Below are 108,692 nucleotides of genomic sequence, written 5' to 3' on the forward strand. Positions count from 1 at the left end.
GCGTAACGTTATTACAGCAGGAACTGGTACTCTCTCTCATTGTCTCTTGCTGTTTTGTTTTGTTGTTTCTTCACATTTTGAAGGTTTCCCAGTGATACAGGCTTGAGGAGGCAATGGGAAGTTGCTATAAAACGGGAGGATTTTGTTGTCAAGGGAAGCTGAAGACCTTTCTTGTCCTTTCTACCAGTGGACCTACCAGTGGACCTTTCTTTTTCACTCTCTGAAATCAACGTGTGTGTGTGTGTAAGAGAGAGAGAGAATAAATTCAAATGAACAATCAAACTTTTTTCTTTATTAAAATATAAAATGAATTGATTTATACATTTTTTCAATGCCATACCATGTGTCTTTGTTAAAGAGCATAATACAAAGTCTTTCAGCACAAAAGCATGTATTTTTAATGTGTGACAGCATCCTGTATCATAACTGAATCTCTGCCGTTTGTAACAAACGAAACCGTGTGAAAATCGGGTAAAAAATCGTGGAGTTGTGATTAATTCAGTCGAGGTTTACACCTTCCTCAGTAGAAGTAAATGCACTGGGGTCGCATTGGAGACCCAGCCAAGATGGCGGCCGCGCTGATACGTCCGCTCCAATAGGCAGCGTCAGTCAACGAGGTGTCTACGTAGAGAACAGGGGGGTGGAGCTTAGACGAGGTGCCACTTTCAAATCTTGCTAGCTCTCCAACATTACCAACTATACCTTTAAAGTCCTTAGCTAGACTAAGCTTACTGAACAAAAATATTAGATTTAACTTGCCTTGATTGAAGTTTTTTCATTTTCTGTCACTTCAATCCAGCCTCTATTATCAAACTATCTAGCAGAATTTCAGGTGCAGGACCAAACCTCAACCACACCCCTGTTTTTCTATTACTACCGTCCTTACTTTCTCCCCCTCTTTCATTCTCATATTCTGTGCCGGAACCAAGAGCACACAACATTGCTGCCACCCATACCTCCTAATCCAGCATCATCAACCATGTCCATCATCTTTTCAGAGACCAGTGGCATAGACAGCATAGCAGTCCAATAATGCACCAAGGAGGTCGCGGAATACGCAACAACTCTAACGATGCTGGTTGCAACATGTCCCAGTCCTGTTTCTCCATGTCCGCTCCTTCTGTGGTGGAGGCCACTCCCGCCCATCTTATCCTACGTTTCAAAATGTAATTAATATTCCAGCCTTGGCAACAGCAGTTCAAAACCACCCCAATCGAGCATTTGTGCAATTCCTCATCATGGGCTTCAAAGATAGTTTCGACCCCGGAATTTCAGGTTGACAGGTTACTCATCAGTTTCTCTTGAATACAAAAATGCAAGTATCACCCCCTTGGCATGCAACTACAAAATACTCCATAAGGAAATGCATCATCAATCTCTCAGCACCCCACAATCATATTCCCAGCATTAACAGCCTGATTCAGAGCAAAAACTTCTCTCTTCACTAAGCCACCATCAACCATGCCATAGCCCTCATCAGACGTGCCAGGAAAGGGTTATGGTTTTCAAAAGTGGACATCACCAGCGCCTCCAAGGTTCTCCCCATCCACCCTGACTTGTGGCGATTCATCGGTGTCTGCTGGCAAGGTCCACATTACTTTGCTGTTCCTCTGAATCACCCTTGACACAAACCTGCTTCAGGCCTCGCTCCCAAATTAAAATTTCAACCACATCACCCTTTTGATTTCCAATTTCCTTCTCGCACCATGCTGCACCAAAAATCAACTTCTCTCCCTCTTAGGCTGCATCAATAATATCCTCTGCATCATTCACCAAGGGCAGGCCTTCATCTCTCACCGACTATCAGTCGCTTCTTCTGTCCCATTGCTCTTGACCTCCATCTCTTTAGACAGCTCAGGCCGCGCCAAACTCCATCTCAACCTCCTTGCCAATTGGAATGGGGTCTTTTTCTTGTGCGAAGACCAACTGACTCAACAACATGACTTCCATCTGTACACTGATGCCGCTCCTTGTGACGGTTTAGGGGTCTTTACAACGGAAGATGGTTCACAGGCTAATGGCCACCTGAACTCACAAACGAATTCCAGGTCACAAATAAATCCTCATATACTCAGACAACCTCGCAGTTGTTAGCATAATCAACAAAGGTCGCTCCAATGCCCCATCACACGCCGTTCATGTGCCATCTAACCTGGCACTCTGTCACTCACCAATATCTTCTCTGTGCAGCTCACATTCCAGGTCATTTCAATGCCATCGCTGACTGTCTTCTCACTTCTCTATCCAAAAATTCAGAAGCTTGATCCCTCTTGCAAACAAACACCCAACACTGGTTCCTACATATTCGGCTCTGGCATTCAATCTGTAAATCCTGCCCTAATACCCCTGATCAACAATTGCCAGAACTCCATCATCAATAGCATTGCCACTCCAACCCTCTCTTCCTCCTGGTTAGCCTGGAACTGCCTTCACTACTTTAATCATCTGTGGGCTCTGGGCATCGAAACCCATGCTGTCAAAGTCTATCACAGTGGTATTAGCTTTTTTTCCAAACTCCTGACAGGCAGCCTCAGCCCAGCTCACAGCCAGCTTCAGATATCCTTACTCCTAAGAGGTCTTATAGGCCAAGAGCCAGCCCAAAATCCTCGCCGCTTTCTACTCACTGTAGATATAGGATACTCTCACGTCGCTTGAACCTTAGAAACCATGTTCTTCCTTGCCTTCTTCGGTTTCCTCAGATGCTCTGAATTCACTGCCTCAACCCTTCCTCAGTGACACACCTGCATTTTTCTCAGATGATACCATGGTAAATAACGGAATGAACAAAAGCTAATCAATCTGGTCAACCCACTCCAGTCTTCTTCCTTAACGTTCAGAGTATAACCTAGGAAGATCCTCTCTTCATCTCTGAGTCTGGACCGGTGGTTAATCGTTTCTGGTTCCACCATCACATCCACCATGGTCTCTCCTTGCCCAGCATCTCTCCTGTCCACTACTATGGACACTCATTCAGAATCGGAGCCACTGCCTTGGCCTCCCACAATGGCATCCCAGAACATTTCATGCAAATGATGGGCCGATGGTCATCCTAAGCTTATCACCGTTACGTTCGTTCGGATCACAAAGACTCCAGATCTGCTCAATCTTGTCTTATGTATAATGTACGTTTTTGGGGGTCCTTCATGCTTGGGGTGCTATGGCAGATTCCCTTACGAAGCATTCCCCAATGCAACTCCATCATCAGAATCTACAATCATCCAGCCGCACTCATATACGTTTATAACGTATCTTGTCGATGGTGTGGTCCTTGCTAGTGAATTGAAGCGATCTTTCAGAGTTTCTGGAGCAGGACCACACCTCACCCGCTACCCTTCCATCTTTTCTATAAATACCCTCCAAATCCTCTCATCCTCTTTTGATCTCATATTCTGCACAGCAAAACCCAAACCTAACATCTACATATAAAAGTAACATTTTAAGAGCTGTGTCTTCAAAAGTGGGTTCTTTGAATGAAATGGTTCTTAATGGTCTTACACGAACTTTGAAGAATCCTTTATTTCCAAAAAAGGGTTGCCTAGAACAGACAAACCAAACACTGTCTGCAGAGGGGGCCTATTGCATTTTTGTATTTTTAGCATTTTTAACAGCCACTGTAAGATCCCCTACTCTAGAGGAAGAGGTAAGGAGGGGTATATTACGTTGGTTCCAACTTTACCACTAGATGCCACTAAATCCTACTGACTGGTCCTCAGTAGGATTGGAAGATTAGGGCCGCTGTGAAACTTTTTTTTCAATTTTCTCAGAGTTCTGACCAAATTTTCTGTGAAAAAAGCAGAATTTTTACTTTTTTCTCGGAATTATGAAATAAAGTCAGAATTCAAATAGTTATTTCAGCTTGGCCCTAATCCACTTCCATACTCATCTGACACTCAGCAAGACAATTTTTTTCTATAATGTGGAACTATTCATTTGAGGTAAGAGGTTTCTATCAACTCACAATCACAGACACAGAAGACACATTAAGAAAAATTTGCTTATAATGTAGTTACAGGGATATTCAGAATAATTTCCTAACCTCTCCATCATTCTATAAGCACCCCTTATATCATCCACTTTCACTTAAACCTCCCAAACCAATCCACCTTCACCTCACCCACCGCCTCCCCTCTTCTCCTCCACTGCCTCCATCCTCCCACCAGACTGATGAACTGTAAGTAGAGGGCACAGCTGAAGCCAAACATTCTTGTTTCCTGAGCCAATGCTCAGCTGGAGAGCTCTCAAACACACACACACGCGCACACACACACACACACCCCTCCCACTCCCATGTTCAGCAGACCAAAGTCTTAGAGAAACACAGCTCCCCATGTTCACATGTTTGAAATATAACTGATAAAAAAGAAAGAGATGTGAAGAGAAATGTGGGGGCCTACACCTCTCTCTCTCTCTCTCTCTCTCTCTCTCTCTCACACACACACACACACACACACACACACACACACACACACACACTGAAGATCAGGGTCTATCCACACACCCCCATGGTAAAAGAGAAAGAGGACGGGTGAGATAATGGCGATGCTCGGGCCGGTCACATCATACCTTTAAAATCCCGAAGGCGCGGTCATGACGTCACTCATGGAAAAAAAGGGAGGCAGAAAGCGAGACAGAGAGAGAGTAACACCCCCAGCACCTCTTATGCTTTACCCGTTTACCAATTAAGGCTGTCGTGGTGTTGGACAGAGAGAGAGAGGTCGAGGAGACGCAGATGTAGAGAGGGACCATCTCTTTCTTTCCTTTACGCCACCAGCACAACCAATACACCCATTTCCCCCCACCGGGACTGTGCGTGGGGAGGGAGGTCCGGGACCTCGGTGCAGCGCACAACATAGTCACTGTAAGTGACTGAGCGGACGGACGGACAGCTGAAGAGCACAACTACAACACACATGTAAGTTTGTCCCTCTGTGGACGTGCTGAGTGAGTGAGAGAGTGAGAGAGACAGACAGATGCTCCAGCTGTCACTGTGGGACACTTTCTTTCAGACGCTCTCTGTATGTTTGTGCGAGTTGAGTCGCTGTGCTGCGGTCCAGGCTGCGCGCTGTGAGCGGCTGTCATGAACTTTTCTGTCATGTATGATCATGTCCGTGAGTGTCTTTGGACCGGGGGCAGCGGGCAGCAGACAGCGACCGGGTCTGGGAGAGCTGGTCCCGGACGGTCCGCTGCTCTCACCGGGTGGGCTGCTGCTGCGTTGAGGCGCGCCACGCCTTACACTGTTGCTCTGTGGCTGCCGAACCGTCACACACGCTTTGGATCCGTCAGTGTGACGGGCTGACAGCGCGGCGGTCAGTCAGGACGTCACAGCAGTGATGTGAAGCTGCGCGGCGCTCCTCCATCAACCCATGTCACTTCAGTCCTACACATAAAGTTTGTTTAGGGCCAGTAGCGCACGAGCACGCTCCTCCGCGTGCACTGCAGCAGCGGCGGACTGAAGCATCTCGCCGGTGTTACAATTAGGGGCTCCACACCAAATAAGGTAATCCACGGACACTGACGACTCCGAGGCTTTGACCGGGGGGTGGGGGCGGGGTGCGGTGGGGGGTAGAGGAGAAGACGTTTGGACCCATATATACATATTTACTGATTCATTTTTGGGGCAGAAAACAGGCCATATCTTACACAATAGCTAGGGTGTATATATATTGGAGAAATATTTTTCAATCAAAGTAATAATATGCGTGACAAACTGCTTTATATGAAGAGCTGTAGAGCTGCAGACACCTGCAGATCTTGTTCTGCAGATAAAGATCATAACAGATATCATCGTGTTATAGTTTTTTCAGTGACAATGAAAGTTGTCACTGAAAAAATGATCAGACAACATAATATTTTTTTTTAAGCATGTGCAGCCTATAATATTTATAGTATATAGTATGTGTGTCTGTGTGGGATGGTAATGAGTGTGAGGGAGAACAGATCAGTCAGTGTCACCAGACTTTAGCTAACACACAGAAACCACATAGAATTACATATTTCTAAAACCAAGAATAATCTGTATTTGCTACATATGAGAGTACAAACAGTATTTTTTTAATCGTAGAGTGGACTAGGGTGGAAATATAAGGCATAAGAGACGATAACATGTCAGGATATAAATGTCCTGTGTTTCTTCGAAGGCACAGTGCACATTTTGTGACGTCCACTGTCCATCTCTGTTTTGCCATCAGAAAAAAAAAAAAAAAGGAGCGAAAAATATGTTCAGAAAAACACAGAACCATATAAGATCATATAAGGCTTTCTTGATCAGGAGTTACAGCATCACAGAGTACAGATACATACATACTTATAGAATAAACAAATAATTTAAATAGATATCTGTAAGTAGATACAGTATGTTGCTTGTTTTCACCTAATATTTGTTCCACAACAATCTACATCTTAGTGTTTTATCCATATGGCAGACGGCTGCCATATCTGGGAGGGGTGTGTGTTGGTTATCAAGGTAAAATATGGTGAAACATTTTTCCACAAATCACATAATTCATGCAGTAGAGGATTAAAAGCAACTTTAGGTAACGTGTGTATTCAAAGGATTTGTTCATAATGCAGCCTCGATCATTATAAAACCAGGACTGCTGGTATAATTGGTGTTTGTGTGATTGGACCAGTCACTGCATCATCTAAGACCTGTGATGTCATGAACATGGTTACAACACGGTTGTCCACGATAACCAGTCTCAAAGGAAGTAACGATGATATGTGTGACCTCATACGTCATCAGCTGAACCCCAAATAATTCACCTCTCTTTTAAATGGCGTTGATGATGAGACTGAAGACTGGAATGTGCCTCTTTTATCCTCACGGTGATGTAACCATTTGCTTCAACCTTTTCTGGGAGGTGATTTCATACTGATGTCATAACATTCCTTTACTCCCTCCATCTACAACACAGTTGAGAACAATGTGTTTTCAGATTGTAGGCTGGATGTTTACTGACTCTGTACGCCTGGCCAAAAAGTTTGACAGAGACTTGAATGACTTATTGCAGCTTCTTGGTTTCATAACACTTTTACATTAGAGATGTGGTGAGAACATGAGAAGAGAAAAGGAAGAGGGAGCTGGTATAGAAAGTATGAGTTGTCAACATGTAGACCAAACCTGTCCTTATTTGACACTTGTCTTGTTCTCACCCAGCAAGTGCCACCAAAAGACACACACACAGACACACACATGCACACACACACCCACACACTGTCTGCAGGAAATTCAGGGGAATGCCATAACTTTGCTGTAATCTGTGCATCTGACTCGCTCTCGCCCCAACACTCTTTGTGAACATCTCAAGTGGTTAGCTACCTTGCGTGCCATTGTTCATCGAATTGCCTTTGCTGAGTTCTGCTCTGGCTGACTTGTGGGTGACTGGGTGTGGTGAGTGATGATGAGAAGTGGTTTGCACTGCAGGCTGGTACTGTGGTAACAGTAGTGTGACTGGGAGGAGGGCCCGCATTCATCTCAATGATGAAACATTGTCGAATTTAATATCTGATACATACCACAGGCTGTCAATATTCTTAATAGTCATATTAGGCTAATTATCTGACATACACGATACATAATAATATAATCATCACACAGCATCACACTGTGTCTGCTCACTAAAACAAGAGTATTATTTCTCAAGCTCTACTTAATCCTACTTTACACAGAAATATTGAAGGAACATAAGTGCCAGTAAAGATATAATATATACAAATTCTGCATTAAAATGTCTAAGAACTAGACCTTTGTTATTTTGTTGAGTTATGTACTTCCATTATTATCTTTCCATCAATGTTCAAACCAGAGAAATCCACAAGTGTCCTCAAGGTTACAGCGTTTTCATTCGCTCGCCTGTCACTATAACATCCAGGAGAGAGTCAGAGAGAGAGCAAATAAGTCGGAGAACAAAACCAAACTTAACATGAGTGAAACTTAAACATTATCTTGTCCGTGAACATTGACCACAGTCATTTAGAGAACGGGATAATTTGTGTTTATTTGCATTGGAGTGTGTGTGTGTGTGCGTCCGTGTGTCTGTGTGTGTGTCTTTGTTTGTGTGTGAGGGTCTGTGTGTGTGTGTTTGGATCGAGGTGAACTTCTGAGTGAAGTCAGCACTCAGCAGAGACTCTGGTTCTCTCTCTTCTTCTTCCCCTCTCCTCTCTGTAACGTTATGTTCATGAAGTAAAGTACATTTCCCCTCCGGCTCCCCTCCAGTCAGCAGTCAACATTACAGAAACACCTGACAGTGGAGGTCACCTCCGCGGTTCACTGCTGCAGTCAGGTTGATAAACAGGAGTGAAGATAAATGCACTTTTTAATGCCAGAAGTTGAAAATTAATCTCTGAGCTCTCCTTCCATCGGTGAACTCCTCTGGATCAGAACAGAATCTGATGTGGCTCTGCACCTGACCCTGTCCTACGGATCTGGCTGAGCAACTGAACAAGGGCTCTGAACCACAGGAGAGACACCTAGTGGCAGACATTACTTAAATTTGCTCTCTTTAGGTTTCTTGTAGTTCTGTTGATACAGGATAAGAAGCCAACCCTGTTTTTGAAGCTTTGGCTATAGGCTGACTTAGCTTTATGTGAAATAACAGTACAAGATAAGGTCACAGCTCACCACTGGATTTGGCTCAGTTTCCTAAACTATAATAACACTGATGTCTTCTTTTAATTCTGGCTTGGTTTATGTTTTTTCAACCTTTGTTTTTCTACTTCATTCATGTTCTTTCCCGTCTTACATTAGTGACTTATTGATCCCATAGGTACCTGTTTGTTATCTGAGGTCCTCAACGGCAACCTGCTGTCTGTATCTCATCAAAACATGTGGGATCACTCCTTTTGTTATCAGTGATGGGAGAAGTATTAAGACCCTTTTACATAAGTTCAATTTTTAGCAAGTCAGCTAATATTACTGACCTTTCAACAGTAGTCCAGTTTGGCATCTGTCTGCAGCCTTTTGTTCAGCGAAGCTGACAACGACAGCTAAAAGCCATTCTGAGACTCTTGCCTCTTGCTCAGTCACTGTCTCTTTTTCTCTTCTTGGCTTCTTCATCCTCTCTGGTGTCTTTGCCTCTGTCATGATGTTCGTACAGGCTGCTGAGACCAGTTTCATTGCCAGGCTCTCCCGGCTCCAGTTCTGGTGGTCCTATAGTGGACCTGAAAACCGCCTCCTCCTCCTGGTGGTCCAAAGCTACCGTGATAGCGGTGTAAAAACCAACACTTCCTGGCAGTGCTCCAAGCAGATTCAGCAAGCAGGGCTACCTTGAAGCTGCAGTTACAGTTTGCTTTCAGGAAACTCTGTGAATTGAGGGAGAGCAGCCAGAGGACATCAGAGGGAAAAACAGCAACTTTTTGTCCACAAAATATGATCCAGTTTCAGCAAAATCACTAGTTGGCGTTGTGTTATGTACTGCCATAAAGAAGAAGAGGAATCTTTATTTGATTGCATATCATACACTGTTCGACATACTGAACCCTGCGTTTAACCCATCCTGGGGGAGCAGAGGGTAATGGTAGTGCCCAGGGACCAACTCCAGACCTGAGCCAGTGCCTTGGTCAAGGGCACTGACTGGAGAATGAACCTAGTGTGCATGTTTTGATAGTTGGGGAAGTACCTACAGTTAACCCCCGCAAGCACGGGGAGCACATGCATACTCCACACAGAAAGGCGCTGCCCCAGCAGGAACCTTCTTACTGTGAGGCAACAGTGCTAACCACTGCGCCACCGTGCTGCACAGTGTGAGGTGCTGTGATACTGTCCACTCACCATAAGTTACACAGTGCAGAAACAAGCGGTAGGAGATCAGAGTAGCTGAGACAGAGACACCATTCCCCCTATTACGAGACATTGTACCATTAAAATGATTTTGAATCTGTTATTTTAAGGTAAAATAGTTACACAATGTTGATTTAAGGGAAAACTTAACACTCCTTTCAAAGTGTTGCTATATGTTGTATTTGGATTAGATATCATTACTTAAGGTTAGAGAAGGTGATTCTGGAGAAAGACAATTGATTGTTGAGTCTCATTCCCAGGTTGCTTTCTTCAAATTTTGGGCCAAATCCCAACCCAGTATTTGTCAGTATTTGACAACTTGGGAATGAGACTTAACAATTAAATATCTGTCTCCAGATTCACCTTCCCTACCTTTAATGTTGTACTGTAATGATGTGCAACCTGTTTAAGGAACTTCTGGGGAGTTCAATTGTAAAGCACCATGTGCAAGCATCATATTTTACAAGTTCCTAATATGGTTTGCTTGTAAAATCTGTGAAGTAACCAGCAACTACAACTGTCAATTGTAGTTTAGTAGTGTACTCCACCATATTTCTCTCTGAAATGTAGTAGAGTACATTGGTGTTATATGGTATTTGTCCTAATAGCTACACTATTATCCCGAACGAGTTGACTTTACTAGAACATTGCATGGAAACAGGTTGCCTTAAACCACTTACATTTTTACACAAGGTGAAACTAACAAGTTTGTACAAACTTCGACACATAATTAAACATAGTAGACGTATTTAATTGACATTAGTATGCTTTACTCAAAATCATTACTTTACATATATTATCTCACTGCAGGAGTATAAGTTGTACTAAATAACTATATTAAGTTAAATAAACACTACATAAAATAATACACTTTAAAGATCTACTCTTTATTTCACACATCTTAACCATTAAGTTACTATAGAAGTCCGCTGAAGAGTTGACGCACCCCTTCCACCTGCTGATAGGTACTTTGTTCTAATACATGGGCATATTTTCACTTAGAAGGAGACGTGATTGGGTCACAACAGAATTCAATCATAACCTTTATCATGGTTAGTGATGTCTTCATTACTGTGCAACAAAAAAAATATTTGATTTATATTGAAATGTATTAAAGACATCAAGTTTCAATCATATATGTTTTTTTCAAACTATGAAAAAGACAGGTCTCAGTACAGCTTTTACTCTCATTTAACAATGCATGCTGGGAAGTCTGCTAATTTGCTGCGGCTCAGGCCCCTCCCTTCCTTACATAAACTTAACATGCTAAGTCATATGTGCTTAACATGATCATTGCACAGCACATCTCATCTGATTAGTGCAAACAACTAATTTGATTCACAAAACATAAAAGAATAGTTAATGAGCGCTCAAAAGTTTCATTTAAATTAAATCTGGGTTTACAGTGTAGGATGACAATTCAAAGACCAAAATATATAGTGCCTTAAATAATCACTAGAGGGAGCCAAATGACAAGCCAGAGAGATGGATTTGCTCTTCAGATCCTGAGGCACAGTAATGAGTCCTGCTCTCTCTGGTCCCGCCCCGTGTTTTGTCCCGTTTATTTGGTGAATTCCACTGAAACAATAGGCTGCTGCACAGGAATATTTCACCAGTTCACTCAGCTTACTCTCACTTACAGGCAACAGTTTGTGGTGCTTTCTGAAGTTATGTATGAGTTGAACAAATGGAAGATCCCTCAAAAGATTTCTGTTTGAACATATACATCCGTTTAAACATTAACGCTGTCTGCATCTGATGTGCCTTACTTGTCCTATCAACATATTCTGCTGCTCTTAATCAGCTCTGCTCTCCTGCTCTGCCTCAATCACTACCCGTGGTCATCATTAGCCTATATATTTAAATTATGACCAAAGCCTGTAAACTCTTGTGACACGTTCATGCTCTTCTACTGAAAGCTGAGAAATGGAACAAATTATACAGCTACAGGGACCAGAGCTCAATTGTCTAAATCTAAATCATGGACGTGAATGTAAAAGCACGTTGGTCCTAGTGTGTGTGTGTGTGTGTGTGTGCTTTACATTAATAGGGCCATTTTATTGGGGTGTTATTAAGGCTGGGGGCTCCAGGGTTGTTTGGGGGGGTGAGGGGCATTCTTCAGATTCTCCCCTGACCAGACACACACAAACACAGACACAAAGGCAAAGCATTCTTGATGGCTCCTGGCCACACTGTGGCTCCTGGCACCGAGCTCCTTATTTAGTCAAAAAAGCTGCAGTCACATCTCTTCCTCAGTTTTTACAGCGTCTACTGGTCTGTTACTCACAGCAAGAGAAGTCATTGAAAGACATGAACTTTTGTGTATGTTGTTGAGACTAGCATTTTTAAAAAAAAAGAGCTAGTCATATTAAGGGGACAGCTATATACTGTTGACCTTTTGTATCCTGACTTTTAATCCCTGGTATGAGTCAAGCTTCAACAATGCTGAATTAACCTACACTTCCCCTGATGCAACTCAACAGTATAAGACAGCTCAACTCATTCTGTCATGAGACCATACCAACCCCTTAAACACTATCTTTCAAACATGTTGCCCCCTGTTTATGACGCAGGCCTTCTGTCAAATATTTAGAATCTCAAGCCTAAAGGAGCCTTCAGACAGGAAAGTCGAGGTGATTGCTGCTCTTGTGAACATGCGCAGCTCTTTGCCTTTGCTGTTTCTGATGGTTCAGCTTGTTCAGTTTGATGCTCAATGTGTGGCCCAAACATCTCTCACTGATGCTGCCAATTCAAAATACGGGCAATGCGAGACGGCAGCTGCAGTGGTGACCAGTCATTGTGTGAAGTCATCTTAAGTCGAGATGTCCCCAGTGACATCACCAGGGTTACTTTTTTCACTTTGTGTTCAGACAGAACTTGATAGATGCACCATGTCTGCATTTAAAGTCAACAGAAAGACACTAGATGTGAGCCATAGAAGACATTATGCAGCTGTTTTCACAGGCTGTAGACTAAAATGAACATCATGTGTTAAATTGTCTGAGTGCCTTTAATTATTTCATTATAATATGTTTCCCAGGGGACCGACCTCTGGATTATAAAATGTGCCACCTCATCCCTTCTGTTGTGCTTTCACAGTCAACATATAACACATTGTCAAGACCGAACACAGATAAAGTCATACTACCCTGGAAGAGCTTTCAGTGGAAGTGGGCAAAACTACCAAGTGAATGTGCCCAACCATTACCCCGGTTACATGTTAAGAACATGGCTGCTGATATGAAATCCTCAATCTTGCGTCAGTACATCATATAGTGCATACTTGGTGTGTGATGTCATCCGGATGTTTGGTCAGTATAACAAACAGAGGAGGTAAGGCTAGTGTCATGACACTCAGTGATCCACACTGTAAACTCTTTAAAGAGGAGGCAGAAATTTAGGCTGCATACTCTGACAATAAGTACACTGTACATGGAAACACAAACAACTGCACAGAACAGTAGGGTTGAGGAAAGCTGTGTGCAGACCAACAGACACAAACAAACACAACTCTGTGACCTTATGAGGACTCACTGATGCTCATATCCCTCTGGATATCTCAAATATTTATTTCACGGCCTACTGGGACCCATGAACATGACCATTAGATGAGCTCATAGACTCACAGGGACCCTGAACATGGGCCCTTCATCTCTGTAGATCTGGTACAGTGTATCTTTGGTCCTCCGGCTCAGAAAAGAACACCCCTTTCTCCAAAAGCCACAACATTGTTGTAAGCAAGTACATCTATTTATATAGCAGTGAAAAACAAAACATAGAAATAAATTACACAAAGGCAAGTCCAAACAAATGGGTGTCACAGATGTTAAATTGACAGTTCAATCCAAAATGTAAACCAGGCATCATCTCCTCCCTCCACGCTGAGGGAAAGTCAGCTGAAGTAGCTGAAGACTTGTTATGAAACAGAAAAATAGATAATGACGGAATTTGAACTTTTGGGTTAACTAGAGCTTAAAGTCCACTGGGAGAGCGAGAGAGTGACACATGTTGATCACAGGACTGCCACAGGTGAGTGTTCCACTGCAGCTACCTGCAGCTGTTGGACCAGAACATCCTAAAGCACAGAGCAGGCCGGCTTCTGTCCATTTTCTTTTGTCTTTGTATGTATGTTTCAAGTAGCTGTGAGGTTGGATGAATGAGGCAGCGTCCAGTGTCTGGACAGTTGAACCGTTCTGTGAATGAATAGGTGTTCCATGTGTTGAGGATTGTGCTGATTGCAGCTTTACTCTGACATCTTTTACGATGGAGTGTCCGTGTAGTGTTAACTTGAGAGCCCATGAGGCGATCACTGGCATCCACAGTGACTCCCTTTTCTGCTCCCCGGTGCCATAACCGCCTACTTTCTCAGCAGAACCTCTATCTCCGGGCTCGGCTATAAGTCACCCTCTCATGTTCACTCCCCTCTTTCTTTTTCTTCCTCCTCAGACACAGACGAGCTCCAAAGCGAGAGAGAGAAAGAGGGAGCGGCCACGAAAAGTTGAGCAGACTCCACCCAGAAAACAGCCAGCGAACCGAGAGACAGTCGAGGCCATAAAAATGAGTGGTTCACACCCCCGGCTCCACCAGAGCGCCGCGCCCGCACCCAACGCTCTCTCCACGGACAAGGACGCAGAAATGCCCGCCACGGAGAAGGACCTGGCCGAGGATGCGCCGTGGAAGAAAATCCAGCAGAACACCTTCACCCGCTGGTGTAACGAGCACCTGAAATGCGTCAACAAGAGGATCGGCAACTTGCAGACGGACCTCGGCGACGGGCTGCGGCTCATCGGGCTCCTGGAGGTCCTGTCCCAGAAGAAGATGTGCAGAAAGTACAACCAGAGGCCCACCTTCCGCCAGATGCAGCTGGAGAACGTGTCGGTGGCTCTGGAGTTCCTGGACAAGGAGAACATTAAGCTGGTGTCCATCGGTGAGTCACATAAGTGTGTGCACACCGCACACACACACAATGCTGAGTGGAATGAATGAGTGGCAGGATGTGAGCTTTGGTTTGGCAGCTGTCCCTAACACACCTCCTCCTTCTCTTAGGTGCCCTCTCATCTCTTTAACTTGTTCTTTGTGTGCACTTGTGTGGTGCCAAGCATCAGACAGTGGGACTACAGAGATGGTGATAATGAAATGTGTGCCTGCAGGCTTCATTAGAGTGAAGCATGTTGGTGCTCAGTAAAATAATCGGGCACCTTTAAAAGTAAGAGTGGTGAGTCTCCCCTGTTCTCCTGTGAACGGTGTTGAACAAGTGTTCAGGAGAGTTGCTGCTGTTGCTAACATTACCAAGTGTGTGAGAGAGCAGGCGTCTCCCTGCTGCTTTGTCTCCGGCTGAGGAGGCAGTCCGACTGTGCAGAGGGGCCGCAGGTTCTCTGTTCCCCTGCCGCCTGAGCTGGGCTGGGCCGGTCTGAGCCAAACTCTGTGGGCCGGGATGTCATTCAGGCCTAGTACGATAGAGATGATCCTGTGCACGCGCACACACACACACACACACACACACACACACACACACACACACTGAGAGAGAGAGAGACACAGGGCTATTGTCTATACTCATGCCGTGCAGTGGGCCTGGGCTGGATCTCCACAGCATTCAGCAGGACTTGGCTCACGCTTGGTGACATAAAACTGTGTTTGATGGGCTTTGCCTACATTCAGCTGCCTGCTGCTCACAACACTGGTGATTCTGCAGTTGTTTATCAGACTGCGAGTGAATTAAAGTCATTTTCTGCTATGCTGTCATCCAAAGCTAGGAGAATATGGCCTTCAGGCATCTCTGTCCCCACAGAATGAATCACCTCACTGCAGGGAATGAGTGGCTCTCAGAGAGGCTCACAGGTCCTTGGTGGACATTTAATCTCACTGTTAATTCAATCCATTGGGTTGATTTCATAGGAATGAATAATCCTACCAGATGTTTTGCCCTCCCCACACCTGGACTGAAGAACACAACAACACTCCTCTCTGAGACCAACCTTCATCAACCGAGAGTCTATGGTCAGAGGGAAAAGAGTGTGTGTGAAGCAGACATGAGTGTGTCCCTGTCACCCCCTGTTGGGGGAACATCTGTCTCACTTCATGGTTTCCACACACATGGTACTGCTTTATGCTGCAGCCAACAGGTGAGGTGACAGTGCAGTTTGTGCCTCGTGTCAAATACTGTTTGTGCCCCAAACTTCATGGTAGCAGAGATGAAGAGGTGGGGCTGTTGTCACAGACCACCACATCAGCACAATCGCTAATCAGGGCAGCAGTTGGCAACATGAGACACCACTGCTGGTGTTCAGGGCACAGTACCAGGCATAAATGAGCCGTCCTAGTCAGCACTGTCTGTTCCTCCAGCTGACTCACCCTCATCCTAGCTGCTCCCCTTGAGTCATTTAATCTGAAGATGAGAGAGGAGCTGCCTTCCTCTTTTACTTCCTCCTTTCATTGCAGAAAATGGGCACACCCAGCAACCCTCACCACAAATTACCAAATTGCCATCACTGCTCAGCATGATGCACAAGCTCCCTCCCTCTTTCTTTGGTCTCAAGCTCTTGCTGTCTTTGTTTTGTAGACTTTAAACTCAGACTTTATTTTCACATTTTCTGCTCTTTAAGTCATTTATTTATTTTTTCTTTCTTTCATTTTGATTGATGCCTTTTAGGTTCTTTTCTGTTGGGTCTGGACACAACCACACCCTCTTTCACTTCTCATTTTGCTTCTATTTTACTTACTTGCTAAAAATGGACATGTATTGATAAGTAACAATGTAACACTGTCATGATGAGATACTTGAGACGAGCCAGTTTTTCTCTCATATACCACTCATGTCTGTATATATGAAGCTGGAGCTAGCAGCTGTTTAGCTTAGCATAAAGACAATTGACAGGGGAAAACATCTAGCCTGATTCTGCTAGAACCTCTAAAGTTCACCAATTACAATGTTGTATCTCATCTGTGTAATCCATGCACAAACCCAAGATTAATTTCTCAAGAACAAGTAAAACCACAACTTGACTTTTTAACACTTCAGTTTTTGTATGGAATAAGAAATGTAATACAAAGTGTTAATCAGTGAGCCTCAGAAGTGCTGTTGGGTGAATGTTGTTACCTTTTGGACAGAGCCAAGCTAGCAGTTTCTCCTATTTCCAGTCATTTTTCTAAACTAAGCTAACCAGCTCCTGGCTGCAGCTCACCGCGTCGGTGTTGTTCCTGGAACATCATAATTAATGTTCCTCAAAGACCATCATTGAAACTGACCAATCACGTTTTTTAGTGACTTTGGGGGAAAAGACTGGAAAAATACACACATGGGAGAAGTTATCTTTTTTAAGTGTTTAATGTTGTGAAAATCTGTTTTAACCCAAAACACGTTTTCCTAAAACTGACTAGGTATTTTTGTGACCTAGTCATAAGTATATTTTTTCCAGACCTAACCAGACATGTTTGTTACCTAGACCTGACCAAGTATATTTGTTCCCTAGGCCTCAACAAGTATATTTGTTCCCTAGACCTAACCAAGTATATTTGTTCCCTAGACCTCAACAAGTATATTTGTTCCCTAGACCTAACCAAGTATATTTGTTCCCTAGGCCTCAACAAGTATATTTTTGTTCCCTAGACCTCAACAAGTATATTTGTTCCCTAGACCTAACCAAGTATATTTGTTCCCTAGACCTCAACAAGTATATTTGTTCCCTAGACCTAACCAAGTATATTTGTTCCCTAGACCTAACCAAGTATATTTGTTCCCTAGACCTGACCAAGTATATTTGTTCCCTAGGCCTCAACAAGTATATTTGTTCCCTAGACTTAACCAAGTATATTTGTTCCCTAGACCTAACAAAGTATATTTGTTCCCCTAGACCTGACCGAGTATATTTGTTCCCTAGGCCTAACCAAACATTTTTGTTCCCTAGGCCTCAACAAGTATGTTTGTTCCCTAGACCTGACAAAGTATATTTGTTCCCCTAGACCTAACCTAGTAACTGAGTATATTTGTTCCCCTAGACCTAACCAAATATATTTGTTCTCTTTGTATATAACGCGTCATCACTTCACACAGCGGAATTTAGCGTGTTCACCCAGGTCTCACGTTTAGATCAAAGCCGAGCTGAGCTGAGGTGATTAAAAACCCGGGTCTACTGCAGAGTCATTTACCCAAGTGTAAATGCAGAGTTTACACATTCTCATTGCACACAAAAGCCTGATCTTAGTGGGTTTAAGTGGGATTTTTGACCAGTGGAAAAGGGGTATTAGTGAGAGTCCAGCACTTGACCAACTGAGCCACAACGGCTTGCTCGAAAATGCAGACTTAATCACTCTTTTGTAATTTGCAATGATGGTCCTGGAGCAACATTAATTCTGATGTTCCAGGAACAACACCAACATGAGTTGCAAAGCTATGGCATCAAAACAATGTAATTGGTCAGTTGCATTGATGGTCCTAAACAACATGAATGATGATAAGAACAACACTAACAATATCACTGGCGATATCAGATACAACATAGCTTCATAATGCACAGACATGAGAGTGGTATCAGGCTTCTCGTCTATCTCTTGGCAAGAAGTATAAATAATAAATAATAAAGTATAAATAATAAAGTTACTCAAAATGTTAAACTATTTTTTAAAATGATAATTGAATATCAATTTAGTTGGCGATTAATTTTCTGTCAATTGACTCCTCAAATAACATACTCATTACACACTACACTCGACTGACTTTCTGTGGTCTGCTCAACCAGCTTTAACCACTGTGCCCTCACATGCCTCATTGGCATCACTGAGAGAAGGGTTAGTACTTGAAAATGGATCCACTGTAGTTACCATGTTGGATCTTTCATCAGACTGTGGAGTCAGAGAATGTCAACAGTTAACAAACTCAGCTCTACCCTGCAGTGCATCCAGCCACAGTGGCACTCTCCTTACATTCCCAGCAAGAACTGCAGTTTAATGAGGTTTCAACCCAACAGGTAATCTCTCTTTTTGTAGTTTTGACAAAATCCCACATGATCTGGCACTGGCAGCAGACACATGATTACTGATAAATCCACAGGCAGCTCACATGTATTGAGTTAGGAATGCTGTTAAAGGCCGGCAAGACTGCCATCTAGCAGGCAGAGGAGTAAATGAGGGGAGAGACACTGATGTACTACAGCACTGATCAAACAGGCTCACAATGTAGTGTGACTGAGTTTGCTGTGATTGTCAGACATTTTTAAATGTATGCGATCTTTAAGTCTTGAGATCTGTGAGGATGTTATTGTTGTTCATTTGTAGACACAGCTGATGTGCATATTCTGCTGTGCTCATCACACCCATGTTTGAACAAGCTCAATCAATTCACTTGGCTTCATCGTGTGTGTGTGTGTGTGTGTGTCTGTCTGTCTGTCTGTCTGTCTGTCTGTCTTGATGACTGTTTTATCAATCTAAAATGTGCTCTCTGTGCAGACGTTCAGTCTTTTGGCAGCTTCTGGTCCGCAGCATCTTTGCTCCAGTCTGTCAGTAGCCCACATTTTAAAACCCTTCATCAAATGTCTTTATCTGGACTTGACTGAGCCTGTGTGGAGTTTGGCGAAACAGTAAGATGGCAGCAATTATGCCAATCTCTTCCCGTCATCCAGGCAGGCAGGATGTGAAACAAACAGAGCTGTGGTGTAACTCTGTACCTGTCTTTGCCTGGGAGCAAAGACATGCAGGTTGAGACAGATGCCTGTGTGGCAACAACTGCTGTCTCCTCCTGTTACACTGTTACATAATAATGAAATGTGTTCTATATTACTGATACAAGAAGAAGATAAACGTGCTTATAGCATGTGCTGCTGTAGAACTAGCTCTTACTACATGTGCTGCTCATCTGAGTTTGTTTAAAGTGAGACCATGAGATGAAATAATATTAGATCCTTCCGCCTAGAACTGAAAAAGTTAATTCCTATGCAATAAATCACACTCGTGTCATTTCAGTACACTCAGACATTTTGATGCTTCAGTCTTACCTGACCCTTCTTTCTATCTTTCTTTCTTTTCATATAAGCACATATTGCACATAAGAAAAAAATACAAACAAGACCAGTGAAAAGAACCAGAATACATATAGTAAATAATGATGGAAGTTAAAAAAAACAATTACTTCAAAAAGAAATGTGGAAGAAGAGCCAAGAAACCCAGAAGGTCTTGTCAGCTGGTCCTCCTAAATCATAAACATAAAGTGACATAGTGTTGCTATGAAGAATTATCTTGTCAGGGCCCAGTTGCACCAACAGGGCTTACTCCTGGTCTTAAGCTAAGTCGGTCGTAAATTTGCGTTCTGAGTCCGACCTGACTGTTAACTGACTGGGCTTAAACCCTCTTCTCACTAAGACCAGGTGTAAATCTTGCACCTCGTCAGGAGCAAGCATAAAGTCAAAATTTAGGCTGTGTTATTTATAAAGTTTCCATTTACTCAAGAATTCACAAAATCAAAAAAATGGGAATTTGTTATTACATTGGGCTGTTTGGCAGCCAGCATGTTTTTGCTGGCTATACAGCTCTGTTAATTTTCTTGTAGCAATGTTCATGAAATTGTCTTCTTTTTTTTGTTTGAAACGCCTGTTCTTAACACTGGCCTGAACTTAGATTAACTTAGCAGTTTGGACCAGGCTTAGTCAAGACAAGTTGGTGTAACCCAGTCCACTGTGCTGAGACACCTACAGTATGAGGAGACTGGTTTGTGAGACGAACAGGAAATGTGTCGATTAAGAGAAACGGCTGAATAATCAGACAATTCCAAGGATACATTTTTTCTCCTGTGTGTGGGGTGAGGTGTTGGGTGTCAGTGTGAGTGGGTGGGAGAGACTCATTCACATCTGCACATGGACATGATTTTCACTTGTACATGTTTTTGTTTAAAATGGTCACACACACAGATTGAAGATACAGAACATCAATGTGTCACAGCCCCTGCCCAGCAACATCGACACTCAGACACTGAATACAAATCCCAAGACTGACTGCATCTCACCTCTTTGGCTTGTTGAGCACAATCTATGAAATGGTGAATGAATTAACAAATACCCGTCAGATCAAGTCACTACATCACATGGACACAAAAAATATTGTTAGTCATGGCTGAGAGACTGTGTGTGTCAGTGATATCACAGGCTACAGCATCAAATTGAATCTCATGTTTTCAGATAAACAAAATGAAAGTGCATGAGTTTGGGGTGAGATAACGGAGAGTTCAGCCACTCGGTGACGTCAAAATGGATCACTTCCTGCCAGCTCATTATCATTAGCGTAGCTTCCTGTATGTGCAGGTGAAGGGGGACTGTTTAATGGGATACTGAGGATTAGCAGAGTGTGCATTCCCATTCAGCTCAGTGGTATTCAGGCTGTTGCATTACATCAGAGTTGGAAACGTGCCCTAACAGCCCATGCCTCATGTTCAGACTGAACAAGCTGATTATAAAGCAGCATATTCTTTAACTAACTGGCAAAAGCCTGCAGTTGTTAAGTGAGATATTCCAATAAACTGGCCTCTGACATATAAACTACACTGACACCTTATGGTGTTATTGTAACAGCTTATTTTAAATGTTGAAAATCAAACCAAAGAAAAGTGCAGTCAAAGATCACAGTTTGTTTTACGCTTTGCTTATTGTCATGATATTACATGATTTTACCTACAATCAGACAGACTGGGTTCCAGTGTCAGAAAAGCGTCTGGAGGTGATCTGTTTTTCCAGACCTGAATCATTTCTCCCAGGCCAAGAACTATCAATTACTTGGAAACCCAAACTGTGCTCTTATGGTTGATTGTAGTTCAGATGTTTCCAGGAAGCAAACCGTTGATTAAAGCTGCGTGGTATTTATTAAACCCCCTCATTCACCATTTTAATGCGGTGCCAGTGTCCCCCTCTCACCCCACCAGTCTATGTCTGAGTCTGTTCCTTCTTGCCGCTCCCTGTTTTCCCATGTTTTTCATTTTTCTTCCTCTGCCTATCCCTTGTAACCTCATTCTTCTCATAGTTTTGTCTATCTGGTCTCCTCTCCCCAAATGAACATATCTCGGCCCATCCTCAGCGGGTGCTGTTGTCAGTGCGGGCTTTAAAAATGTATCACACAGCACTTTTCCTTGCCTTTTTTTCTCTTTTCTTTCTTGGCCCTCAACTTCCTGTCCTGCCTCCCTTCCCTCTCGCTGTCCTGTCCTCCCTCCTCCCACCTCCCTCTGCCTGTAACCAGAGCCCAGGGAATTGGAGGGCTGCCAGGATCCAGTTTGCTTCTGCCCTTTTATGGCTAAAAAACCAGGAGGAACTTTTTCCAGTGGAGGGAGTGAAGAGAGGGAGAGCAGAGGGAGGGAGGATGACTGGAAGGAGTAGAAAGGAAGAGGAGGAAGTGTAGTAGCTCCACTGTGGCTTGTTGCATGGAGTTAGAGGAGGGAGGAGGGAGGAGAGAGGGCTCCAGGTCATAGATTTTCAGCTCTGGGATGTTTAAGGGTGTGAGCTGAATTCATGTCAGCGTTGTAACATAATAAGCAAATGTTGTGTACATTCTTCTGTTTTTTTTTTTTTTTTTTCGTGCACACATAATAAGAGCAGTGTGGAATGTGTGACATTTCCTCAGTGTGTTCTGTCTGTCTTTTGGTCACTCCAACCACTCCCCCTTTTCCGTGTGTGTGTGTGTGTGTGTGTGTGTGTGTGTGTGTGTGTGTGTGTGTGTGTGTGTGTGTGTGTGTGTGTGTGTGTGTGTGTGTGTGTGTGTGTGTGTGTGTGTGTCCAGTCAAGCAGTGTAATGCGTTCCAATTACTAAATGAACACTACAATGAACAATTCCAGACATTTGTAATTACACTTTGCTATATATAAGTCATATAATATAATAATAATAATATAATGTAAGTCATCAAATATAGTTTAGGGGACATGTCAGGATATGATTACAAATACACATGCATTATTTGAGGCAATTTAGAAAACAAAGTGAAGTTGCTTTAAGTGGTTGAACATTTCAGGATTAGGACAAATACAATCAGACAAGTAAAATAACAAAACTTAAATGGAACAACATACCCAACAATAAAGATAAAAAACACAACAATGATAATAAAACATAAAGGACATGTTGCAAATGACATTAGCAATAAAAAGTATTTTAAATATTCTTTTCAAAAGTGATTTTAAAAGATGTCACTGACTGTCACCTTCAGTACTGAGCCAGGTCTTGCGAACAGCCAGCAGAGGATCTGAGACTGCACTGTGGTTTATAGGGGGTGAGCAATTCTGCAATATAACTGGGAGAGAAACCTTGAAGTGCTTTAAAGGTAATCAGTAAAGTCTACTGCAAAAGTGACCAGTTACCAGTGAAGAGAGGTTAAGGTAGGGCTGATTAGATCTTGTCCTCTAGTATTTCTTAAAAGCTGAAGGTGTGAGAAAGAAATTTGATTTAATGTCGAATACAATCAATTTGTAAAAAAATAATAATCAACTACATTTGGAACTTATGTAGGGCCATTGTCAGATGTTACACCCAGTTTTTAGCTGCAGGTTTGGCGTTTGTAGACAGAGGGCCAAGACCTCACTTTTAAAGCTGGACTGATTTCACATTTCTTTTCATGTAGCTGGAGAAATGTTTGGGACATTCAGCACTTTATTTCTGACAGACTAGGGCTTCTCATTGATGAAAATAGCCTACGTTGCTGGGACATAAATGTTACATATCATTTGCAAAACTGTTATACTGAATTTTATGCTTATGCATAATATGTCACAATAGCAGCATCATTGCACAGAACAACAAGAGGCCAAGAATGGAGCCTTGGGGAACACCACAGGTCAGAGGGGTCACAGAAGAGGAGCCATCACTGAAAAATTCTGTTTGATAAATAAAAGAAGATTTTAACTAGTCTGGTGCATTATCCCTACTGTAAACCCACTTTTCAAGGCAGTCCAATAGAAGCTTTAATGAGGCCAGTTTCAGGCTACGATGTGTACGGAAACCTGTTTGAAATCAGGTAAAGATATTATGATCATTCAAAACAAATCATCTCAAAGGTTTTTCCTTAAGTGGAAATTGAAAAATGAGGTCTAAAAGTAGCAGTCCAGTCCACTCTAGTTGTTGATCTCAATCTCAAGCGGTAAAGACCCGGTAACACAAGCAGGATCATATAATGGTCGATAGATTGTTGTCCTGACGGTCCTGCAATGTTTTGCATTCTATTATCATATTTTATATATATGAATTTAGGCATGTAACGTAAAGGATACTGTGAGCAATGGACAGGGTAGGGAGAGACCTCAGGACTATTCTTCGCCTTCCAAGATTTTAGGACTAATCTTCTCCAGATGTTGCAGTACAACCTGAATATTGTGCAGAGCCTCTCCTCCTGCTGTTGCTCTTCTCTGTGCCGCCACCTCCCCCTCCCTACCCGAGATGTGGGATCAGGTCAGGCTGTGGGTCAGGGTTTGCGATGATGTCATAGCGATGTCACTGGGGGGGGTGCAGCAACGAGCCAAATGGATGAATCATGGGAGTTTTTGGGGCAAAAAGAGCATCGACCACAGACACGCACACTCTCCATATGATAGCCTCCCGCTCTGTTCTCTCTCTCTCTCTCTCTCTCTCTATCACTCACTCTCACTCACTCTCACTCACTCTCTCACACACACACACACACACATGTACATGGGTATGAGTCAGCAGGCAGAGGGGGAGTCTGCGGCAGTGTGTGTCCGTATATGGGCTCCGTCAGGCTCTGTGTGCTGTGGTCTGTCGGGAATGCTGGCAGATTCCTTGCATGTTTAGTGGCTTTGTGTTTGAGAGGCATGAATCAAAGAGCAGCACATACACAGGCTCGTCTGCTGTTCAATCTGAGATGATGCACGCTGGATGGCAATACATTGTGAGAAGTGATGGTGGATTATACTGTTTACAACCTAGTTATAGCATAACATTTTATGTTGCTATATCTTGCTGTTGGCTTATTTTTATGTAGACACAACATAACTCAGGAATGTTAATAACTTCAGCCATTCAACAAAATTACTATCACTGAGCCATGGAATCAGTTAGCTGTAAGATTACATGTACCGTAGGTGTGTAATGTAAACAGTACTAAATCGTCATGTTACAGTTATTCATCTTACATGACCACAACTAGAAAACATTACCTCGCCATGCTTTAATTTTCATGTCATGCACACAAAGTGCCCAACCGTCAAAGCAGCTATGCTTATATCTTGAGGGGCGGCCATTGTTGTTTTCAACTAACTCTCGCTGGTCGTCACATCTACACGCCCGTAGCTGCCCGAAGGTGCTCCTAGGACTTTCTGACTGTTTGAACCACTGTGTGTTCAGACACAGGCACACAGCCTGAAGCGTGGACAGATGGATTCACATTATCAGGAGATCTTGCGAATCCAGCAGACTCACAAGCTAAGCCAAAACCAAGACAAAGTGAAAGTTTACCATTAGATGAACACTCTCTGTGGTCCTTTCATGTTGTGGTCCTGTTTGAGTGTGTGTGTGCTGTAGCAGCTGACAAGCCACTATGTGACACACCTCTACCTGCATTCCTGCTGCAAGTAGCAGCATGTGGTACACATGCATGCACCCATTCACATCATTCTACAGTCCAAATAACACTTCACAGCTGACGCTTTTATCTCTGTCTTTAGGCAACGTTTCTCTTCCCGTCTTTTCATTACACCGACTCTTCATGTCTCTCATGTCTCCTGCTTTTTGGTGCCTGTTCTTCCTCTTTCTGTCATTCCTGAGTGGACTGAGCGGCCCTGTACCAATCCAACTAAATTCCCATGGTGATGGGTCATCCAAACAGGCCCTGCCGTCTGACCCTGCTGCGCTTAATCACCATGGAGGGTGTATTTTTCCACTGAGAGCAGCTCACACGCGTGTATCATAAGGTTGGCAGCTTGTGAGCACAGATGTAATTCTGCATGTCGAACTGGCAGAACTCACTAATTTAAAGTCATCTGATGTAACACATGCAACTTTAGAAATGCTTATATACATGTCTTCACAGCCTTAGTTTTGCTGCTCAGCTCCTCGTCTGCATCATGCATGAAATTCCACCCCCCTCCAGCTATCCTTACACTCTTGCAGCAGTTTTCAGACCCTCCTGCTGCCGGCCTTAACTATTCAGCCATTTCAGTAGCCCAACCCCCCAACTGCAGCCCCAGCACTCTGATGCAAAAACACCTCTGAAAAAAAACCTCATTGTTGAGGTTGAGCTGCTGCGACCAACAATTACTATTACATTTACATTGACAACAATGTGAGCAGCACTGGAATCAGAATAGCTTCAAGCTCTCCTGTCCAAAGATGTTTTTTTATTTTGTTTTTCAGCCTCATTCTCTCTGGTTTCATGCTTTCTGCAGCCCTTATCAGAGTGTCCCAAAGTCTGAAATCACAGAGAAACTGCCAACTGGTAACAGCTGTTGTCAGAAGTGGGATTCACACATATGTCCCTATTAACAAACCCAGAACTTCAACTCTTCAGCAACCCTGGATTGAGCCATTCAGGCCCCTGATACACACCCTTGATAGCCATCAGCACAAACACACGGCTCCTCCCTGTCCTCAAGACTGGACCTGAGCAATCCTCCCTCCTGATCGACTGCATCTTGTGCAACACTGTGTGTATGAGTTGGGCGGTGTGTATGTTTGTGTTTGTGTATGTGGTTCTCTTCCTCATGCCCAGGCGAGCTTCTGGCTGCAGCAGAGTGTGTTGATCTGTCTGAACACAGACAAATGCCTCAGATGCATTCAGAACAGCCAAATATGTTAGTGTGTGTGTGTGTGTTACACACGCACATTTGTGTGGAGGATGGTGGCAGTTCTAAAATAACAACAGGAGGTCCTTGGAAATACAGCTGTTCACACTTCTGCTCAGATGTTCCCCTGTGAACATTTATATAATTCTTGCAATATGATTCATCTGGGAAATTCCCTCAACACATCATGATACTCTTTCTCCTGATTACCTGGGCGTTACTTCTTTTTATTAACAGTTCTGTGACTTCTGTGACTTGCTAACTCCTGATGACGCTGATCCCTGATCCCTGCTTGAGATCCTCTGGCAGGACCCTAATAATGGTTCCAAAATCTTGACTTGTGACCAAAGATGACCGGCTAATTAGGATAGCAGTCATGTTTTTGAATCAAATCAAATTGTGGATTTGGAGAATGCAAATTTGGACATTTTCAAATGACCTTCCACCTTTTTGATGCATCGGTCTCCTTTCTTTTATTGTACAACCACACTTCTGAATAATAATGATCTGTCTGTCCACTATGACGTGGATGCCAGTTTTTCAGGTCTGTGTGAATGTTTTAAGCATGTTGACATGACATCATATCTCTCTCTTCCTCTGGACTCCAGACTCGAAAGCAATCGTGGATGGGAACCTGAAGCTGATCCTGGGTCTGATCTGGACCTTGATCCTGCACTACTCCATCTCCATGCCCATGTGGGATGAGGACGAGGAGGGGGATGACGGCAAGCAGAAGACGCCTAAGCAGAGGCTGCTGGGATGGATCCAGAACAAACTGCCCGAGCTTCCTATCACCAACTTCAGCCGGGACTGGCAGAGTGGCCGGGCCCTGGGTGCCCTGGTCGACAGCTGTGCTCCAGGTGTGTGTGTGCGCGTGCGTGTGTGAACATCTGTGTCTCCGGGAGGGACTTCATTTCAGCCCCCCACAGCGGGGGGCTGAAATGAACACCAGCCAAGTGCTGGGAACTGGAGACATTTGACACAGCAGGATAAAAGCTCAGTGAGCATCACCTGACACCTCCCCTTGTAGCTGTTTCAGTGATATTTAAATATATAGTGAAACTTTCCATTCTGGTGCTGTTAAATGAGGAAAGTGGGGAGAGAGGAGGACAGCATGGTGGGAGATAAGAAGATGGAGGGGAGGAGGGATGTAGGTGAAGGAAAGTGAGGCATTGAGGAGGTTTCTGTTTACATGCTCAGGATGTTTGACATACCTGTGGATCACCAGCAGCCTGGAGCTGGGGAAGGATAAGGATTCAACAGAAGCTTTCATTTTTCCTCCAGACTTCCAACACTGTCCAAAAAATAAAATAACAACCTAGAGACTTGGGAGACAGTTATGAACAAGTTAATAAAAAATGCTGACACAATCTTCTAGGATCTGCTGGTGTGATAATGAAGAAACACCATATTATCAAATGGACTGATCCGCGGGCCATCTTATCAGACCACAGAGACAGATGTAGGAGACCAAACCTGATTACTGCTGCAGATTCACCTTCAAATAAAGATTAGGAATATTGTGCATTCTCCTTTTATCTGTTGGACATCGCCAAGGCACTAGTGAGTCAACACATCAGCCAGAATTAGACAGATTGGCTGTAACACAAGAAGCTCTGTTTCTTGTGTAGTGAAGTTCACAACAAATCCAACAGAAATACTATTTCTCTGTTTTATACTGACAGCACTTCACTCCCTGGCTCCCAACCGATACAGAATATTATCTAAATGTGGATATTACTGTGTTCACTGTGTTTACCTGCCTGGTCAAGTTAAAAATATAAAGGTTTTCACATTTACACTATAGTATCCATTATTAATGAGTAAATGAGTTTCCTGTAGTAAATCCAGCTCGCCTCGTGTCTTTCCTGCAGGTCTGTGTCCTGACTGGGACCAGTGGGATCAGACCAAACCAGTGGACAACGCCCGCGAGGCCATGCAGCAAGCTGACGACTGGCTGGGCATCCCACAGGTAAAATCAGTCCCCTTACAATGAGGCAGAAATAACATTGTTCCTCACAGATGAAAAGTTGAATTTATAAGCAACACACTGGGGACTTCTGCCACAGCCTTACTTGGTCGGAGGAAAAGCTTATGGCTGCTACTATTAGCAATGAGCATGCAAATTATACATTTTGACCTTGTTAACTTCACCTCAGTTAACCTACAGTTTTACCTGACACGACCAGGATAAACTAATTAAAGGGTCTATTCAATGAGGAGATGGGGCCTTTGTTTGGGCTATTTTCAGTTGTTGTTGTGTTGTATTTAGTGTGTAACTTTGATCAATGTAATGGGATTTGTTGACAAAAGGAAAATATGGAATATCAGCAGACTTATCCCTTACGGTCAGCTGGTTGACATACTGGAGGACTGACAGAAGAAGTAGTTTTCAATAACGGAACAGAATCTAGTTAACAAGCAGTGCTGCAACAACTCCTGCGGTATGTTCATTTGGACATCCTCCAGAGAATCAACACCACCGTACCCCTGTCCTCCCTTTGGACTGACACATTCACTTTGTAATAGATTTTAAATGGAATTCATCAAATGTAGATTGACTGTGCTGGTTCTTGGTTGGGTTGCTCTGGTGGATGTCTGACAGTATTGTGTTGGCATGACTGGCACAGTGCAGGCAGCTGGAACAGCATAGCATGCCGACAGTTGGCTCTGTGGTTGCTGCTGTTTCCGCTCTCAGTACTGGGTTGTTAAGAAACTGTCTGTGTGTCCGTCCCCTGCTGTCTTTGTGGGTTACACAATCAGACAGTAAGTGTGTCTGTATCAGTGTATGCGTGCTGGATTGCATGTTAATTTGTCTCAGGTACTTTCTGAGCCCAGGAAGAGGTTGGTATGTGGTTTTGATCACTAAATCACAACACTCCTCAGTTGATCTTTGTGGGTAATAGTATCCATGGCAACTGAGCAAGCACTGCTTCAGGCTGTACGGCTGCAGCCTCTCTTCTCTTTCAGCAGCAAAAATGCTAACAAGGAAAAACTGCCCTTTCATCTGGGGATCATCTCTCTTTCTTTCTTAGGTTATAACCCCTGAGGAGATTGTTGACCCCAATGTGGATGAGCATTCAGTCATGACCTACCTGTCCCAGTTCCCCAAGGCTAAACTGAAGCCTGGTGCCCCTCTACGACCCAAACTCAACCCCAAGAAGGCCCGCGCCTACGGGCCAGGTACACACATACGCACACATGTGCAGCTAGACTTCAACAAGGAAACAAATGCAGTTGTGATGTGTTGAGCTGAGCAGCTGGACCAGTTTGGATCATTTGCATGTTTACAGCCAAAGACCCGAAAACTAAGTCCCATCTGTGTTAGTCAGGACATTTTCATGTGCTGTCCCTTCTGTCCTACCTGAAGGTGTCGAGCCGGTTGGTAACGTTGTGATGAAGAAGGCTGTGTTCACTGTCGAGACCATCAGTGCAGGAATGGGAGAGGTGCTGGTTTACGTGGAGGACCCTGCAGGACACAGAGAGGAGGTGAGACAAAGTCCTGGTCAGATACTGTCTCTGATCTTTCTGGTCATCATGGTACATCAGTTTGTTAACTTTTTAAAACCTTCCTGCAGGCTAAAGTGACAGCCAACAATGATAAGAACCGTACCTACTCTGTCTTCTACATCCCTAAAGTCACGGGCATGCACAAGGTAAGGTCCACTTATTTTAATGCAGAAGACTGTGATATGAGTCTCTAAGGTCATGTGGACTGTTGACTGTGTATAGGTCAAAGATACTGGAAAGTAACAGAGTATTAATTGATGTGTTGTACTTAAGTGCAGTTTTGAAATACTTTTACATACTACTTTACAGGGAAGTGTACCTTTTACTCCTATACATTTATCCTAAGAGCTTTGGGACAGTTACTTTGGATATTTTCAAGAGTACTTATCATGTAAGAAAGATACCTGATGCTCCGCTCTTTGGAAAGAGAGGTGACTCCTTAAAGTTTGTTTCTCTTCCAAAACATATTTTTGTTAGGAATTAATGAATGCATGAATGTTTTTCAATGCAAATGAACTTGTTTTAAGAATCAATTATGAATTTTAGGGATGCACGATATGGATTTTCACATTTCTGTATTTTAAAAAGTTTCCAACCTGTAGTTAATTCACACCTGAGGGTCAGAGGCTCAGATGTAGTGATCAAAGATGGATGATTTGATATTCCACAGCTCTAGTACATTTTGTCGTGTTAAAACTCTTTTAACACAACTTTTTCCTTAAGGAGCTGTAAAGGTGCATACCTATCTATGCGTCACTTACTGTAGCCGAGCGTGTAAATACTGCACTTCTTAAGTCCATTAAAGCAACTTGGCTTCATACTATCATCTCTATTCATCAGCTATAATTTCAAAGATAGGATAAATAGCTAATAATATTAATTAATCAATATATATTGTGCATCCCTAATAACTTAACTGCCAATTTGCAGCACAGTCCACTGTCAAAACCATCCCACTTTTAGTGTCACGTCGCACTGACATGATCACATACAAGTATATTTTATGACTTTAATAAAATGACTGCCTACAGCAGTCAAAAGAGAATGTTTAAAACTTTAAGATGATTACATTTCATAATTTAGCTTAAAAGAAACTGAATTCATTGTTTTGAAGACTTTTCAAAGAGCTGCAGACTGTAAGCAGGACTTCAGAGTTCCAGACACAATTTTCACTCTCCCCTTTTTGTTTTGAAGGTGACAGTGTTGTTCGCAGGACAGCACATCTCTAAGAGCCCCTTCGAGGTGGAGATCGGCATGGCTCAAGGAGACTCGAGCAAGGCCACGGCCCAGGGACCAGGCCTCGAGCCATCAGGAAACATCGCCAACAAATCCACCTACTTTGACGTCTACACAGCAGGTAAGAACATGGATGACGTGTAAGGTTGGTTTCGAATTGCTGGACTCGGTACCACTCTTCTAATATTAGTGCCAACTGCAGCACGGGTTGCTAATGAGTGCTGCAGGTCCTAAAACCCAGAAAAAAAGTTAGCATTTCTGTACTTCCCATTCCCTCATCTCAATGTCAATAGGTTTTTGAGCTAAGAAAATCTGCATGGATATTTTATTGCATCTTTTAACTCCTATCATCATTGTCATATTATGAATCTCCCTCCCGTCCCTCTCAGGTGCTGGCATTGGCGAGGTGGAGGTGATGATAATGGACCCTGCTGGCAAGAAGAACACTGTGACTTGCACCATCGAGGATAAGGGCAACAGTAGCTACCGCTGCACCTACAAACCCACCCAGGAGGGCCAGCACACCATCTACGTCACCTTCGCTGGGGGTCAGATCAGCAAGAGCCCCTTCATGGTCACCGTGGGAGAGGGTAAGAGCTCCAGGTTTGATTCGTGAGCAGCTCGCCTCTTCTAGTCCTATGGCAGTATCACTGAGACGCCGTGATTATAAGTCATTCTGTGACACATTCTGTGCTTGAATGTTTGTCCTGCAAATGACCAAAATGACATAAATGGAAGTCTCAGTGACTGTTAGGTGCAACAACATCCACTGTATATCCTGCGAGATGTGCTCTCTCTTTGCTGTTTTTCTTTACTTGTGTCTAATGCTATCTGTCCTTTTTTTCTGCCATTTTGCCGGATGCCGGGTCCTCTCTTCTCTCCCCCGTCCTCCTTCCCGTCTTCTCTTTAATAGAGGCCCGCTGGTGTCTGTCCTCTCTCTGGAACGGCCCCTTCCTTCTGCTGTCATTTCCTGTTTCCTAGGATCTCTCTTGGGTACCAACAGTATGCATGAGTGTGTTAGTTGTGTGTGCATGTAGATATTAGATTGTTGTGCGTTACTGTGTGTGTCTTGTGTGAAATCTTGACTTGGAACTGACTTCCCTCTGTAGACTTGTTTTATATGTGCAGTCTGTGTCATCTGCCTGTCGAGCTCTAAACTCAAACCGGCTCAACATCTCCATGATACCAACACCTCGGCAAACACGTTGTCAGATTCTGATGGAAGAATACAGACATTAAGCTGTAGCTTGTGGTTGCCCAGGAAACAGATGCCTCATTTCTTAAGTTGGTCAGCTATTAGTTTAATTTAATATTATTTCAGGAATTCGAACCACAACATTACAACAATTACAATCATAGACCGACATTTAACAACAAAGTGCATCACATCATCACCAACAAAGTTTACACAGTAACAGTATTTGCATGACCAGTATTGTCTAAAATGTGGCTTTTGGTCCAATGATTTATATTTTCTAATAATTAAAACAACAGATATGTTGTAGGATTGGGATTACCTCGCCCTCTCTGAAAACTTAAAACAAAACATGTCATTGTCAGACAGCACAGAATGCTAAATAATGAAGAAAAGGGTTTCTATCTATTAAGGCACCCTTTATGACAGTAACACAAGAGAATAACCGTCATAAATCCACAGAACTGACTTGATAATCAGATATGCAGATATTTCTCTAAAGTTGGCTAATATTGGCTAACATTAGCCACCATTAGCGATTTATACGGACTCAAGATCAGTTTTAATCTTAGCAGAAAAGCAGTAAAAAGTCCTTACTCTGACATGGAAATGATCTGATCTCTCAGCAGAACTGACAAATGCTTATGGGTCATTGCAATAGCCCAATATCACAAATCACAATTTGCCTCTTTACAATAAAGTCTGCAGTGATAAAATGTCCATAATTCATTAAGAGTCTGATCATCATCTGAATGAGTTGAAGTCTTTGGGCTGGACCTGCTCTCATTGGAAAGTTTCACAATGTTTGTTGTGAACTGGTGTTCACAACAAACATTGAATGATTGACTGATTGATCTGCACTTGTAAGTGCTATGAAGTTGTTTATAAATGGATTTTGGGATTCATCGTCTGCCATTTTATACAATTTGGCAGTAGTTTCTTTTAAATGGCTCATGGCTCATTTATAAGGTGATTCAGTTATTTATCAACCATTCATCAAACCATGAGGTATAACCTATTGACTCTTTGTGCCTTATTAGACAGTACAGGTGAGAAACATGTTGAACCATCAGTGTCTGTTGGAGAAGAAGTTTTTCAGATTTCCCATTGATCTTAAACATGACAGTTTTTCTGGGTTTAGTTCTCTGATCACATTGCTGCTGAGCCAGGCAGACCTTTTTGTTGATACCATTTGTCGTAGTGGTTCTACTATACCATACACATTAAAACAGATTTTAATAGAATGAAATATACAATTATCCTTGTTCTTACAGAGCCAAGTAGTCCACTCCCTTGAAATTATCTTGCGCCTCTTTTCCTGCGGGGTTTCCTTTGCTCCCTGCAGGGCGTCCAACTGTGACTCAGCAGCTCCTAATTCATACACTTGTAATCCAGAGATATGAAGGATACGCCGCTTCCTGTGTTACTTCCTTTACTGTGGTGTCTGAGTTCCCTCTGTGGTAGAAGATAGATGGATAAGGGGCACAGGATGGGTGTGCAGAGTAGGAGGAGGGCTGGAAAGGACTAAAATTGAAAAGCAGAAAGTTTTCCCTTAAGCCTTCACCCTTCTTGAAAATGATGGATATACTGTTGGAATGGAAATAGTTTGGGTCTCATATCATTCACCCCGCACCTCATTTCTCCTCTCCCCACTGAAACCACCACTGAACTCACATGTGGTCATTATGTTGGAGTGGGAATACTGAGAGCTGCTCACTGTCTGTTTCTTACTCGTTCATTGTGTGTCTCTCCACAGCATGTAACCCCAGCCTCTGCAGAGCAAAGGGTCGTGGTCTGCAACCAAAGGGCCTGAGGGTGAAGGAGACTGCAGACTTTAAGGTTTACACCAAAGGAGCCGGCACCGGAGAGCTCAAAGTCTCCATCAAGGGACCCAGTGAGTTAAATCAGTCATGTGTTTACTGTTGCTAGTTGATTTATGGCTAAGCATCATTAATAAATGGTACATTTATAGTTAATTCAAGTTTAGTTAAAAGTTATTTGACTGTTAACAATGAAATGCTTTATAAACCGTTTGTTAGGGATTTGTAAAGGTTTATAAAGTCAGTCAACAAATCTTCTACAGAGACCACCTTTAACTAACAAACAACCAAATAACACACAGATCACATGAAATCATTCATCCTTCAGTGAAAAGCCCTGGACATGCAGTGGGTGCCTAGTCTCAAAAATAGGGAGGTGCACGACCACATGGTGTGACAATTTAAAGAGACTACATGCACGACACAAGAGGTGTGATGATGATGTCACTGTTGGCGCACACGCACCGGGGATACTGCATCAAGAGCAAACAAAGCTTTACAGCTTGACATCCTCAGAAGCACATTGACCAAACACAGCCCAGCCATTTACTAAGTACTGACCTGGTCTTGTTTACAGAGTAAGTTCACCTGAAATGTAAAAACTCAGTCATCATCTCCTCCCCCCATGTTGATGGAAATTCAGGTGAAGTTTCATAGTCCACAAGACATTTCTGGAGCTTCACAGTGAAACAGAGTTGCAGCATTCTGCTAAACAACTGAAGTAGCTGGAGACTTAACTCTGCCTTTGATAGAGGCCAAAATCATCACAACAATACTGTGCTATTGATAAAATGTTGAAGTCAAAGCTTGTTGTGTTGCCTCTTGAAAGCTGTGTTGGGTGGGCTTATAATACAGTTAATGTTGCCTTCTAACAAGAAACCTCTGTTTGCAGAGGGTCTTGAGGAACCTTGTAAAAGGAAAGATCTCGGGGATGGTGTGTTTGGCTTTGATTATTACCCCACTACACCTGGAACATACACCATCACCATCACCTGGGGCGGACAGCACATCCCCCGCAGGTAAACACTCAAATGGGCACAAATGCTCCAATGAAACCACATTGACTTGTCATTGTGACTGTGATTGTGATTATGACTCTGCTCGTACAGTCCTATTGAGGTCAAGATTGGTGCTGAGGCCGGCCAGCAGAAGGTGAGGGCCTGGGGTCCAGGGCTGGAGGCTGGCATTGTTGGAAAATCTGCTGACTTTGTGGTGGAGGCTGTTGGAGACAACGTCGGGACACTGGGTGAGGACGTCAGAGAGACAACAGATAACACGGGAGAAGATTCCCGAAGTAAATACTGTTGTTAGTATCCAAAGTTTTTCTAACTAAAGTTTTTCTAACTAAAGTTTGTTATTTCCTGGTCAGGTTTTTCAGTGGAAGGTCCGTCTCAGGCTAAGATTGAATGTGACGACAAGGGCGATGGATCCTGTGATGTGCGCTACTGGCCCACAGAGCCTGGGGAGTACGCCGTGCATGTGCTCTGCAACAATGAAGACATCCAACACTCTCCCTTTATGGCTGAGATCGTCAACCCACCAGGCAAAGACTTCTACCCTGACAAGGTATGCACCTGACCAGGGACACTGCAACAGAACATGCATACAATGTAAAACTCTTATCTCTTTTAGTGTTACGATAAATTTCCCTAAATTTCTATGAATGTGTTATTCCAGGTGAAGGCATATGGTCCAGGCCTTCAGAGCAGTGGTTTGGCTGTTGGAAAGCCTACTGAGTTCACTGTTGATGCCAAGCAAGGAGGAAAGGCTCCTCTGAAGATTGTGGCTCAGGTAGGGCTGTATGTGATTCAGCATATGAGTAGAAATGTACTGCATGTGTAGGGTCATCTGGCCCTGATCCAGTCCCTCCAACACCTCCTGTTTAAACTATTGTCCTATTTAATTCTTGTGTTTTCCATATCTGCACAGGATGGTGAAGGTACTCCTGTGGATGTACAGGTTAAGGATAATGGCAATGGCACCTACGCCTGTTCTTACACCCCACGTAAACCTGTGAAACACACTGCCATGGTCTCCTGGGGAGGAGTCAACATCCCCGACAGCCCGTTCAGAGTGAGTACACGTGGAGGGAGTTTGTTTCTGCTGCAGTTCACATCAACAGTTTATCAGGGAACAGTTTCTGTAGCTGCTCTGTTTTCAACCACAGATGAATATCGGAGCAGGCTGTCATCCAAACAAGGTGAAGGTGTCAGGACCTGGGGTGGCCAAGACCGGCCTGAAGGCCTTCGAGCCAACATACTTCACTGTTGACTGCGCAGAGGCTGGTCAAGGTAAGGCCACTTAAAGCTGTTGCATATCACCCAACTCTGCAGTTCAGCCTTACTGAGCGTCTTTCAGCCCATTGTTTCGGTTTGCCAGAGCAGCTGAAATGATTCCTGTGTTTGGTTGACTTTTGTCTCTGTCCTCAGGTGACATCAGTATAGGAATCAAGTGTGCCCCGGGAGTGGTGGGCCCTGCAGAGGCAGATATCGACTTTGACATAATTAGAAATGACAACGACACATTCACCGTCAAATACACTCCACCTGGAGCAGGCAGCTACACCATCATGGTCCTGTTTGCTGACCAGGTGAGTTGAAGTCATGTATTTTTTGTAGCGTGACTGACAGCAGAATGTGCCTTTGTAGGATTGAGTGTATTCTGTCTGTTAAGATGTTCGTGTTGGTTGTTTAGGCTATTCCAATGACGCCCATCAGGATCAAAGTGGATCCTTCTCATGATGCTAGCAAAGTCAAGGCAGAGGGGCCAGGACTCAGCCGCAGTGGTAAGGAGGTTAAACTAAACTTCTAGTTGAGGGGAATTCTAACTGAATTGCAGTCCTGACTCATGTGAACTCATGAACTGCTCTTTCTCTCTCAGGTGTTGAATTGAATAAGCCCACTCATTTCACTGTGAGCACCAAAGGAGCAGGAAAGGCCAACCTGGATTGCAACTTCAGCGGCCCAGCCAAAGGAGAGGCTGTCAAAGACTTTGAAATCATCAACAACCATGACAACACACACACTGTGAAATACACACCTGTGCAGCAGGTACAATGGGAGAATCATGCGGATACATATTTTGATACGTAAACACATCCTGTTTCTTTAGTGCTGCAGTCTCCTCCACGCCTCTTTCTACACACACACATTTAAAGAACAGACAAATTGGCAGAAACACTTTTTTTTACCCAGAGTTAGATGAGAATATCAGGATAAATCCCAAAAAACTCATGTCTGTGTGCTCAGTGTTAAGATAGTAAATTACATGCCTCGTGAACTAACAGGAAATAACGGTAATAAAAAAAAAAAGTTGTGGTTTCACAGGGAGTGGGCTGAAATCAGCTCTCACTGACCTGGTGCAGTGACTCCCTGGAGCCCATTAGTTTTGAATGAAACCACAACTTTTTGTTTGCGTACAGTTTAACAGTGCACTATGTAACAATAGTTCACCTGTCAAATTCATACTACAAACAAATAGCAGGCAGCATATCACTACAGTAACCACTAACTGTAGCTGCCATTAGCTTAGTTAGCTCGGTTAGCTGTGCAGCTAGTGGAGTAGGAGCTCTGAGCGAATTATGGTAGGGAGCAATGCCAAAATGATCAACAGAACTGAAACTGCTTAGCAGGACTCTAGACCTGAGGACAGCAAAGAGACGGAGGATTCAGGCACAGACAGCAGAGCAAGATGGACATGTCAAACTTTTCTCTCATCTGGATTCAATCATGGACATTTTTATGCTATCTGTGGATAAAATGAATACGAATAGTAGCTAAATCTCTTCACAATGTATTCAAGTGTTTTGGGAACAATCATAGTTTATTTGTGCAAATGTTTTGATCTTCAGAAAGTTCAGAAACTGTCATTTCCTTGGTCACTCAGAAACAGGCTGGATTTGTGAGCTGTTACTGTTTCAAGTTGGTTCTTAGGTTATGCTGGAAGTTCAGGCAGCACCTTGAACTTACAGTTTTTGAACTTACACCTTTTCCCACATAATAGTTTGTATGATCACATCTATCTTCCTCCTGTCGTTTCTGCCTCAGGGTCCTCTTGGAGTTGCTGTGACCTATGGTGGAGATCACATTCCCAAGAGCCCCTTTAATGTTGCTGTGGCCCCCACAGTGGACCTCAGCAAGATCAACATCACAGGCCTGGGAGACAGTACGTACTCTCCTGTCACCTTTTGATCTTTTGTTGAACATACGGTACATAACCAGAGCTGAGGAGTTTCTGTTCAGTCATTGGTTTCATTCTTTCCAGGATACAGTGTGAAAATGATCTTGTTTTACTCTTGAACTATACCATTTCTCCTGTTTGTATGGAAGCCCATTGCTGACAGGAAAAGGATGAAACATGCATTATAGATAATAATGATTATGAGTTACTGAGTTGTAAGTAAAAATTTGGGCTAACCTCAAATATTTACCATGTGTTTTCATCAATTATTTCTTTTCATGGTTGCCTACATTAAACACCTATCATGGATTATCTGGAATAGTCCTTTTCCAACCAGTCGCTTTGCTCTGTGTGAATTGTTATTCTAGAGATGACTGTTGGCAAAGACCAGGAAGTGACTGTCAAATCAAAGGGTGCTGGCGGTCAGGGCAAGGTAGCTGCCAAGGTGACGGGGCCATCAGGGAAGCCAGTTGCCAGCAAGGTATGGCATATGATTGAATTTCTTTATTCTGACAACATTTCTTTAGAAGCTCAGAATTGCCTTGATTTTTATAATGCAACAAATATCTTACATTTCTCGCATCTCTAACATTTGATGCTGTTAATATCTATGTTTTTAAATCCTGTTTCAATGCTAATATTTCTGGTTCAAGGTTGAGCCAGGCCTGAGCCCAGAGACCAGTCAGGTGAAGTTCATCCCCCGGGAGACGGGGCCTTACCAGGTTGAATTGACTTATGATGGAGTGCCAATCCCTGGATCACCCTTCAATCCTACAGCTTACCCTGTCTCAGATCCCTCCAAGGTCAGTCACAGTTACTGTCAATGTATGAAAAATCTATGACATATAAATTAATTTCAAAGTAATTTTGTTGCTGACGCACTTGAAGGCATTAATCATTTATCTCTGTCCCTTCTTGCCTCTCCTGTCAGGTACGCTGCTCTGGCCCAGGCTTGGAGCGCGCCAAGGTTGGGGAAAAAGGGGAATTCATTGTGGACTGTACCAACGCTGGCCCAGCTGATCTGACCATCGAGATCATCTCGGACAGCGGCACTGAGGCCGAGGTTCACATACAGGACAATGGAGATGGGACATACACAATCACCTACATCCCTCTCTACCCTGGCTCATACACTCTCACCATCCGCTACGGTGGCCAGGATGTGCCCAACTTCCCCGCTCGGCTCAACGTGGAGCCTGCAGTGGACGCCAGTGGGGTGCGTGTGTTCGGACCAGGAGTGGAGGGCAAAGGTAAATTACCTGCTGCATACTTCAGATGTGGTTTTATGTTCAAACATTATGTGGTGTCATGGCTGATACTGGCCTTAGAAAACAGACCGGGTATCACATTAAACATTTATTTGTCAATACCTTTTTGACACAGCGCAGCTATCCCTGACCTCATGTAGCCCTACATAAAAAAACGAGTTCCACAAAGTGTGGTGTTCAGATTTAGTACTGGTGTTGGAATGGTGCATCCCTCAGTGTAATCTAAGCCTTTACAAGCTCATGGACACTTCACCTACATGCTGTACGTTCCCTGTCCTTTTTTTAGGTGTTTTCCGTGAGGCGACGACCGACTTTACTGTGGACGCTCGTGCTCTCACACAGACTGGAGGCGACCATGTCAAAACCCTCATCAGCAACCCGTCTGGCAGCCGTACAGACGCCCTGATCACCGACCTGCGAGATGGCACCTACAGTGTAGAGTACACTCCCTATGAGGAGGGTGAGTTCAAAAGTCACGGCGTGTGCAGAATTTGAAGGCTTGTTATTGGATTCTCCATTTCATGAGTTTGGATTGGTGCTCATATTGTGTGTATGCTTCAGGCCCACACAATGTGGAGGTTTGCTATGAGGGATCTCCAGTGCCTAAAAGTCCATTCCGTGTTGCCGTCACTGAAGGCTGTGACCCAGCTCGTGTTCGTGTGCATGGTCCTGGCCTGAAATGCGGTACCACCAATAAGCCCAACAAGTTTACAGTGGAAACCCGGTAAGTGAACAAAACATTGACTTGGAAGAGTTCAAGGTGGACAGCGCAGATGTCACTGAGGTGTTTCCTTCTTTTTTATTTTATGTCCATCATTCCCCCTGCAGAGGAGCAGGTACAGGTGGTCTTGGTCTGGCAATGGAGGGTCCATCAGAGGCCAAAATGTCCTGCACTGATAACAAGGATGGCAGCTGCAGTGTGGAGTACATCCCATACGAGCCTGGCACATACAACCTCAACGTCACCTATGGAGGACAACCCATCAAAGGTGGGAAAGATAAAAAAAACATTTCCAGATTACTGTCAGATGTTTAACATTAATTAATCTGGTTACATTCTATCCCACATTAGAAGTGTGGTTCCTTTTCCTGAGTGGACAGGAGTACAGTGAATATACCTCTGTTGTCTCTCAGCAGCTCAGGTCTGACAGTGTAAAGATGGGAACAATGAGAGAGGGTTTTTCATATGATGACGTTTATAAAACTTAACTATGTGAGCTTGTAAACTGCTAGGACACTTCAGAAGACATTTAAAAAAACAACTTTCTGACCTTTTGTCCATGCAGGTAGTCCATTCTCGGTGCCAGTCAGTGACACAGTGGACAGTACCAAGGTGAAGTGTCAGGGTCCAGGCCTGGGCAACAATGTCAGGGCCAACATTCCTCAGGCATTCACAGTAGATGCCTCTAAAGCTGGCGTGGCCCCCCTGCAGGTCCGCGTACAAGGACCCAAAGGTAAGTGTGTGTTCCAGTGTTTCTTAAGCTTCTCTATTCCTGATAAATGCTCGGGTATAAAAACAAATCCCGAGCAAGAATTACAACACTTAACTTCCTTCTGTTTCTGTGTTTGTATGTGCGTGTGTCTGTTTTTGTGTGTCTGTTTCTGTGTGTGCTTGTGTTTGTGTGTGTGTGTTTGTGTGCTTGTGTAGGTGTGGTGGAGCCTGTGGAAGTGGTGGATAACGGTGACCAGACTCACACAGTCAACTATGTTCCCACCAGAGAGGGACCGTATTCCATTAATGTATTGTACGCTGACGAGGAGATACCGCGCAGGTAACACACTAAAGCACACATCCACATCATCCAACAATCTCTGTATTTGTTCCTCCTCAGTTTGTGTTTATGCAGTTTCTCCTCTCACCCTCTGTCAGCCCCTACAAGGTGAAGGTGCTCCCCACCCATGATGCCAGTAAGGTGCGTGCCAGCGGACCCGGCCTCAACACCACTGGGGTGCCCGCATCTCTGCCCGTTGAGTTCACCATTGATGCTAAAGACGCAGGCGAGGGACTGTTGGCCGTGCAGATCACTGTGAGTGCTCACATGTGACAAACATAATAAAAATGAAAATGAAATACTTGGTTAATGGGTACTGTTTTCAAACTTTTGGTAACTTTCCCCCCCGACAGGACCCAGAGGGGAAGCCTAAGAAGGCCAACATCCGTGACAACCATGATGGGACCTACCTGGTGTCCTATGTGCCGGACATGACTGGCAGATACACCATCCTCATTAAGTACGGAGGAGATGAGATCCCATACTCACCCTACCGTATCAGGGCCCTGCCGACCGGAGATGCCAGCAAATGCACTGTAACAGGTATGTCAAGGACTGTTCGACCTCCTTACATATTGTTACACAAATCCTACTCATACATTTTGTTTTACCTTGAAGAGGAAGTAATGCTCTAACTTCAATATCATTTGATTCAAAATCGATAGTATTGATGGTCAGGAGTTAAAGTCATTCTGCATGATAATACATTTGAATGGTATGCACAATACACCCCCAATTTTCATGTTGTTATTCCTGTTGCTGTTGAACACATTTTATAGTTAAAATGGTCCTATTGCAACAATGACGGCTCACAATGACACAATAGAAAAACACAAAGGAGTCTCATTTACCCCTCCAAATAATTACCAAAACAAACATTAAACTAAACTATTGTTGTTATTATTATTATTATTATTATTATTATTATTATTTTATTTATGTTTTATCCCATTTTCGCCCAGTTTTAAAGTTTAAGGAATAGTTTGACATATTAGGAAATGCACCTCGGGATCTCCCTTCCTCCAGAAGGTTGTTAACTCTCAGATCTGTCCGTCAAATATGAAGTGGTAGCAGCTTAGCTTTGTATAAAGACTGGAAGCAACGGCCAACCGTTATATCTTATTTATTCAGACCTTATGAAAACCACAATTTGTTGTCTTCACATTTTGGTTAAAGCAGAACTAGACAGCTTTTCACCCCTCCCCTGTAGCATTTACATGTGGTGTTACTGTTGGTGCCACAGCGTTGGCAACATTGCTGCAGCCAGCAGCCTGGCTACTGTCCAAAGCAAAAAACAACTGTAGGACTCCCAGTGCGATCAAGAAACCCTGATCTCAGTCCTGTGAAAAGGCAGAGTAAAACAGCCGGTTGTATTAATAAGCAGGCAGGTTTTGTTACTTGCTGATCTAGTAGAAACAATGCTGGCTTTGAACCGTCTCAAGTCCTGGTGGTAAGAGGACACACATATGGGTTGGACATCAGTATGTACTTTAGAATACCAAGTTAAAGCCAAAAGAGATGTCTATTTCTGGTATAAACAAATGAGACACAACAGATTAATTAGTGAGCTTTAGAGGTGCTGATTGGTGGATTTATGTACCTTTGGACAGAGATAGACCACTTCCAGTTTTTATGCTAAGCTAGCGGCTGCCAAATCCAGCTTCATAGCATTCATACACTCTACAGACGTACAGTACGCTCTTTCATACAAGAGAGTTATGGAACTGTTCATCAAACTCCCAACCAGAAAGTGAATGTCTGTCCTAACATGTGAAACTATTCCTCTAAATTAAATGGATAATTCCCTGTTTAGTGTTTAATGAATGAAAATAACACTTATGTTGAGCACTAATTATAATTCATCAGAAAGAATTTTATTTCCAAGCCGCACTGTGTGCCATTTACAGTAATCACAAACCATAATCTCCTGTTATAACTCAGCTCGACTTATTTCTGGTCAGATCTCCTCAGAGCAGATTTTGAAAAGACAAAACATCTGTGGAAAATATCAGCCATTTAAGGTTACATCTGTCAGCGTACCTGCTGCTCCTGTCTCATTTTTCATGCATTGTCACGTTGTGTTCCTCATGCTGTGCTCCTCAGTTACACTTTCCCTGACCCGAGCCCCCGCTATACACACACACAGACCCCCCACCACCACTACCTGCTTCACTCTCCTCCACCACCATTTGTTTTCATCCAAGTGATTGAAGCACAATAATTGCCTCCCACCACCCCCACCCCCACCTGACTGTCTTTTATTTGTCACTGTTTTTTTTCTCGCTCCCCTGCTTCTCACCGTTCCTATTATCAGTCTCAATCGGCGGTCACGGTTTAGGTAAGCCTACTGAACAACTTCAGAATGTCGAGGAACTACTCCCACTTTCCTGTCTTTTCTGTCAGCATGGAGTATATTGGCACCAGCTTTCAATATGCTATGCCATTCTCTATCCCTCACTTTACTTTTTCTTCTCTTTTAGTTCTCTCTCCCATACCTTGTTTCCTCTCATCTCACTCTCACTTCCACTCTCATAACTGTTGTCTCTGTCTACTCTTATTGGACAAACTAATGGACTAACAGAGTAGGTAGGATGGCATGGTGGAAATGGCTAATCTAGTTTTCAGTCCTCATGGAACCTGTTTGATGATAACATATGAGTCATTGGTAACAGCACACAGTAGATGGAAATAACATGACTAGATCTCATTCAACTTTAACCTGGTCTCATGGTTGTGGAATGTGCATGCTGAATGTGGTGTGTGTATGTGTGCGTGTGCGTGTGCGTGTGTGTGTGTGTGTGTGTGTGCGTGTGTGTGTGTGTGTGTGTGTGTGTGCGTGCATGTGTTTCTACCTCACCACTGACCCTGTCCTCCCAACTCTAAGGTGCCGGTGTTGGCCCAACAATCCAGATCGGCGAACAGACAGTCATCACAGTGGACGCTAAGGCTGCTGGGAAAGGCAAGGTGACATGCAGTGTGTGCACGCCAGAGGGGGCAGAGCTCGACGTGGACGTTGTTGAAAATGAGGATGGCACATTCGACATCTTCTACACGGCCCCACAGCCGGGCGAGTATGTCATCTGCGTCCGTTTTGGAGGAGAGCACATCCCTAACAGTCCCTTCCAGGTTACGGTGAGTGAACCCTTTATTCATACTGGGCAGGTTGGCTGACTATACAACAACTGACAGAGTGAATGAACAAAACAGGAAAACTGATGATAAACAAGGTGCAGACTCGGTTAAAGCAATCACAGGCAGGCAGAAAAAGGTTACATTAGATATAACATCTGAGTTTGCATTAAAATATCTAAAAACAGCAAGACCGTTCCATATGTTGTTGAGTTGTGTACTTACATTACTCCAAATGTTTCCAACAATGTTCAAACCAGAGAAATCCAAATTTATTCAATGTAACAGTGCCTTTCATTTGGTCACTTGTCGCTAATATGAGTAGGGATGCAACGGTACAGTTTTCCCACGGTTCGGTATGCATCAGAGCATCAGCATGCACCGAGGGTCTGTCTGTCTGTCTGTCTGTCTGTCTGTCTGTCTGTGTTTGAATTGAGGTGAACCTCTGAGTGAAGTCAGCACTCAGCAGAGACTCTGGTTCTCTCTCTTCTTTTTCCCCTCTCCTCTCTGTAACGTTATGTTCATGAAGTACATTTCCCCTCCAGCTCCAGTCATTATTATATTACATTACATTATACATTATTGTAATGTATGTCACTAAATCTGAAGAACGGCGAGAATTTTGTTAGATTTTTGTTAAGCATTATAAAAATAGGTACATTTTGAAGTGCATTAAAGTAATGTTGTGATTTCTCAGGGGCTCATTGGACAGTATCAGCAACACAGTGTAAAACAGTATCATCTGCATAAAGATGGATTTTACACTCAGATACAGAGAAGAAGACAACAGAAGAGTCACTTTTCATGATCAAATCCAAGGCAAATCTTATGACAAGTCTTATGTCACATAATAGCACATAATGATAATAATGATGGTCAGTATTGTACTAGAACAAAGACAAACACTTGGCACAACTAAATGAAGACACTACTTTCTAAATAAGAAACCTGTGTGTCAGAATCTTTTGCATGGCTGCCGGGACAAAAAAAGATAGAAAGATGGAACTTGTACTAGTGTAGTCTATAGACTGATGAATTCTATGATTACGGGCTAATTAGTCTTAGTTATTGGGTTAGGGTCTAAACCAAACTTAATGATTCCATCATTCAGGAGAAACATTCCAGAGAAACAGCTGATGTTTCCTTAGGAGACAAACAGAGCAATCAACACACTTAGCTCTGCTTGTGTTTGGTGTTAAAGTGTCAGTGAGAGATGCTGTGTGGACCAAAGATCCTTGACACTGTTTCTCCTTACAGAAGCTTCATGATTGGCTCCTGGTGGCGTCAGACATTTTTTTGAATCACTCTGACTACTGTTTTATTCCCCACCAATCCCTTCCATCTGTTTGACCCTTTCCATCCCCTACCCACCCCCTTACCATCTCCCGCCCCCTTCAGGCGCTGGAAGGAGCTCCATCAGACCAGCTCATGCAGCAGAGCCAAATGCCCCAGTACTACGCTCAACAGCCCTGGGTACCTAAAACCTCTGCCTCCAGCTTCTCTCGTCCCTCTCAACTCAATTTTTGTTCAGCTTCCTCTGTTACCCCTCTCTCTTGTCTACATCATTGTCATCAGCCTGCATCAGTGTCTGCTGTCTCTCATTGCAGGTGTTTCAACTCTGAGGGGCTTTTTCTCTCATTTACCTCCCATCACCTCATAAACAGGATTCATTACACACATGGACAGTGCAACAGAGCTGCACAATTTCAAAACACGAATATTCTTCTCATGAGTGTCGCACTACTAAAATCATGTGCACACGCGCAGTTTCAATTCTGCAACATCGGAAATATTTTGAATAATTTGGGAATAAAATATTTTCCATTGATGATTGTGCAGCCTGTCTGTATGTCAACTTGCTTAGGAGACAAAACCAGCCATTTTGAGACTCATCAATGTGGACGTGTCAGCTGCTCCACATTTTAAAAATGGCTAACTTCTTTACTCTCCCTTGTCCTACCAGTGTTTTTGTCCTCATCTCATTCTCTCTCACAGTGTGTGTCGATGTCATCATCCTGACCATGATCACCATTGTCATCTCCATTGTCAATCATTTCATCTCATGATTGTCTCTTCCCATTTTGTTTGTTGGTGTGTGGAAGCCTGTACCCCTCTGTCCTGCACTGTTGACTGCATCTGTGACATATGCTCTTACTGTAACCACACCCATCATCCCGACCTCCACACAGTGTCTGACCTCTGCCCACTGTCTCCCAGGCAACGGACAGACCAATGGGAATGAATGGTCTGGATGTGGCAGGGCTGAGACCATTTGACCTGGTCATCCCATTCACCATCCAGAAGGGAGAGATCACAGGTAACATCAGCAGTCTACAGCAGTCTGTAGTGATGATTTCCGTGTTGTGAGCACTACAACCTGACCGAGTTCCAGAGAGTAGTAAACAAGCCCCATCCCAACTCGCCTTGAGGTGTTCAAGGCATTTTCTATTTTCTTTTACCCTGTTCGCACCAAAGATTTGTGACAAGACGAGTTGAAAGTTGGAACTACTTGGAATGTGCCAGTCTGCAACGTTCTAAAAACCTGCCCCGTTACAACAATGAGACTGCAAGAGACAGCGTATCATCTCAATTGCAATTATTCATTGAACGTCAGTGCTGAGTTGTTTGGCTTTTTTATAGACGACTCGTTGACAGAGTTATTTATTCAGACATCAAGCCTTGCTGTTATTACTGCTGTGGCAAGTAGTGTCTGCTGCAGCCTGCACATTTCAAGTGATGTATGTAAGTATTGTGTAATATATTAATGTTACTCTACCTGCTGTCTAGCATAATCCATTATTACAGAACAGTTATATTAGTAAAAAAAATAAAACATTTGATGAGTATGTATTCAAGATCATTTAATTAATCACCTGGCAACAAAATGCCAACTACAGGTCACTCACAAGGGCTCAAAATTACAATAATATTGATATTAATTTATTCAACAATGGCTATGATAATAATCATGATATTCTTGATCCACTTCGGCCGAATATCTTGGCCACGCCCAGTGAATCTATGTAAAGTGTTCGCTCTCTCACAGGGACTCTTCATGGAGTTAGGCTTGTTACAGCTTGCCTGGTTACCCTGATTACAGGCATGTACGGTGTAGATTACCTCGAAATGGCACTGTTCTATGCACAAGGATACAAAATAAATTATATTTACATATATTTTATATCTTTGAGGCGACAAGCCAGACCTGACCTGAACATCATTTCTAAATTTTTGTCGCAGCCTGACCCATGGCCCGGCAGGTTCAGACAGTTATCCATGCTCTTCACCACACTGTGTGTTTCTGTCTTCTGCTAAAGGTGACGTCCGAATGCCATCTGGCAAGGTGGCCAAGCCTGACATCACGGACAACAAGGACGGCACTGTTACTGTCAAGTATGCTCCCACTGAGGCTGGCCTGCACGAGATGGACATCAAATATGATGGCATCCACATCCCAGGTACAACGTCCGTCTGAGGTGTTTACAGAAATACAAGAGATGTTTGTGAGGTGCATGATAAGTGACGTCTCCTGCTCTTCTTCTTCCCACTGTTGTCATTCACAGGAAGTCCTTTGCAGTTCTATGTGGACTACATGAACAGTGGTAATGTTAGTGCCTATGGCCCCGGCCTCATTCATGGGACTGTCAACAAGCCTGCTGTCTTCACTGTTAACACTAAAGATGCTGGAGAGGGTAAGAAGCAGTCATATGGCATTATACACCTGGCTGTAGCAGCAGCTGTTGTAGAGAGATCACACTTCATTGTCCACTCACACTGACATGTGTCTTGCATAATACAAATTCAGTTTATTGTCATACTTTTGTAACAGGTTAGATAAACTGGCCGATAATATCATGATTAGACAGGTACTGCTAGAAACTGCAGGTTAGACTGCCGTATCTTTGGAAAGCGACTAAGAAATAAGCATATTTAAAATGGAAAAAACAACCAAAAAAACATCAAATGGCTCCATACAGCTCGTCTGCTGTAATCTGCAGAAGCCCCAACATCACACACTGATTTGTTTTACCTCTAACTGTATTAATCATAAAGATGTAACAAGGTGATTTATTTGTCGCTATACAACACAGGGTTGCATAACGAAATAACAAAATGAAATTATAAATAAATATATACACACATAAACATATAAACACCCAGGAAATAATTCTATAGTCCATTGTTGGAATTTACACGTGGGCGAAAGTGAACAGCTGCAACAAGTTATGATAAAGAAACAAATGTAATCTCACAAAAACACCATCTGTTCCTGGCATGCTCTTGTAGGTGGTCTGTCTCTGGCCATTGAGGGTCCATCCAAGGCAGACATCAGCTGTTTGGACAACCAGGATGGGACGTGCACTGTGTCCTACCTGCCCGTCCTGCCAGGAGACTACAGCATCCTGGTCAAATATAATGACAAGCACATCCCTGGCAGCCCCTTCTCTGCTAGGATTACCGGTAATATCATCTATTCTCAAGTCCTGGATTGTTAAATGGGAACATGAAAGTCGTAACTTTGCCAAAGCATTCACATTGTAAAGAACTCCTTCTCCCAATGGTTCCAAAGCAGGAGGGCAGTTGTCTCTGGCAGGGACACAGACACATGAACAGGGTTAAAATGTTGAAAGAAAATGGAGTCATATTTTGGCTTGTCAAACACAAGTGTCACTAATAGTGTTACTGCTTTGCATTGTGATAACTGGTGGAACAGAGCCCTCATAAATGGCATCAATTCAAAATCAAGTCAAAATGTCTGCTGTAAAAAAAGTTTATAAATGTGATTCACATGGGGGAAAAACAAAGAGTGTTGTGATACGAGCCTGTCGAGATTTATTCAGTAAGCAAGATAACAAGCCATGGTGTTCACCAATCAAACATCTGCAGTCAAGAAAGACCAAAAAGTGTAACCCTCTCCAGGGTTCCCTCTCAGTGCGGGAGGAGACAGCTGAGTCACTTGTGTGTAAGAACCCTGTCAGTCGGGTCAAAAACTTTCTTTAGGCCTACCAGTTTTCCAAATATTGTCAGTAGTTGATCAAAATATAATCAATTTACACATCAGGGGGTAAGGCAGAAAAGGTTTGGGAACCACTGCCCTATCCTATCTTCTCCCCTTCAGTGTGTGCCCTAACTGGCCTGTCACTGTTGTGTCTTCAGGTGATGACTCCATGAGGATGTCCCATCTGAAGGTGGGCTCAGCTGCAGATATCCCACTGGACATAGGAGAGCTTGACCTCAACCAGCTGACCGCCTCACTCACCACGCCCTCGGGCCGCGAGGAGCCCTGCCTGCTGAAGGTGCTGCGTAACGGACATGTTGGTAAGTGTGTCGAATGTCAGCAAGGAGAAAGTCTCAGCTGTTGTCATTACTGATCTTGTTCTAAGCCTGTCTTTATGTATCTGTCTGTCGCAGGCATCTCGTTTGTTCCTAAGGAGATTGGAGAACACCTGGTGAACATCAAGAAGAACAATCGCCATATTCCCAACAGCCCCATTTCTGTGATGATCAACCAGTCAGAGATTGGTGATGCCAGCCGTGTGCGTGTGAGTGGCCAGGGCCTGAGCGAGGCCAGGACCTTTGAGCCGGCTGAGTTCATCATCGACACTCGTGAAGCAGGTAGTTGTTGGTAACAAGTATTTGTACATTTTATTTTTTTACTCATCCTTACAGCATATTTCTCCTACTCTCACATTTCTTCCACGCAGGCTATGGTGGCCTGAGCCTGTCCATTGAGGGACCCAGTAAAGTGGACATCAACACTGAGGACCAGGAGGACGGCACCTGTAAGGTCACCTACTGCCCCACTGAACCAGGAAATTACATCATTAACATCAAATTTGCCGACCAACATGTGCCAGGTGCGTACCTGAAAGCAGCCAGGGATGACAGAGCGTAGCAATGCTGTTCTGAGTGACTAAACTGAATCAATCATTGTGTTTTTATGTGCACAGGGAGTGCGTTCACGGTGAAGGTAACAGGGGAGGGCAGGATGAAGGAGAGCATCACCAGGAAGAGGAGAGCAGCATCTGTCGCCAACGTTGGCAGCCAGTGTGACCTCAGTCTTAAGATCCCAGGTGACTGTGACAGGACATCATGAAATTACAATGCATCTCTTTGTAGTCATGGTAGAAACTCTACAGAACTCTTCAGAAATCTTGTGATTAATACGATTTATTATCACTGAAATTATAGAGAGAATACCTTGGAAAACCCTGTTGTTGCTGAATCGGGGCAACGGCTTTTGTTTATTTTCTGTGCGTGACTTGAAAGAGAGACTACTTCTGCTTTTGAAAAAGAAATAACATGTTCTTCCTCTGACACAATGAAAAGTTTCATTACATGAGCCAGCACTACTTTGCTCAGTTTAACACACCTAGTGTTTTTTTTTTTTTTTGCTTCTGACTTCTGTGACAGCTAACGTAGACTAGCATTAGCTAATGTTAGCCTACACAAAAAAAACAATTTACTCTTAATGGCTTTCGAGGTGAAGCCATTAAAATGAAGCATATTTCTTAAAATGTCTCCGTTCATTTAGTTAAAGTGAACTCACTTTATGCATGTGTGTTTTCAATCATTCAAATGTCTGTGTGTCCGTCTCTTCAGAGATCAGCATAGCAGACATGACAGCTCAGGTGACCAGCCCCTCTGGCCAGATTCACAAGGCGGACATTATGGAGGGAGAGAACAACACCTACTGCATTCGTTTTGTCCCCACTGAGACGGGTGTGCACACTGTGTGTGTCAGATACAACGGGCAGCATGTGCCTGGCAGCCCCTTCCAGTTCACAGTCGGCCCCCTGGGAGAAGGCGGGGCTCATAAGGTTCGTGCTGGAGGACCAGGCCTGGAGAGAGCAGAGGCTGGAGAACCAGGTTGGTGTGGTGGCTGGATGATTTATGTGTGTGTGTGTGTGTGTGTGTGTGTGTGTGTGTGTGTGTGTGTGTGTGTGTGTGTGTGTGTTATTTTACACAGTGCACCTGACTCTAATTTGGCCTCTGTGCTGTCTGTAGCTGAGTTCAGTATCTGGACGAGGGAGGCTGGAGCCGGAGGTCTCAGCATTGCCGTGGAGGGACCGAGCAAGGCTGAAATCGCCTTTGAGGACCGCAAGGACGGCTCCAGTGGAGTGTCCTACATCGTGCAGGAGCCTGGTGAGAGGAGACATGATTGGATGTGCTGCAGTATAAATTGTATTTGTGCTGTAAACTGCTCTTTAATGCATTTGAACCTATGTCTGTCTGTTGTTGAGTCCGGTCACTGTCTTTGTGTTAGTGCGGCTGTTGTAGTGACTTTCTGACCTTAAATCTGTTCTCCTGTAGGAGACTATGAGGTGTCGATTCGTTTCAACGACGAGCACATCCCTGACAGCCCCTTCATCGTCCCTGTGGCCTCGCCATCAGACGACGCCCGTCGCCTCACTGTTGCCAGTCTTCAGGTGAGGCTCTGAGACACACACACATCCGTGTGCACAGACACCAGGCCACAGTGCACTGCCTACAATGCAGCAGCAGCAGATCATAGTTTTACTTTGTGCGATATCAGATTGAAGAAGTCTGGTCAGGATATCATGAACAATGCAATGAAAAAGATTTGCGGAAAGGTCTACCTTCCTGAAAATTTAGCAGTTCAGTTTTTGTGGTTTTGAATAACAGACGCACCAGAACATTCAGCTCATGAGGGGGTTGATAGTGTAGAGTTGGTAACAAAGACAGATGACAGTGTCTTATTTGGCAATTTCACAAGTGAAGTGTAATGGTTAGGTTTCAGTAAATGTTTGGCAGGTCTAGATGGATAGAGTGAAAGCATTAGATGCAGGAGAGGATCAGCGCTGCTGTTGCATTGTCAGACAGTGTGAGGGCTTCTGGAATACTAGAGGACTGTGTGTGTTTCTCGCGCCTCATTCTAAAGGCTCCCAACAGCCTCCCACCTCTGACAGTGATAAGGGGCGCTAAAGGGTTAAAGAGGTCTGACATGGGCTGTTTCTCTTCTGTCTCTGTAAACACTCGCACAGGTACATACAACCCTGTGGAAGCCCGTTTAGGATAAGTAAAAAGTCATGCAGGATAAAATAACTGATAACAACCATCCCATAATTCAGACTCACCATCAGTATTTTTTATTTTTGTCCCGCACAACTTTTAGATTAGTTTTTCTTTTTCTGGTGGATATGGACAACACTGACTTTCATACATTAATATGTATCTTCACCTGCCCTCACACAAAAACACATATGCATAAACATACAATTATTCTCACAGATAAAACAGTCAACACCTGCTCCTCCTCACAAAAATATGTCACGGTCTCTCTCTCTTCTCTTCTGCTTCTGTCGAACTGCTAACACAGATACCTGCTCTCTCCCTTTTCACTGCACAGCCCTCCTCTTTAGCCTTTTTAGCGACCTCCAGGTAAGGCAAATAGTAGCATAAGTAATCTGAATATGATACTGTGGTGATCATGATGTTATTTAGTAGAGGGTATTGAGTAACAGTTTGCTGATCGTTGAGGTCAGCAGAGATAAAGTTGGATAGTTCTTCAGTGAAATAATGGTGATCCAGTGTTGAGTGTGTGAGTATATGTTGTTGAGCAGGAGTCGGGTTTGAAGGTGAACCAGCCAGCATCCTTTGCTGTCAGCCTGAACGGGGCGAAGGGTGTGATTGATGCAAAGGTCCACAGCCCATCTGGAGCTCTGGAGGAATGCTGCGTCACTGAGATTGACCAAGGTAACCATAGCGACAGCATCCAAACTTCCCCTCTTCTCACATGGTGTCACATTTGGGACCGACTTTTGATAGAAAATGTTTTCATGTGCCTTACCTTTAACCTCCTCACTGTTTGTCTAGATAAGTACGCAGTGCGCTTCATCCCCAGAGAGAATGGTCTCTATCTAATTGATGTGAAGTTCAATGGAAGTCACATCCCAGGTAGTCCGTTTAAGATCCGAGTCGGAGAGACGGGCCAGGCCGGAGACCCTGGGATGGTGTCTGCCTACGGACCAGGACTGGAGGGAGGCACCACAGGTAAAACAACAGGACACAAGAAAAATGACACGGGAGTGGAACTGAATCTCTCCACATGCCCTACTAAACTTGACATCTGTCTCCATATTCTGTCTCGTTTGCCTCCAGGCACTGCATGTGAATTTGTGGTGAACACGAGCAGCGCAGGCCCCGGTGCTTTAGCTGTGACCATCGATGGGCCCTCCAAGGTGAAGATGGACTGTGTGGAGTGCCCTGAAGGCTACAGGGTCACATACACCCCAATGGCCCCTGGCAACTATCTAATTTCCATCAAATACGGCGGTCCTTACCACATCGTTGGAAGCCCCTTCAAAGCCAAGATCACTGGTGAGGAAGATCTTTATATTTCAGCCAAACAAAGTGTTTTAGGAAGGATTTGATTTAAACTGAACATAAATACCTTTCATTCATCTCCTTCTAGGTTCCAAGCTTGTGTCGAGCCACAGTATGCACGAAACATCTTCTGTCATGGTCGACCCTGTGACACGTGCCATCAGCTGTTCTCAGCAGGGTGCTCCCACCCAGTCAGATGCCAGCAAGGTTGTGGCCAAGGGCCTGGGCCTGACCAAGGGCTTCATCGGTCAGAAAAACAGCTTCAGTGTTGACTGCAGCAAAGCAGGTTTGTATGATTGTGATGTTAAAAAAGTACTTCGCTTGTTTGCTTCCACCCCACCAAGAAATAAGTCTGGGACAAAAACTGGAATGTGTGTATGGAATAATATTTGGGACATTTAGTGCACAGAAGAGATTTTTTAAATGTTATAATGAGTGGGGAAATTATGGCATGAAGGATAATTTAATTTGAACAATTAAAAACAAATAAAAACATATTTTGTGCTCAATAAATGGCAACCTGACAACAATTAGGCCTAAAAAAGCATCAGCAACAAACCATTCAACCAACAAAATCATGCAGCAAAATAAATGACTATGGGGCAAAGTGAATCTGTGCAGATTTGACCCACAAATCCAAGCCACTGACTAACACCAAGCTGTCGAGATAGTACTGACCCTTCGAGGCAGGGTTCCTATGTGTCCTGGAAAACCTGGAAAATAGTTGACCAATTTTCCAGTCATGTAAAACACATGGAAAATTAGAGAAAAAGCTAAATGTCCTGGAAAATCTTTTGTTGTCCTGGAAATGTATTTCAACATTTTCCTATTTTTCTATCAATGCTCCCCAAAACTGATGACGGTGTCATCTGAAAGAGTCAAGTTAAGGATCATATCATCGTTCAAATGGTAACGTTAGTTAATGGTCAGGAGTATTTTGAGTAGGCTGCATGCTGTGAACACATCACACAGCAGCGCCTGCAGGCTGGATGACACTGGATGAGAGTTTCTTCAGACACAATGCTGCACTGTTATGGTAAATGGGCCGTAACATGATATGAAATGTTTACCTTTAGTAGCGGTGTCTCATAGCGGGTGCCTCCTTAAAGACTCCACTTAATATAACTAGTAAAGGGGTTGAAGTATGTTTTGATAAACTAATACTCTGAGCAAACTGTTTTTTAACCATCTTAAAGTGATTAAAGTGATTCCATATGTGTGGATGTAGTTGGTTTAAATGATTTATTTTAATCTTTTAAATCAGACTTCCACAGAGATAGTATATGGGTGCGATCCCTGTCTGTCATACTAGCTAGATCGTCACTGAAAATTTCCTGGAAAAGTCCTTGAAAATCATCTCAAGAAAAGAGTGGGAACCCTGTGAGGGACCGCAGAGTCCAAAACACCCCCCAGAAGCATTAAGATCCGATCACTCAGAGTGTGGTCACATGTGACGAGAGAGAAGAAGAAACATTTTATTGAAGCTAAACATGTCAAATACACTAAACAGTGACCAATACAGGCTACTTCTTTGTCCCCGTGGAGAAAGTCCCCAGACTCCCTTAAAAAATGTCTCAATTTAGTGAGTTGTTGAGTTAGGAGAAACTTTAGAAACTCTGTGAAACGCTGTCTCTGACTAATTCAAAATGATTTGGGCCTCAGCAAATGTTCTACATGAAATTCTTTCTTTGTGTAAAAAACATTGTGTCTGTTTGTTATTCATTCATACAGTATATAGAGCAGGATTTGATATCTGATCACAGTGGGTCACTCAGACGCAGGTTAATGTAGCTGTGAACTGACGGATGTTAACACCAGGTGTGAACCGGCTCTTTGACTGAGCGAGAGGTTACTATCATAACGTAACAGCAAACATGCAGAAATGATTTTTCTGTGCTGAAACTGTCCCATTGCACGCTAAGAAATGATGCACACATACAATAGCATTTAAGTGTACAGTATCAAGCCGTCTCATTGATGTATAGTCAGTATACTAAGCTAGTAATGATATTTAATGTGGGTACTCTTTGTGTCCATCCACAGGTCGTAACATGCTCCTGGTTGGTGTGGATGGTCCCAAGGTCCCCTGTGAGGAGATCCTAGTGAAACATTTGGGTAACCGCTTGTACAACGTCAGCTACCAGCTCAAAGAGAAGGGAGAGTACATCCTGGTGGTCAAGTGGGGAGATGAACACATCCCTGGGAGCCCCTACCACATCACTGTCTAAAACCCCAGCTCCACAATCAGAAACTCATACCACTGTTCTGTACTCAACAACTGATATTCTATCTAACCGATCATTGTTTACAGCTCCAAACCCTCCCGTGTTCCAAATTCAGATTTCTGGCTTTTTTGTTGTTTTTTTTGCATCTAATGTTCAAACAATTTAACCAACTAGAGAACAGACATCTGGCTGAGGGTAAACACTGATGTGAGAGTTTGTTCTTCCACAAGTGAATATCAGAATACCAGAATATCCCAAAGATGAATGCATAGTCACAGAATATCTTTAATAGTCTTTCTGGTCATTCATTCCATTTCTTGTTTCATTCAGCTAATCACGTCATTCAGTAAATCTAGGGAGGAAAAAGATGCACCTTTTCTATTACTGTAAGCCAGCAGTGGACATTAGCAGATATGTCTGAACTAGTGTAGAATGATAGTGTAGTGTAGTGTAGCGTAGCAGCAGTAGATTTTGGCCCCGCTGAGCCCGGCATTGGATGGAAGGTTACTGTTTACACTGGAGGAGCTACTCTTACATACATATTAAATGGATTCAGATTTTTATGAACAATCACAGTTCTTGAACCAAAGAGTGTCAGAAGTAATGTGCCTTCCTGGCCCTTGGGTTTCATGTAAGAATGTGTAACAGAGCTCTTTGATGTAAGACCTTTAATTGTCCATAGAAAAGTCAGATGAACAGCTTGTACTTGTTCTATATCCCCAAATGCTCAGCACTGGCCCAGTCCGCTCCAGCATGTGGTGTTCATGATGCTCTTTAACTAACCCAGTTGTTTGATCTGCTGCTAGTGTGATCCAGTTTTAGGCACTGCTGTTCTTAAAGCCGTTATATGGATTAGAGTAGGGATATAATTCCAAAAGATTACAGGTAGGGCAACATGACAGACACATTTAACAGAAGCTTACTGATGGTTTGTCCCACACCTGCTCTCTCACCACTGCTGCTGAGAAACAACGCTTTCTGTGTGTTAATGTGTGATACCAACATGTGCTCTGCATGTTCCTTAGGTTGTAAAACTCTTAGGATACAGACAGCCTCTGATTCAGAAAAACATCAACATTACATGTGTGTGTGGTGGATTGGAACTTTTTCATATAAATCAAAAGGTTTAAAAAGGGATGTTTTTAAAGTTGTGCTGGACAGAAGGGCAGAAGATGATTTTATGGTTTGTCACGTCCCGAAACCCTGATGACCAAAACCAAAAGAGAACAGATGTTGCTTTGTTTTCTGCTCAGTGTTTGTATCTCACCTTCTTCAGCCGCCACCCACCCCCTCCCTTCATCCTTCCAGCTCGCTTTGTGCTTAATCTATCTTCCAAACAAAAAAATGAATCTTGTCCTTAATAAAAAAAGGCTTTAAAAGTGTTTGTAAGACAGTATTTTGATACACAATAAAGTTGTCTAAGTATTTTTCTGTCAATCTAATGTCTGTTTTGTGACTTTAAACTCTAAGTTCACATTAAGTGAATGAATAAATAAAAGTTTATATCATGACAAATACAAAAAATACATAAAAGCTTCACGTTATAGTAACCATCATTAATAATGAATAGTTAAGTAAACTTGAGTTAATAGTTATTTTACTGTTGACAAACAATGAAATGCTTTTTAAACCATTACAATTAACCTATAAAAAGTATTACAAAAACACCAGTTGCAAATTTACAAAAAGCAATTGCTTAATTAATAATTTACAAAGCATTTGTTTGTTAAGAGGGAATAACTGGACCAACCATAACTGTACCATGTTAATGATGCTTATTATAATGTGATCGAAATTCATTAAACAGAAACTGTGTCTGTGTAGAGTACGGAGTATATAGTGAGCCTTAAAAACCAAAGAGCTGAACAGTTTTTATCTACATGTTCTCATCAGTGACTCTGATGAAGAACAGAGTGTACATGGAAGTAATGTGAAGTGTTTATCCAGAGAAGTTTCCAGTGAGTGGAAAATGTGTACATTACTGGAGTCGGTAGCCAACGCCCTTCCTGGAAAACTCCATCTCCATATTAGGCCTGACTCATTTTCTACCTCCAGAGGCCGCTGCAGGAGGGGGAATCTCACAACTTTACTGTTCATGCAGAGCTTTGAATAACAGGCCTACCTTTTTAATGAAGTCATATTCTTTCAAGTGTATTGTTGAGACCAGCTTGAGAGTCTTTTTAAGTCTAAATGCAGCCAGGACAGCCTCAGGAAGAAACCAAATAAATTACAAATACAACAATAACTTGAGATTTGAAGTTAGCTGTCACTGAATGGAAATCTTTAGTCAGCCCACAGGAACAAAACCAGGAACTGAAACCGCTCGGCTACTTGGAGGTCAGTTATTTATCAATTTTATTATGTACACCTTAATTTCCTTTACTGCTTTGATATGTGAAAATGTCTTCTGTAAAACAGGCCAGTAGTCTTAGTGGTATCAGGCTACATTAACCACTGTTATATTCTTGTGCAGATACTGGAACACCACAGTTCTTTAATAATTGAGTATGAGCATGGCCTTTTATTGCCTTTGTTCTCCTTAGATAACATTATGTAAACCCAAATGACTGGGCTAGTATATTAACAATATACAAAGATTCAGGTCAGAGGAAAGGGAACTTACACACTTTTACTTTTACAACTTTTACAGAGGAGCAATAGAAAGCATCCTGACTGAAAACATCTCAAACTGGATGGTTCATCACGGCCCAGAACAGGAAGGCTCTACAGCGGGTGATTAAAACCACCAGAACATCACTGGTGCCATCTACAGAGCATCAGTGATATCACTGAAGTGAGATGTCTGCACAGAGGCCAAAGATACTAAAAGACAACACCCACCCAGCTACAGTCTGTTCACCCTGCTGCCGCCTGACAACAGACACAGAAGTATCTGCTGCCACCTGACAACAGACACAGAAGTATCTGCTGCCACCTGACAACAGATACAGAGTATCTGCTGCCACCTGACAACAGACACAGAAGTACCTGCCGCCACCTGACAACAGATACAGAGTATCTGCTGCCACCTGACAACAGATACAGAGTATCTGCCGCCACCTGACAACAGATACAGAAGTATCTGCCGCCACCTGACAACAGATACAGAGTATCTGCCGCCACCTGACAACAGACACAGAAGTATCTGCTGCTGTACCACCAGACTACAGACCAGCTTTCCCCCCCAGGATGTGAGTCCTGAACTCATCCTCAACACACACCATTAAAAATGTTTTCTTGTGTAGCATAAAGGGAAATACAACTTGCATGTTGTTGCACAGCCTGTGTTGTAAAATGATAATTAAATGAACCTTATACCCTAATGTACAAAGCTAATGTACACAAAGAACATACAGTACAGATATCACACATTAATAAAGACAGAAAAACAGTGTATGTTTACATAAAGATAAAAACACAATCAGACCGGTTTCATAACTACTCAGAATGTAGCTTATTGTTGAAGCAGGGGAGTTAAGAGGTGGATTTAGTTCTAAAGGAGAACTATGGGAGCGAGTTTCTGTTTGCGCATTAAGAACTGTGCATAGATGAAGTTGAACATATATCCATGTGAGCCAGCTGGTAGCAGCTAACAGGAGGTGTGCCAAGTTCCGCCGTCCAGATGTTGCCAGGAGTTACACCCACTCTGCTCCCTATCGTCCCGCCTCAGCCACAGCTCGGCTCCAGCTCTTCACTGTGATTACAGGTGAGTGGAATCACTTGGTTTCAACTTTAATCCAACAAATCTAAAGTTCAAAAAACTGTTTTAATCGCTCGTCTTTATTGATCGCGCGAGACTTAGAAAGGCGCGAGGTCGGTGCCGTCCGGTCCAGCAGGGTTAGAGTTAACGTTAGCGCGATGAAGTTAGCCTGCTCAGCAGCGGCACTGTCGCAACATGGAACAAACATGGCGCTGTGTGTGGACTTGTTCCTGACTCTGACCGCGCTCACAGCTCTGTCTCCTCCCGTCCCCACAGGCTGACGCTGTCTGTCTGTCTGTCCGCCGCTGCACATGTCTCTGACGGACAAAAGTGACGAGGACATCAGCAAGCTGCTTGCTGAGTATGGCATCAAACATGGACCCATAGTTGGTGAGAAAAATGCCCATGAATGATTTGATGAGCACACTGACTTCACCTCTTCATCATGCTGAGACGGTTGAGTTAGTGGAGTGAGGACTGCAGTCATCAGTGAGGTATCTGCATAGAGAGCAGCTGCAGTAAAAATAGATACGATGCCTCCATGAGTCACATCCATCCCATCCGGTTTGAAGGTTCACAAATGACTATGTCTACTTTATAGCTGTGTTTCTGCTCTACTACTTCTTTGCATTTGATACCTTAATGTTCTGAGAGTTCACTACTGTCCTTTATCTGTCTTAATACAACAGAACAGAAGGAGATCATATACAACCACACTGTTTACACAACCCTTTATTTTATCAGTTCATCATTTCAACATTGCACATGATGAAACCCAAATTCCCTCCAACACTTAGATGATGCACACATGTCATACTGTCTATACTTGTGTTCACTGTGGTCAGGACACTGAGGCACTGTTAATGTGCTTGTGTGAACACAGAGTCTACTCGGAAGCTGTACGAGAAGAAGCTGGAAAAGGCCATGGAGAGCGCTCCAGTGAACTCTGATAAGACCTACTACAGAGAGGAAGGTAGGGCGCTCCTGCAGAGGTTGTGTGCTACTTGGTTAATTGTTCATCTGTGGGTCTATCAGTGAACTGCATTACGTTTGTAGGTGATCATTTCAAACCTCAAGCTTTCAGTGATTCACAGGTGGCAACGCTATAAAAGTTTGAACTTGGTGTGTGACTGCAGCGCCTACAGAACTCCCTCCTTCATCTGACAAATAGCCTTTACATCTTTTATATGTGTTACTCTCTAAATTATTTTATAAATCAGAGCCTGTGGTGAAGCCTTCAAAGTGTTTTAAAAAAAAGCCAAAGAAAACCAATTTGTTATCACATCAGGCAATCCTCACAACTGAGAAGCTGCAACTAGTGACTGTTTGGCAGTTTTGCTGTGACTACGAGGAACTTTCAAGTGTTTATGAAACAGTCTCTATGAAAGAGTCCACTGTTGATTATAAATGACCTGTAACAGCAAACAAGACCATCAGTGAACAGACTGCTATTTTACATAGTTATTATTAATGCCTGTGCTTGGGTCCGATCACATATATCACATATAAAATCACATAATTACCTCATCGTGATCCATCCTGCGGTCTCTCTGCCACTCGCATCAAAACAAATGCAAAAGGGGCCGCTAGAAGTTCCTTGTAGTCGCTTTAAAGATATAATTTGTAACATTTCCACATAAAAGTGTCGAGAAACAACTAGACCTTAATAATAATTAATTTTGTTAAGTTGAGTACTTGCAGTATCTCAAATGTCCACAGGTTTATTCGAGGTTACGCAAGGCGTTTCATGTGGTCGCCTGTCGCTATAACTTCCAGGAGAGAGTCCGAGAGTGAGGGAGGGAGCTGGGGAATGAGACTAAACTAACATAACCAACTAACATAACGTAAATGATAAATATCATAACAGAAGATAAATAAATCTTCAGAACATTACCGCGTCTGGGAACATTTCTGCCTGAGTCATGCAGATAGATTTTCATCAGCACTGGTGGTTGTTTAGCAATGAAGACAACAACTCCCATGATGCCACGCTTCTCTTGTCTTTTGTTTTGTTTCGATTGAGAGATCCCTAGTAGCAGAAATTACATACTGTGCGTTTAAACAATAAATCTGTTCAGTTCAAACAACTTTGTTTGTTGCTTAAAGGGTAACACCACCAATTTTCCACAATAAAGTGTGTTTACAGGTGTTGGGAGTACTACTGTATATGTGAAAAGTAGTATGAGGTCTTTCGTGGCTCCAGAGGAAGCTGCATGTAATCTGATAAACTGCCTCCACTGATGTCACTCAGTGACATCACTGACCTGTGGGTATTGTAGGCACCAGGTTTTGAAGAGAAAGAAGAATGTGTGGAATTAAAAATGTGATGTCTCTGGTTCTGCTGTATCAGTTGCTTTCCAACTGTCCAGAATGAGTCCAACAGTGTTATAGGAGTGCAATGTTAGACCAGTAGACTGCTTTTTTTAAAAACAGGCACCCTATTAACCAGCATGCAGCTTGGGTGACATCACTGGAAGCAATTTATCAAAATAACATGCAGCTTCCTCCAGAGCCACAAAAGGCTTTATACTACTGTATTCACATGTGCACTCCCAAACATACTTTAATGTGGAAAACTGGTGGAGATACCCTTTAAGGGGCAATATGAGGTCATTAAGTTTGCTAACATAAATACACCAATGACTATTCACACACACTAAACAACCCTAAAATGGAAAATGTGATAATGTAAAGAAAGGAGGTGAATAGTTAATGGTGAATAACAGTGGTCATTCCATAGCTGAGTAACAAGCATCCAACACCTCGTGTCTGTAAGGTTTTTAATTCCCTTTCAGTTGATCAGTTACAGGAAACATGTTTCAGCTCTGATCTTTTGCTGCCGTCTTCTCTGTCTCCCTTCTTGATGCAGAGTGAAAGACACTCAATAGATTTGGATCATCGATTTGCGGGTCTCAGGCCACTTTGTGTCCATTCTCATAAACAATAATGAAGGCTCTATGCTTAGCTTGCTGCATTTTGCAGAGTGCATACATCTCTGAAAAGAAGATAGCATTCTGTGTTGCTCATATTTTTCAATGTTGAAATCTGCCTGCCTGCTCTGAAGCATCAACTGCCACAAACAGCAGAAGAGCTGCTCTGATGTAACATTGTTGTAAATCATGAAATGAACGTGAATGAAAATGAACACAGTAGAGTCATTAATGTTTGTCAAAGTGTACTAATGTGTTTTATTTCTACACAGAGGAGGAAATTACCTACATCACATACCAGAGCCCGGTGAGTCCGGATCGTCTGCTTATCCCTCAGTGTTTGTGCCAGATACTGCTCTGTGACTGTGAATAATAGCCCTAATTATCCTGCTTCATTTTCACAGGTTAGACAGGAGTCTTATGGGGACATGTGAGTACAGTTATAACACACACACACACACACACACACAGAAAAAATACAAAAAACGCCCTGACTAACCTGTGAGGGGACCTGTATTGACAGACTCAGCTCCCTCTCACTGTTTGTGCTCAGTGTATGAGCCCTGTCGCCTCCAAGTTTAGGTTCAGAAAGTGCAAACAGAGACCCAGGAAACATCTGGTGCTCCTATGCAGGGACACTACCTGGCCAACTGTTCTCTGTCAGTTAGGTTAGTTTACTTCATTTCCCCATATGCATTTGTGGGAAATTTTTTTAATTTATATTTCACTTTAAAGGGTTAGGCTCAAAATAAATAAAGCAGTGCCACAGTGTAAACATATTCTATAACGAGTAAAAGTCCTGCATTTAAAATCGTATCATCAGCAAGAATGGAGAAATAAAGCTGCTGTAATGATATTCTCTCATTGAAGTTAAAGTGTTAAAAAACTTATCACTAGCCCCATTCACACTGCCTTTTCAAGGCTGGAACCTTACGCCGATATTCGGCCTCGCCATCTGTACGAAAATGGAATGGGGGGACAGTTCGTCCTGCCTCTGATCCGCCTCCGGAGGTCGTAGCAGAGCTGCAGCAGAGGCGAGACGACCTCTGTGTGAATGTAAAGCTGGCAGCGTGGGACAGGGGTGTGTCGGTCTGATGGTGTTCACAGTCTGACAACTAAACAGATCCTTCACTCATCAAATAAAGGGGAAATGTCCCACATTAAACCCACAAAGCAACGTTACAGGACCAAACAACAGTGAGGAAAAAAGTATAAAGTAGTAGTATAAATTCAGTATTTTTTTTAAATTCATGGATACATGTTTAGATTGACAGGTGAAACAGATGTTAACCTTATGACGTGACCGTCACGCCTCTTTTGGTTCCACCATGCTGTATGAAAGGACACACTGGAGCGGCTTCATGCCAGCGCTGCTTGATTCAGTGTTAACAAACAACGGCGGCGTAAAGGCGCGGCTTCATTGTGGCCATAATGCAGTCTCTGTGTGAAAAGGGCTACTGTTACAGAGTGTTTGGTCACTTACCCATGTTTCTCCTCCCCCGCTCATGCACTAAAAGAGAACATAAATGTTCTGGTATCCCTGCCCACTTCAGCTAATCCTGTGTGCTCCTGAATGCACAGATAGCATGATCCTCCTGTTTGCTGTTGTCTGATGTTCATGTGGTGACGTAGAGAAAAGGGAGGGGACTGCTTACTGTAAAACCAACAGGAAGATATTTAACCTGAGGCTGCTTTAAAAAAACATTCTGGAAATGCTCCCTGTAGTTCAAAACAAGAAAGAACTAGAATAGCACTCAGTAGAGCACATACCCCTGCCAAGGCCCAAGAGTCCCATTACATTTAGTCCAGTCTAATCTAATGTCATACTGTACAGCCCTGTGTCTCTACATTTTAAACCACTAAAGCTTAACCATCATTTAAGCTCAGCAGATCTGTAACATCCAACCATAGGACAACAACACTCTGCAGATGGAATCCTAAACTCCATTGTGTTGTGAAAGAATGATAGATTTTCATTAGGATCTGCATCAAATTGTACTCACTCATATACACCCAAATACACCTGATTTTTTTTCATCAAGCTCTGTGCATTATTCCTGCGAAATGAATGAAAATGTGAAAAAACATCCTAACAATGCTAAAGAAAGTGAGAAAAAAAAATCCTGGATCAGTCCCTTTATCTGTATCTGCACCAAAAGTTACTGGGGTCTATTCTGGCCCGAGACCCGTCCTCCATCCAAGTTTGGTGGAAATCTGTTCGGTGGCTTTTGTGTAATCCTGCTGACAAACCAACCAACTAACACATGGACAAACAGACAAACGGACAGGGGTGAAAATATAACCTCAAGGCAGGTTGCTGCATTAGAATTATATCAAAACCAAGGGGGATATTCATGAAGGAGTGTAGCCCCTTTTATTGGTCAAATAACATGTGTCCCTATTTACAAAAAGACTCCACAGGTTTTGCGCCAGTAAAATGGAAAAAAGCCGCAGTGCTGAACATTTAGAGATGAGTCTCATGCGACATGTATTTTGAGGCATTTTAGTTTAGAGGTGCAAAATATGTGAGGAGAGAATGAAAATGGCTGCGTGTTATCACTGCAGGCAGACCACAGCAGAGAGGACTGACATGTGGACAAGCAGGTGTAATTATGCTGCAGTGTTTTATCAGACACACAGAGGAGAGAGAATATAGCTGAGAGAGAGAAACACAGATTAAAAGATGGACTGTAAAGTTAAATGTGTTTACAGTAATCTTGTCAAACAAACATGTTTCCAGCCTTCCTCTTGAAGGATGAATCCACAGCTGTTCCAAAATGTCTTCTTTTCAAAACAATGTTCTAAGTTGTACAGGAAAAACATGAGTATTACACTACGTTAATTTCCAGAAATGCACAACATGCTTCAGAACAGCAGAGCATCAGATCCGACTTAGCAGCACTTATAATACCTCACAAACATTAACTAATGTGTTGACTCAGTTTTGGGTTTGAGTTTTGGGCCTATGGCGATAATTTGCAACCGGCATTGTAAACATCTCTGTGCTCTGTGCTAATATGCTAGCAACAGCATGCTGATATGCTCATATTGACAGTGCTGACATGCTGAGGTTCAGCATAATGTTATCCATGTCCACTCTATTCTAGTGTGTTATTTAGTGCGTTTGCTAATTAGTGCTTAAAAAACATATCTCCTGAGGGGAACATGAATGTCTGAACCAAATGAAGAGTCTTTGAGATATTTCTATCTGGACTCAAAAGGTGGTCTGACCAGCTGGCATTACCATGCTGCTAGCATGGATTAAAAAAAACTTAAACTTTAAACCAGTTGATTTGTGGCAGAAACAGGCTGGAAAATCCTACTGCACTTTCTGCAAAATCACCAGAAAAAGAACTAGTGCTGTGCTCAGCTGTCAGATAAATGTAGCTGAATAGAAAGTGCAATGTATATTCAGTATATTCCCAGTGTTTGGAAATAGTTCATCTCATCATTACCTGACAGTGTTGGTTACTGTGTATAACTGCCTTTGACTACACTGCTACATTGAATTTCAGTGTTCCTCCATCCGGGCTGAAGCGAAGAGGCAACGTGGAGCCAGGTGAAGAGGAGGAATCAGACCAAGATACAGAGTGAGTCTTGTAGTATAAACTAGTGGTGTGCTCAAACAATTGAGTTGATCCCCAGGTTTAAACATCATCTCCCTCCTGTGCTTTAGGCCCCCAATCCAGCTCACCAACAGAACAGCCAATCATAGTGCAGTACAGTCCAGGGAGCCCATCAGAAAGTCTGGAGGCTGCATGTGGAAGATGATCCGGCTGCTGCTGTTAGCTGTGTTAGCAGCTGTCCTCTACTACGCCTACTGCCATGTGATTAATGTAGACAATCCTTTCGGGATTCAATGATCTGATTTGTTGTTAGGATGTCAGTTGTTTTTTATTCCTGATTCCATTTAAGGCATTTCTTGTTTATTAATGTTGTTGGCGTTGTGTTGTTGTTTTCTCATTCCAATACACAGTTTGACCACATTCCATAAAGTTTTAAAAGCTGCCAATAGACTAGATTCCTTAGTGTCACCAAATCCTTTGAAATGACCAAACCCAGACAAAGTCCAGTCTGACACACTGTATTCCTCTCTGCCATAAAGATCCATTGTTGTCAAAAAACTATTAAAAACACATCAGTAAGCTACACTGTTGCACTTGGTGACTTGTTCCTGTATTACCTTGAAGACACACACACACACACACACACACACACACACACTGTAGTTAAAACAAAGAGAAGGTCAGTCCTGCTGTTGTTATTTATAGTGTTGCTGATACAGGAGAACGAATGTATTGTTGTTTTGAGCAACACAGTACGTCATCAGCCGGCCTGTGTCTGAGCAACCCAAAATCACGTCAGACTGGTCCACCATGTCACTGTCATGTTTGGCCTCGCCTACTTGTGAAAACCATGCGGTCTGATTCTGTGGGCAAGTTAGCAATAGTCTCACACACAGACCTCCTATCTCTACTGCGCTGTGTCAGCTCTAGGAAAGGCCTGGCGGCACCAGTTAGCATTCTGCTATAGGGGACTTGACTTGTTTGTATTTCTGTAAACCAATCACGAGAATTAGTGTTGACATTAAAATGGCTTAATCCCCACAAAATAAACGGTGACAGAAATGCTAAAAAGCCAGACTGTTTGTTCCTCTATAGCAGAATGATACGTGGCAGTCTCATCTCTCTCCAGCACTGAGAGAGACTAGCTGACTGGTGGATTGGTGGGTCTATTACACGCTTTTGCATGAGACAGTGCTGGCCTGAGACACAATGACAGAGTTAAGTCTGTGCTGTGTATGTGTATGTGTATGTTATATGAGGACTGCTCCCTGGAAAAAATGTACACAAAAAGGAATACAGCACCGGAGAGAAAAAAGTTGCAAAACCTAAGACAGCGTCTTATTTGTTTAAGAGTAAAACAAGGAAAACAAGTTGTTTCAAGTTGAGTTTTAATGCCTAACTGTAAATATTCACCAACAAATGCCAAGTTCTTCTCATTTGAGTAAAAAAACCTACATTTTTGAGCCAGTAAAGATTTCCATCTTCAGTAGGAACCAGTGGACTTGGCCTGAGAGCCACAGGTAGAACAGGGAAGTCAGAAAGTATTGAGACAACACTTGTTTTTTTCAGGTCATAGTTTTGGTCTTTTCGTGGTTATTTGTTGACAGTAAGAAAAATAAAGACATTTCTCTTGAATTTCTCAGCTTTCTCGCATAAAATGTTGCCATAAGTTTTTCAGCTATGCAAAGTTTTGTGTCTTTGATTCATTTTATGCAATTGTTCTCAAATGTGACTTATTTGTGAGATCTACATGAGAATGTCTTGTAGCACAATAGACTTATGAACTGAGGCTGTCTTTCAAAATAAAATCAGGTAAATCAGGTCTTCAGCTCTTTTGACACTGCACTGCAAACTTGGATATGAGAGAATTCCTTAAAAATACAGAAATTGTTAATAGCTAGAGTAAGCGTTAAATATTAACAGATCGAGAGGCGTGTTTCCAAACATATAACACTGTCAAAGTCTCTGCTGACACAAGTTATTCATTTATTTAGTTACAAAACTGTAATTGCACCAATTTCACAAAGAACAGAAACAATGTAAAGCACTGTCATATTTACAAGATAGAAGCTTTCAATAGGTGGGCAAAAAAATGCACTCCATGCAAGGGGTCAGTACACTGCACCGGTGAGGCTTTAATGGTCAATAAGTGGTCAGTTGAATATAACAGCTGTGATCCTGAGTTGAGACTGTGGTCGATGGTCACTGAGACCGGTGATCTGGGTCTCTATCTGGATCCACAAATGCTTCACAGCACTAATGTGATGGCAGATCCTTGAAATCCATTCAGGAATCAAAGGTTGGAATCTTCACCCAACAACTCATAATTTCAACAGACAGCCCATACAGATGTTACAGTGTGACACTGCTGTAAAAATACAGGACAGTTTGTACAGTAATGTACTGTTCTTTGTCAGTACAGTTGAATACTGTAAATGTTGATGCCTTTAAAGAACAAAATATTAACTGCAAGTTACTGTACAATCTGACAGTATCATACAGTGTTTTTCGACTGACTGTTGCTTAAGTCCGCCCATAACTCATCTGTGCACAATGCTGTTGCATCAAGTCCCACCATCTCATTTAGCACACAGTCAACTAAGAGAAATTAAAAAATAGGTGTAAAATCTTAAAGAACAGTGATTTTATTCAATATAGAAGCAAGAATGACAAGAAGAGGAAGAATTGAAGAAGGTTTGGACCCTGCCTCTGACCAGGCAGCAACACCTGCCGCTGTCTTCCTGGCCAACAAGCGCCACACCGGACACCGCCATCCATCCTGCTCCTGTGGCTTTGGTTTACTTAACAGATTAGAGCCAAAAAGTTGATTGAAATGTGCACTAAAATTATAGCTAACAGTTAGTTAAGTGGCTGCCTCCGTTTTGACATCATTTTATTATCCTGTGAGAGAGTACTTTAAAGACTGTCTGTGCCAAGTCATGAACAGCAATAATTAGCAGCAGTATAACTTATGACACTGAATGTAAATAGAGTGAAAAAGGGAAAATATATTGTTCAAAATTTCATCGGGCATGTTGTAGCCAATCCCATTACCTTAAAAATGCCTGGATAGTGCCCTGATATCAATATTTGATACTGTGTCGGGACATTGACTATAATTGTTGTCTGCATCGCTTACTGGTGACAAAGTAACAGTTGGACGTTGGACGATCAGAATTGAAAGCCATGTCATCTGTGAAGGCAACAGACCAAGCTTCATCACAGGGCTTGCTATAGTTTTCGCCACCTACTATGTTTTCAACTTGCAATACCAAGAAGCTGCAAGGACACTGGAGTTTGTTCAAAGGTAAATCCTCTGCTAGTCTTAACATTGTTATCAACCCTCCTTTCTCTCCCTTTTAATGTCAAATTAAAATGTAAAAGAACTTTATTGGCATGACAGTAGATTTGTTTCTGTGGCCAAGGCACTGCAGAACAAAATAAATGAACAAAGAAAACTATACATATTACGTGCTATTATATAGAGTAATACACCAGATAGATATACAGTGCATTATTAGGTCGCTCTCACATCTGCCGTGTTTAACAATAAAGTTAATTTAAATTTGAATCTTATATCAAAAGAGTGAGCTGCATTAGACTGCACTTCTACTATTTTCTCCACAGTATCATCATTAGGTGTCATCAGATTCAGTATGGTTATGGTTTGGTATGATCATTATGGTATTTATTTTACATTCAAAATACTGTTCTGAAATCATTTAAGGATAGCATTTTAATGGGTATTTTGTCTAATGCCTCAAACCAAAGTTGAAATAAAGAGACTTGGATTCTGTCATAATGGCAACGACTGGTCTGTTGTAATCATGTTTAGTGTCTCATAATGATAAATTAGTTTCTCAAATGGGATTGTTCTCATGATTCATGAGAAAACATCTTAGAATTTTTATTTGGTGAATGGGATGGGATTTTGTATTAAGTGCAACAAATCTTCCCTTACCGTACTACATCTAATATCTTATATGCTTTCTCTGTTATTACATTTTGAGGCGCTTCATTGGTATAAACCCCCTAGAGGGAAACAAAGGCCAGCCAAGGGAAGGTGGTGTCCAAGAAGACGGGGAAGCTTGTCCAGAAAAAGGCAGCAACTGTGAATCCCCACGTGGCCAACCTCATGGACTTTGAGTTGGGCAAAGGAATAGCCCTCACTGCAAGCAGTCATTTTAAGGTAACGAGTCTCAGCATTGTGTTCTGTTCAGTATAGTCAGGCAGAATAGTCAGAAGGCAGGGTACATTAAGTAAGGTATGCAATTTGTAAGATTGTTGAGAACATGTTTGACATGATTAATTGTTCCTATGGAGTGTATTTTACAAGAATTTCATTGCTTGAAATTTGTAAGCTACTGAATGTGTTTGATGCAGTGGCCTTAATAAATAACAATAATACATTTATTTTATATAGGTACTCAGAGACACTTTACAGGTTAAAAAGCAGAATAATAAAAACAACACACTGAAAACACAAAAAGAGACAAGTTATACATGCAGTTTTTAAAAAGGTGAGTTTTGGTGAGTGTTTTGAAAGTAGTGAGGTCTGATTTTGAACTGAATCCATTGTGGGACAGGGAGCCAGTGGAGTTTCTGGAGGACGGGGGTGAAGTGGTCAAGGGTGTGGGCGAGCAGCAGAGTTCTGGACGCATTGCAGTTTATTTGAGAGTTTGGATGGTGTGCCATAGAGGATGCTGTTGCAGTAGTCAAGTCTGGAAGTGATGAAGGCGTGGATCAGGTTTTCAGCAGCACAAAAGGAGAGTGATGAGCGGAGACAGGCTATGTTTTAGAGGTGGGAGAAGGCTGTTCTGGTGATTTGATTAATGTGTTGTTGAAAGGAGAAAGATGACTCCAAGGTTAGGACTGTGTAGGGAGGGAGAGAGGGTGGAGTTGTCAATAGTGAGGCAGAAGTTGTTAGTGGTTTTGATGAGGGATTTGGGGCCGATGATGACCATGTCCAATTTGTCGCAGCTCAGTTGGAGGAAGTTAGATTGTATCCAGGATTTTATTTCAGTGAGGCAGTTGGATGTCGTCAGCGTAACAGTGGAAGAGGAGACCAAGACGGCATATGAGGTTGCCAAGGGGAAGCATGTAGAGGATGAAGAGGAGTGGACCAAGCACCGAACCCTTGGGGATGCCTTCGGTCAGAGGAACGGCGGAGGAGGTGCAGTTGTAATGTAATGTTATATGGCCATTTCTTGTCAGTTCAAGAAAAAAGGAAACTGAATTCAGGGTACGTGGACTGGGACATTCAGATTGAGAACCTGCTGAATGAGGAATGGTCTTTTATGGATTGTATTGTACAAAAATATTACTTTAAATTTGTCAGTTAATGAATGTGTTGATACTGCATTGGCTTTAATAAAAGCCTAATTTAAGGCCGTCCAAGTCTTTCTATGCTAGCAATTTTCAGGGTTTTAATTTAGAACTGTAAAATCTTTAAATCATTAGTTTCTAGCAGTGTTGTGCTGTTAAGATCACATTCTACAGTACTTTGATGCATTTTACAGTAATAGACTGTTTATGGAGATTACGGTAGGAACACTAAAATAACAGTATAATGGCAACCAAACAGCTGACGATATTGTACTGTAAAGCGTATATTCTATACAGCACAGTACTGTAATATTTTTTACAGTAATAAGCTGTTGTAGATTACAGCAGGTACACTGTAGAATAACAGTAAACTACAGGAACATGTAGCTGCCAGTAGTTTACTGTAATGGGGACATTTGTCACAGTGTAACCCTTAGATTTCAAGGCTTTGAGGTAACATGTGAACAAGGCACTGTCTTATTTTGGTCCAAAGACTGGTCTAAATGCCACCAGTCATGTTAAGGTCGATAGGCAGGGGGTGGATTTGAGGCTCTGATATTGCCATCACAGGCGACCTGAGAAGAAACAGGAGACAAAGGTCACAGGAGTTGCCAACAGTTACAGAGCGTACTGTATGTGTGCTCTGTATGGCCTACCTGACAGCATGTCCCTCAAATCCAAGTGCTGTGATGAAGATGTTGATGAGGACGGTGAAGAAGACAAAGACTGTTGCTACATTGTTCATCCTGTTCAACTTGGCATGTTTCCTCACATCATTCAGATCATACTTCACTGCTGGCACAGAATCACACAACAGCAAAAACAAAATTAGGAACATAATGTGCTGATGAGCAAAAGAGACAAAAAGACATTAGAATAGGAGGAAGACATGACTGGAACTTTGAAACTTTAAATCAAAAGAGCCAGAGACTTATTATTATTATGGTTACGCTCTATGCATTCACACTACTCAACTCAGCTGGATCAGGGTTAAACTATTAATCCATTAAACTGAGAACAAAAAATATCTGGAGGCAGGCAAACACATCCACTTTTCTGAACTGCTCCAAACTGAAACCAACCTTTAAAACTATAAATAATAAATCAGAAAGTAATATTTGGATGGAATCAACCTTTAAAATGATACATAATGAGTTACAAAGTATTGGGTTGAATAAACCTTCAAAACTACAACAAAAAGAATTAAACTAGGGTTCTGAAACTGCGGTCGTGAAAGTGCAGCCTCCTCTAGTGCAGGAACATAGTATTGGGGGCATATTTCTGGTCTCTTGGGCAGCTGTTGCTCAGAAGGTCAGAAAGAAAGTCACCAATCACAGGGTCGCGGGTTTGATTCCCAGCTCCTCCTGTCTACATGACAAAGTGTCTCAGGCAGACTCTCCATGGTGCCAAATAAGTTCAGTCCATTTATGCGAAGCTCAGCTAACTGGCAACCAGCAAGAAAGCAAATAAGCATATTTTATGAAGTATCACACTATTCATTTCACAATGAACCTGACTAATACTTTTACTCAAAATGAAAGCTTACATTGGGAAAGAAGTGGCTGTAAAATGGTGGGTAATATTATATTTTATCCACCAAATATTATATATTTTATTATTTATTTATTAGATTTTAGTATCACAACCCCTGATAACAGTTGGAAAGTCACATTTAGACACATTTAAATCAATTTATTCCTATTCAAGTTAGTGGAGAGCTTAACTGGAAGTTTGCCAGTTTACTGCACTGTGGGGGTAAAGTGAAGCAGTGTGACAGCTGCTTCTTCCACATTGTAAACATATGGGAAAACATCTTTTTGGCATCATGAAGTTGTCCTTACACAGTTTGGCCACTATGTCAGACTGGCTTCAAAGCTTGGTGCTCTTCCTTGGGGTTTGGGTCATGCCCCACTGAGGAGCTGTCTCAGGACCTTTCGAGATCAAAAATATGTATTTGAAGTGCAAGAAAGATGGAGAAGGAGGACAGATAACAATGGCGAGATGTAAAAAGTCTAAGTCACTTGCCGATGAAGACGAGCAGCAGCCCCACTATGACCTGCAACGTGATGGACAGAGACAGCAGGACAATGAGGGGGATGTAGAAACGGTATCGAGGCCCCACATAGAGAACAGTCTTCATCTGGGACGAGTTGGCCATCAGCAAGGCAACGTCCAGCATACTCTGAGCTGCACTCTTCTTAGTGGCGTAGTGATTCAAGTTGATGGGGCGGTGCACTTTTCCAGAGGGGGATGTCAGTGCCTGTGAGTGTAGACAGGATAGCTTAGGTCTGAGAAAAAGGGACCTTTGGGGTCCTGTTGAAGTACAAATTCACACAGGTGCTATATTATAGCCACTGTTGCACACACATGTTATTCTTTGGTTCCAGGTCACAGGTCTGACTGCTCTCTGCACGTGACACATGCTTTATTCCAATCACAGCCAGGTGTTGTGTATTTTGTTACTATGGACTCTATGTACTCAGTTGTGGCTGTAAGAGAAGAGGGAGTGCCAGAGTGATGACTCACCTGGACTAAAGAGAGAGAGCAAGAGAATCAACATTTCCCAACATGCCCTGACAATTTGTTACATCAACTGAACAATGCATGTGCAGGGAGGCTGACTGTCACTGAGCGGGAGGTGTTTGCAGTGTGGTCGGTTATACTACAGCCTGAGGACAGGTTAACTGTTGTTCTGGGCCGGAAAATCATCCTAGCTTCACCTCCTCCTGCACCACTGAGAGAAAGCTGTTATATTCGTTCAGACTACATCAGAGGCAAAGGCTTTTCTCAGGGCTTTGCCCAATCCTGTAGACAAGACGTCACACCTGGGTGCAACTCTCTCCCAGTCAACAAGCTCTCATTCATCTCTCCGCACAGCTGACAGACTTCGTAAGAATCTAAGAGTTACGTCATTACTGACATTCCCCTAAACAGACACGAGAGCAGTGGTTCCCAACCTGGGAGTCACGACCTTAACAAGGGCTCACAAGGCAAATCTGAGAAGCTGTAAGACTTTCCTCTTCTTCAGACTTTTCTCTACTGAGAAATACACGTCTAAAAGAACAGGGAAACAAACAATGCACCTTTGATTATCTTAGAAGAACGTTGTCAGTTTGATTCTCCTAAATTCTTTCTGTTCAAACAGCCTGGGTTAAAACCTTTTAATGAAATAAGAGTGCAGAACAGAACAGAACAGAACAGAATAGAATAAGAGTCAAGAAAGAGGGCTTGTCAGTCTGTTGGCTTACCTCTATGTCTCCCAGTTTATTCAGAGCTATGCCCTCTCCATTCGGTCTGTGTTCCATGTCCACTGTCCCCTTTTTGATAACTTCACAGCAGCTATCAGGACGCTGTCCTTCTTCGTTGGATGTGTTGAAGATGAGCTGAGATGTAGTCTCAGAGCTCACTGTTGTACTAACCGAAGACAGAGTCGAGTGAGTAGACAGGACCAACCAGTCAGACAACTCCTCCAGTTACCAGGACATTAAGAAAAACCCCTCCCACTATGAATCCAGCATGCTGAGAGGTGTATGTTCATGTTTTAAGGGTTTCAGTTTCTTCCCAGAGTGAATAATGTAAATATCTATAATTCTATTTCCTCCATGTGTGACACTTACAAAAATACTCATTATCATAAAATACTGCTTGACATAATATTTCAATAACAATAAGAATACTGTACATACCTTTGATTTGGAAGCACGCACATCTTTCAGTGCTTATGCCTTTTATAAGGCAACAGATTTGGCCTGTTTCAGTGGACTCACATGTACAGTGGTGGTCAAGAGTTTCCATCCAGAAATATAAAGAACATACTTGTAAAGAACATGTATATCATGGCAGTCTTCAGTTCCAATGATTTCTACAGCTCTCATGTTTCTGTGATGAATGAGTGGAACACAAACTACTTTGTCACAAAAACCTTCATGAAGTTTGGTTCAGTAATGAATTTATTATAGGTCTTCTGCAAATGTGACCAAATCAGACATACACAAGATACTGTAGTATCGTCAATATTTATTTCATGTATTTTTATGATCATTTACATTGTCCAGTAGAGGCCACTGTACTCCATGTTACAAAAAGTTTTACACATCTTCTTTGAATCACTAATTAATTTAAATGCCAGTCCACATTTGTGTAATTTGAACATAAGTGCAACAAACATTCCAAAAAGAAGTCTTTCAGAAAGCTGTACAACATGTGCAAATATTACCTTCAATAGTAAACTTCTGACAAGTACATTGATTTCAAAGGATAGGCCTACATATTACTTGTTTGAAAATGCACTTAGACTATTTTGCTTTTGTTGAAGGCAGAATTATTAAATATTAGTCCAAATTGTAATAATGTCAGCTGTAGAGTGCTCTTGTAACAATTTGTTCTAATGGGGCCAGGAAAACAGGCTATTTACAGTTTTTATAGTGAGAGCAGCCTTTTTACATATTCTGTCGTTTAGGGTTATACTAGACCCCACAGTGCTGCTAGACCCTATTCATACAAGACATGTTGGCATATCAGAAAAGCACAGCACAGGTGTAGCACTAGTATTGAGATGTGCTAGGACTAGTCCCTGATGTTAGGCAAGGAACCTAAAAGAGAAGGAATTACATTACATTAAACATTACATCACTGAATCTTGCTTTGGGGCCAGACCGTGGTGACAACTGTATTGAAGTCTATGAGAGATGCATGGAGAAACACACTAAAACCCAACATATCTGCGTTGTATGACTGCTGATGAAGAAATGACTCCAGAAAATAAAAGAACAAACTTTAAAAGATGAGGTTAATGACTGATGTTTTTATCGATTTCATTTGAGAAAGGCTGCTGTTCTCAGTGGGATTTCAGTCTCATCAGTGTATTAGTGTATTATCCACCCAGTCGATTGTTTAGGGGAAAAAATCTGTAGTTTACCTCCTCTCTGAAGTGTGTTCTTTCATTTTCTGGAGGTGTTTCTTCATCAGAAATCATACAACATAGATATGTTGGGTTTTAGTTCTAAGTGCTGTATCTAGTATCTAGTATCTAGTATATTTGTATGATGTTGAATGGTGAGAGACAAATCATTTTTTGATCCTGTTTTACAAAGTTTACAAAGTAATTCATTATTTGATATTTTAATGGGTAATTATATGTTGAATTTACAAATGAAATATGAATCCATCAATAATTAGTTCAAATTAAAAAGGGATTCACAAAAACAACATTTACCAGACTATAAGTACTTTATTTAAAAATGCATTAATCAATTCAGAAATAAATAATGGAATTTAAAAATCTATTTAAAAATGCAGTTTTAAAAGACATATAAATAACTGGATTCACAAACTAAATTAAGAATACAGATTTTAATCAGGCATTGCAGCCTTTGTTGCTCATCTTTACCAGGGGTGCCAATAAATTGTGGAGGGCCCTGTACATATGAAGAAATGGGAGGGGTTAACTAACCTTCAAAGTCTAGAAGATAGCCAGCCAAGAGGCTAAGGTTTTTGTCCTCCTGAAGCCTCCTGTTGCTGCCGTCCGGACTACAATCTGGTATGAACAGACTTTCCACAGTCCACCTTTAAATCTGAAAAACAAAAATGTGTCTGCAAACTAAATAAATGTTAACATAATGGAAATTGTGTGAACTTCGAAAAGAGCTACATGTACACATGGATCAGTGAGTAGGAATGGGAGAATTCAGCAGTAACACATGAGAAGCTTTGCTACATCATGAATGTACAAACAGCTGTGCCGAAGGCAGCACAGATGTTTATGTGTTCATGATACACCACAGCTTCTCATGTGTTATTGCTTTTATACAACAGGGCTACATTCTTGTTAAAAAAAACCCATCACAATCTTGTTTAACTATTCAATTTGAAATGATATTGATTTTAGTAAACTCTGCCAAGAAAAGCTCGCTGTTATGGAATTTCAAATGTTGACCATATTTCCTGGAGGAACACCAATGATGTCCAATAGGGTTTGGAACTGTAAGTGAAAGTACAGCAGTGCAATGATACTGTACTTCTACAGGTGATTTAACTATTTGTATATCATCACTATATGCAGTTTAGAATGCCTCTCTGCATATCACAAAGTGTGGGCATATACCTGCTGTATAAATATGTTTTTGCTAACACAAAAAACTACCTGGCAACAACACCGTGGTTTCTGAATGCTTCTCTTCAATTGACTTCACACAACGGAGACACTCAGCAGCTTCGAACATGGTGCTGCTCTGCACAAGGAGGTCTTGCGGGGACTCGCTATAAGTCAAAACAACATACTGTAGTTCTCATCATAAGAAAATAATAGACGATTTATACAAATACATAGGCTACAGACTAACATTCAAAGATACACATTCAAAAAATAATACATTAGTTTAAAACCAATGTTGAAAAGACAAGTTTTTAGTCCCAATTTGAAAGTATGACATGATGCATGAAGGAATCTGACAGTCATTTTTTGTTAGGGTTAGCTATTTGTTTTTGTTTTTTACCCCAAACCCTAACCTGTCCCCATCTGTGCCCAACTGGAGCCTTACTTTGCATTAAAAATGACTTTGACCGAATGACACTTAATGACAATAGTCAAGATTCCTTCATGTGTCATGTCATGGTTATGACAGTTTTGTGTCATGTCATGTCAGTCTTATGAACCCCCCTTCAAGTAAAGTGTTACCAACTGTTTGGTTATAATAGCAGAATGAGAACTTAAAGAATCACACTTGTCATTAAAACAAAGTGACACATTTTCCATTTACAAAAATCCAGCTATAACACCTATTCACATATATTTACCAGGAAAAAACAGGGCTGCTTGCACCTTTTATGAACTGATACCTATTACACATTACACAGCTGCCTTATGTGAATGTATCTTCTGAACAGAATCCTTTCTTCTAACGACCTTCCTCCCTCATGAAGAACTTTCCCTATCTCTTCGTCACCAATGTCTTTAACAGTTGCATTGAAAGTAGACTGCCCTAACCGGCTGACAAGGTCCCTTGACAGGAACTGTGGACCAGGTCTTCCATTTACTACTGACACGGCAATCATCTTGCCTGCCATGTAGTACTCATCTTCCCTGACCTCTGCTCCTGTTAAATGCAGAGCAAAATAAAGTGATTGAAACATCATTCAACAGGCACAACATCCCAGAATGAAATGTATTCCGAATGAAATGAAATGTATTACTGCAAAAACAATCCATGCAAATCCTTACATTACCTGAATTGTACACAAGGTATAGCAGCTCTCAGCAGGTCCAGCAAAATGGGACAATGCAGAGACTGTTCATCAGAAGAGTCAGAAACTCTCATGTTGGCCCACCTGTATCAAGTCCTTCTTCAGTTTCAGTTTGACCTATGGAAGATAGATACTTCATATATCCAGGAAGACAAATTGTTGGATGCAACATCCAACCAAAAGGCACAAGATTGACACATAATAGACACAAAATAGGCATAGGAGGCAAATAAATAGGCACAAAATATACAACAAGCTTAAACCTGCGAAACCTGTGAACTTGACCAACATGTCCTTGGTGTCAGAGTATGTGCCACGATTGAATCCTCTGACTGCTCCATCCCAGATGTCTGACTGACAGATGTTCAATCTGCTAACACTCTTGCGGTCAATGTCAAGTGCCAGATTTCCAATGACTTCCGGTGCTGATACACATGACTGCTCCCTATAACACAGAGAAGCAATCAGTGAAGGACCAAGGGCTATGTAAATGATATGAAAGATAGCTAGGCATGTCACCACACAGCACTTCTACTCAGAATATTTACTGTACTCGACATACTGTGGGAAGTCTTGAGTTTCAGCATCAATGGAGTCTTCATCATCCTCAATAACAACAGGCGCATACACATTTGTGTATGCTCTGTAAAATAAACACACACATAGGCTATGTACAGTAAGCACACTTTGTCAAACAGAACACATAAACTTGAACTTGAGGGAAAACTTACCGCTAACATGTAGTGTCCATTGCAACAGCTCTTGATATACTAAACATCATCAGGAGGTACAATCTGAAACACAGGAAAACTGAATCAGTGTAAAATAAACACCTCAACATAGACATTTGTGCAAAATAGCAATGATTTATAAAATAAAATCTTAATTAAGTTCATCCAGAGAAGAAGTAGAAGATCGGATTTATGTTGCAATCATGTATAAAAGTATGTATTTCTTTTTCAGCTATGATCTAAATTTACATACATCAGCAACTGTCCTGTTCTCAGAAAACAAGGCACCAAATCTAATAAAACATCCATGAGTCACTTTAATTCACTCACTTCTCAACTACACTAAAATGCTACCTGTCTTCTCTGTTTAACCGCTCAAACTCCACCCCAATAAATTATTGTATTGTGTAATTCTATACATGCTACTGATACCTCCTCTCAATCAAAATACATTAGAACTCAAAACTGATAACACACACACACACACACACACACACACACACACACACACACACACACACACACACAGGAGAAAATAACATAGACGAAGTGAGGTAGTAGTCACAGCAATTTAACATTATTACTGGAGCTGGTGTATCAACCATCAAAAGGGGGAAGGTTAGGAATATCACATTATACTGTAACTGAGCACATCACGATAGCATTTGAAACATACAGTGATGGATATGAACCCTTTTAGAAGTCAGTTTATCCTAACAAAAATACTTGGTGTACTGTCCGACACGGGTTCTAATGGCTGGAAATAGAAACCCAAACATCACACTAGCACCTAACTTATGCAGATCAAAATCTACACTGAATTACAGCATATGAAAATGGGCTGGTACACTTACTAATGTGACAGCCATGTTAAATTCAGCTGCACTTCTGCTGGTAATGACAATCTCTGGGTCTGAATCCAAGTCTGAGTCCAAGTCTGTGAAGCAGAAGAGCAGACACAAGAAATTCCTGGGTGAATATGCCTGTGTGACTGACTGTTATATCAGAGAACTTTGTTGCTAGATGCTATACTGTGCGTCTTTTTGCACAGTATAGTAGATTAAGAAATATTTCAGTGAAAAGTCATATTTCAAGCAAGTTTCCTACCAAGCAGTGTAAAGTTGGATAAATATTGTAGCACACATAGTTGAAAAATGTCTTGAAATCCGTTTTTTCATTGAAATATTGCTTAAAGGAATTCACTCTAGAACAAAATTCAGTCATTATCGACTCACCCTCATGCTGATGAGAAGTCCGGTGTAGTTTCTTATTCCTCAAAGTGCAGCTGGAGACCTGCGGGGGTACCCTCCGGCAGCAATAATCCATATAAGGAGTGTAAATTGTGCCCGAGATGAAAAGGTCCATAAAACTACACAAAAATGTTGTAATATTCCTCCATACTGCTCGTCCGCTGCAATCCAAGTGTCCTGAAGTGGCGACATCCAGAGTTTACTCAAAACGACGTCATTTAGTACATGTTTCAAGCCTAAACAGTCACTATGCTACATCTGCCTGGAGGCACGCTCAGTGTTCACACGAGTCTCCCTCACAGCCGATTGCACTATGGAAGCAGCGCCACACAAGATCAACGAGAACTCGTGATAGATACACACCGGTATTTACTTCCTGCTGTGATCAACCGAGCGACACACAAACACAAGAGGGATCTGCTGCACTAGTGATTTGAAACTTTGAAACTTACAGCAGGATGTAAATACCGGTGTGTATCTATCACGAGTCTCGTTGATCTTGTCTGCCGCGGCTTCTGTAGTGCAAACCGCTGTGAGGGAGACTCTAAGTCTAACCCTGTTTGACACTGCTTTTCACTGAAGCAATGTCAGGGCTGTGAACTGCACTGTGACTTTTATTTTCTAGTCTTGTCTCTTTAAACCTATTCTATTTGAGCCTACTTTCCTATGTCTTAACTTGTTTTAATGTTTTGTTTCTTGATGTCTTCCTACTTGTTTTTAATGTATTTTAAATAATTAATGTAATTTTTATGCCCCTGTAAAGCGCTTTGAGTTGACTTGTGGCTGAATTCTGTCACACCACGGTGAGGGGGGTCTTGTCCTGGGTTTTTTGTCTCGTGAACTTCCTGTTTTATTTTGAAAAGTAACTCTCCTCTCGTTTCCGGTCACTTGCCCTTCCTCGTGTGCCACCTGTCTGACGTCTCCCCTGATTCCTAATTGTTTCCACCTGTGCTCCCTCACCTGATGCGTCTTATAGTCTGCGTCTCCCTGTGTTCTGTGCCAGAGTGTTGTGTTTGTCACGCACCCCAGTCCTCGTCCACGGCCTTGTCCAAAGCCACGTTTTCCCAAGTTTGTATATCTTGTACTTTTCCTCTTAAATGAGTGACTTTTTGTTTGTAATTATTTTCAGTAAGACTCTAGACAATTTCGTAGCCTTTTGTTTGCCTCCGGTGGAGTGCCTCTTTTGTTTCATTTAGCTTTCATAGTCAGTCAAGAGTGTAGTTTAAGTTTGAAACCTTTTTCCTCTTCCTCCGATTGGGGTGATTTTTTTGTTACTAGTTTTCATAGCCGAGTGTGCCAGTGTAGTTGAGTTATTAGTCCTTTTGTTTGCCTCCTTAGGAGTGATTTTCTGTTTCGTTTTTCCTTTTTCTTTGAGGTTGTTTTGCCTCATGTTTTGTAGAATTGTTTCTTAGCCTACAGAGGTGATTGATGTTTCATAGCCTATTTGTTTGTCACGTCGTTTAAGAGTGTAAGTGAAGAATACAATTTTCACAATAAAAGCCTGCTCTAATTGCTCCAATACTGCTCCTGAGTCCTCCTTCCAAGTCCAGGCCTGACAAATTGTGCTTTACAAATAAACTTGCCATGCCTTACTTTCGCACTTGTCCGTTGTGTGTACTCTGTACACCTGTTTTTCTTTGTTGGTCGGTTTGTCATGTTGATGCAAAAAAGTTTTGGATGGACCTCCACGAAACTTGGATGTAGGAAGGGTCTCAGGTGTGTGTGTGTGTGTGTATATATGTATGTATGTATATGTGCGTGTGTATGTATGTATGTATGTATGTATGTATGTATGTATGTATGTATGTATGTATATATATATATATATATATATATATATATACACACACACACTATAGAGTAGATTTTTTTCAGATGCTTCTTCACATTCTAAAACAAGTCTCTTTCTACTTCAGATGTTTCAGGAGAAAGCTTCAACGCTGTTTTGCTTTCCATTGGCATACGGACGAGTAGATAGTGACTGAATGTTCAAACTGTTCCGTACAGAGATTTTTGAATTTTCTTAGAGGTGCAGAGCAAATGCAGGATCTTTGAATTTTGCTGTTCCGACTATAATTACTTTTGTGCTTTTGAAAAATTGTCCCCTTGCAGAACCGGTCCTGGCTCTGTGGTGCCTTTCTTTCAAATGCTCTTTAAAATGTAACATAAAATGCGTACTCCTTCCCTCTTCACACTACCATCCGACCAGTGCTTTTTCATACCTGGTAAATCTTCATTCATTCCATATGATACTTAATCATACCTTCTGATATGGTGATGAAGAGCATCAAGCAGTGGATGAGTGATGCATGTGTGGAATTAACCCCAAAGGATGTGAGATGATTTAATTGCTGAGGATGAGTGCTTAGCAGGTTTCCATTCTACAGCTCTCCTTACATTTGGCTCTGCAAGCTGAATCTCCCAGCAGATTATGATGTCATGATGGAGTGGGAATAGAAGCAGCTCTTCCTCTGGAGCCAGGGATCACAGTCAGGATTAAGTGCATCTAGGTAGTGGTCGGTAGCCAGTGAATACTCAGGAGCAGTAGGGCTGAGTTCATGCAGTCCTGCTGCCTTCTCCCCGGTGGACCTCGCAAGCAATTCAGTCGTGGATTTTTCCTGCCTAAAGAAGAATGACACAAAGAAGATGAGAGAAATCTGAGGCTTGTTCTCCCTCCTTTGGTAAGGTAAGTGATTTGTCCTGCAGCTGCTGGTTATAAAAGTAATGTTCATGACGGTTGTTACCTTTTCTGGCAACCCCATTTTTTTTTGCATGTCAGTAGAAGAATAAATAAAAATGTCTTTGTCAAATGGCATGAAAAACATGCCTGTGATGCCGTGTCCTTCATGTTGAGGTGCACTCATTCTTTAGCACTTTTTACAAACATTGATATGATTTTTTTCTAGACTGTGCCTGCTGCCCATAACAACCAGTAAGCAAGATGAAGGTGAAATGGACCATGCTTGGTATGGTTGTCTTCTTTCTGCTCTCTGTGGTCATGACCTGCTGCTTTATATGGCAGTATAGGATGCCAAAGCTGAAGACAGGTAAGGTTTATCTAGCCAAAACATAGTTACATCCTCAGAACACCCACATGTAGACTTTTTTAGACATACAGCATGATTTTCCAACCTGGAACTACTTTTGGACCTAGTCTGTCCTTAGCCCCATTGGTGTAATTGCTCGTTTACAGGACCTGCAGCAGGATTACACAAAGCTGGAAATAGTAGCAGCAGGATTACCAGCCCTGTTTGAACAGACTTTAACTCCTGCTGAGAGATGGGAGGAGGAGGGAGGGTGGAGCTGAGCAGTGCTGGATTTCCCTGGAAAAAATGGTCACTGCAGTCACTGCCTTTAATAGCTCATGCTTTATGTGATATAAATCTGAATTTCGCTTAGAGACAGCTCAATATTAAGGTTGCACTGTGCAGAAGGATCAATGAGGAACATAATAAAGCTTCATAACCTTGTAGCCCTGGGAAAATGAAAGCAAGCTGATATATTTACAGCGCTAAGTAATGAACTGCACAACATGATTGTGTCATGGCTAGACAATCTATTACCACTACTACTGGTACTTAGATGAGGTTTTATCATCTTAATTGTTTCTATTGTCATACTAAACGACTGAATAGGTCAATTGCCAGTGACTCTCAAAACAACATACTGTATGTCACCGTCCCCAAAACAACAGGACTGTTGCAGCGTACCAGCGAGGCAGACAGGACATTCTTTGGTCAGGTTTAGGCAAGAAAACAACTTGTTTCGGTTTAGGAAAACATTGTAGTTTTGGATAAAAATAACTATGTTACTTATGTAACTTCTTTCATGAACGTACGTATTTTAAGTTACTATATGTATGTGACACAACTTGAATACGTTAAACTAAGTGTGAAACTAAGTCCTGTACTTGTTTAACCTAACTGTCCACTAGACCTCTGTGTTTTTTGTCACTCTTTATACTATATCTCCTGACTTCCTACTTTGCTGCCGTAATAATTGCTATGGCCACGACAGGTCATCGCCAAACAAGAAACATGAATATGGATGATAATAAGCTGCTTTCACATTTGACCTACATGGTTGTTTTTCTACTGATACTCACAAAAACGGTAGATTAATGATTAGTCAAATAAACTATTATTGAATAGTGAAGCTGCTCCGTAGTCTGGGGGTATGGCAGTGGATACCTCTATCTTTTGTCAGATGGCAGCAGGGTGAACAGACTGTGGCTGGGTGGGTGTTGTCTTTTAGTATCTTTGGGCTCTGTGCAGACATCTCACTCCACTGATATCACTGATGCTCTGTAGATGGTACCAGTGATGTTCTGTATGGAGCCTTCCTGTCCTGGGCCTTGTACGAACCATGCCAGTTTGTGATGTTTCCATTCAAGACACTTTCTGTTGCTCTTCTGTAAAAGTTGAGAAGAACTTGGTTCCATTGCTGATTTCCTCCTGATATGAGCTCAGATATTCAGACCCATGGTAGTGGTGTTATCTGCGAACTACAACTACAACTGTCTTAAGATAAGCCTATATTTGATAATGCACTGATTTAGTCATAATGTAATAATATATGAGCATACATACCAGTGACAGGCCTACCAGAGTTAGATGTCTGTCATCACAATTAAGCAACCATCCAACTGGACAGACTTTTAGGAGCAAACTAGTTGTTACCTGTTACTTTAGGCCTAAGGGTAAGTGAAAACTGTAATGGCACTCAGTAGAGCGCATACCTCTGCCAAGGACCAACAGTCACACATGTACTCACTCATAAATATTATTTTTGGTGTAATCCTGCTGACAAACCAACCAATCAACAAATGAGTAAACGGACACAAGTGAAAAACACAACCTCCTTGCTGGAGGTAAAATATTAGCCATTTTCTTTACATTGTGAACTGGATATGGGGAACAATATGCCAAACTGTCAAATAGTCATTGTTCTCACCCGATCACATGGGATGTCCAATTTAGGGACAGTATCTACAGTGGAGAGATGAACAAGTGTGCTCTAGACTATCAAGAATTAAAGTTAGCAAGTTTTGTTCAGACAACAGAAAGACATTTCAAATACAAGATTCTTGTCCTTTTTGTAGACGTCATTTCAATGAAAATCAGCTTAACTCTTTAATTATTCAACATTGTTAAAAGCGGTAAGTCATAAACATTTAAGAGTGTTGTCCATTGCCCGCACAAGTAGTGAAATAATGCACACTTCAACAACTCCAAGCTGTCAAATTTACAGAACATGATTTTTGAGTCTCATTCCCAACCCGTCAAAAACAGCTGCATTGGGATTGTAGGACGGGTTGACTGCCATCCAAAAAAAACGTCAGTTTTTGACAAGTTGGGACTGAGATTCAAAAATAGACTTTTCTTGTAAATAGCACCTTTAACTGCTTCTGAAACTACAACCTTTGTCCAAAGACCACATTACAAGGCATGTTATGTCATTTCTGACTGAGCTACAATTTCTGCTTCTTCAAGTTTCCATGCTAAGCTCGGCTACACAGGTCTATTTCTGTATGGATGCACATTAGTACTTTTCATTGATCTTCTGATCTATCTGCAAGATTGACAATATACAGTGGGGTCAAAATCTTTCACATGTTTAGTTCAGACACATTTGGTCATTTTCTGCAACATCAGATTACATCCAGTTGAAGAAGTCACACCCTTATTGTGCATTTCTGGTTGTACAACTAGGGCTTCTATTCTATGATGACTGCTTGTTTAATACATGATGATGCCTTTTCCCTCTTTCCACAGAAGTGGCTGTAAAAAAAGCAACAGTAGAAGAGATGTGCCCTCAATACCCTGAGCCTGTGCCCCTCAAACATCCCATCACATCGCTGAGGGCAGCCTTAGAAAAGGTGAATCTCTTCAACAAATTTTTCTAGTTCATATTAAAGTGAAGATTTTGGATATAGCAATTGTCGGTCTTACTGAAGTTTCTCTTCACAGATAGATGTACTCCTTAGGTCGAGCGTTCACACCACCAAGTTGCCAGCCATATCAGCCATCGTGGTTTTAAATGACTCTGTTCTATGGAATGGAAACTTTGGAAAGAAGAACATAAGTGACCCCTCCTCATCTGCACCCAATGAGTACACAGTGTACAGGTGAGATTTTCAGTCAGTGTTTGGAACAAGTGAGGAACATAGAATTATGATTAAGATCAACATAAAATATGACTGAGATATGACAAAAAGGGAAGTGCTGATTCGTCTACATGCCAGATACTTTTATAATATTATCAGCTCCATCTAAACAATAATCATTACCACACGTAAGCTTCTGTCTAATTCTTCTATTCGACATTGCATTTAATCTGAGGCTTAGTGTCAGAATTAGGGGTTAGGATTAGACCATCATTGTATTAGATAAGATACATATGGGACCCGTGATCAGTGAGACTGAACCACTCACTAAATTAAGTGCTTAAATTTGATCTGTGCAGCAGCACTGGGAATGCTATGTATTATTAAACCAAGATACATTTATTTAATCAAATGTGTTGCATTCACTTTAATCACTTTGATCGCAGAATTGCGAGCCTCTCGAAGATCTTCCCCACACTGATGCTTTACAAGCTGTGGGAGAATGGCCTGGTGGACTCTCTGGACGACCCTCTGGAGAAGTACGCAGAAAACTTCACCATCAAGAACCCACTGGGGAAAAGTGGGGGGGCATCAGTCAAGACCCTCAGCCGCCGCTCTCCTGCACTCACCCTGCGCCGGATGGCTAGCCAGCTTTCTGGTAACCTCTAAATCTGTTTTAATGAAATGGCAGCCATCTTTCATTAACCTACATCAGAGCAACAGACATCCAACATGACATGAGGAGCAGAAGCTTCATATATACGTAAACACAAATTATACTTTGATTCTGGGTTTTTGGAGCGTTGCATGTCCACAGGAATTAAAACAGCACAATCACGTGATCGAGCATGGAAGTAAAAGTAGAGGCAGAGGATGTGTGTCAGGAGTGTGTCAGCAGCAGCCGCTGAACAAATGACACTGATTTGGACGTGTTACCACCACAGCTTCCATAATAATTCATTGATATATTTAGCTTCTTGAGGGTTGATGTCCTTAGTTGGAAGGAAATTGTTCAGTTTTCAGTTTGGTGTTGAATAGGGATGATTGGGCTTTGATCTGTCCTGAGAGGCTTAATCCTCTGAACACACACACAAGTAAGATGTAAACAATGATGCTCACATCACAGCAGCTTGTCTATGCATGTACAATGGTAAAATACATTATTGTGTGTCCACCACATACACATACAAAGGCAGGGACAGTAAACACATTTGATTACAATGAAATCCAAAATTCGCAAAACACAGGCTGGAAAAAGAGATAAGACATGAATCAACACAAAGACTGAACATTACATGCTTCCCAAAGCTGGTATTTATTGGAGCAGAGTTTATATAAGATTGCGTCAGATTGTGATTGTAACGGGTGCTTCCTAATTTTTGCCCGCCTTATACTCAGTAACACTAACACTGGTGCCATTGCTTTGGCTGTCTGCTTTATGAAAGGCATCCAAATGGGAACAATGTAAACAATGCGTTTAAATTGTATTAAACTCTGGCCTACAGTATATGAAATCGTGAAACCAACAGAAACCGTATTTTCTAATTTGGTAACCCTGCCTGCAAACGGCAGATAAAAGTAATATCTCCATGGGTAAAGATAAGCACTTAAAGAGATTCACTACTTACTTCCACTTCGAAGGTTCATTTTCCACTTTACAACACAGGGTTGTACAACGAAATCTAAGTTGTAGTCCCTTTATGCTACACACACACACACACACACACACACACACACACACACACAGATATGGCGTGGAGTGTTGAGGATGAGTTCAGAAATGAGTTGAGGTAGGAAGCTGCTCTGTAGTCTGGTGGTATGGCAGCAGGGTGAACACACTGTCAGTAGAATTTAGTCGGTGAGCCCACACAAAACAAAAACAGCAAGAACCTCAACTCACATACAGTGACCATCTTATCTATTTAATTCATATCTTTGTAAAAAGGAAAACACAATGTTGATCTATGCTGTTATATTGTCTAACTGGTGGTTTCACTTCCTATCTCTTTATATCACAGTCAAACAGCTCAGCAGCAGTTTGGTCAAAAAGTAGGTCTAGACTCTTTCATAATTCCCTTTAAGGACACGTCTCTACCACCCACAACAGCACCTTAGCTAACACAGACTCACATAAACACAGAGCGGAGCTATAATTACACTGAGCTGTGTCCAGAGATGGAAGCTAATCAGCTCAGTGCTCCCAGAATGAAAAGAAGGGATTAACAGAGGGGAAGCCCTGACAGTAGGAGTCAATCCGCACACAGACTCAAACCATGGCACAGGATTTTTAAATGTTGCACGCTAACACTTACTAACAAGCAACAGAAGTAATGGACAAATGGAATTTTTTTTGATGTGATGATGGCACTCGAGGAAAAGTCAGGGGATCACTAGGACTGAAAGTCTCCAATGTTTTAATCTGAACCAACTGACTGACTGAGCAACGCTGGCAGTCCTAGAGCCGCTGCCAGCATGGCTACAAAGTCTTTAAGTGGATTTACCCCAACCATTTTCTGTAACAGAATACTGAGTCAGCTGATTTAAATTCTGACCTGTAGAACAACAAATGTTTGATATAACTGAAAAACATTAGCTTTGTTACTGATCATGACCAGTAAGTCAGCAAATCAGTGCCATTCAAATACTGACAGAAACTCTGTGCCACATTGCATAGCCTGCATAGTATATCCACTGAGCTTTTGAATGAGGCACTTCCGGCTGCACCCATAGAGCAGCCTTTTATGAAAGTTGTGTTGACCTTACTATTAGCTTAAGCTTCTTAACAGTCTTGTTCAGAGGTCAAACCTTTCTGGTTGTTTGAAAAGAGTGCAGGGATTGCATGCACTGTTATAATACATATTAACAGAATAAAGAGTCATGTTGAAGGTGAATTCTGATGTGTTAAATCCTGGGGAGAACCTGAGTGAATGTTTCATACTTACCAAACTTTTTGGAATTTGTCCAGAAGATCACATCAGCTGGGAGAACGGCTGCAATGGCTTCGTTTCTGTAATATACACTAAGAATAATAACTTAAGCCTGTCAGTGGCAAAAACAAGCACTTTGAGTGGATGTAACTTGGACAGTCGGAATTGCCCCAAAAGATTACATTGCCGCAATTACATCCGTGTTGCGGCTGCCAGCTGAGGTGATCTACTGGAACGATTCCAAAACAAAAGAAAAAAATGAATGAATGGATAAAGTCAGATGTCATATGTGCTGTTTCTTGGGTGAGGGTAGGCCTGGGCAATATAACTCAAAGGTCTATCACAATAGTGTAGTTTCATATCGGCCACATCCATAATTATTGATCATTTTTAATGACCTGTCCTTTTTTTTTTAATCATTTTAGAAGACCAGGTGACAAACACAAATAAAATCACACAAATAAATAAAAAAAAGTGTCTCTGGGCTTTGGTACCAGTGACCAGGACTTCAGTTTTGTCCTGATTAAGCTGTAGAAAAGTGTTAGTCATCCATAGCTTGATATCTAAAATACAGTTAAATAAGAAGTCTATTGGTCCTGAGTCATCCAGAGACATATTATAAAGGGATATGATAGGCTCTTTATAAACCAGGACATATCGCTATGTGCTTTCAAGGTCATTTGCATAGTATCGTTTCGGTGTCTCATGCAGGGGGAGCTTATCGAAAGAAGGGAGGGGGAAATTCGCAGCCAGTCCATCATTGAGAAGACTGGCTATTTCTGTACAGTTATTATGGTTAATCTTAAAGCTTGTCACTGGATCAGATTCCCATAACATTACTAACGAACACTGATAACTTAAGCTTTTTCGGCAAAGTTACTTTTTCTGAGCATCTGAATCTGAATCTTACTAAAACAAAGTTTTCTTTGTTTTATTATCGTCAAATTAACAGTTATTAATCTTACACGGCCAAAAATAAATTTTTACTTCATGTCCCCTGCAAATAAGAAAAAACGTATTACAAATACATTGCATCTTTCTATCACCTGTCCAAAACAAATACAAATGATGAGCTAGATCAACATCTTTAGAAACAAGGTAGTGGTGCTCATGCGTTCATCTAAAAAGGCTGATGAACAGCCACAGATTTATTCACCATATTTACTCATTAAGGTCTTCTAATATTTTGACAGGATTACCCAGAAGATTAAGATCCACAAATCTCCTCTGGAGTGGAGATACAAAGGCAGCCCTTAATTTGCTACAAGATGATGTCCTGGTGGCGGATCCAGGCACCAAGTAAGACTCTGTTTCCTTCCTGTGTTGCTCTATTTTTAACTGTGAGGACTGTGAGCCCTGAGGGGCAAGTAAACAAACAAACAAACAATCAATTCTGGTGATCCATTTTCGAAATCTGATCTAAATTGTCTTCTCTCCTGTGTTAATGAGTTAGGAGGAGGTGAAGACTTTCTTGCCAGAATAATGTTAATTTTATTTTTATTTTTTTTACTTTTCACTTCCCACCTCTCTTCCATAGTAAAAGGACACCAAATTGCATTAATTGATTGACCTCCTGCACAGTGCCACTCAGCCCACTGTGCTCATATTATGAAAAATGAATGGATAGTATATATTCAATAGGGCTGGATATTAGCAAGGACTTCATGATATGATGATATCATGATACATTGTGATATTATGCATATTGCGATATATTGCAATATCCCACATAGTTCACAGAAAATGTAAATACTGAGCTGAAATACAAGTTGATGTGTACGTTCTGGGTAGTCTTAATACATCGCATCACTTTATATTGATAATTCAGCAGACACATTGAATCAAAACAATTTAATTCAACATTTCCTGTCCAATTTATTGCAATGGTATTGGCAAATTTGCACAGTTGCACACTGTGTTACCCAACACACTGATGAAGCTGGCATAACAATGTAAGTGCACTCTTGCACTTTAACTGGACACAATGAAACAGTGGACACACTGAAACAGTGGACACACTGACACAGTGGACACACTGAAACAGTGGACACACTGAAACAGTGGACTGAAATTGAAAAGGATACGTGGAAATAAAGTGCACAAAGTATTCTTACTGTGTCCCTGAACACACTGTAAAGATTACAAAAAAATAAAGTGCTTGTATTCATTTCTTGTGTCACTGTCTGAACAGTGAACACAGTGAACTGAAACGTAGACCAATGAAAATAAGTGCATATGCACAAGTACTTCTTATTGTCACTATGGGGTTAACCATATGCCTGAAGTCGGTGTTTTCAACTACACTATAAGGACACAAATCATTACAAGGAAAGTGCAAAATCAACTTAGAGGCAGAGCAGAACAGCTGGGTATGTTATTTAGCATGGCTAAATGCTCCAAAGGGAACGCAACAGACATTTCTCTGTGTAGCATGATGTTTCACTTGTGCTCACTCTGGTTGGTTTTGTGCCCCAGTTTAAAACACAGTAATGATCTGCCTCATCCTGGTTCTTTACTGTTATTTTTAATCCATCAATGAGGACAAACGATCACTAGTAGGACCAGCATGCTGGTAGCATAACAACATAGCAGCTTCGCCTTTGGGCAAACTGATCAGCGGGGGTCCCCAACACATCACACACATGGGTGACAGCCCCACACTACCTGCAGCATTTTACCACCGGATTTCATGTGAATATACCAAGGACGTTTAATTATTTCGGAATGTACCCTATTTTGTAAGCCGTGTCGGCCATGCACCTTCCTGCTTCTCTGACTGACTCATTCACTCTGCCGGAAATGGCACCCGGCAATTCGAGGCAACTACATGTACTGAGACGTCTACAGGAGCGGAGGTTGTCGGCTATTCACAGCCCGTTTAAAACATGAATCATTTCTTTCAAAATATCGATTTTTAGAACTGGAAATTGGCGCAGTATATTGTGAAAATAAATATTGAAATATATATCGCCTTTTTGATTTTTTAGAACAGCCCTAACAGCCCAATACAAGAGTATTTTTACCTCACAAGAAAAGGTTTTCAAATTATAATTAAAAACATTTTTTTTGGCTAAAAACTACAGAAGCCCTAAAGGGCCATGCATTCATACATTTTATTTCCTCCGTTTTCCCATGATAACGAGTTAATTTCATTTGTTTTCTCAAGATCTTGAGTTATTTTCTGGAAATAACAACTGCCATTTTCCCGAGATAACGAGATAATTTTCTCGAGATAACAAAACTTTGTTTTCCCGAGATAACGATATAATTAATTATAATTAATTATTTAATTATTAATTAAAACGATATAGTTAATTATAATTAACTACATAGCTGGTCAGCTATGTAGTTAATGACGACATCAGGCTCATTTAGATTGCGCCGCCGATATAGCCTTGCTAACCGTCTTTTTAGATTACGCACACTAATGTGTATATTATCTGTAATAGCAAGGCATAATGTTATTTTTTTGACTGAAAAGATATGTGACGTGGTGATCGATATGCTCCTGCTCCTCTGACATTGCTACACTGAATGATGTTTCCTGCAATGATTTGATATACTACACTATCGTTTCGTTATCTCAAGATCTCGAGAAAATTATCCCGTTATCTTGGTAAAACGGCAGTTGTTATTTCGAGATAATAACTCGAGATCTCGAGAAAACAAATGAAATTTCCTCTTTATCGCAGGAAAATGGAGGAAATAAAATGTATGAATGCATGGCCCATTAGGGCCTCTGTAAAAAACATCTGCTGGGCTTGATTAAACCTTATGGTGGGCCAATTTTGGCCCGCAGTCTCAACCTTGGCCAGCCCTGCTTTAGACAGTCCATGTATTCCAATGGTCTGAAGGGAAAGAGGGCGCTGATGTCTTTTGACAGAACTTTTGGTATTTTGTATCCAGAGGGCACTTGCTAACATCTGTGACATAATTCTCTCATTTCTTTCAGATGCCACTACAGCAATGTTGCTTTTTCCTTATTGGCCAACATCTTGGCACAGAAGGTGACTGGCTCAGACTTTGAGAGCTGGGTGTCTGACAACATTCTTCAGCGGCTCAGCATGGAGGACACTGGTTTCGACTTAACTCCTGCCATTCAGAAGCAGATGGCTGTCGGTGTGTACAGCAATGGTCAGCCTGCTCCCCTTTACGACCTCGGCTGGTACCGACCTGCAGGCCAGATGTATTCCACAGCAGCTGACATGGCCAAGCTCATGATGGCTCTTTTGGGTGGCTACGGCTGGACTCTGCTCCGCCAGGACACCCTCAACACCATGCTGACCCCAGTTTTCCGATGCCACAGCAGCTACTTCGCCAACTCCACCGGCACACCCTGGGAGATCAACCACAAGTTTGGCTATGATGTAGTGAGGAAGGACGGGGACCTGGACGGTTACGCAGCCACCCTCGCCCTGGTGCCAAGGCTCAAACTGGGACTGGTCATCCTGATGGCTGGGGTTCGTCCTGCAGACCAAGACCTTGTGAGCCAGGCCTACAGCTATCTTATCCCTGCAGTAGAGAATGCTTTCAGGGATGCTAAACGAACTCTTAGACCACCGCTCAACCCGACTCCTTATGTGGGCTTTTTCACTTACAGGAATATGACTTTCTATGAGATTAAGGTGGACTCAGATGGGGTGCTGGTCATGCAGCAGTTTGGACCACAGGTGGACACAAATGTGCCATCCAAGTACCGAACTATTCGACTGGATTACCTGCAGGACAGGGTGTTCAGGGTGGTTTTTGAGAGCCCGTACCCCTGCAAGCTGAAGGTTAACAGTGCTTCAGTCTCACTAGAGGCACAGGACAGACAGCTTTTCAACTTTTTCCCCTTTAACAAGAAAGGTGTGTCGCCAGGGTTTGATTCCCCAGGACTCAACACTTACAGGGTGACAAGGATAGCTGGCAGACCATACTTTACTTCATAAAGACAGGAATTCAATGTAACTGGGGTGTTGTGTCAAGGACATTATATTATATTCTTATAATATTGTTATTCCATACCAATTGTACCATTTAGCCATGTCCAAATCACCAAACGAATCAAGTCATCCTCCTGCTAAATAACTAGCACAAGCAAAGCAAAAAAGATATCATTGTAAAGGTTACTGTATAAATGTTTGCTATGTCGTGACAATGTGTTAGTATTCCTCCTCAACCTTTAAGTGCCTACAGTGTGACCTAGAAAGAGGAAAATTATGATTGACTGACTGAATTCCACCAGGGAAGTGTGTAAACATGTTGTCTGTGCACAATAAAAAGCAATAAAGTCGCAGAATCATTTGCTAAACAAATTTCAAATTCTATAATATGCATTTAAGTGTTTATTAGGCATTAAATAAGTGTTTATTAAGCTCTGCTTATTGGTAGACATACAGTTAACACTGAGGTGACCAGAGGACATCCATTTAACAACCCAGCAATACATAACACTCATATAAACATGCACGGAAGAAAACATCAGGAAACACCAATCAATATAATAATCAAAAACAAGTTAAATCAACTCAATGTCATTCTTCATCTTATAACAACAGGTGCTCTGATACTGCACTTGGGCTTAGTGCTTTGAGCTACAATGTTACATCCACATGCTGACAATTTGTACTTTGTTCAAAGTGATAAATGGCAAATGTTGGCTTGCTAACATGCTAATATCATGGTAAATAGGGAAAACTTTACCTGATAAACAATATACATTGCCATGTGAGCATTTTGGCATGCTGATGTTAGCAATTAGCACTTCTGTCCCTAGAGCTGCTAGTGTGTGTGTATGTAGAGCCGAGGTCCTGGCATTTAATATGGTATATATGGTGGAGTAAAACACTGTAGAGACCGCTCCTCGTCTGTGCTCTGAAGTTCAGCAGGCTTTTGTCTCGCTGCCTTCAGCTTTTTCTGAAACAAAGTTTGTTGCCTTGCAGGAACAGCTACATAATGAGAGTCAAGAATATCCTCCATTGTTTCAGTTTTTGAGTTTGTGTTGCATTGAGAATGATCATCCAAATAAGAATCCTGCAAATTCCACTGGTTGCATGTGAGTTGCAGAACGGCTCAACTGCGGTTCTGCTTCGTGGTCCCGCGTCCGTCAACACCCACCGGCTGCGTTTTAAGTGCGGTAATTACAGAATCAGGTGCAATCGCAATTGTACATGTATGTGTTATAAACACGACAAACAGACAAAAGGTTAGTGTTCCTAACCAAAGGAGTAGAAGAAGGGTGGACTTGGTTGAATAAAACTGCAACGGAAATGGAATGAACTGAATTAACCGAATGTTTTAATGTTGTTTCAGTGTCTGACTTCCTGTCTCGATCGATCTGCTCTGTGCTGAATTCGGCTGAATTGATGCACCGTGCTCCGGCTTATCAACACTTCTTGGTTGTTCTTTAAGGCAGTTGAAGAGGCAAATGGAGGTGTTCCTGAGCAGGCTACATACTGAAGGATCTGTGCATCTTAAATAAAACTGAGTACCTGCTACCAATTTTGAGGGAAGGCTGCATTTTCCAGGATTTAAATGGTGAAAAATGAAAGCACAAATCATAGGGATATAATAGGCAAGACAGGTACAGAAGAAGGCTACACCAAGGAGTCAAAAGCATCATCACGGCAGTGGCGCCTCGAGAAATTTTTCATAGGGGTGGCACACCAAAACCACTGCATTTCAGGAATTCTATTGCGCTGTTTTAGTATATAGGCAGTTGAAAACAATGGCAAAGAGTTAAGGAATTGTCTACTGATATACTTTGGTTTCTTATTTTACATTTAATGTTACTAATTATCTGATGTGAATAGACTAATACTGGTGCAGTTAACATTTTTGAGTTCCACAACAATCCTGTTTTAATGTGTTATGTATCTGTATATAAATGTGTTAGGCGATTCATTGTTTTTCAAATAGACTAGTTGTCCTTTTTTCAAAGAACACCAAGTCTCTCCTGTAGTGGAGTAAACACATTATTATGCCTACTCCTGATCACTCCTGCACAACTGATCTCTTTAGATTCCCCCAAAACCAAGAGGGAGCCACATCAGTAAAAATTGGGGGCGACTGATGTTTCTGCACAATTGTTGTAGAAGATACACTGTTCCAACTATCATGCAGCTATGACCAAAATCTTAAATGAGATCTACATCCTTCATGTAAAGTGAAAAGATCACGAAGTTTATCCATTGTTTGAGAGGTCTGAACTACTGGATGTGAACGATATGCTGTTCTCATTGCCAGTGAAAGAATGTAACTCAGTACAACTACTTAAGTTAAATTCTGAGATACTGCTATACTTCAGTATTCCAATCTTCTGCTACTTTATACTTCCACTCCACTAAATTTGAAAGCAAATATTTTACTTTTCTCCTATTACTTACTTTATTGATGACTTTAGATACTAGTTACTTTGCAGATTGCATGCTCCATCAGAGCCCAGGTAGCGTATTTAAATCAGTTTATTTTATCAACAATCAAATAAAACAAACGAAAAATGATGAATATCAGATCTGACAATCGACCAGGCTGCTAGTCGATCAACACCTAGTTACAGCATACAGGCCAACATACATGTAAATATGATTTACTACTTCTGAGAGGACTAAGTAAGTACATTATTGCTAGAACTACTTTTGGTACTTGTATTCAATATCAGATAAGACTTTTACTTAAGTACTATTAGTAGGGGTGACTTTCATTTATTTTTTAATTCATTTATGTATTGATATTTTTACTTCTGATCAAGTAATTTTGGATAGGCTACTTTATACAACACTGCTCATTAGGTAAAGGATGACCTAAAGAAGATTTAGGATTGCTTTCTTTAAGGACAACTGAGACTTCTCCAGCAGTAGCTACGGTAGATGGACCTGGAGTTGCGATTAGTGGAAAGCAGTTGGTTTTCCAGAACTTGGGAGACGTAAATTCATCTCGCTTCAAGAGGACCTGGTCTTCTCGTTGGTGGTTGGCTTGTTATTTATGTCTGGCTGTTTTAGCCGGGGTGCTAAAGTTAGCTGAAGCAGAGGCACTAACAGCGGGGCAAGGCCAGTCCTCTTTGATGATCTTGAAGGTTTGCAACAACAAAAACTGTAAAAGTACTTGACCTCAATGATCGACCTATCATCCACTTCAAGATGAGACATGAGGAGCAGGGAGATGGTGAGTAAAGAAACAATAACCAGAAACACCCTATAGCTTTTATACCAGGCCTTAATTACCTTGACAAGTACTTTAATAAATTAAAAGAGGTTCATAGCAGCGATACCAGAGCTAGGGTAACTAGACGATCCAAGACTCATTGAATCACAACAATGAAAATTATTAAAGTTGCACTAATCAAATTTGATTAATTAAACTGTTTGCAACTATCGCCAACTCAGCAGCAACCCTCTTCAAAGCATTTTAGTGTCTTTCATTTCATTGTTTTGCAACAGGCAACTATATTGTTTTGGTTGAGTATCCACATTGACTTTATCCTAGGGCCATAAAATCTCTTACTGTATCTTTAGTTGGTTGACTATGTCAGACATGCTCTCACCTACTTCAAATACTACCGTGTGGTTTAGCTGAGGGGTTGCAGCTGAATAGAGCTTACAGAAGGACTCATCCGTAATGATTGTTATTTAGTTGATATCAACACTACATATATTTGTAGTGTGTTGAAATTATTAATAATATAAACAGACATGTATCATATCAGCATGTTTATGTAATCTATTTTTTAAATGAGTTGACAAAAACAAATTTTCATACTTTGATGAGTTTCTTGTTTTTTTTATTCAAAAAAATTAACCACAGCAGGAAGCTGAACTGTCTGTCTGACTGTGAGGCAACCAGAGCTCGATGTCACACATGAATATATAGCAACTGATTAAAACTGAAGCCCAGATTGACACAAACAACTTAAAAACAACAAAATCATTTTACAATATTGCACAGTTTGGACATTACCATGCTTTAACAGGACTGCAGCCCATAGTTATACAAACAGACAGACAGATAACATAGAGTTAGATACTTTATATCAGTGCTACAGTTTCTTTTTCCTATGGGGGGCACTGTGATCACAGGCTTCAGTCATTCATTTATTAAATCACATTTTGCATGTCTGAGGACAGTAGCCCTTCAAGTGAACTCCCTTTGACATATGAAACTTTTTCTCTTACACTAAGTTGTTTTGTTTTTTAACATTCATTTGTTAATGAATGGAGTTGTATTGTCTAACCTGCTCAGCTGGTCAACATGTCATCATTTTCATGTTTTTATTTATTTGTGCTCTATATGTTGTTATTTAGTTTCTTTTCATGAATTGGTTGAACATAAAAGCATTAAGCTCTAAAGATCATAGAATAACTAGTAAGGCAGGAACAACACTTCTAAGTTATGATAAATCAATATATTTAGTAATGTTCACATTCTGCGCATCAAGTCATATTGACATGGTGCAGTTCACCACCAGAAGGTGCCAAAGCACTTGCATAATGGGAATACTCATTCCCACATTCATTTCCTCAAAAGATATTTTAAATAAACTGGTGCTGTGCCAGTTCAAAATGTACCTGGTCAGAACTGACCAATTGATTGTCCTCTGTATTCCTGCCTGCAGTGTTCTTGAGAACTGCACATCCAAATGACTTCTCAATCATAAGATTAACATTAAAACTCATATTTGATGCCTTCATATGCCAGCATCTTTGACAGAGGACAAACCCCCACCCTCACTCCACATGGATCTCGGTATAACATAGTGTTGTTGAGTGGGAGTAACAACTAATTGATCAATTATTCTTAAGACATTTTTTTGCAAACTGTCATTATAATGTTTTATTCAGTCATCTAATCATCCTGTTATTTCCACATCACTGCTGTGTTATGATATTAATCCTAACAAAAGACCCTCAGTGTCAGATATCTGTCGTGGAAAATACTGGACCTCAAATTCAAAAGAATTTATGTCACAGAAACCCTTGAAACCCTGGAGTTTCAGTAGTTTTATTTAAGTTCTTGACTTTAAAATTTGAAATGGTTATGACATGGATTTATTTAATACTGGAGTAATATGCTGGTAAAATGATCAGCAAATGTATTTATGCATCAGTGTGTGGTCAGAGAAAATAACTGAAACAATGTACAGATCTGTAATGTTAGTCCAGACATCTTCTAACTCATACATGGTTTTAAAGTACACAGAAAATATAAAACTGCCAAATCACCCCGTTAGATAACAGAAGGTCTAACGTTACATTATCACAACAGCAGCTGTGCAGAAAATATTTGAAAAGTGATGGGGACGATGACGAAACATTTAGAAAATGAATTTCAAGTGCCTTCTGCTGTTCAGCATATTGATAATCCTGATAAATATTACACTTGCGTGAGGATGAAAAGTAAACTGGACAGAGATGTCTTGCTGTCTCTGCCGTCTTTAACAAAGCGCTCCAAGATGTTTTGCTTCAAGTGTTCGTGCATAGTAGCTGGTACTGGTGTGATCAGCCACTTCCAGACTGCAGAGCTTACAGAGAACCACATTGTTGGGTCTCTGTCTAAAAAACACTTCACATGATCTTGGATAAGACTGTTTAGCTGCAGTCTGTTCCCCAGAGAGTCTCTGCTTTGACGGAGGCGACGTTCCATTATTGTAATTAGTGACATCCCAAATGTAGTCACCAACAGTTGTTGAATTTTTTCATTTTTGTTTCTTGAGAACCTCTCATCAAATCTACTTCACACTGTACACTACACTTCCTTGGGTCCTTAGCAGTACACCAAAACAGTGTGAAGTAGGTCAGATGAATGGTGTCTGGAAAGTGTTGGTCCACTTGATGATAATGACAATGTGTCACCAGGAAACACACTTCCTCTACAGGCTGTTATCAGAAAATGCAGCTCTGGGTGTTGGAAGCCTAAACTAAACTTTTGACACTTATCACTGCAATCTCCAAAGTGTAGAAACAAGTTGACTGATTTTTGTTTGACTAATACAAATGGCTGGGATTTTGCTTTCACGACAAAAACTCAAGGATATATGGATGCAAAACAGAGTGCAAAGTGAGGCTGGCCTCTGCTAGTTGCTACACTTTCTGGATCATGACCTGGAATTTACCTGTGGAGGGAGAAAGAGAAGAAAGCATTTGTTAGTCCAACTTTTATTCAAAAAAATCAACCAAACATATATTTTCCTCTGCTTCAATGCATTTCTAATGATTTTTCCACCCCATGGTGTCTCTCTTAACACAGCAGTCAACAAATACATCACTAACTTCAGTCTAAATAATGACCACAGAGTAAAGCAACAGCTATCTGACACAGGCTTGAACAGCTGCTGACAATGTTTTAATAAAATAGCATTTGCCAGGAGGATTCATTGAAGAGCAGTACCGTTTCACTGCCTTGTTCATTGTAATATCTGTAGCTAAAGACCCAAACACAGAATGTACAGTCTGCTTCCTGTTTACAACGGCACGCGCATGCCTTGTGCACGTGAATGGTCATGTGATATGTGTTTTCAGGTGTGATAGTATGGATGGAGATTATTTCTGAAAGGGTGCTAAAACGCTAGTCTGCATGGAAGATGCCTGTTTTCAGAAATGACTGTGAAGGTGTGGACTAGGCCTTAATATCAGCCTGGGGTTTGTTGGAACCTTGAACAAGGTGGTAAAAAATAACTACCAGGTACTATCCACACCTATTAACAATGACATACCAAAAAAAGTCGCGTTAAGGTGAGCTGTACCATAACATTGAAACAAAACTTCAATTTGTCAATGATGACAGAAAGATGTAGTTGAAAGTTCTTGACAGAAAGTCGGTAGAAGTATTGAGATTTGTTTGTCATTCCAAGATCACGATTAAACTCTGAGCATGACTGGATGTTAGATGAGTGATGCGTGTCTTACATGCAGGCATGATGGACACCTCAGCAGTCACAATACTCTTCACTCCCAGGTTGGACAGAGCTCCTCTCACCAGACCACATGAGAAGGTCAAATACTGCAAAGAGACAGTCATTTGTGTCAAATGAAGAGTAAAGATGTCCTAACACAGTCCACAGGATCAAGCCTGACAGAAGCAGCTATCATCTATGTAAATCCTGATTAATGTATGTTTGCTCTGCTTACAGAAACACCGGGACACCACCGAGACTGAATAAACTGCAGGGAGCACAAAATACAGCAGCCTGTGGTATCAGTGAATCAGATGAAGTGCAACTCCCTCTGAACCTGTTATTTCATGTTGAAGATGAAGAGACAGGTTGTCTTCATCCTGTTTAAACCTTCCAGACACATCTACTTTACACTGACTGTCGTCTACATTACACCAAATGCTACAAGACACTGCACAGTTTTACAGAAAGCTCCACAGAAGTCTGTCTTCTTTTAGAACCACTCAGTGGCTTACTATTAACTGAATATGTGCACTGTGATATTCTGATTGTGAAATCCCCATTTAATAACCCAGAATGTGATTATGGTGTCTTTCGAACACTGGAAACTATTTTTAAGCTAAAGGTTTCAGGGAAAATTGAAATGACACTCAGGAATGATTAGCTTTGTGTGTGTATAAAAGATCATGAAAAAAAGACGTTGCTAATAAATAAAGAAAGTTGTTTACGGTCCTGTGGTGAACACAGGACCGTAAACAACAATCAGGCTGAAGCATTTGAACTCAATGGTGAATCAAATAAAATCTAAAACTTGAGAGTGACACACTTGAGTTTAATCTGTTATCTGTTTCCACTCGTACAGTATGAGTGATGTTGTCATGTGTCAGATCAGGCAGATCCGCTGCAGCGCCCACTCAATAACTGATATCCACTAAGGCGGCATCACGGCTGTTCTCGTGTGTCCTCACTCAATGCTCCTCGGAGCACAAATAAAACCTTTGGAACAGCATGCAAGATGGCGGACAAGAACGATTTCTGGTTCAAGCAATTATTGAGGAGTGAGGAAACGACAAACAAGGGAAATGGGATGTACTCCATGATATTTCTTGAGATGGTTAGTGTCACATAAAAAAACGCTGCAAACCTAGTTATATCATTCAGATATCGACAGTCGTCATCAAAAGTTTACATACACTCTGAAGAAAATGTATATTAGGTCAGTCTCAAGTTCCAGTGATTTCTATAGCTCTCACTTTTCTGTGATGGAATGAGTGGAACACAAACTACTTTGTCACAAAGTAAGCATGGCACAGTTGTGTCACTGCCACCATCAGGAAGAAAACACAAACTATCACCTGCTGCTGAGAGAAAACTGGTCAGGATGGTCAAGAGTCAACCAAAAACCACCAAAAAGGAAGTCTGCAATGAATTAGAAGCTGCTGGAAGACAGGTGTCAGTGTCCACAGTCAAGTGTGTTTTACATCAACATGAGCTGAGAGGCTGCCATGTTAGAAAGAAGCTCTTGATCCAGACACAGCACCTTAAAGCTGGACTGAAGTTTGCTGCTGATCACATGGACAAAGAAAGAACCTTCTGGAGGAAACTCTGTGGTCACATGAAACAAAAACTGAGTTGTTTGAGCACAATGAGCAGCAATATGTCTGGAGGAGAGAAGGTGAGGCCTTTAACCCCAACAACACCAGACCTACTGTCAAGCATGGTGCTGGTAGTATTACCATATCTGAATTACTGTGTGGAAGTTTGGGGCAACACTTAGAAAAGCAACTTGAAACCACTGTGCATACTTCAAAAGAGAGCAAACAGGATAGTACATAATTTGGGGTGTAGGGATCAGACGAACACACTGTTTCTAAAGTCACATGTATTGAAATTTATAGATCTGTTCAAATGTTTAAACTGCAATAATCTTGTTTAAAGAAAGAGATAATTTACTTCTGAGCAATGTTAAAAAAATGTTTTGTGACAAGGAGGGGAGGAAATTTAATTTTAAAAAACAATGTGTTCGTATAACTAAGAAGAGTCTGTTCAGTAGTTTGTGTTCACTCATTCATCACAGAAACATGAGAGCTGTAGAAATAATTGGAACTCAGGACTTCCATGATATACATGGTCTTTACAAGTGGATGTAAACTTTTGACCAAGACTGTAAATATGAGTTTGGAGCTGTGTTGAGCCCAGCTGCCTCATAAAAAGAAATATTATTAGGGACGCAAGACAGTCTTATAGAACAGATCACTACAGAGTCCTCCAGTCTATTGAAATCAAGGCAGAGCACCTTTGGGGCTTGGTCCAGATACTGTTTCCCAGCTGACAGCTGACCCAGTAATCGGAACTTGTTGTCCTGGAGAACGTAGATGCCCTGAAACACATGACAATAGCACTGAAAGAGATCAACACAGCACACAGCAGTAAGGCTGCTTACACGAGACTAGGCAAGAATAAAAACACTAATAATATTTACACACCATAGATACTGAGTGTTTTACCTCTTTTAAAACAAAATCTAAATTTCAGTTTGTCAGGGCTGTGCCTGTAGAGCACTGCAGGCTGACAGTGCATCCTGATCACATGTTATGTTAATGGGAACCTGCTGTGTGAATGACAGTCACTGACAGAGAGCTCAGTGTTACCTGGTGATTGGTTCGAAGGTTGTCAATTTGCTTTTTGAACACACATGTCCAGAAGTCCTTACAGATGAACTTCATGATGTCCAGCTCGTCTTTGAACCGTATTGTGTCCTTTGTCAGTCTAGAGGGAGGAAACACCTGTTCAAAGCTCATAAGCTTGGCACAGCTGGTCACTGTAATTTTAAATACAAGTTCCTCAAACACGAGGAACCAGTGCATTTGCTGAGGACTATTTTCAGGGGTGGACTGATCAACATTTGATACTCTCTTAAGTGTTTGTGGCAGTGGGATGGTGTATGTGGAATTGAGTCAAAATGAACTACAGTGTATAGGTTAAGTAAGGGATAATGCCCAGTGATGTGGAGGCCTGAAACGCCGGATGCCCAGATCCGGTTGCCTGTGTGAAGTCCATTAAATCATGATTATGGACCCCTCAAGGGGCATGATTCCGTTTATACCATGGTCACTTGCCAAATAAAGAAAACATTTAGTCAATTTGTGTATATTTTCGTGTGTTTTGCGATCAAATTGTAATGTTTTTCAAAAAACAGAATCTCCATTTCCCTGGCAACACCTGAGAGTTTGACTCTGAAACAGTCATAACAATCCCATAGGATTCTTATGTAATGGAAACTTTGTTCACTACTCCAGTAAACAGGACGGACCTTAGATACGATTTGGCAATGGGAAATAAACTAGTCCGCTCAGCTCATTGAACCATTCATCTCAGCTACTAGGCAGATAGCTAACGTCAAAGATATACATACAGCAAAATTAATGACCAATTGTGTGAATCAAATGTTCTTTGAAGCATGGCTTCTTAACTTCTTCTGAGTGATTATGATTGCTAATGGCTAGAGACTTTTCTGGGTCCATTTTATGAAGGCTTGTTTGACACACCAACTAGACTCAGCCACAAACACTACAGTGGAAAGTCTAAAGATTGAAATTAAATAACATTGCAACAAACTGTAAATATAATTACACTGCATGTTAAAAAACAAAGCTAGCTAACCAGCCATGTCACTGTCCTCAAATAAAAAGAAAAATTCACAAACAAAAGACTGGCCGGCTGCCGGCTGCAGCCTGAAGTAGTGAGTTAAACAGTGAACCGGGCGTGGGAGGATCTCTTGATACAGTCAGCTCAGGGGACAGTGTAGCAGCTGTAGTGGGGCGTAAACGCACATAAAGTCAGTTTACCAAGCTTTTTAAAATCGAACAGGGTTACTACTCACCTATTTATGAGTTACTCATTACTTGTTATGGACAGGTCAGCCAGCAGACACTTAGGTTACTCACTTTTTAATTTACTGCAGCCCTTATTGTTGGCTTCTTGTTGCAGTTTGTGTGTTACAAGCACCACCCTGTGGTGTTCAGAGGATGATGCACTGAAGGACTCAACTTCATGTTGTAAATAAGATTTTTCTTTTTTAATCAATTTAGTAATTCTTTAATCAATTTATTGAGGTGTCTGCAGCCAGCTGATGCCGATGTCGCTCATTTTAGATAAAGTTTGTAGCGCATTCATTTAGAACAGCAAACAGGCAATTTGACCGGAACTATTTGAGAATCTTCGGAGGTGTCCATTTATCAGAAGTTAACTCACACCTTCCAGCCAATCAGAATCAAGTATTCACCCAGACCATGGTATAATGATAATGAAGGAACATGTCACCCAGTGCAACAAGGTGGCTCAGTGATGTGTTTTTGGATAACAGTGGAGCTCGCTGGCACACGAAGAAGATATATCAGGCTGTCATTATAGCCTTATCCTTGTAGACTATTACAAATAATACTGTGAGAAATATGTTCTTATTCTGACATTACTTATGTTGCATTGTGCCTAATGCATTACAAACGTGGATACTGTACCTGTCTAATTGCTCAAAAGTGTTCCCTTTAAAATGTGATAATAAATGAAAAAAAAAAGTATAATTGTACAATTTATAAATAAAATTACATCAAATAATGAAACTATGTGTCTGCTCACCTTTTCTCGTGTCTATGGAGGTCCAAGGCATTACTAGACTATTTCAAGCATAAAGAGCCAGTAGCTGGTTGAACCTGACCAGTGGATGTGATATGTGTTTTACAGACTGACTCCAGGCTCAGTTTGACATGTTAGCTGCAGTTAGCTTGTTACCTCTCTATTAGCCCTTGGCCGACTCTGAAACCCATGTTCTCCAGTTTGGTGATATTTCTCCCATTCTCCTGAATAGATAACAGAGAGCAGACACAGTTAATGGTCACTTACAGTTCAGGTTACTGAGCTGCAGAGGAGAACACTTGGACTAACTGTGTGTTTCTTACCGTCTCTCCGTGTTCAGCTGACTTGTAAACGTACTGTATCACTTCATTATGTAAAAACTGGAAAGAAGCTTCGTCTGCCATTCTTCTTCTCTACAGCCGCGGCTCTGACAGCAGCAGCTCTGGTCACTACGGCACCTGGTTCACCGTGTCATTTACACCGGGACCGACATCATTACAGACACACACTGACAGCTCAAACACACAAGTACAACAACTTCATTCCACAAACACAAAACAAACGCTTTCTGCTACTTCCTTGTTGTCTTGTGTACCGGCCATATAGATCCATGGTACCGGCGAGGGGAGGGTGCTAACAATGAGCGCACTACTGCTCCATTACCGCCACCAGGTGGCTTGGAGATCCAATTGTAACATAACATAACATAACATAACATGACATGACATGACATAAAATAAAATAAAATAAAATAAAGTGAAAAGTGAAATGAAACTAAATTAAATTAAATAAATCAAAATACTGGAAAGCCTAAATACTATTTTAAAACATAAAAAGCATGTCGTGTCATAGCATGTCATAAGGCCTCTGGGGGCATCCTGTGGTGTCTGGCACTGGGACATTTGTAGTGGATCCCTTTGGTCCTACATGTTGGGGAGTGGGGCTGCCATGGATCAGACTTGTTCCGGCACATCCCACAGATAGTGAATCAAGATCCGGGGAATTTGGTGCCAGGTCGGCACCTTGAGCTCGTTATGTCCCTCGAGCCGTTCATGAGCAGTTTCTGTGGTGTGGCATGGTGCATTGTCCTTCTGGGGGGACACTGCTGCTGGGGAGTTTACCCATATCATCACTGCTATAAAAATATATATATATATATACATGAATGTTTTCGTGACAAAGTAGTATATTTTCTTTACAATCTATCACAGAGAATTGACAAATATAAGAACTTACTAGAAACGAAGACTACCATGATAAGCATAGAATACTATATGTGTTCATGACTACAACTTTATATAAATACCTTCTCCTGGTTGTACATCATTATTGTGGTTCGTTTTTCAATTACAACCTATTTTTCTAATCTATTTATATTTTGCCTTCGGCTATGGGAATGTCCGAAAACTATTTTGTTACAAATAAAAAACGATGTATAGGCCTAGGCTATTCACTGTTTAATTGATTTAGTTGTTTTCTTCCCAAAAGTACTGAAGAAAGGCTTGCTGGGAAATTTATTTGACCAATGGCCTTGCTTGCGTTAACAATCTAGGCTACTGTAGAGACGTGCTTCAACAACAGCGAGATCAGATGAAAATGTGAAAAAGTAAAGGAGGAGCTGAAAAGCTTAGAGAGAAAAGGAAGCAGGCATTAGAGGCTCCGGTTTCCAAATGCAAGAAAACAAATCGAAAATGGCCATCATGATCCTCAAGGCAAGCAGTGTTGATTTGAGGAGCACATGGAAGCGTAAGATCGTCATTTTATTCTAAGCTATAGGAGCTACAGTATGTGTTTGGTTAAAATTAGCTTGAGCTTGCAAAACAACCTCATTGACAGACAAGTTGGTATTAGCATACTATTTAATGCAAATTAATGCAATTTTACAAGTTTCCTTCTCAGTGCCTAATGAAATGTGTCCTGGAATACAGGTAGACTTTCAAAACTTTCCATTCCAAAACCCCGAGCTGACGTTCGGAATCACCTGTAATTATAAGACCAGCAACCAGCAAGTACTATGGTGCTGAAGCTACTGGGCTATGTCCTTTAGAGTCTATAAGCCTGTGTATTTGAAAAAGGCTAAGTATGAATAAATCCAAATAATGCAATGATCTTATTGAAACATTCTGCAGGATTGTCTAAATGGCCCTAAAGTCACATCTCTTTGTCACATTCATTCATAAATAATATAACA

At 41.8% G+C, this 108,692-nt stretch overlaps 5 protein-coding genes across 8 annotated transcripts; 3 read left to right on the forward strand and 2 right to left on the reverse strand.

The window, feature by feature from the left end:
• Positions 1 to 4,680: 4,680 nt before the first annotated feature.
• Positions 4,681 to 57,657, forward strand: flna (filamin A, alpha (actin binding protein 280)). 4 transcript variants are annotated; one of them, XM_084367436.1, is made up of 49 exons: positions 4,681 to 4,912; positions 14,225 to 14,705; positions 27,147 to 27,398; positions 28,413 to 28,510; positions 29,574 to 29,721; positions 29,909 to 30,027; positions 30,117 to 30,194; positions 31,243 to 31,405; positions 31,674 to 31,874; positions 34,236 to 34,373; positions 35,192 to 35,318; positions 35,409 to 35,545; positions 35,669 to 35,865; positions 35,977 to 36,090; positions 36,229 to 36,372; positions 36,467 to 36,590; positions 36,729 to 36,889; positions 36,994 to 37,084; positions 37,180 to 37,349; positions 38,346 to 38,463; positions 38,847 to 38,959; positions 39,132 to 39,281; positions 39,410 to 39,728; positions 40,033 to 40,206; positions 40,308 to 40,470; positions 40,575 to 40,735; positions 41,033 to 41,200; positions 41,395 to 41,518; positions 41,617 to 41,773; positions 41,872 to 42,061; positions 43,833 to 43,856; positions 44,403 to 44,650; positions 46,046 to 46,120; positions 46,865 to 46,964; positions 47,965 to 48,105; positions 48,211 to 48,339; positions 48,935 to 49,108; positions 49,805 to 49,966; positions 50,060 to 50,263; positions 50,353 to 50,505; positions 50,599 to 50,721; positions 51,251 to 51,517; positions 51,656 to 51,793; positions 51,962 to 52,077; positions 53,233 to 53,365; positions 53,486 to 53,662; positions 53,771 to 53,989; positions 54,084 to 54,281; positions 56,039 to 57,657. In XM_084367436.1, the coding sequence occupies exons 2-49, from the start codon at positions 14,336 to 14,338 to the stop codon at positions 56,221 to 56,223; spliced, it is 7,635 nt and encodes a 2,544-aa protein (XP_084223562.1). In that variant the 5' UTR covers positions 4,681 to 4,912; positions 14,225 to 14,335; the 3' UTR covers positions 56,224 to 57,657. The 4 variants fall into 4 exon arrangements, with proteins under 4 accessions (XP_084223562.1, XP_084223564.1, XP_084223563.1 ...); XM_084367438.1 differs by lacking the exon at positions 46,046 to 46,120; XM_084367437.1 differs by lacking the exon at positions 43,833 to 43,856.
• Positions 57,658 to 59,819: 2,162 nt separating this feature from the next.
• Positions 59,820 to 66,999, forward strand: LOC311264906 (uncharacterized protein). The gene is made up of 7 exons (XM_084366110.1): positions 59,820 to 59,926; positions 60,197 to 60,310; positions 60,804 to 60,893; positions 63,123 to 63,157; positions 63,255 to 63,280; positions 66,366 to 66,440; positions 66,527 to 66,999. The coding sequence occupies exons 2-7, from the start codon at positions 60,232 to 60,234 to the stop codon at positions 66,711 to 66,713; spliced, it is 492 nt and encodes a 163-aa protein (XP_084222236.1). The 5' UTR covers positions 59,820 to 59,926; positions 60,197 to 60,231; the 3' UTR covers positions 66,714 to 66,999.
• A 1,379-nt stretch (positions 67,000 to 68,378) lies between these two features.
• LOC311265855 (ninjurin-1) lies at positions 68,379 to 75,113 on the reverse strand. The gene is made up of 4 exons (XM_084367914.1): positions 74,990 to 75,113; positions 73,767 to 74,001; positions 72,398 to 72,533; positions 68,379 to 72,316 (listed from the first exon to the last, which is right to left on the reverse strand). Exons 1-4 carry the CDS (start codon positions 75,044 to 75,046, stop codon positions 72,241 to 72,243), a joined length of 504 nt encoding a protein of 167 aa, XP_084224040.1. The 5' UTR covers positions 75,047 to 75,113; the 3' UTR covers positions 68,379 to 72,240.
• An 8,792-nt stretch (positions 75,114 to 83,905) lies between these two features.
• Positions 83,906 to 94,928, forward strand: LOC311264940 (putative beta-lactamase-like 1; the record flags this gene model as incomplete). The annotated part of the gene is made up of 6 exons (XM_084366163.1): positions 83,906 to 84,011; positions 86,739 to 86,842; positions 86,934 to 87,091; positions 87,517 to 87,728; positions 91,191 to 91,296; positions 93,950 to 94,928. 6 exons carry the CDS (start codon positions 83,906 to 83,908, stop codon positions 94,926 to 94,928), a joined length of 1,665 nt encoding a protein of 554 aa, XP_084222289.1.
• Positions 94,929 to 99,954: 5,026 nt separating this feature from the next.
• trappc6b (trafficking protein particle complex subunit 6B) lies at positions 99,955 to 107,104 on the reverse strand. The gene is made up of 6 exons (XM_084365586.1): positions 106,825 to 107,104; positions 106,658 to 106,725; positions 104,518 to 104,635; positions 104,163 to 104,246; positions 101,880 to 101,973; positions 99,955 to 101,086 (listed from the first exon to the last, which is right to left on the reverse strand). Exons 1-6 carry the CDS (start codon positions 106,903 to 106,905, stop codon positions 101,055 to 101,057), a joined length of 477 nt encoding a protein of 158 aa, XP_084221712.1. The 5' UTR covers positions 106,906 to 107,104; the 3' UTR covers positions 99,955 to 101,054.
• Positions 107,105 to 108,692: the final 1,588 nt, after the last annotated feature.

The sequence above is a fragment of the Pagrus pagrus genome (genome assembly GCF_965226575.1).
Source record: "Pagrus pagrus genome assembly, chromosome: 11".
Classification (NCBI taxonomy): Eukaryota; Metazoa; Chordata; class Actinopteri; order Spariformes; family Sparidae; genus Pagrus; species Pagrus pagrus.

Coding starts and splice junctions, on each gene's coding strand:
- LOC311264906 (XM_084366110.1), top strand. CDS start 60,232: ATGTCTCTGACGGACAAAAGTGACGAGGACATCAGCAAGCTGCTTGCT. Junction 63,158..63,254: donor ACATCACATACCAGAGCCCG/GTGAGTCCGGAT, acceptor TCATTTTCACAG/GTTAGACAGGAGTCTTATGG. Junction 63,281..66,365: donor CAGGAGTCTTATGGGGACAT/GTGAGTACAGTT, acceptor ATTGAATTTCAG/TGTTCCTCCATCCGGGCTGA.
- flna (XM_084367436.1), top strand. CDS start 14,336: ATGAGTGGTTCACACCCCCGGCTCCACCAGAGCGCCGCGCCCGCACCC. Junction 14,706..27,146: donor CATTAAGCTGGTGTCCATCG/GTGAGTCACATA, acceptor TCTGGACTCCAG/ACTCGAAAGCAATCGTGGAT. Junction 53,990..54,083: donor CTTCAAAGCCAAGATCACTG/GTGAGGAAGATC, acceptor ATCTCCTTCTAG/GTTCCAAGCTTGTGTCGAGC.
- trappc6b (XM_084365586.1), bottom strand. CDS start 106,905: ATGGCAGACGAAGCTTCTTTCCAGTTTTTACATAATGAAGTGATACAG. Junction 106,726..106,824: donor CAGCTGAACACGGAGAGACG/GTAAGAAACACA, acceptor TTATCTATTCAG/GAGAATGGGAGAAATATCAC. Junction 104,636..106,657: donor GGCCAAGGGCTAATAGAGAG/GTAACAAGCTAA, acceptor TCCTCCCTCTAG/ACTGACAAAGGACACAATAC.
- LOC311265855 (XM_084367914.1), bottom strand. CDS start 75,046: ATGGAACACAGACCGAATGGAGAGGGCATAGCTCTGAATAAACTGGGA. Junction 72,534..73,766: donor GCTGCTGCTCGTCTTCATCG/GCAAGTGACTTA, acceptor CTGTGCCAGCAG/TGAAGTATGATCTGAATGAT. Junction 72,317..72,397: donor TTTGAGGGACATGCTGTCAG/GTAGGCCATACA, acceptor GTTTCTTCTCAG/GTCGCCTGTGATGGCAATAT.